Genomic DNA, 115,901 nt, shown 5'->3' with positions numbered 1-115,901 from the left:
ATCAAGATTTCAAGAAGATGCGAACTAATATACAGATTGTGTACCTATCAGATTGACAGTTTTCTAGCCCTAATCCAAGTCGGGAGGATCTGTGAGAGGTTCCGATCCGGTAGGACCCTTCTCCTTACCAACAAAAAAAAAAAATTCAGATTGACAATTTGGGATTTTTTTATTTTTTTTTATTTTTTTTTACAAAGGAGAGTTGGGATTTAATTACTCCGTACAAAGGATTTATTACTAGATGAACCCCGTGCGATGCACAATTTGTTTGAATTTTTTAAAATATATATTTTTTTATTTATGTGCTAAAATTTGTTACATATTTAAATAAAATTTCTAATATCAAAAGATAATATATTATATATTTACATGGCATTTGAATTATTTAATTCTAAAAGAAAATAATAATTTCTTATTTGATTGGCTACAACTAAAATTTATAATCTTACACGGCGCACTAAGAAAATTAAATCATACGTGGCTTTCTAAAAACTTGGGAAAAAACTCCCCTTTATATATATATATATATATATATATATATATATATATATATATATATATATATATATATATATATATATATATATATATATATATATAAAAGATTATTGTTAATATTTTTTTTATACTTCCTCCGTTCCCAAAACTTCGACCTTTTTGGCCTAATTTTAGTTCCAAAATGATCGACTCATTTGCATTAAAATACCCACCAATTTACAACAATATTTGTGCAAAATTAGTTTCCCCATATAAAATTTTGTTTTTTCATGTATTTTTAATACTTTATCTCGTAAATTTATCTTTCCAATATGTTTTTATTTCTTTTTATTTAAGTTTCTTAATAACCGCGAAATCAACCCAAAAGGGTCGAAATTTTGGTGACAAAGGAAGTACTAATTATTTTCTATGTTACAATTGAGGCAAACCTAATAGTTTTATTATGGAGTTCTAATTACAGTCTTAATGATGGTATTTAAGCTGATCAATTGATCGTATTATTCATGGAGAAGTATTAAATTCAAGAAAAAATACATGTCATTCATAACTTGACGTAATTTCCGCAAAATATTTTCATGTAGTTATATCTTTAACTAAATCACACAACTATTCAACTCATTTATGGGCCTGTTCACTTCAGCTTAATTTCAGTTCAGTTCAGCTCTTAATTTCATTCTCTCATAAAATATTCATTTTAGCTCAATTCAATTCACTTTAGTAAATGTGAACATGCCTTAAGTTATATCAACTTATCTACAAAGATAGTCATAACAAACCAGATAAAATCAAATCTTATCTTTTATATTTGCATTTATTTATCTTTTAATCTTTATTTTTGTATATTATTATATAAAAATTGATATTTAAAAAGTTAGGCAATTATTGTCATGAGACTCATGACAACTTACATGCAATTTGATGGTATATATATATATATATATATGTATCCAAGACTCCTAGTAAAACCCTAAACCATCACACTAATCGGGTATCGGTCAATATAAATATATTATATTCACCGTACCTCTCATCACAAAGTTGTTAAATTGAAATTATACTACTCGTACCGTCTTACGTAATAAGAATAATTCGAAGAATGATGGAATCTGGTATGTGATACAATCACTGTTTCATTGAGTGATGAGTTGGCCACAGAGGAGACTGCTGAATCAGGTGCTGAGTCAAGCAAGGTTACAAAGGACCAGAATGAAAGGGAGACTGCTGAGGAAGGAATTCCAGCTCAAGAAAATCAGAAGAATGGTCAGGGGAATAATCCAGCTAGCAATTGAGGAATGTACTATGATAGCTGTCATACCTACTCTTATCTTATCTTAGTATTACCGTTACACTGTTTATGTAATGAGTCATTAGTATAATCAAGGCTATATAAAGCCAGTAGTGATGTAATAGCTGGATATGATTTTATTAATGAAATTTCCCTGTGATCTTATCTTCATTCTCTCCCTATTATCTCTCACAATTATTGTTATTATTTCGATTGCTTCCTCAAAACTGTCCTGCTTTCTCTGAGGCTAGTTCTCTTAGGCTAGTTCTCAGGAGGAATTGAACAAGCCTCCATTCTGTATTCCAGAATCAGGTTTGAATAATTTTAAGTAACTATATCACTGGTATCAGAGCAGTACCTTCCTCGGACCTGTAACAATGCCCATGACCAAATCATCCTCAGATTTTTCCCAGTTGGGAAATACTGATGCTCATATGCTGGAAAGATCCCTGAAAACACTGATGCAGGAGCAGAACAAGAAAATGGATGCTACCTGCAAAGAAAACAGCTTGCAAATTAGCAAGCATAGTAAGTCTATCTCTGAGCTTAATGACTTGTTGCTAGGTTTATCTGTGTAAATAACGAAATTAGTATCAGATAACAATAAAGCCTCTGAAACTTTAAACACCAAAGAATCAAAAGCTGACCCCCCCCCCCCTAAGCACTCACACTATTCTGCTAGATTGACAAAGGTAGAGTTCCCTAAGTTCAATGGCACAGACCTTAAATCATGGATCTTTAAATGCAATCAATTTTTTGATCTTGATAATGTTAAGGATCCAGATAGAGTCAAGTTAGCTGCTATCCATCTTGAGGATAAAACTCTTTTATGGCATCAAAATTATTCTCGGAGGAAAACCAAATCTTGCCCAACTGGGAGGACTATGTGAAAGATATCACAACTAGATTTGGGGATTTGTATGATGACTCAATGGCTGATTTGAAATCTCTTAAGCAAGCTGGGAGTGTGCAGGAGTATCATGATGTATTCGATGCTCTGGCTAGTAGGCTGAATCTATCACAACCCCCTACCTGTTGAGTTACTATTTAGCTGGCTTAGAAGAGGACATACAATTATCTATGAGAATGTTCAATCCAACCAACTTGCAGCAAGCTTTGTGTTTAGCAAAGTTGTAAGAAGCTGCCCTCAAGGCGAAAAAACCCAAACCCCCTATTAAACAACCTCCCTTACTTCCCACACCAAAACCAGCTCAGCAAACCACCCCATACAAACCTACCTTTACCCCAAATAATCAGATTCAACCCTTCAAATCACCAAACACCAACACCAACAGGAGAACTCTAACTCCAGCTGAGTTCAGTGAGAAGAGGGCCAAGAATCAGTGTTTTTGGTGTGATGAGAAGTATGAAGCAAGGCACAGATGCAAGGGAAATAAACCTCAGCTATTTCATATAGAGATAGAGGAATCTGAGGATGAAGAAGAGGAGATATTAGAGATGGTGGAGCAGGACAACTCTCAATGTGCTCACATTTCCTTACAAGCAATGGACGTAGTGTTATCCTTCCAAACCATGAGGATTGAGGGACACCATGGGAAAAAGAAATTATAGCTACTGTTAGATAGTGGCAGTACTCACAATTTCATAGATGTAAATAGGGCATTGAAGCTAGATTGCAAAGTAGAATGCATAACACCTCTTTGGGTGAAGGTGGCTGATGGGAATGAGATTCAATGCAATCAGATCATTAAGGAACTCACTTGGAAAATGCAAGGCACTGAGTTTAAAGTTGATGTGTTCTTGTTACCCTTAAGTGGTAGTGATTTGGTGCTGGGAATTCAATGGTTTAACCAGCTGGGTCCAGTGCTATGGGATTTCAGCAATCTCACTATGAAGCTCAAGTATGCAGGGAAGAAAATCAAGTTGAGGGGTGCCAGACCAAAAGACTGGAAGATAGTGTAGTCCCAAAAGATTCAAAAACTCCTGCACTAAGAAGGATCCTTGTCTATGATGCAAATAATGCCAGTTGATGCTCAGTTTTCACCTCAACCCACTTCTGCCAGCAACATCAACCCTCACCCTAGCCTCACATCACTTCTTAATCAATTTGAAAGTGTTTTCTCATCCACACAGGAACTGCCACCAGATAGGGAGGGTTTTGATCATGCTATTCCTCTCAATGAGGGTACTAATGCCATCAATCTGAGGGCATACAGGTATCCTGCCCTGCAGAAGAATGTAATTGAAGAAATGGTGCAAGAGCTACTAGATCAAGGTGTGACCAGACCTAATAATAGTCCTTTTGCAGCCCACATAGTGCTGGTAAAGAAAAAAGATGGCAGTTGGAGAATGTGTGTAGATTATAGAAGTCTCAATGATGTTACCATCAAATATAGGTTCCTAATACCTCTCATTGAGGAGCTCTTAGATGAGTTTCAAGGAACTCAGTTCTTTTCCAAGATAGACCTGAAATCAGGTTATCATCAAATCAGAATGCATCCCCTAGATATCCATAAAACAACTTTTAAAACCCATTTTGAATACCTGGTTATGCCCTTTGGGTTGACCAATGCCCCCTCCACTTTCCAGTCCCTCCTGAATCATATCTTTAAACCTTTACTTAGGAGATGTGTCTTGGTGTTCTTTGATGATATTTTAGTATACAGCCCTACTTGGGATACTCATCTAAGAGATCTCAGTGTCACCTTTAGAGATCATGCAAGACAACCAGCTCCATGCCAATCTTAAGAAGTGTTCATTTGGACCTCAGGGGAATACACTACCTGGGACATATCATTTCACATCAAGGGGTGGCTACTGACCCAGAAAAGGGTGAAGGCTATGGTAGATTGGCTAAGACCTAAAAACCTCAAGCAGCTAAGGGGGTTTCTTGGCCTGACAGGGTATTACAGAAGATTCATTAAAGACTATGGGAAAATATGCAAACCCCTCGCCATGCTGCCAGGGAAAGATGGCTTTGAATGGAATTCTGAAGCTGAGCAAGCTCTCAGTCAACTTAAGCAAACTATAACCTCCCCACCAGTACTAGCTATGCCTAACTTTGATGAACCCTTCACAATAGAGACAGATGCTTCAGGGAAGGGTATTGGAGTTGTACTCATGCAAAGTGGGCACTTCATCAGTTTTTTAAGCAAGGCATTGAGTGAAAAGAACAGCTTACTCTCAGCTTATGAGAGGGAACTTTTGGCAGTGGTACATGCTGTGAGAAAGTGGTAGCATTATCTTATGGCTAGGCCTTTCATAATTAGAACTGACCTAGAAAAGTCTTAAGTATTTGCTGGACCACATGTTAGCTACTCCATTTTAGCAGAAATGGTTATTTAAGCTCACTGGGTTTAATTATCTTATAGAATACAAGTCTGGTGCAGAAAACAAGGTTGCAGATGCCTTATCTAGGATCCCTGAGGGTCAGCTTAATGCCTTGGTCAGTTCCAGCCTAAAATCTGACTTGCTAGAGCAAGTTAAGCAAACTTGGGTCTCTGATGAAAACACTCAGAAAATAATCACTGCGCTACAACAAAACCCCAAACTCACACAAGCACTATACTTGGGATCAACAACTGCTCAAGAGAAAAGGGAAGCTGGTAGTAGGATCAGATGAATCTATCTAGAGGAAGATATTGGGTTGGTTACATGATTCAACTCAGGGAGGACATTCTGGGGTAGAAGTTACATACCAGAGAATCAAGGCAATTTTCTATTGGAAGGGTATGAAGCAATGCATCAAAAACTATATTAAGCAATGCACTGTATGTCAGAGATGCAAGTATGATCCTGCAGCCTACCCAGGACTCCTTCAACCCTTACCCCTACCTGAAAAAGTCTAGGAAGAGGTGACCAGGGATTTCATTGAGGGGTTGTCTAACTCTCATGGAAAGCAAGTGATTATGGTAGTTGTGGATAGATTGAGCAAGTTGCTCACTTCATTGCTCTATCCCATCCCTATTTTGCCTTTAAGGTGGCACAAGCCTACCTAGATCATGTATTCAAACTCCATGGCTTTCCTAAGTTTATAATATCAGATAGGGACAAGGTCTTTATCAGCCAATTTTTGTCAGAATTTGTCAAGCTGCAGGGCATCTAGCAAAAGCTATCTACCTCCTACCATCCTAAGACAGATGGGCAAACTGAGGTCTTGAATAGGTGCTTAGAGTCCTATTTAAGATGCATGTGTCTAGAAAAGCCACAAGACTGGGCAAAGTGGCTTTCTCTTGCTGAGTTTTGGTATAATACCAACTACCACACCTCAAGCAAGATCACTCCATTTGAGGTCCTGTACAATCTACCCCCACAGTCCATAGTCCCTATCTGGTTGGCTCATGTATGGTAGATTCTATCGACAGAAGTTTGCAGTAGGAAAACACTGTTATGGAGATTCTCAAAGAAAACTTACTTCGAGCTCAAAATAGAATGAAGCAGTTGTCTGATAAACACAGATCAGAAAGGCAATTCACAGTAGGTGACTGGGTATACTTGAAGTTACAGCCGTACAGACAAGTCTCAGTGCAGACTAGGACAAATGAGAAGCTCTCCCCCAAGTATTATGGTCCTTACCAAGTTTTGAAGAAAATTAGTGAAGTGGCCTACACCCTACAGCTACCTCCTACATCATAAATTCATCCCACCTTTCATGTCTCCCTACTTAAAAAGCATCATGGCCCTATACCTACCCAAACTGCACCACCTGACCTACCTTCATTGCAAAATGATCACACTATACTTAGAGTCCCTATTGTTGTGCTTGACAAGAGAGGGGTGAAGAAACAAAACAGGGCAATAGTTCAATGGTTGGTATAGTGGGATTAATGGCCTACAGAAGAGGCAACTTGGGAGGATGCATAACAGATAGAAAATGACTTTCCTGCATTTAATCCTTGGGGTCAAGGATCCTCTAAAGGGGGAGGTATTGATACAATCACTGTTTCATTGAGTGATGAGTTAGCCACAGAGGACACTGCTGAATCAGGTGCTGAGTCAAGCAAGGTGACAAAGGACTAGAATGAAAAGGAGACTGCTGAGGAAGGAATTCCAACTCAAGAAAATCAGAAGAATGGTCAGGGGAATAATCCAGCTAGCAATTAAGGAATGTACTATGATAGCTGTCATTGTACCTACTCTTGTCTTATCTTAGTATTACCGTTACACTGTTTATGTAATGAGTCATTAGTATAATCAAGGCTATATAAAGCCAGTAGTGATGTAATAGCTGGATATGATTTTATTAATGAAATTTCCATTTGATCTTATCTTTATTCTCTCCCTATTATCTTTCACAATTATTGTTATTATTTTGATTGCTTCCTCAAAACTAGCCTGCTTTCTCTTAGGCTAGTTCTCAGGAGTAATTGAACTAGCCTCCATTCTGTATTTCAGAATCAGGTCTGGATAATTTAAGTAACTGTATCAGTATGCCACGAAGAAGACTGGAAAAAAGGCCGCAAACGACGACCACAATTCCCTTTCCATGCGATATGATACTTGAACTATTTTACATTGGTTTTTCATTGATTGTGATTGTGTTGAGCTTCACTCTAGTAGGAATAGTTGCTTTCGGCGTCTTTTACTTTCTCTTTTGGTTAATCAAATTTGTCTTTCCCGACCTACTCGTATTAGATTAAATCAATTTATGAATTATTTTTAAATATTCTATAAACCAATGTATCAAAATAAACCATGAAATAAATAAATAAAGTTTTATTTGAGTCAAATACTCTATTGTGCATTATTTATTTTTAGATACATGATTGTGATAATAATAATAGGATGGTAAAGCTTTAGTTAGTTGTGTGCAAGTTAATTGTTTAGCATATGTAAATCCCTAATTACGTACTCGGGCCTCCACGACAAGCAGGGTAACCTTTAGCAGCCCCGTCCGATTTCAGTGCCAACCATCCTCCTGCTGGAGGGATGAGGGATCCACCTAATAAAGGCCTCGATCTCAACGTACACGACAGCGAGCGTTGTGAGCAGCTAGCAACAACAACGAACCTAGATCATTAGTTTCCTAGTTAGCATAAAACCCTAAACATATCATCACGTATGTATCCAAAGAGGTGGCCATATATATATATATATATATATATATATATATATATATATATATATATATATATATATATATATATATAATGAGACGAATTTAACAAAACCACTCATGATTATATTATCGTTATAGATTAACGGTAATTTATGGTCAAAGTTTAACCCAAAAAATGGCAATTGGGCCAAAACTAAAGAGACGGAGGGGTACTAATCAAATTATAGATATAAATAAATAATATAGATTAAGGCTAGATATTTAGAATTTGTTATATAATCTTTTTTATCCTAGGGTCTGAATCCTCTATCTCACTATTGTGTTCCATTCATGTCTCATTTAATTTGATTGGTACACATGCATCATTTTAAATATCAATATTCTTTATTTAATTTTCAATAGCAAATTAAATTAAATAAATTTTTGCATAATTTATATTCTAGTCCTTATCTAATTTTTTTTTCTTATTGAATTACCTATTTATGAATTACCTATCTATGAAATACTATACTATATGTGCTATTACTCAAAAAAAAAAAAAAAAAAAAAAAAAAAGAAATACTATATGCATATGTTTTCTTTTATTAGAGTATATATTGATAATTACTTTTATTATAAGCTATAACATTGTCAAAATGATACTATATAGTTGCTTAGGTTTTGGATACATGTATTTTTATTGATTTTTATGTGATTTTTTGGTGATACAGAATTATTATTTTGATAAAGAAAATGGGTCATTACAAACTAGTCGCAAACTCTTTTGAGGAGCATGAGCAATTGAATGATAATGATTATGTGGTCAATAACTCTAAAAATAACTTTGAAGAAGATGAGTACAGTTATGGAGGTAGTATAAAGGAAAAAAAAAAATTAAACGTAATTGTATAAAGAAGAAAAAAAATTAGATAAGGACTAGGGATGTCAGTGGGGCGGGTCAAGTAGGAGACCCGCCCCATCCCCGCCCCAGTGGGGCGGGGATGGGTCTCGGTTTAGCGGGTGGTGGGGTGGGGATGGGGATAAAAACCATACCCACCATGGGTGATGGGGCGGGGGTGGATTTTGAGTTGTACCCGCCCCATCCCCGCCCCGCCCCACCCGCCCCACTTCATACCCACCCCATCCCCACCTCATACCCACATCAATATATCTTTTAAAGCAAAATTACATACTTTTATACTATTTATAAAATAATTACTTGAAATACAATATTAATTATAATACTTTTTACGACACTTATATTGTGACACAAAAATGTGTGTAGAATGTTTTATCTTATAATTCGAATTAATTATGTAGGATTGTGTATTTGAAATACGGAGATTAGGTGGATCTTGGGTGGGGATTAGGCGGGTCTTTGGTGGGGATTAGGTGGGGATGGATATCCAAGTGGGGGGTGGGGAGGGGTGGTTTTAGAGTTGTACTCGGTGGGGCGGGGATGGGGATGAAAATTGGACCCATCGCGGGGGTGGGGATGGGGATGAAAATATTAGGTGGGGATGGGGATGGGAAGGCCAACATCCGCCCCGCCCCATTGACATCCCTAATAAGGACTAGAATATAAATTATGTAAAAATTTATTTAATAAAATTTGATTTTGAAATTAAATAAAGAATATTGATATTTAAAATGATGTGGACCAATCAAATTGAATGGGATGTGAAATGGGACACAATAGTGGGATAGAGGATTTGGACGCTTTATCATATCTACAACTGTATTTGTTATTATTGAGGCTAAATATAAATTATGCTTTTTCTCAAAATATATATATATATATATATATATATATATATATATATATATATATATATATATATATATATATATATATAAATTATGCTATTCATTTATTAAAAAACTGAAAATGCCCCTATATATAAAAAATAAATTAGTGGGTAGCCTGGGCATTGCCCCGAGTTACTACTATATGTCTTTAATACTTTGTAGTATAATACTTTCTCTGTTTTTATTATACTTGCAACACACCTTTTATCACGCTTTTCGAGAAAGTGATTAAACTAGGTAAACGAATGAATTAAGCTATGAAATTTAAACCGTAGCAACTTTTCCCTTTCTTCTTATAGGTGGTAAAATTTTGTAAATTAATTTATCTGTTTACCTAGTTTAATATCTTCCTTAAAATGTGTGCCGAAGGGGTGTGTTGCAACTAAATAAAAACGGAGGAAGTATTATTTATTGTGCAAAGATAAAAGTATAATTGAACTGAAAGTATAACATTTTTATACAAATTCTCGTGGCCTGGCTGTCTGGCGTTATTTATTAGTGAAGTGATGATATGATATGTTAGATTTGAGTTATGCTTAATTAATGTTTTTTATACAAATTGAAATCTAAATCAAGTTTTATTCGGATTGGTTTTTAACACCTCACCTCTAAGCGAAACCCTAATCCTATCATAACTCTAATCATATATCGTTATATGTACCGTACCCCAAACAAAGCCTATAGTTGAAATTGAAAAAATTAAAAATAAAATAAACAGGGTCTAGTGTTAAGCTGAAAAAGGCAGGTAGAAGAATGATAGAATCTGGTATGGCGCCAACGCCGATGCCGAGGCCAAGGCCAAGGCCAAGGCAAGAAGGAACGACATTTGAGGATGTAGTTGCCTCCGTAACGTTGAAGGGTGTTGTTAGCGACACGTGGAAAATAGTACGTTTCATATTAGCAATAACATCTTTCTTTGGTTGTATATTGGTTGCTGCTATAGTTGGCCTCTCTCTAGTGATAGGAGTTATTTCGGCCATCATATCTTTCGTCACTTGGTTTACGAACCTTGTTCAACAACACCATCTCATGTCCGTTCCTTAATAGGATCAATCAACTCGACCCGTGTTTTTGTTATATTGTTTTTTGTTTTCAGTTTTCAATATATTATATTAGATAGAAACCATGAAATAACGTTCTTGTTTGTTTTGATTTTACATTTAGTATTGAATATCGATTACATTCTTTATAAACCAATGCTTGTTTCTGAATGTTTCAAATAGGTTGCCATTACATTGATTTGGCTTAGATTTTTTATTTTTGTTTATGAAATTCTCTTTATCAATCTTTTTTATCTATGTTTGAATGTGTAATATCTTCTATATACGAAGTAATGATGTGTACATAATTTAACCTAAATTGTTAATCAAACTAACTTATTATGGCTATACAAACATTTTTGGTGGGTTGGATTTTTTTTTTTTTAGTGTTTCACCCAGTTCACCCTTTGGGCTAATCTAGATCCGGGAATCAGTTCTGAGTGATTAGCTTCCAGTCTCCTCCCAATTGTTGTTGCGAGGGATCAAACACGGATCCTCCTTACCAAGTGTAGTCCCAATCACCACTACACCAACAACCCAATGGTTGGTGGGTTGGATTGTGGGTGTTGGGAATATGGGATCATGGCTTGCAGCGGTGCTGAAATTTGTATGGGAGGCATGAAGAAAATAAAATATAGAGGATTAGAGGGTTGTGAGAATCATGTAAACTATTGTAGTCCCCCCTTCAATGTATTTTGCTCAATTCTCATTTTACAATCGAGTTTCATACTCTCACAGTCACTATCTAACGATTCCCTCTATATTAGATTCTGTCAAAAAAAAAAAAAAAATAAATAAATAAATAAATCAAAAGATTCAAATAAAATATGCCCACAAAAATCACTTCTACAACTGTATTATAGGCCAAAAAATTCAATTATTAACTAGAACTAGTATTTCAAAAAGTTATAGCACTTCAAAAAAAAATTAAAATTAAAAAGGTGGTGATGAGTATTCCTAACCGAACCACCCTTATTTACAGCACCAGAACAGAGCTTTAGCTTAAGCATTGGCTTGCACTCGTTTCTTAGAATTATTCTTGCGCCGAACCTTCACCAAAGCTGTATCCAGTTCCTGAACACATTGATACAAGATGGATTCAATACAATATTGTGATAAATCGCCCAACTTCTTAGGAAGACCGTATACTCAAACAACAGTACCTCGTGTACAGCATGGACACTGTTCAGCCAGTAACATTACTAAGATTGTAGATCTCCAAATGCTCAATATACTAAAAGATTAGCATATGCAGGTTCAATTTGTTGCAGTTTGCCCAACAAGAAAATATCAAAATTGAAATATTCCATCAATTACTTGGCAACTAGATATTCATCTAGCTTCTCTAATTTATCTACTGATAACAATTCAAATTTGTAATCACAGAATCCCCCCCCCCCAACACATACACACACGTGTTTTTTTTTTTTTTTTAAAAAAAAAAAAGGCTTTTACCCTACGAGCCTTTTTTCACAGCAGTTACCATTAGTTAAACCAGTTAAAAATAATTGAAACTATCAACCACGGTCATCTCTATACAGAAAGTATGTAAACCTGGCTAGATTCAGCTGGTGGCTTCTCCTTTGCCCAACGACTTTCCAAATCATAATAAGCTCTGGCTTTCTCATCTAATGCATGAACAATCACTGAACCTGTAATGGTAAAAGCAATACCCAAAAAAAATAAAAATAATAAAAATAAAGTTTTCGGATATATACTCACTACTTAAAATTAAGCTACCGAAAAACAATATAAGGGCTAAATAAAGTTAATAAAATTCCGTTAAAAAAAGAAATAATAAGAAAATTCCATTCCCTACAAAGTTGCTTAATCTCTATTAGGCTAATCATATATTCAAATGTATGGTTTGGCTTTGGAAAGCTGGCTTTCTACTCTGTACTTAACAAGTCTCCATTCTAATGGAAAAGCTTCAAATGTTGAGCCACAAAATGACAATAAGAAGTTAGCTATATATGGTTCCATGTGCAAGATAGTTGGCTGGGGCAAACATAAAGTTTTATTGCCAAAGAAACAACAATCATAATCTGCCAGGATTCACTAAAGCTCTGAAAAAAACTTAACAGCTAGCTAATTGAGAGAATATACAACTATTCAAATGTAATTCTCCCTCCCACTCAATTATTAGAAGCTGTTGGTTCTAGGGTCAGGGAAACATAAAGAGTTCGGAAAACTGGTTTGCAGATATGGTCAGATCACAGATGTACATCAATGGGGAATAAGCTTTATAACAATAATCATAAAATACAATGGCAAAAGAAAACATTCTAAACAACAGGAATACAAAGATGAAAGGTAGACAAAACAAATCAACCAAAAAAAAAAGGTTCTGTGATCTTCATAACTACGTGACAACTAAACAACACCTTTATCTGCTAGGAGATAGTTCAGAGTGTCATTTCAACAGTAATAAGCAATGGCATAAATGCATGTCCCTATTACCTATATTTAGATGTTTAAAGATCTATGACGCCCTCAAAAGAACTACAGAAAGATCAATCTCAATCCTGCCCTTAGCATAAGGATTGAGTGTCGAGAGACGTGACATGACAACTACAGTAGATCCAAGAATAAAGTAGATCCAAGGCCAGCCATTAATTGAAGGTTTTTGAATTGATCATAAAGGTCAATTATATCAATAGTTTATGAAGTTTTAGCTTTCAGCAACCCAATTTTCTATTAGTAAGTCATATGGAAATGAGATCTTTAAAGTGATGCTTTGAGAAGGCTTGTAAGGTCCTGCCTGAACTTAGTTGAAGTTAGTGACTTGGTGTTAGAGCTGGCAATCTCTAACATGAGCTCTAACAAGACACAACCGAAACCGGCACGACACAAACATGAAATTACCGAGAGAACACGCGAAGTTGACAAGACACAGAACCAACCTAAACACGACCCGTTTTGACAAATTGGTCAAATTATGCATTGATCCTACATTTTACATACTTTTTGATAGATTTTGTGAACAACATAATATGAACACAAGATCAAACACGAACACGACATGCCTTTTTGCCAGCTTTACTTGGTGTCACTAATGAGATGGCCAAGCAATTATTTCATACAGCCATAATGCAAGTAACGAGTGACAATCATAATAGGTCAGACAAACAAAGAAATTACTATGATGGACAAGCAGGAACTAATACACATTGATACAGATCACATCACAATGGACATAAAACAATTCTTTGTACACCAAGCACAGATTTATTTCCATAACTGAAGCTTGAAGGATTGATTGCTACATGAAAATAATAGCAAAACTCTCAGCATTTTTTCATACCCTAATACCCTTGAAAATCATATTAAAGTTCATAGCAATGCAGGCATATCAGTGAGACAAAGTGGATAAGAGCCTCTGCAGAGAAAGAAAACAAACCAGAATCGACAACAATCCAATTGCCGCTTTCTTCTCCTTCCACACTTGGCAACAACATCCTCTTTGCTTCTTTCTGCTTCTGCTTAGCCTATAACAGTTATTGCAGTGTAAACATCACTTATCATACTGTAAAAGGTATGGATGTTGTTTATAATGTTATTTGCACATCACATGGTCTATGAACGAAGCAGCTAGAAACTCCACAGAGGCACAGAGATAACAAAACTAATGAAAGAGCTGAGACACAATCCACCATGATGACAATTTGACGACACGCTATTATCAGGTCGATCATTCAGATCAGAAACAGTAAGCAGTAACATGCTGAAAGATGGTTCTTTTATATTACTGCCCATACTTACCTTGCACGACATATATATGTATAGAGTTATCTGAAAGGTCTGCAGACTGCATTAAGGCACCTCGACCATGGATTTAACATCCTCATAAATCCAAGCTTGGGATTTGAAAAAGTCTATTTAGCTTAACAATGTCATGATTTCTAATCAATCTATCTCCAGTTTTCTACTTAAGAGAAACAAGCTCAACCCATAAATTAATCCTTTCTTTTATTTCATTTCTTTCTTCCCTCCTTTCATCATATACTGATCGTAAAAAAATTTAGTTTGTAGGTCTCCGTAGGGTCTCACTATTACAAGTTACAACAAATTGTTCTAAATCTTGAGTCCTAATGAGGTGGCGCATTAAAAGATTCTCCACAACCAACATGTATCTCTCTTACAGTTGCTCTAAGAGAGAAACTTATACCACTAATCATTAATCAGCTATGAGGTGGAACCTCAGTTTACAATACTTACAATATAATGAAGGGTCGTTATGTAACTCCTGTAGTGCCCATAGTAGAAGTCAGGAAACCATAGCTTTACATATATCCTTTGCAAAGTATCCATCTTTGTTATATCCACATTTACACAGAATCATATTTCTGCTAACTGTATATCTCATTACAGACTTACAGTAAGCTACTCATGTGAAAACAATCCGTATGACGAAAACAATCCATATGATTCCAATTAATTTTTTAAACATGTAATCCTCCACAGACATTCGCAATGATAAGGTAATTATTTGTCAGGGTTATAATTCAAAACTCCCAATTTCAACATGCTTAATTTTTCGCAATTATAATCAATACAACAAAATCAGATATTAACTGATACACAACAAGTATGAAAACATTGCAAAATCAATCAAAAAAAATCATACACCCTTGTTTATTCTAATCAAATTAATAACCCCGCAATGCAGCAAAATTCAATTCATTGCAGATATACTTCAACAAAACAAAACCCTAATTTCTGAAACAAAGAAAGAAATTAGGGAGAAACAGACAACCTGCCTTGTAAACTAGGGCTTGAGCAATATTACGAACATGCCAAGAAGATCTTCCAGTAGCGAAAACCATGTAATCGGTCAAATCGCATTGATCACCAACTCGAATAACCTTGATATCATCTGCCCTAACTTCGGAGAGAACTTTCTCGATTTCATCAAGCTTCAGAATCTCAGTTCTACCGTCTTTGTCGCGCGTAAGAGAAGATAATGGGCTACTTTGATTGAGCTTCCATAGCCATGGCTGCCGAAGAGAAGGAGAGGAGAGAGAATGAGCTCGAGATCGAAGAGCAGACAGCATTTTTCAGAAGAGTGAGTTTTGCTGGGATTTTGAGGTGGTTGGATGTAAAACCCTATAAAAACCCTTTCTAAAACTGAGGTGTCAAAACGGACCCGACTAACCTAATTTGATTTGACCCATAAACAAAAAAATATGATTTATTTAAGATTTCGACTCACATGAAGACATAATAACTTAACATGATTCAACTTTGAAATACACCTAAATTGACTTCATTGAACTCGATAGTGAATACCTGAAATGACACTTTTATCTACTATTATAATGAGGTTGTCTCAGTTACTCAATTTGGGTAACAAATAATGCTTCTCAAATGACAATTTTGTAATATTGAGTAACTTTATGATTTTTTAATTGTCTTTATTTGATGACTCGTGATTTTTATTAAGTAACCGATATTGACGTCGTATACTACAATGTTAATCTCACATCTAGATTGTTCTTCTCCTTCCTCTTCCCATAGCAAACTCGCCCCATTTAAGGAGCTCGAGATTTTGTCAACCTACATCTTTTTCATCTTCACCCATCTTCCACCGACACCTTTAATTTTATCTCCACCGACATGTCCACCCTCAGTTCCGGTGGAAAAGTAAACAGAAACCCTACGAAAAGGAGAAGTAAAAGGTATGATCAATCTTAGTGTTATATATGTTCCTCCATTGAAGCAGATCTTGAGCTTATGAAATCTCCATCGAAAAAGCTCTTCAAATTTTAGTCGTGATTGTTGATATTACAAATTTTTCCCACTTACCTACTCAAAATGACAACAATATAATGCTACCTTTAGAAACATATATTGAGAAACTTATATTTTCTCCTATTATAATTGGTTTTTTTTTTTTTTTTTTACAAAAAGAGGGGACTTGAAGTAGAAATGGAGTGATTAAATTCAAGTTGTAACTTGTGAGTAACATATATAGTGTTAGATTGTGCCCTTTGGTCTTGAGCAAGTTTTGGTAAATCACTGTCTTTGTGAGATTTCTTCTTATATACCATTGGATAGAGGTGTCAAAAACCGACCCAAAAAAACCAATTTAGAATTTGAAATGTATGGGTATAATAATTTAGCATGACTCAAATTTAAAATTGACTTGACCTGACACTGAACTCAACCCGGACACCTCTGCCATGCTATTGGATACTTTATGTACAAATTAATAAAGTCTTTTTTTGGAGGGAATGAATTAATATAGCTTAGCCGCACTAATCTTTCCTTGAAAAATGTTAATTTTTAACAAAGATTTTAATAATTGGTGGAAATATAAATCTAAGACACTTAAGTAAAATAGTGGTAACATCAATTTTCACCATCTTTTTTTCCATTGTATTACAATCTACTACATACGTATTTATCAACAATTATTACAATCTAATTAAGACACTTGAGTTTTCAAGACGATATTTTATTTCAAGGATGTTGTACTTAAGTTCTAATTAAGACACTTGATTCTGGTAATTAAGCTCATGTAAAAAATAAAATAAAATAAAACAATTATATGATCGCTAAAATACATTGTCAATTCTGTTTCTTGTCTGAAATAAGATGAAGCATACTTACATGCACGATTATATTCACTATTGAAAACGTACACTAGGTGTGGATTTAAAACCTTAAGAAATGATATTCAAACTATAAGATCAATTATCATTTACATCATTCTCAATTTACTTTTGTGCTCTCTTTACACAATGTAAATTACAAGTATATAATTTGCTTTACAATAATAATGATAGTCAGACCGTACAATTATTGCTTGATATTCTTAAACTCTGGGTACATTATCTTTTATAATCTTATTCAAATTACAGTATTATTGACTTAATGTATTTAGTTGAATATAGAATTCGTACGAATTACTCAATTAATTATAGCTACTTGTAAGAATTGAGTATTGTTAGATATATATTTTCCTCTTTATACAATCATGGATGCTTCTGCAATTTTTGGATTGATTAGATGATATTATTCCAACAAACAATATATATGAGGCGATTTTGGAATATTATTAAATTGGATAATTATGGTGGCAAATAATTAGGGCATGTTCTCTTCGATTTATTTTCAGTTCAGTTCAGCTCCAATAAGTTTAGTTCAGTTAAGTTCAATTTTTAATTTCCTTCTCTCATAAAATATTAGTTCAGTTCAGCTTCAATAAGTTCAATTCAATTCAATTTAGTTCGACTCATTTCAGTAAATCAGAATAGGCCCTTAATCAATGTTAAACCAACAAATTAAATTATAGCGCTCTTTCATTTATTTTATTAAAAAATAGTAAATTTAAGGATAATTTTAACAATTTTTATGACAACTTTAACCTAATTAATGGTAACTTTTAATTTGTAAGAGTGATTGTATTTTAATGTATATAATAATCTAATTGATACAGAGTACATGTTATATAGGCTAATATAAATTATCTGATATATTATTAGTATATGAGGTAAAATTAATGTACAAAAAGGTAGCTTTTATGATATATAAGCGAAGGATAACTTTTAAGCCTTTAGGGTATCTTTAACCCTTCTCGACTTCTTACCATAGATTAATGAAAGTCTACATTTGTGTGGTACTACACTTTTCCTAGGGTTGATCACATAGATAGACGAAGTATAGTATACGGAGTATCAATCAGGTACATAAATTATACTTCATATTTAATCTATAGTAGTTTGCAAAGTATACTAAGTTAAGCTTGGTCTAGTGGTAAAAGGCTGAGGTTTAATCCCCACTAATGACACTTTGAAGGCGGGGGGGTCCCTTACTCTTTCCCCCCTCACGTTCAAAGTGTCTGACCTGCAAATATCGAAGCAAAAAAAAACCGTAAAGGTTGAGATATGTACGATTAGTGTCCTTCTCTTTACATTGAAAAAAAAAAGTCAACAAAATATCCAAATTAGATCATAATTTAATAAGGATTTTTTTTACAGGAATAAGGATATGTGTTTGTATATAAGAAATATGACATATAATATACTTTAAAACAATTCAATTGAATTTATCTAAACTTATTGAACTTGTTTAAAACTTATTAAAAATCTTTTAGCTATTAAAACTTTTATCATTATTACAATAATTGCAAAAACTACTCCATTAATATCTATAACTTTTATGTCGATTAATATCTTTGTACGTATTATTGTTTATTACAATACTATTTTTTTAAGAGTGAGGGACAGTTCAAGTGGATAGCCTAAGGGATCGATTCTCATCACTCGTCCTTATGGCTCTCTTAACACCAAAAAAAAACAGTACAGTAATTTTTTTTTTACTAATCTCTTAATCCATATTGATATAATTTACAACAAATACCAACTAATCACTAATTTTATTGTTAATTATTAGTTGTACATTTTTTAATAATTAATAACTTAACACTAATAAAAATGATTAAACAATATACATAATAGAAAAATAATATTAATACAATGACTATTATGGTATAAAATAAGTACAAAGTAGTATGTACAAAGTAATTGCTAATTTATTAGACCAAATTGAAACTTATTCAAATTTATTTGACGCAAAACTTATTTTTTTCTAAGGAGAAGAGAACACGTCCTAAAAATCCTTTAATCTTTGAATTGATCCATTGTTATACTTAATGGCCAGATTCACCACATCACTAAATCTAATTAATGATGACTCATTCTTTGAAATAATTCAACACAATCGTATATCAACGTTAACTTTTTCGAACATCTTAAAATAGTATACGTCAATATTATTTTCAAAAGCGGACAAAGGAAGTACAATAATTCTTTCCAAGTCGAGGAAGAGAGAATAATTAAGTTAGTTAGGGAGAAAACATCAGAATAACAATTAACAAATGAAAATGATGTGTGGCTACAATTAATTATTGCATAATTTGACAAACATTACTATATGCTACTGATTAGCATGCATTATCAGTAATATGGTCAGCGAAGGCAATTATATGTAGCTAACTATAGGTTAATTAATGATTAGTAATAATATTATTATTGAATTATGATGAATTAGCCGTCAACTAATAGTTCCAACTACCTGCATGTGTCATTATCAAATGGATCATCTTTGAGTAATTAAGTATTAATCTTATTTTCACTTTAGAAAAGTGGTCCCTTAAGTACATTACAAATTGCTCAACTCACACTATTCTTGTGCCAGATTCTTAAGGCTTTTTTATTTTTTAGGCTTTGCTAACTGTTCCAAGTGGCTGTTTATTCTTTAGTACTACGCTTTGTTGATGCTTTAAAGTTAAAACTTCAATTTTTATTTAGAAAATAATTAAATAGAATTGGATAGGATTCTCAACGAGATAAAATGGATGGGTAAATAATATGAGTATATGACTATTATATCACAAAGGTATCATCTTGTGAAACTCTTTAGCATATGTGGAAGCTAAAGTGCCATTTATTACATATACGCAGTAGAGGTGAATCTAGAATGCTAAGTCTTGAGGGGTACTTAGCTAGTGAATCATTATACAAACATAGTCTTTTTATCATCAATATAACTAAATTTTAAACCAAAACAAGAAAATTAAAATAGTTTTGGTGGGGCCCGTGCTACCTAGGCACCCATCACCTAGACCCGCCATTGATACGCATATTAATATTCTCTATGTTTTATGAATTTTTCTTACATCTACATTTTATGCGATCTTCAATATAATATCATTACCATTAACTCATTTTTTCAAATATGATTTAGTGATAATCATTAAATTTTGGCATTTGGGAAAATTTACATTGATACAGACCCAGCGAGATTCCAAATAAATTTAATTTTTTTATAGAGTATATAGATCGATCATGGGTTTCAACCATTAACTTGATACTCTAACATAGTATCGAGAGCCTGTGTCACATGTTTAAAGCTCATCCACCTCCCACTTTCAAGTAGAATATTTCGCACTGTGTATGAGGGGACCATGTTGCATCTACACTTTTAGCCCAAAGAGCTTTCATGTAAGGGGGTGTGATAGAGTTTATACGAAGTAAATCAAACCTAGCTAGTCTTCAACCATCAATAAAAAAATTGAAGATCATTATGGAGTAGAGGGTGTCCGATAAGAGGGTGGAAGTGTGGAACATCTGACTAGCACAAAGACTAGTAAGTAAATTAATAAGGGTAGGTTAATAAAGTCATCATACATTTTGCATGATTTTAGATACATACACTTCATTAATAATTGGCGAGGGTGAGAATCGATCTCAAGATCTTTTGGAAGTGGAAGGAAACCTCTAACCACTTGATATATCCCTCACTCTCACGTACATCAAATGGAGTTACTAAATAAATCATAATATATTTCATTTCGAGCAATTTTAGTCTCTTATGATCAATATTGATTAGCAGCCATACTAGTGTTTCTTATTTTACTCCATACTATCTCTAATGTACGTACACATTTATGACATCTTAGGGCCTGTTCTGATTTACTAAAATGAGCTAAACTGAACTGAATTGAATTGTTTATGAGAGAAAGAAATTAAGAAGTGAACTGAACTTAAGCTGAAGAGAACAAGTCCTTAAGGGTACAAATTTTTATTCTCTTATGGTTATATTATCCGTTTTAGCATATTTTGATCAACTTAACAAGCTAAACTACAAGAGTGAAATTTCATTAACACACGCAACTTTCCATGACACATATATGCCATATGATACGATTTGAAAAATCGATTTTTATTACCCTATACTAAGCCAGGATTGAGCTAATAATCACAACTCAAGACATCAAGTTTCTTTTAAAACTCTTTATATATACAGACGCAAAATATATACATGTGTAACAAAACATTAAATATTTATTAGTTAATCAAGTAAAGAGCGGCAAATTACCTTCAATGTTTCTGTCTATCCGTCTATACCAATCATCTATTATAAAGCCTACATACTCATCAATATAAGACAAGAAAATCAGAAACAAAATTCTCTTTGCTCTTCTTTGAGATTAAAACAAAACAACTCATTTGTCTTTGCATTGTCTTTGTTTAGCATCACATTCAAATAGACAAATACATCCAAATATTCAATAAATTGTGTAAAAATACCCATCTCAATTTCTTGTTTAATATATGAGGAAATACACACAAAGAAGAGAATCCCACCAAAAAAAAAAAAATTGAAATAAAAATAAAGCAGACAAAAAAAAAGTGTGGAAAAAAGAAAGAAAAAGATAGAAAGGCACAGCTGAACTGGATTCACAGTAGCACAAAACTGTAATAATCACACAACAACAACAACAACAACAACAACAACAAACGATAAACCAAAAAAAAAAAAAAAAAAAAATCCCCCTAAAAAAAGGCACAAATTTTACAGAATAAGTGTTGTGTTGTGTAGTAGTAGAGCAGAACAAAACCTGAAAGAGAATGAAGGCGTGTTAAGGAGGAAACCAACAGAAATTCCAAAAAAAAATCAAATAATAAGAATTGGGTTTTTGTTAATTTTGTCCCCATTTTTCTCTCTCTAAAAAATTCGAGCACAATTCTTCAAGGTTGTAGAGAGAGAAAGTGAGAATTTTGGGGTGTTTGAAGCTTCGTCTGATCTAAAGTTACATTTTGTGTTTTCTGGGTTTGAAGCAGATCCAAGTGTTCTTGATTCGAATAAGTTTGCAACTTTATCATAATTCTGAAGGGGCTGAAAAGTTTTTGACTTGAAGTATTTCTGGTAAGTTCAACACCCAAATTATGAATTAGGAATTGGGTTGGTTTAATTTGTTGTCAATTGGGGTTTTGGGAGGTAATTGATGGTGATGAAGTTGAAATATAGTTTATTTTTAGTGCCATATTGTGTTGTTTTTGTTAAGTAAGTGATGCTGATTTTTGTGATGAACTAGGGTTTGTGTTGAGCAACGATCTTAAATCTATATATATAATTGTTATTTGGGTGGTTATTTATTGAGATTTTGTGATATGGGTTTTTGTGGGTTTTGCAATTTGAAGGGGTTTCACTTTTTTGGAATATTTGAGGGTATATGATTTTGGATTGATTTTAGTGTACCTACATTGAATTAATTGGACAGTAATCTTGCTTGACCGGACATGGATTCGAAGCTCGTATTAATATGATTATGTTTACAATGATTTTAGGAAGAATATCTAAATTGGCATATTGAGTAGCCGGCATGGCCCAAACTGATATGGAATTGTATCATTGCTCACGCTAGACTGGCTCAGTTCTAATTGACTAATTGTTATACGTGGCAAGTTGTTGCTGTGGAGTGGAGTTTGAAGTTTGCTTTGTTGGCGGTTGCTCTAGGGTTGTATGGATTGGATTGTGTGACATACAGCTAAAAGGGCGATTAAGGCACTTGGGATGCCTCCTTCTCCGTCATTAAGGCGTTCGCCTGTTGGGGATCCTCGTGATGATAGCCATAAGAGGGGACGCAGTCTTGGGAGTGGGCTATCATTTACAGAAAGAGATGATGATCTTGCTCTATTCAGTGAATTGCAAAACAGAGAAAACGAGAGTTTTCTTCTTCAATCAACGGATGATTTTGAAGATTTATTATGTAATTCCAATGACTCTTAGTCTCTTACCTTGAATTACTTAATTGATATTAGTTGATTACCCTGGTCCCTTTGTTATTTAATGCCTTACCATTGTTTTTCATTTCATTGTCTATTTGTTGTAAATTAGCAGCTTCAAAAGTGAAGTCTTTCCCAGATTTAAAGCTCGGAATCAATATACCTGTTCGAGAAGAGAGCAGTGATCTCCTCAATGCGGATGGTGATAAGAATGATTATGAGTGGTTAGTTTATTTTTTAGCTGTCTCCTTGATAATATTGGCGTGCTTATATGCTATGATGGTTGGTCATTTACTTGGTTGGTATCATTGGAGTTTCTTGAATGAAAAGCAGATTATTTGCCTCACGATTTCTTGTTCTTTTATGTTGCACCTGTTATTAGATTGCAATTAAGAGTTCTAAAATCATCTCCTATGTCTTAATTTGGAAGGTTATTAACTCCTCCAGACACTCCTCTCTTTCCATCATTGGATGAGGATCCTGCCCCTGATAACCTTGTACATTGTGGTAGAGCTCGAAGTAGGCCCATCTCCATTTCAAGATCATCTACTGTGAGTAAAAAAATTCAATTTATTTTTGACGTTTAATTATTTTTCAAAGCAGCTTCTATATTATAACTTGATATTCGTTACTCTGTACTCATATCACTATATTTTCAGATGGATAGAAGTCAGAGAAGCAGTAGAGGTAGTCCTAGTCCGCAGCGTTTGAGCCTTTCTCCTAGGTCTAGCACTAGTACAATTAGGGGAAGGCCGTCTTCAGCTCCTCATACAAGTCCTGTTCCTGTACGGGCCAACACTCCATCAAGAAGACCCTCACCTCCTCCAGTCAAGCCTTCAACACCTCCTCCAAGATCTTTAACACCAACATCACGGAGGACAACTGCTGGACCTTCTGGATCTGTGGCTGCATCAGGGGCAAGGGGTTCATCCCCTGTAAGTAAAAGCCGTGGGAATTCTGCATCACCAAAAATTAGGGCATGGCAGTCGAACATTCCTGGTTTCTCCTTGGAGGCTCCTCCTAATCTCCGAACTTCTTTGGCTGATCGACCTGCATCATATGTTAGGGGATCTTCGCCAGCATCTAAGTCAAGCAGAGGTAGGCAATCAAGGTCTCCAACTGCTTCCAGAAGCATCGGCTCTTCCCATAGTCAAGAACGAGACAGACTGAGCTCACACAGTAAAGGTTCTATGGCATCCTCTTGTGATGATGACACAGATTCTTTGCAGTCAGCTTCTCTGAGTGTACCTGAGCGCCCTATGTCAAGAAAGGGAGTCAGTGGCATTTCTAGTGGCAGACCATTGGCTTACTCTAAGAAACCCACAAAGACATTGTCCCCAAGTTCTGCTCCAAAGAGATCATTTGATTCAGCAATGCGGCAAATGGTACTATACTATATTAAATCCTTTAGTTTTACTTATTACACTGATAAGGTCTTGTCGCTTCGGTGAATCATTTGAACCCTGATACATTATTTTATGCTGCTTTTGCTATTGTACGTTTAGTAATGATGGCATTGGCTTTATTGAAGTAGCCTAGAATTAAAATTTTTGATTCTATTAGTTATTCAAAAAAGCTGGAATACTAGGCTTATATTCTACTGCATCATCTAAAGATTCTCGAGGTTTTAGATAGTCACCCAACCAATGTCCTTATTCTAGATGTCCATACACAAAAGTTAATTGAATTTGGGAAAGAAAAATGTTTGTTGGCCGGCTTGGCCCCTTCTCCCTATTGCCCTTATGTTTTACTACTACATCCATAATGTTTTTATTATCGTGGGCCATTTAAGTGAATATGTAGAAGTGATAAATGATAGCGAATGGTTTTATATTGAGAGAAAAAAGAATCAGTGATTGGAGTTTGTTGGTAATTTTATATTGAGGGAGTGAACGATGTGATTAGAGATAGTGGGTAATTTTATCCTGAGGTGAAGGAAAGAGAAGTAGGTGTGTTTGGAGCCTTGGAGGTAGTGAATAGAGTTGTATTGAGGAGAGAGAAGTACATGTGATTTGAGATAGTGGGTAGATTTGTATATAGATGAAAACAATTTTAAATGTGATAGGAGATAGTGATCCCATACCAAATATAGAGTGTGAGGTGTAATATATATTTTGAGACAATCCAAAGGGAATGAATGCAATATATTATGAGACAGGCGGAGTATTTTTTATTTTGTTTTATGAACAATCGTTGTTTGGTTCATTGAAGTCTTCTGAATCCAATTTTTTCAGATGACTTATACAGATACTTAATTAGTATAAAATATTATTAGTTTCTATATATTATAGCTATATAGAACATCTCATGATAGTGTAATGTCTATTGTTTCTAGGATCGAAAAAGTCCTCAGAATATGTTCAGGCCACTTCTATCCAGCGTCCCCAGCACTACCTTCTATGCTGAAAAAGCCAATGCTGCCCATCGCACTATGATGTCCAACTCTTCGGTTACCACCAGTAGTAATGCTAGTTCTGACCTAGCAATAAGTGGTGCACATGATACTGAAGATGACGGAGCAAGTGAATATGCTAGGGCCCCTTTCTCTGATATTCAAGATGAAGTATTTGCCTTTGAAAAGATGGATGCTAGAAATGAGGACACTGGGCATGAAGGAAATGGCGCATTAGCTGAACCTGGAGAACCGGGAAAAAGCTCATTTGCACCTAATGCTGGAGATTCCAATCAATCGGGTCTTCATGGTAGTGCTGTGGGAGCTGTTGCAGTAGATGAGATATATGATTCCATGAAAATTTATAACCTTGAAAATGTGTTGCCCTGTTGTCGATGTGGCACCCAGTATCATCCTGTTGAGCTTACAGAAAAGGAAGATAATATGTGTCCTGAGTGCAGACAGAAAGAAGAATTGTTGAACAACCCTTCCTTGGTTGTCAGATTAGAGACCACAGAGAATGCCACAGCTCCTTTGATGGATGTCTTTGAGAAATCTCATGTAACACATTCTACCCTTGCTCTAGGTAATGCTGATTCAAGGGATATTTCACAGGATCAGTTCAATCAACCTAGAGGAAACTGTCTGGACCGTTCTCTTTCAATGTCAGTAGGGGAGGAAAGTGCGCAGATGCATCCTGAGCAGCAAATAAAGGGAGAGCATACAACTGTTAATGATTCATCTCAGACGGCTAACAGCTTTCAGGAGGTGCAAAATTGTTGTGAGAAAACTAACCGGAATATCAATGTGGCTGAAGGTGCTGGGATTTCAGTTCTTCTAATGAATAGATCCAGTAGTTATAAAGGGCCTCTGATTCATGGCAGGAACTTCAACAGCAGTGCTATATCTTATGATGATCTATCTTATGCTAGAGACTTGACTAGTTCAATGAGAAGCTCTATTGGTCATGGTAGTATCTCTGCTACATCTTCCATTGATCTGACCGCAGTTAGACATGGAGATATTGTCCAGAGACAGTTCAGTGGCAAGAGATCTGATGCAAGCTCAAAATATCAGAGCACAGGATCTTCACTTTCAGGGACTTCCTTTCCAGTTTATCAAAGTTTAGGACATTCAACAAGCTCTCGTGATGGAAGTTGTGAAGGATCTGTCAGCAACATGAGGCATATTGCTGCAGGAGATACACCTGGATCACCTCCTGATCAAGTACTAGCTTTAGAAATCATGGAAATGCATGATGCAGTTCCATCTGTTTCTAGGGCAGCGGTATCTGGTGAGGACAACAGTGGCATCTGTACAATTTCTGGAGAAACTGATCTCGAGGCTGACCAAACGGTAAACTCTGAGTTCGAGGGCAAATCTCGAGGTTCTGCAGGTATAGATGAAGGGAATATAGTCCATGAATTTGAAGAAGACCCATTGAAAAGTATAGGAAGTGTCCGAAATTTCAGGGAGACAGCATTTGTTGAATCTTCTATAGAAAGAGTAAATACAGTGCAAGACAACAGGGTAGATAACGTGGAAGCCGCAGAAGATCGTGTTCAATGTGTTACATCTACAATGTCAGAAATAGAAATCAATGATTCTCATCCTAGTTCCCCAAAGTCGCAAATTGATATGGTCTCCAAGGAAGAGTTGGAAGATCATTCATCTACAGCACATCACAATGAAGATGTCAAGGTTTCGTCTCTAAAGTCCAAGGAATCAAATCATGCTGATGGGATTGCAGGTATAATATTTTTTTGTCTTGACCATTCAGAGCTTCTGTCTGTTGTAATTGTTTCTGAATTGTGCTTTACTGTAATTTATTATTGTTGTGTTGAGTAACCTTTTCCTTGTGAAATTACACTTTCTCTTTTATTAAAGGCTCTATAAAGAAATCTTGATGCCTAATTGAACAGCAATATAAGTGCTAAATAAACCTAAAGTGATTGATCCATTAGTGATCCTCTTGACCGAGTAGAAGTACAGATTGGACTTTAATTAGAGCAGTCTTATCTTCGTTTATGACCTTGGCTCTACAACACACACACACACAATTTAAAAAAACTGTTTTCTGCTTATGTGTTGGTGTGGAGTGATATATGGTAACTTGGCGAGCAGCCAAGCACCCAAGAAATTATGTTTCTTGCAGGGGTGGTTACAATTGGTGGATTTCTCCACTTGTTACTGCCTCAGTGCCTCCCTTCCCAATTGGACTTCCTGATTATGGAGAAGCTGCATAATACATCCAGCCATCACGGATTTACAGTTAGTTTATTGTATCGGACACTCATGATATCTTTTGGATGGTTTTTACAAGAAATTATTGCTTATGCTTGCATATAGTTTGTTTAGGATGTACATAGTCCACCCTCTTTTGTTTGCAGCATAAAGTTTCCCATGCTAGCTATCTTATTTAAAAGCATCCTAAAATATTAAATACCATATATTATGACTAGTTGGGTTGATAATTTGCTGGTGCTTTCAGAGGAATCTACTGTGACGGTGGAAGAACAGGGAGGGAGGAGGACAAGAAGTCTGACACTAGAAGAAGCGACAGATACAATTCTCTTTTGCAGCTCCATTGTTCACGACCTGGCTTATAAAGCTGCAAGTATTGCAATTGAGAAAGAAAAAGAGAATCTAGAGCCATTGGAAGGTTCTAGACCAATGGTTACTATCCCAGAAAGACGTAGCTCTGACAAAAAGGACCATCGCGGATTTACCAGTGGTAGAACGCCGAAAACTCAGAAAGCCAAAAAGGGGCGGGCATCAGAAGTGGAGGTAAAACCTCCTCTCACCGAAAATGAAGAGAGGTCAAATGAACCTGTGGTTCGGAATGTTGGGCTTCCTAACAATGCCGATAGCATGAAACCCCCTAAATTGGAATCCAAGTGCAACTGCACGATAATGTGAGATTGATGTTCGTCATATAGGATTTTCCAGAAACTTCTAGTTACGTTTTGTTTTTTGTTGGGGGGGCTTGTTAGATAATTGCAAAATTTTCGCTTCCAAATTATTTGTAACAGAGTACCACGCTTGTGTGGGGGGTGCATAATCTTGTAAAGTTTCTTGTCAAATTAGGCTGATGTTATTAGAGAGAGGTAATTAATGTATGTTCTTGCTCCATTTACCACATGATTGCTTTAGTCAGATTCAATTATTTTCAGGTTTGATTAGAAGATGTTTGACATATTTGTTTCATTTGATTCATCAGCAAAGAGCTGGAATAAATATTTTAGGTTTTTCTTGGCTTGTCAATTGTCACTTAATGTCATTAATCATTATGTGTATATTCTTCTAATATAGAATTTTCTATTGATGTTTTAGGTAATGTTTTGTACTAGATGGTCTCATAATGACATTATATTGTAGATGTTAATTACCTAATAAAAGTTTTGGGGTTTGAAATATGCCTCTGTGCAAAGTAGGTCTCACGGGTTTTTTTTTCTAACTCTTTGTTTTGTAGGTTAAGCGGCTCTAAAACATTAGCATCAAGTCCCACCGAGTATACTTGGTTTTCCAATCGTAAAAAGTTATATGGTCCAACCCCTAATGTTCTATCGTGTAATCTTGCTTTCTTTACTTAGCTTAGGTTGTAATCATGTTTTTCATTAATAGTATTCTTTGCCAAAAAAAAAAAAAAAAAAAAAGAGAAAGTTTTGGGGGTGGAATTATGACTTGAGATTAATTCTTGAAAACATCATTTGCTTTTTGTGGCTTTCTCCACACATAACACACATGATCTTTTAGTTGATTTAGTTTTAAATTTACTATTTACTCATTAACTAACTTGCAACACCTCATGATTAATTATTGTACATCCTAGATTTATTATAGAAGTACAAATAATAATTACTGTCCACCGAAATCTCATGTACACTTGGTCCAAAGAATAATATTAATGCACTGGGTTCAATTCTGAATAAGTTACTCATTTTGTTGTTCAAGTCTTTATAATCCTTATATTAATGCATTTTAATGGTTCTAAAAAAAAATGTAATTCTTTAAAATGATCTCTAAATATTCACTATACTGTGTAACAAAAATTATTATCGTGTAATTACAAGTTACAACACCACAATAATAACACCTTGAAACGAAATGTTCCTTAATATTGGTTTGCCCTTTTCTCCGCTTTCACGGGATTTAACTAAAATAAATTGACCCGTAAAAAATTTCGACCCAAAACAAGTGCAACACTTCTCCTTACCGACCCAAAAAAGAAAGATGTTAACTTTCTTGGCGGGAAAATGCAAGATAGAAGAATGGTATTGATAACTCCATAGAAAAATACCAATTATCTGCAAAAAACAGTTTATTCATCTTCTTCCTCACTCAATTCTTCAACTTTCATGGATTCAGATAGCGATTCTGATGGCTCTCACATTTCTGCAACTCCACCCAGAAATTTAACGCCTTCTCCTCCTCAAATACTTCCCAAAAAACCCATCTCAAATGTCAAGCAAAAGCCCCCAAAAACCCAGCAAAAACCCTCTTCAAGTTCATCAAAATTCCCGCAAAAACCTACTCAAATCCAACACTCAGTTCGCCAATCTTCCGATTTCACCCTCCTCCCATCTCTCTCTCTCCCAATTAAAAAACCCACTTTCAATAATCCCGAAATTTCTGGGCCCAATTCAATTAGGGCTGGTTTTTGTTCCTTTTCTAAGTCTAATTCTTTCACAAAATTTCAAAAGAATTATCTTAATTTTGATGATAGTAGTGAAAAGGATCCAATTTTGCCATCTGGGGTGGGTCCGAAACCCGATTTTGAGGCTAATTGTGAAGATGATGGTATTAGTTTAGGTAGTTTGAAGAAAAGGGTAGTTAGGAAACCGTCGAATTTCATTGGATGTGGGTCTAGGAGTGAGTCTAGTTCTAGTATATTGCCTGCAAAAAAGCCTAAAAGTGGTGGTGAAGGGAATTTTGTGAGGTTAAATATTAATGGGTATGGTAATAAGAAGTTCAAATTTAAGGGGAGAAATAGGAATTTTAGCTCAACAAGAAGAAGTAATTATTATAAAAGGAGTAAGAGAGGATTCGGGGCGAAAAAGGGTGTTGAAAATAATGATGAAGAAGGTTTGGGGTTGGAAAATGGGAAGCAGGTAAAGGGGGAGAGTGAAATGTCAAGTATTGAGGCAGACTTGATTAAGAAAGCTGTTTTAGATGTTAGAAACGAGGCGTCCGATGAGAATTTGGTGAGCTTATTGAAGCTTACACATGGTTATGATTCGTTTCGAGATGGGCAGTTGGAAGCTATTAAGATGGTGCTTTCAGGGCAATCCACTATGTTGGTTTTGCCTACTGGTGCTGGTAAATCACTGTGTTATCAGCTGCCAGCAATTGTTTTTCCCGGAATTACGATTGTGATAAGCCCCTTAGTGGCTTTGATGATTGATCAATTAAGACAGCTTCCTAATGTTGTGAATGGTGCTTTCTTAAGTAGTAGTCAGGTAGTTATTACTCCCTCATTTTGGTAATTTGTTTGTATATTGTTCGATGTTTTGCTAATTGGTTGATGTATTATACTTGTATGTTTTAGTCCTGGGAGGAGGCTTCTGAGACTCTAAACCTATTAAAAGAAGGAAGCATAAAGGTATATATTTCAACTTGCAGTAAAAGACTTTCATTTGATATGTTTTGTGATTGATGTCTACAACTTTGGATTTATCTTATTTCGAACTGATAGAGTGTGTAGAGATGGCTAGAATGAATAAGGTCAGCATAGTATGCTCACTCTATTATGATATGAGTAGCAGCTAAAGCTGTTCTTTGGTATAATTCAGGTGCTTTTTGTTTCACCAGAGAGGTTTCTGAATGAAGAGTTCATGTCAATCATTTCCTCTTGCTCATTGATATCACTTATAGTGATTGATGAAGCTCATTGTGTATCTGAATGGTTAGTGGCTTAAGGATTACTTTTTCTTTGTTGTTTGAAATTCACTTAATAAATTTTGCAGCTCGCTTCTCTGATATTTGCTACCTCAGGTCCCACAATTTTCGGCCTTCATACATGAGGCTAAGGGCGTCTGTACTCTGTGATAAACTGAAAGCTGGATGCATACTGGCCATGACCGCAACAGCTACAAAGAAAACACTGGATGCAGTAATGCAAGCTTTGGACATTTCCTCAAGTAATCTGGTGAAGACTCATCAGCTTAGAAACAATTTGCAATTGTCTGTGTCTCTGTGTGGAAATAGCAAGTATGTATATCGCAATGCCACTAATATTGCGTACTTCACCTGATCAATAGTTGTATAAATTGTAACATGTGTCATTGTGCTGGCTGAGCAGGATTAAAGATTTGATTGCAATAATCAAGTCATCGCCATATTCTGAACTCAAGAGCATCATAATTTACTGCAAATTTCAGGTACTTGGTAACGCTATCTCATATTTTTGATGATGATGAAGCTTATATCAGATACTACTGACTACTAAAGAGCATCTACTAGTGTGTTAAAATAGCTTGAAGTTTTAGCTTACTTCATCAAATGTATCTGTCTTATCATAGCAAATTCTGCTGCATTTATAATGGGTATTTATTAAATAGACAAGCATGTGTTCCTTGCTCTTTAGAAAACACGTATCTTGACATTCTGTCTCTTTTCCCCCCTCTCTCTTCTGGTGCAGTCGGAGACGGACATGATCAATAAATACTTAAGTGATTACAATATTCGTGCAATGGTGAGTAGAAAAATCGGTTAGTCCATTCACTACAACTTATTCTGGATTTTTTATTGTAAAAACTAATAAGTGACTAGCACATATTTGATAACTTTTTAGAGTTATCACAGTGGCATGCTGGCAAAAGATCGTAGTCGTGTCCAAGCATTATTTTGTTCCAACAAGCTCAGAGTGGTAACATATCATTTGCCGACATTATTTCAATGGTTGTAGTCTTGTCATTTAGTTCATCTAGGCTTATATTATCTGTTTTGACTTTGGTGCTAGGTTGTTGCAACTGTGGCATTTGGGATGGGGCTTGACAAAAGTGATGTTGGAGCTGTAAGAAAGTCTCACTTCTGAACTACTCTATTTATTTACCTAATGTTTCAGTACTGTATCCAGAACAAAATACAAGGGAGTAATTCAAATGATAGTGTTATGGTCATGCAAGTGTATTGTGTTCATCAGGCTGACCTATTATAGTATTATGCTTATAATTTTATAAGAGATTCCTGTGTATTCCAGTTAACATAACACGGTGACATGAAGTGTTTTCTGGAGAGACAGAGCACTGGAAAAGCAATCCTGAAAAAAAGAAAGTCGTATTTTGGGAACCCCTTTGTGTTCATCAGGATGACTTTTAGAGGTTCGTTTCTGTTTCAGGTCATTCATTACAGTCTGCCAGAAAGCTTGGAAGAGTATGTTCAGGTGTTTTCTTTTGCTCTACCAGTAGTGCTACTGTCAAAAGTGTCAATGCAACTTGCAAATACTGATGATACTCATATTGCTTATTTAGGAGATCGGACGTGCTGGACGTGATGGGAGGTTATCATATTGTCATCTCCTCTTTGATGACTCCAGTTATTTTAGGCTACGCAGTCTTATGTACAGGTGTTGTCATTATGCTATAGGTGATCATTATTAATTCTTCCAAGTTATAAGAGGAAGTGTTATTTATTTGATAATATTCTTCATATGGCAGTGATGGTGTGGATGAATATGCTGTAAATAAACTTCTTTGTGAAATTTTTAACCATGACACGAGACCCAACAGAAAAATTCATTCACTGGTCAAAGAATCTGCATCTCGTAGATTTGACATTAAAGAAGATGTATGTTCCTTCCTTCTACCTCATTTTAATTTATTTTAAAATACACAAAAGGGAACCCATCTGACTGTTCAATTAGACCATCTTGCTAGAGTTGTGGGTTTGCTTATGAGGGCTTTAAATATAAAAACCATTGTCATTTCTTTAGTACTATTTGACAGATGATTTGAGTGGTTTGCTGCTGAATATTTCAGGTGATTCTAACAATTTTAACGCAATTGGAATTAGGTGAAGTTCAGTACTTGCTTCTTCTACCACAAATGAATGTTACTTGCAGCTTGAATTTTCATAAGGTTGATTCTAGTCTCTTAGCTTGTAGTGTTGCCTTAGTTCGCTTACCCGGATTTGTGTCCAGTGAAAAGAAATCATATGACATGTTAGTTTGAGTAACAAGAGCGCCATACTGGTGACCAATCTTGTCATAGTTCATACAGACTCTTCCTATGGAATTAGCATCTGTATATTATATATTTTCTTGACAATTGACATCTGTATATTGTGTGCTTGTGTCAATGCAGACTCCTCCTATGGAATTAGCTGCCAAATACCCTCTAATTGGAGGAATTTTGAACAAGTATGCTCTATTTACCAGAAAAAAAATATGGCTTATTTCATTTTTTTTGCTCGTGAATTTGTACCCAATGCTGTAATGTTTTCAGGTCTGACACTAAGCATGGGCTACATGTGTTTGACATTCCCACTGTGGCAAATGCTATCGGTCATACAGCAGTGGAATTTCTGAATCAGCTGCAAAATCTTAAGGTCTGGATGCAATTTCCCTATTATAATTTTTAATGGTAAATATGCTGTTGACAGTCTATTTTAAGCAAATGTAAATAGTCAACTGGGAATATTTTATCTTTGGTTTGTACTGAACTGCATAGTTTTTAACTTATCTCTACTTCATTCCTTTTTATTAAGAAGCAGCAACAACTAATAGATTTCTATCTGGGGCCAACACAAATAACTTTCTGCAATAGCAAGGGTAGCTGCTTGAATTTGTTTTTAGTCTTGTTACTGGGAGAAGCTTTGTGTTTTGTGCCAGGCTAATGGTTTTATTTGGGTGATAGTCATATATTTTTTGGCTCATTAATTGGAGTGTATATGAAGTTATGAACATAGAACTTTTAGAACAACTTACAGTGAAAGCTGTGCTACTTAGTCTCTTTATTTCGCAATATCAATATAAACATTTTATTTTCAGTGGAAAGGATTCAAAACCTTTATTAAGTGTAGATATTAGTTCTTGGATACATGTCCATATCTGATACTTGGTTATTGAATCTGAATGACACAGATCAAGTGAAAAGCCAATTAATTAAAAAAAGTATAGTTCAGAAAGTTTAAAGCTGCAGAGTTAAATAAGCTTTTAGCTTTCGTAAACTTTCAATTAACGGAGACCATGACACAAATATGTATGCAAGAATCACCAAGCCTTCAGTCATTACTTGGATTGTAAACAAAGATTTTAAGTCATCAAAGCAGCAAAACAGGCATGTGCAGTGATTGTATGAAGTCACACTAGCTGTCAGTTGACTATTACAATCATTTCCGATTGATTGGGTGGGGTTTAGCTAACTATTAAAACCATCCACAGTGGATTGCAATGGGTTATTACAGTTTTTATCAAAAGCTATGTGACTAAAGTTGTATTCAAATTCCATAGCACAAATTATATATCTTGACTTGATTCTATATTGTCTGAGGTAATAAGTTAGTCTTTGTTGCATTTCAGTCTATGGGAGAAATAACATATGAATTGAAGGATCCTGGGTACTGCTACATCATTATGCATGTTCCTGAGGACTTGTGCTCTCTGGCAACCCAGATGACCAAATGGCTGTCAGAAATTGAATGTTGTAAGGTATTTGGAATACTATCTGTTGTACTCTTCTTTTTATGTTATTTTTTATTATATCTAAGGTTTTTGATTCCCCCCCCCCCTCCCCCCCCCCCCCCCCCTCTTCCAAAAGAGAGAGAGAGAATAGTCCCATCTCTTTAACCTACAGGGATAACTCAAGATGGTAATGGTTTGTTCTGAGCTTGGAAACTTGCATCATTAAACTTGCTGTTTGGTTTCTTCTTTCTTGCAAGTATATACTATATACCTACTTACCTAGTTATCAATCTTTAAAGCTGCAGCTTTTTTACATCCCTGCCTACACGGTAAAGACAGACTTGCTCTGGTTATATTTTACATTTTTGTGACTTGTATATTTTAAATTCCTCTAGTTTTTACTTTTTAGGACAAAAAACTGCTCTTAAAAGTGCTACGTGATGGCATACACCAACAGAGTTGTAAAATGAAACCGTACAGGACAGTGTTTACTTGATTAATAGTTTCCTTCTCTTTAGAAGGATGGGGGGTGGGGGTGGGAAATGTGGAGGTTTAATACTATTCCCCGTGCAGCTTAACTCCTTGGTACAAATAATTGTTCCTGCATCAGTGATCAATCCATTGAAATTTTATGATATTTCCAGTTATTATTATATGTTTTACATATAATTTGCATTTTTCTGATAAATAGGTCCGTAAATTAGATGTGATGTTCAATTCTGCAACCTTTGCTGTAAATTCATGTGAAAGGGCACATGGCTGTGATGTCGTCCAGCACACAACATGTTTGCAGAGGATGATTTCAGAATACTTTACTGAAGAAAATCTCAGTGTTTATCCCACAAAGATCAAGCAAAACAGGTATATACAATTTTATTGTAGTATATCCTACCATTAATTGTTAAGCCAAAGATGGATAATAACATAGTGTATGATTAATGATTGTGTCATCTTTTTTGTATGTAGAAGCCACAGAATTAGCTTTTATAAGAGCTGTATATAATGATTATCATCTTTGCTAAGTCTTAATCCTCCTCTGATTCACTTTACTCTGCTAGAAGACCACTTAATAACTTTTTGCCAAATCTTGGTATAGCTGAATAGGCCTTTGGTATATGTTGATGGACTAGTAGTCAGGATAATTGATGTTTCAATAACTCGGAATAAGAGCCAAATAGCTGGTTGCAGCATCACTTGATATTTGGCATCCACTATGTATAAGATATTCCCTCCTTTCATCATCTAGTTATCTTGAGTCCCTATCAGATTTATTTCTTACTCAGTCTTCCAGTGCTATTTTTTCTTAATTGAATTGCTGAAGACTCGAAATTTTATGTATGTTGTGAGCATATTACACGTACATGAATATACAGCTGGATTGCTACCAACTTATTTTTAACCTAAATGTATTCTAATCCAGGTTATTCTGTATGGAGATAATCTGCCTTAACAGCTAAATATTCTGCTTTTTTAAACTTGCATTTATTCACCTGTGCTGGTTCAAGATTTTGTCTAATCAAATTAAATGTGATTTGAAACTTGTAACTATTGTCTGCAGATTTAATTTTAGCTGAATTGTCAGACTTAAATTAGTATAATTGATCCTTGCAAATCAGATTTTGTAATACAAATCTTCAAGTAAGATGATTAAATGCTTAATTGCTTTGCCTAAAACTGGAAACTTCCCCGAAAGCACAGAAAGTCTTGTTATTTTAGTACTTTTTGATATATATACTGATCAGCAATGTACATTTGTGCAGCCCATTTCTTCGAGCAGATATTAAGGTAACAATCAGTTTGGTACTTTAAATTTTTTTGGTGTTTAAGGCAACTATCTGTCTTTGAACTTTATTCTACCTTCGGTAAATTGGCAAAATAGGTCTTTCTACAAGGCTCAGGAACCAAATTCACCCCACGTGCAGTTGCTAGAATAATGCATGGCATTGCTAGCCCAGCTTATCCTTCTTCAAACTGGTCAAAGACTCATTTCTGGTAAGCACTACTGTTTGCAAATCCATGCCTCAAAAAATCTAGGGATTTCCCTCAGTCTTACTGGTCTCCACTTTCCAGTGGCGGAGCTAAGAATGTAATTGCATGGGTTCAATTATCATTAAGTGGAATCATGGTTTTATTAGAAAAGATATGTTACTCCAAGTAAGAACCCTCTGACGACAATGTAGCTATTACCCTGAGTCAGTAAACCAACAATGTGGGGCCTTAAAATGTTCATAAGGTGGCTGAGCATTAGGTTATTAACTAATTTGTTACCATTTTTTTGTTCCTTTTCTCTTTGTCTGATTCCTGTGAACTTTTACCCTGAAGCCTCACACTCTTGACACTAGCAACTCTTTATATTCTGTAAACTTGGAGAATACTGCCCTCTTTTATACACCTAATTTTACGATAATTTTTACTTTGTTTTTTTCATAAGTTTCCTAATGTGCTCCCATCTGGACTGAATGATAGAATAAGATAAACCATTACTTTTGATTTAAAATACATGAAATGAAGCAATTGGGAGGGTGGGGGGGGAGGGGGGGGGGGGTGAGTTGGTTGGCTATGCTAGCAATGGTGCCTTAAAGAGCCGCATAATAATTTATTATAAATCTTAAGCTGCTTATCATTTTTGGGTTGCAGGGGAAGATATACAAATGTAGACTTTAATGCAGTAATGGAAGCAGCAAAACTGGAGCTCATTAATTTTGTAGGGAAGGACGGAACATAGATGTTGTCACATAGGTTTGACAAAATAGATCTGGATGATTCTGCTGGTACAAGATCAAACATCTGGACTCTTGTGGTATGATTGCACATATTCCGAAATTGTCATGTACAGTTTTATACTGTCCATTACCATTGAGATCAAGACTACAAATGAAGTGTAGGGGCAGGAATCATGTCAGTGATCAGTTCCATGATAAGTGTGCAGCAGTATGATCGATCAATACTTTAATAGAGGTACGACGTCAGTCCCCCTGTACATTAGCATTACAGAAGGCAGCAGGATTCAAAGTTTCTGACAAATACAGCAGCAGAGAGCCTTGTTTCACACCCCATAGTTTGTATTAGTAAAATAGTGTCAGTTTTTGGTAAGTTAAGCTTTCGTAGTCCCCTAGCAGAAGTAGGATTTGAACTTCCAAAACCTCTTATGACGAAGAATAATTGGGGTGCACCTCAAGCCAGGGAAGATGGGAGTTCATCTTGTAGTGTATCCTCCTATGATGATGCAATCCACAAGTAAAATGTTTTTATCTTGTGTCTATTACCATGGTGATGCTCTATAGTAATAGATTAAAAGTATTATACGGAGTCTGAGTTATTGGTGTTTAACTAGGCTTATGTAACACACTTGTTGATATTGAAACAGTTATGTTTTTCTCACCTTAACGAGGAGATTTTATCTACATTAAATACTTTTATTCTCGTTTTTGTTTGATTAAATTGTTTCGTGTTGTTACCTTGTCCAATTTCAAGTAGTTTAGGGCACTTAATTTGCAACAGTATATGATTTGAGTTTTAAAATTTCACCGAGTAGTTTAATTTTTCAAACAAATTTATTTCAAATTTTAAGATCAGCATGAGTACTGTTCGTGCAATTTGTTATAAGTTCATTAGGGCAGCTGAAGAGTCTGTTTCAAAGCCTAAGTCAATGTGGAATAGCAAAATCGGCTTCAAGGCTTACTCATAATACACTATCTGATGATGTAAAATTAAACCAGAAAAGCAAGAGGTTAAGAAAAATGAATTTATATAAATCACTTTTCTTGCACGTTCAAGATACTTGTCCCAAAAGATAACTAAACAATAGAATAACTAAATAATCAAACTAATTTGGCTCGCCAATCAAAATCAGGTGCAAGGCACACCCCCTCTTCCAAAACAAACAGCAATGGTTTCTCACTTCAACCTTTATCTTTGACGGTGAAGTTAGAAGCACTTCCTATGCACGATTGATGGACCAGATTCATCATACTCGGCCTTTGCAATCCACATCTGTAGTTGCAGGAAAAACAGGCAAATGTCAAATTTCCAAAAGCAAGATTCAGATTTCACAATGATTGAAAAGATCAAAATAAAGAAACAAACCTGCTGGAAGGTGCTCAGAGATGCCAAGATAGACCCACCGATCCAAACACTGTATTTTCTCTCCGGTGGTGCCACAACCTTAATTTTCATGCTGCTTGGAGCTAGTGCAGTGATTTCCTTGCTCATTCTATCGGCAATACCAGGGAACATGGTGGTACCACCACTGAGTACAATGTTTCCATACAAGTCTTTCCTAATATCCACATCACATTTCATGATCGAATTATAGGTGGTTTCATGGATACCAGCTGCTTCCATTCCAATGAAAGATGGTTGGAAAAGGACCTCAGGACATCTGAATCTCTCACCACCAATAGTAATCACCTGCCCATCAGGAAGCTCATAACTCTTCTCAACAGCAGAGCTAGTTTTTGCAGTCTCCATCTCCTGCTCATAGTCAAGGGCAATATAAGCAAGCTTTTCTTTCATGTCCCTCACAATTTCTCGCTCAGCTGAGGTGGTGAAAGAGTAACCACGTTCAGTCAGAATCTTCATCATGTAGTCTGTCAGATCTCGGCCAGCAAGGTCAAGACGAAGAATGGCATGCGGGAGAGCATACCCTTCATAGATGGGCACTGTGTGGCTGACACCATCTCCAGAATCCAGCACAATACCTGCAATAATATACACAGTAAATAATTTGGCATCAAATCAATATCTATAGAAAAGAGCATAAAGAGTAAACTAAATCAATGACCAAGTCATTAAGAACAAAGTTTTTCATTTGGATGGGAGGGGGAGGAAAATACATGATACTCCTAGGCCTATATCGGCGGCTGGCTGCAAAGGGCCAAAATTGGAAAAAATGGTCCAACAGAACGAACTTTTTTTAGGGTACCTTTCTACATACTAACTACAATATCAATCTGAATCTATCCATAGTGGCTTCCTAATCCAACTATCCACTTATCCAGATAAATGGCCTGATACCCCAAAAAAGCATCATCTATTAGAAGCTATACAAATAAAAGGTAACCTTTCAAAAGGCTGAAGCTAATTTAAAAGTAAAGCTTAGATCATACAGGGTTCTTACCAGTTGTACGACCACTAGCATACAGTGAAAGAACAGCCTGAATTGCAACATACATAGCAGGAGCATTGAAAGTCTCGAACATGATTTGAGTCATCTTTTCACGATTAGCCTTAGGATTGAGAGGGGCTTCAGTAAGGAGAACAGGGTGCTCTTCTGGAGCAACACGGAGCTCGTTATAGAAGGTATGATGCCATATCTTTTCCATGTCATCCCAGTTGCTGACTATACCATGCTCAATTGGATATTTCAGGGTCAAAATTCCACGCTTTGATTGAGCTTCATCCCCCACATATGCATCTTTTTGGCCCATGCCAACCATCACACCAGTGTGACGGGGGCGGCCAACAATGCTAGGGAACACAGCTCTTGGAGCATCATCCCCAGCAAATCCAGCCTACATTGAGTATTTAGATGAATGAATTGCAAATGAATAGAAATACAAATGGACGGCATAGTTAAAGACATTTATACCAAAGAACCACTGCTGCAAGTCCCTGACCAAAGTACACGGATGACAGGGTGTACTGCTTAATTTCCTATCCTAAGATTAATGTATCCAATCAAGCCAATAAAATCTTTTAACATGGCAAAGTCCACCCCTCATACTTAACCATGCCATGAAACATCTGTCCTCATAAATAAATAGCACACTAAGAGCCTCCATTAATGAAAGCACAGGTATAGCTCATTCATGGAAAAGAATTTACCTTAACCATTCCAGTTCCATTGTCACAAACAAGGGGCTGAATATCCTCACCATCTGCCATCTTCAATTATCTGATCAAAGACATATAAAGGCCTAATAAATATCCTTGATGGCAAATTAAAGTTTCTTAACAAAAAAGCAGCAGTTAAAATCCTATCCAAAATCTGTTTTACAAACAATAATGTTAACAATCCAAATGTATACAAGTTCTCAACAATAAGAATAGTCCTCAATATACTATCACGAATACTACCTACATCTAAGTTTTATAGATCACTCTTCATATCTCATATGTTTAATTATGAATTTTACCATATTACTCCTTCAATTTTAGAATCAGACAACTAGTATCATGAAAAGATGCTTCTCCTCAACATTTGTAAAAACTATCAAGGGTAATTGATATTCCTTTAAAAATAACCTCTAACAAGCTCAAACCAAATGTGCCCTTTAAAGAGGAAAGGAAGAGTAGTGACCAAAAGAATAATTCACATGTCATTTCGTTAAACGATCCAGGGTCCGGGTTCATTAATACAATGGATATCAAAATACTGTCGCAATAAAACAAACCACCCAAATGTAGATCATATTATGGGAGAATTAAATTGAAAATTAACACCATAACATGCTTAAAATGCATATCATAGGGAAATTTCAAAGATCTTGAGGACTATCAGACCAGCATTTGGGTTAGTTGGGTTTTAATAACACAATCATAGGTTAAATCCTACATCAAAATTCATTTACATACAAACTGAAATCCAAATTAGATCAAACATTCAACCCAATTAAAGCAATTTTGCACCAAATTCAACCACACCACACAAATTTCAAACAAAATTATATATTCAACGTGACGTAATCAAGCAAAAAGATACCACATTTATGAAACTAAACATAAAATGCAAACCCGTAATGATTAAAACTCTAATAAACAATCTATAAAAACCCAGAATTCAAACCGGAAAATGGTGCAGAAATTAGAGAAATGAAGCTTAAAAGGAAAAGGGAATTACCAGAGATAAAGTACAAGAGAAAATGTGAAGAAGAATGAGAAGATTGATGAAGAAAAAACCCTAAAAATTGGAGAGAGAAGAATGATGGAATGTGGGAGTGTGAGGGAGAGAGAGAGAACCGGAGAACCTTTGAATTTGCAAATTTCACGAGTGGCCAAGCACGTCGACCCAACTATACTAATAATACAAATTTAAATAAATAAACATTTTTTTAAAATTTTGAAATTAATAAAATTTCGACAATATCTTTCTAATTTTTTTTTTTTTTTTTTTTTTTTTTGAAAACGACAATATCTTTCTAATAATAATATGCAAATTAGGCCATTTGCCAAAAAAATGTATTTATGGATATGGTAACTACTAAAGACCCAATAATTTTTTATTAAAAACAAAAAAAAAAAATCATGAAAGAAGTTCCTTGTTTATTTCACCTTATTTTATAAATTTATTTATTATAAAGTATTTGGATCATCGATTCAAATCATAAAAATTACTCCGTAGGATATATGAGTATGAAAATTATTATGAGTACATTTCATTGGAAAACATAATTTCTTATAAAATCTTATATATATGATCAAATCACATCAACTTATATCACATTAGATTAGAGTAAACTAGACAAGATTAGATAACTTATTTTACTACTAAGTACAGAGTAATAATTATCTCAAAAAAAAATAATAAAAATAAAAATAAAAAAATAAAATTATTGTTTTTAAGAAAAACTATTATTATCATTATTGTTATTAGATCATCTCCAACGGCAAGCTACAATACATTGTAGCTTGTTTTGCCATGTCAGATTTTAAAACCGTAAAGGTTTAAGCTACAAAGTTCCACATTGGTTGGCTACAATACTTTGTTGCTTGCCTCATCAAATATTTGTTAATTTTTTTTATATGTTTAATATTTTAGTCTACAAATAATACCAAAAAAAAAAAAAAAAAAGAGCAATTTATGACTAAGAAAAATTAAAATGTTTTGTTTTAAAAAAAATTAAAATTAAAATGTTTACAAAGATCATGATAAAGATAGACCCCTAAAAAAAACTGAAATACATCATACATATCATGATATCAAATACGGTATATTTTTATTCAAAAAAAAAAAAAAGAAAGATTACTGTATATTTTTATCTATCTAGCGTTTTGCATGCCAAACTATTTCACACATATAGTAGTATTTCAATTGGTGGAAATTGATTTGCATTACTCCGTATAATTAAATAAAAAAAATTGTATTAGCTTAACTGAGCAGAGTTGCTCATCCAAACAGGGCTGCCATTCTGCCAATGTTGTTTCAATGGTCAATTTTCTGTTTTTATACTTTTTAAATTTGCAAGCAAGCCCTTTTAATAAACCATTGGAGATGCTCTTATTAGCCTTCTTTACTTCCCCGTATTCAAATAATTTCAGTTCTCTAAAAATAATTAAGTTTAGCAAAAATAAGTTCATTTCATTTAAAAATAAGTAAATTAATTTTAGTTTAACAAAAATAAGATAGAGTGAACAGAGTCTTACTTTGTTCATCTAAGTTTTTTCACTATATACATACAAGTATAAGTATAGCATTATGAGCATTATTTTTTAAAAAATAAAGATACTCATTACGTATTATTTACATAATTTTGAGTCTTGTGTAATGGAATTTTTTTTTTATTGAATTAGTGAACTTTCAATGTTATCTATATATCTATGTTTCAAAACCCTAGCGTCGTCCATAAATGGGTTTATTAGGGCTTTCATTGTTTAAAATGGTAATAAGTACCGCTTTTTTTTATTATTATTATTTTATATATAAAAGGAGCTACATTGGTTAATGATGCAAACGAAATTTGATAGTTTGTTCTCCTATCATTGATATGGATTTAGTTGCGTACTCCCTTTAGATCCTTGTTTATCAATTTACAAAATTGACAATTTGGAAATATATATTCCCTTATTTTTAGGCAAAATTGGCCACAACAACACGAACTTTTAACAAGGTGTATATAGCAACATGAACTTTGACTAATAGTCGTAATAGCACCAACTTCTTTATCAGGTGCACAAAATATCATAAATGAAACCTAGGACCAAAAGTTTTATCCAATACGATGATTTTATTAACTTTTTTACAAATTTTGATATCATGTTTAGTCCTCAAGGTCCAAATTGACCCAAGACCTTAACCGAGACATTTTTAGAGCACACAAATCAATTTTGTAATTTAATTTGCTAAATTTGATCTCAAAATTGACTAAGTTGACCTCCAAAATCTCGTTTGATAATTTTTTTCTGCATACAAATCGAGACACGCAATACCAAACAATTTTTGATGATAATAAAATATTAGATACCATGTCTTCTGGAAAACTTTTGGTATCGAGATTCATTTATGATATTTTGTGCACCTAATGAAGAAGTTTGTATTGTTATAGCTACTAGTCAAAGTTCATACTGCTACTTGCACCTTGTTAAAAGTTCGTGATGTTGAGGCCAATTTTGCCTTATTTTTATCTTTTATATATTAATTGTATTGTAGATTTTCATTGAAAAATGTTTTTTAGACCTATGATTAAAAGAAAACGGATTTTTCACCAAATGCCCCTGAGTTATTTTTTTTATTCACCATATACCCATGAAAATTTTCAAATTCACCATATGCCCTTAAATTTACAAAAAAAAATAGGCTTAGGCCGTGTTCTTTTGAGCTTCTAAGAAGAGCAGAACAGGGATCAACAAAGCAGATTAGATTTCAGCAGGGCAGAGCAGATTTTAGGATAACAGAGCATAGCCGAGCAGAGCATAGCATATTATTATTATTATTATTATTATTATTATTATTATTATTATTATAACCGTTATTATTATTATTATTATTATTTTATTATCATTATTAATTTTTTTTTAATTATTTTTATTATTATTATTATTATTATTATTATTATTATTATTATTATTATTATTATTACTATTATTAAGTTCATATACCATTGATTTAGGTGAGTGAAAACATAAATAAATGTGTACCATATATAACATATGTTAATAGTAGAAAGATAAAAGACAATAGTTTATCAACATAGGAACATAATTAGATAAGAGTTTAACATCTTGGTGAATTAACCATCTACTTCCATATGATCGTCATTTTCATCATCTTCATTGTCGCTTTGATCTTCGTTGTTATCACATATTTTAAAGCACACAATTTTTTTGCAGTTTTTTTTTATTCTTTTTATATCATTGGTTATTATTATTAATAAAATTATGTATTTAGTATTATTATAAAATATTAAGTATTACTTTTCAAAAAAAAATTAAAATATTAAATATTACTATTCCCTAAAAAAAATATTAACTATTTGTTATTATTATTCTCGGTAAATAGTAGAAATTGTAATTATTTTTATTTCAAAAAAATAAGAAATTGTTATTATTTTTTATTATTATTAATTTTTTTTGAAAGAATTGTTATAATTATTAGAAATTATTAATTAATAATATTATTTAATATTAATTCTTAATATTTTGAATTATTAATTATTATTATTGATAATTATTATTATTAGTTATTATTATGAATAATAAATATTAATTATTATTAATACTAATAATTATTATAATTATTTTTAATATTAATAATTATTATAATTATTTAAAATAATAAATTATTATCACCAATACAATATTAATTATTATTATTGAATATCAATTATTATTATTGTTATTATTAATTATTATTTGAAAATAGAGTAGAGCAGGGCTCAACAGAGCAAAGTAGAGCAGAGCAGCTCAAAAGAACAGGGCCTTAATTTGCCACGTGACAGCTTATGATTGGCTGTCATTTATATTACTTTAATTTTAAAATAAATATTTAATTAATTATTAAAAAATAAAACAAATAATTAATAAAACCCCACCAACCACCAGCCCAGCCCCGGCCGCCACCCTGTCCCTACTAGCGAGGATTCCGCCTGAACCCCCGCGCCAGCACCACCGCCAATCCGACACCCCACTTGCCGGAACCCTTGAACCACCCATTCCCCAAACCTAAAACCGCCTCCTCCTCTCTCCTTCGAAAACCCCTCCCTACTGTCGGCGCCTAAACTCCCATCCCCGCGCCGGCGAACCCAAACCGCCGCTTCCCCTGCCACCTCCATCCCCTGAACCACCTCAACGGAACCCCAAAATAAAAAAAAAACCCCAATCGAAACCCTAGATTTTGATTTTTAAGGTTTCGATTTCGGGGTTTAACGGTTTCGAGCTGCTGGTTTTTGGCTCAAGTAGGCGGCGGTGACATCGAGGGGGGGACTTAGGCTGCCGGCGAACGGGTTTTTGGGTGGTTTCTAATGTTTGGCTAAGGTGGAAAATTGGGAGGAGTTTTACAGTTGAAGAGGAGGGAGGGGGTATAGTGGTTCTAGGCGGGCTCTGGCGCATGGCTTAGGGGATAGGCGGCACCGGTGCGGTGAGGGAGGGGGTCTAGGCACCGGCAGTGAGGAAGCTGGCTGGGTGGCGGTTGTGGGGAGGTGGTTGGGCTAAGGTGGCTCGCTGGTGGCAAGTGGGTTTTTTTTAAGTTTTTTTTATAATAATTAATTAATTAAAACAATAACCAATTATATGTTGCCACGTGACATAATTAACCCTAATGACAAATCAGAATTAACTGTCGTTTCATTAAGGGCATGTCATGACATTTTATTAAAACTCAAATGTATACGGTGAATTTGAAAATTTTCATGAAAATGTGGTGAATAAAAAAATAAGTCATGGACATTTGGTGAAAAATCCGTAAAAAAAAAAACACATGTTAAAGATTTTGCCATATAGTAGTGGAGTGAAAGCAAAGCCATTAATTGTATAGAAGTTGAAATTTGTTTTGAAATCTTACAAATAGATTTTTTTTTTTTTTTTTTTTTTTTTTTTTTTTTTTTTTTTACTCTAAGTTTCGTTTAGCTTGTTATTGATAATCTTCTTTAATATTCAAAAAATCAATTATTGTTTCTTTGCCTATTTGAGACCTTCGTATGGAGAGAGAGAGAGAGAGAGTATAATACTCCAAAGGGAAAATGATTGCATATTGCTTGTTTTAAAAATATATAAGTAGTTCAAATGTTTAGTCAAATGTTTAATTAGCTTCTACTTGCATCGAAAGAAAGTTCAATAGCAAAATGTTGTGCGATGATATATCTTGGATTGAGGTGTTTTTGTACTTTTCAATATATCAAAAGCTTATATTCTACAAGAAGTTTTCCATCAAATTTAGAGTTCAAATCAACAATTACTATAAATTGAAAGAGATTTGACACAAGCGTGCTCATATTAGGGGCCTTTTTGGATATTATCAAGCTCATGAAGGACGACGTGGAAAATTTTCTTATTAATAGAACTATAGACACATGCAATTATGCAATACCTAAAATATGTTATAATTATACTTATATTTAAGTTTTTGAATATCTTATTATTGAACCAATGCTTCCAAATATTAAGAGTATTCAAATATTTAGCTTAAAACTACTTAAATTTTGTCTAATTTTAAACGTAACTTTATTCACAAGTCAAATTCTTTTTGACAGATAAAAAAACCTCATAATAATCGTGACAAAGTTTCCTTATTTGTAAATAATTCGGTACCATTTTGTTGATTTACGCTACCAAGGCATGTAAAGAATATTCCACCAATATTATGCTATGAGGATTGAGGAGACTTCTAGTTAGTTACTCTCCCTCTTTCTCTTCCCATAATAAATCCTAACTAACGATTAAATCAAAGAAGGAAAAAAAAAAAAAAAAAACGAAGTAAAAAGAAAAAACAAAACAAAAAAAAATCCCCTTAAATTTTCATTGAAACGTTTCGATTGAATCACCATAACCTTCAATGGAAAATGGCGGGTCGAGGTTTTCTCGATCATTCATGGCGGCTACGATGTCGAACATTCCAGTTTCACCTTCTACTTCTTCGTCTTCTTCATTTGCTTCGTCTTCGAATTCATCTTCAATTTTCACCAATGTTCCTCTGATTTCTGCGTTTATTGCTTTTATTCTAGCTCAATCGATCAAAGTCTTGACTACCTGGTACATTTTCTAACCTTTTTTTTAGCTGAATTTTGTTTGGTTTTTGCTAATTTTGGATCTGTAATTTTGTTGTTATTGTTTTTTGTGATTTAGGGTTGACCTTGATTTTTAATTATTTTATCGATGCGCAAAATTGGATTTTATTTAGGTTTTTTTTTATGGAAATTGTTGGTGTTCTTGATTATTTTCTGCTTGAATTTGAATTTGAGTTTATCTTGATGATTTGTAGCTGATGTTTGATGCATTCTTGATTATCTTGATGCTTGAATTAAATTGGGTGAAGAGAATGTGTTTTTGTGTGAAATTGGCATGATAGTTGCGAATGATAGGCCTAGATTGTTGTTGAGTGGTCTAATATTGGATTAGTCGGGTCTAATAATCGTGCTGAGATTTAGAAGACTTTATCATTTGGGGCCAATTCGTGGCATTCGCTCGAAATCTGTGTAATTACATGAGAGGGCTTGTTGGTTACAATCAAGAATCAATTTAGTTATGAGGTTGGTAATGATCATATAATATACGTTGAGAAAAAAGATGATATCAGATTCTTTGCTATTTTTTTAATGATATAGTATATCACTCGTAGATCACTCAAGATACTGTGGCTGATATACGGGATTGTTACTGGGATTTGGGATTAAATGTTGACGCTGGAGGCGAATATGTGATTGTGGTTTCGATTGGTCATCGAAATGTACATGTAACATAATGGTAGGAGTTCAAAATACACATGTAATGAATTGGTAGGAGTTTGGATGAAATTTAAATGTTATCAAGATTATGAGTTGAGGATAGAATGATTTCAATTACAATGTATAGCTCACTAACCTCTTTGAATATCAACCTGATCACTTGCTTTCCATGGTCAAAAGATGTTTGTATAGCTTCCAATAATTTGGGATGAATCCACTTCATGGAAATCACAATGAGAAAAATTAGAAAAGCCTTCATATTTGTGTTTAAAGAAGAACAAAAACTTTTTTTTCAAACCTTTGTTTGAATCATGTCTGATTCATCTTATTTGAAGAATTAAAGGTTTCCATTAAAATTACTTCACACTTCCCAAATAGATTCATAGTATATCCACATTCCTGGACAGGAGGCCTCCGCTCCCTGTCAAAAAACTGGAATCTATGAAGGCTATAAGCCAAGTGAAATATGCATCAAATTCCTTACCCAACCATCGTTTATTTCAATGTTGCTTAAGCACATGCCACATTGGTACAATTTCCTCGCAGCCCTGAAAATAAGACGCTAAAATTTAGCAGACGGGATAGATTTCCAATTGCTTGATGTATCTCTCTGTCTGGCTGTATAGGCTTAAATTGTCCTTATATAAATAGCCTAACATCTTATTGTAATGCTACATGTGATCTCTACCTCTTGCTAAAAGACCCTTTGAGTCCTCTTCTAGTATATCTCTGCTTCAGATTAGTGACTGTCCACCTCAGTTTTAGCAGAATGTCCCTGTCCTTGGCATTTTCCATCAGACCTCAGATATCTATGATTTGCCAATCAACTTTCTTAACAAACCACAGCTGAAGAACAAGTGGTGTGTCGAGTCACGAGTCTTCTCCATAGACACATAGAAGCCAGTTTTGACTAGTTACTTCATCACATTCGTTGGGAAGCAATAAAACGAGTGGATAATAGATAGGGTTTGAAGAAAAACACTCTTGATGAATTGCATCATCAATCCATAAGATAGAGATATGAAGTAACAAACTAACAATATTGTATTTTGGTTTCGATCTTGGCAACCAAAATGTCACATTGCTATTTATGCTTTGTAATTGATTTTGTGGGTTTTATTATATCATGGTTTTCTTCATCAATTTTTGGTTAGATAGTTACGTATTCCATGATTAGAACTATTCTAATTCAGCAACTCTATCTTTCATTTGCTGATAAGAATACCTGTATATTTATTTACCCTAAGAGGCTTAAGGTTTGATAGATTTTCAGGTACAAGGAAAGAAGATGGGATCTTAAACAGCTCATTGGTTCGGGTGGAATGCCGTCATCCCATTCTGCCACCGTCACAGCTCTAGCTGCTGCCATTGGGCTTCAAGATGGTTTTGGAGGTTCAGTTTTTGCAGCTGCATTGATCTTAGCATGTGTGGTATGCTCTTCCCCGTCCTCTCATCTTCTGAATGGATGATTGTGTAAACATGCACTTGTGAACAGTCGGGTGATTTTCCCCCTGTTTTCTTTTATATACTTTTTTGGTGGATGCAGGGAAAAGGGGGGCTGGGGGAGCTTTATAAGGGGCTATATGCATGGTGTATGGATTTATGGCTGGCTTCAAGTTTTAAATGTTATGGTGTCCTGTTCTGAGAACTATGTATTGCATGAGTTACACCTCTTGTTTCTTATAAATTTCTTTTGCTGCTCTCTTCTTTACCTTTGCTGGCCTCTCATAATGGTGCAGTAACCAAAGAAAAACTATCTTTACCTTCTCCTGAAACACTCCTGTAGGAATAACCTTTTGGTGTTGGGATTTGTTAGTTGTTGGCTCAATTAACTAATTTTTATGATTAGAATAATTGCCTTTTTTAGTTATCTGAGAGGCTAATAAAAACTGAATATTTTGTCTTTACTTTCTTTGATATCTTGGGTAATCCCTGTGTGTAAAACCTATCAACATTTTGTACATTATACATATTTGCGGATTTTAAATTAGTTGCTATACTATGTAATCATGAAACTGAATTATTGTTGAAAAACGATTTTTTATTCTCGTATATGCTCAAGCTAGTCTCTTTGCAGGTCATGTATGATGCAACTGGTGTGAGATTACATGCTGGACGGCAAGCAGAGGTTGTTTATACACGTCCTGCTAGTTCTCATTGTGACAAATTTATTTGCTTGTATATTATTTATCTCTCACTACATTCTGATCACTTTTATTTTGCAGGTTCTAAACCAGATAGTGTATGGACTGCCTGCTGAACATCCTCTTGCAGAAAGTAGACCATTGCGGGAGCTTCTTGGCCATACTCCTCCTCAGGTTGGTCAAAAGCATTTATATATGAAAGATAATTCTGAGTTATAATTTAATCTTTGTTACTCAGATTTGAGTTATTGTGTCCAAATAAAGGGTTTTCTATCCAAGTTTTGAACTCGGATTTTTTATGACTTTTTTTTTGAGTTTTGTCCAAATGAAGTGTCAAGTGGACTCAAGTCGGTGTGAAGGATGCAATATAAAATTATAAATGCTAGAGATGGTATGAAGAGTTGAGTATCATAGGATCTAATATGTATGTCAGTTAAATCTCACATCAATAGTCTGACTTAAGATTTTATGTCAGACTAAGATTTGCAGAAAGTAGACTAAGCTGCGAAAGGGAAATTGAATATGCTGATTTCTGGGGTTGACTACACTTTTTGAACTACACCACCCCCCCCCCCCCCCCCTCTCACAAATAAAAGAGGGCACAGCAGTTCAAATGCCTCTGTGGTTTTTATGTTTGATCAGGCAAGAAAGTCTCCTTAAAACATAATTCTGAGGTGTAATTCTAATCTGTTTTATTCACATTCAAATAATTACTGCGAACATGGTATCTTCTACTAAGTGTTTCGTCAGGTGTCCGTACTCATGTCGTCAAGGATGTGTTCAATTAGTAGAGATGATATGAAGAGTTGAGTGTCATAGGTTCTGATACACATCATATAAATCTCACATCAAATTTCCGCATCATTTATTTTCTTGATGGAAGGATACTGAATATTTTTTGTTTCATTCTCTAAATAATCACAGGTCATTGCTGGTGGATTGTTGGGTATCATAACAGCTAGTATGATTTATATGATCATCAGTATTGCTACTCGGATTACACTGTAGAAGATATCATTGCCATTCATCACAATTCAAGCCATCACCAGTTGTAACCTGCATATATGTCTGTAAAATTGATAGCATCGAACAGGGATTTCTGATATTATTCTCTTTAGAAACATTTAACTTCTTCATATTCATTAGAGGACTAGTTTTGTTAGAGATTCGAGGTCTGGTATTGCAAGTCTCTACAAGGTAGCTTTCCAGACATCTAAAAGATATACATATAACCTTTGTCATTTGTAGTAAAACTAGCATTTGTTGCAGAAAGATGAATCTAAGCTGTGAAGTTGGATGTAAGGGTATTATTGTACTATCTAGATGGAAAATAGATGTACTGCATCAAGGACACTGTCTTTGACAAAGCTGTAATTCTCTTTTTCAAAAAATTTCTCATATTTTGTGTCATCTTCTGCTCAATATCTCATAGTCTGCAATTCTGCATTATCATTATTTTCAGGTTTTTTTATTTTTTTTTATTTTTTTTATTTTTTTTGCAGAAAAAATCTAAAACATATACATTTAACTTTTCTCATCGGTTGTAAATCTAGCATTTGTTGCAGAAAGATGAATCTTAAACTGTGGTGTTGGGTGTAATGGTATTATTGTATTATTATTCCTTTTTTTTCCCTCATACTATCATCTTGTGTTCAATATCTTATACTCTGCATTACCATTAACGGCTATTTCACCAAATGCCACTGAGCACTTTAAAAATTCACCAAATGCCATCGGACTTTTCAGAATTCAGCAAATGCCACTGACAAATAGTACAATGACACCACGTGCCATTAATGAGGTTTGGCCGTTAGTTCTCAGTTACTGCGAAACTCATTTCATGAAATGCCACTAAACAGTTTACATATTTCACCAAATGTCATTACTTTTGTAAATTTTTACACAAAATACCTCTGATTTAATGAGTTGCAACGGCTAGTTTGTTTCACCATTTTTGAATTTTTTTTTTGGGGTAAACTAGCCGTTATACCCATTTTTTTTTTATAAATTCGACACTAAGAATACATATAGCAGCCCTTTGTTATGTAATCATGAGTTTGATATCAAACACGTCCTCCTCAATACATGAGTATGCATATATTAGAGTTCCAAAAAATTTTTGCAAGTGTGGTATAAAATACGCAATTAGAAGCTCGGAGTCAACATCTAATCCACAAAGGTTGTATTATAAGTGTGATTCATGTAATAGCTTCAAATGGTGCAAAGCTCAGATGCAAGAAGAAGGACAAAGCAAGGGAAGATCTTTTGTAAGGGATGACTCAGGACAAAGCAATTTGTATGAAGAATTGAAACAAATGAAGAAGAAAATCAAGCAACAGCAAAAAGTTCTCAATTGTATAATGAAATTAGGGGCACTGATGTGTGTTGTAGTTGTGATTGTAATGATGAAATGAAGTATTGTATTTGCAATGAAATTTAATAAAGAGGGAAATTAAATCATGTGCATAATATATATTAGCTTCCTGTTCTAAACATGTGTTCAAAAGTAGCTTCCTGTTTGCATAAGTTTCCCAAAAGAATTACAAGGATATGTCAAAATAAACAAGACAATACAGCACACACTACACTGATTATGTTCAAAAAATTACAGGGGTAAACTGGTTGTGCATTAAAAAGGTGAGTTGTTGTGCATTCATGTTGCTCTCTTTGTTTTCTTCTTGGGATGAGAGGTGGCCTTTGATGTGCTTGCTTCAGTTGTAGAGTTTTTTTTCCTAGATGCACAAGTCAACATGTTGTGCCCCAACTTACCACATAAGCTGCACTTAACTGTTGAATGCCTCTTCCCTTTCCTAGCTTCATTTGGCCCTCTTCTTCTTTGCTTTTTTGGTCTTCCTGCAGATCTTTTCACCAATGGTGGTAATATGTTAGACAGGTTGATTGATGGCCATTAACTTGGGTCAGGCATTGGGTGCATATGCTCTGCACAAGTAAGCTTGTATGCCTTCCCTTTGAAACAAGGAGCTACAAAGTCTATAGGTTGTAGCCTCTGGTGATAAATAACCCTTAGTACATGTTTGTAAGGGATTCCTGAATGCTGCCACTTCCCACACCCACAAGTGCCTCTACTAAGCTTGATGGGAAAATGCACATGTTGGTCTCTCACCTCAAATTCATCACTACCACATGGGGTTGCATAACACAACCTAGACTCATCTGATCTTGTTTGCAGAATCTTTGTTGCATATTCAGTCGGGTTCATATCCCCCATGCCTATAGCTTTGTCAAACCTTGAGCCAATCCTCTTCATTGCCCACTGCCTTATAGCTACAATACAACATTCACAATAAGTATAAAAATAGAGAATGCACTTGTGTTGATGCAAGTAGTTCTGTGTTGATGTGGTTACCTTCAATTAATTTCAGAACAGGTAGATCCCTGTAGGGCTGTGTGCATGAGTTGAAAGATTCTACAAAGTTTGTTGTGTTATGATCACAACACAACGCAGGATCAAACTTATGTCTAGACCATACCTCAGTGCAGCTCTGTAAGTATTCAACAGCCTTAGGATTGTACTCAAGTATCTTCTGCACTGCTTTGTTGAATATATACTCATTGTATGCATCAGCTGCAATCCAGAAAAGCTTATGGAAGGCTGAACCACTAAATCCCTTGGCCTTGCAGTTTGTGTACAAGTGCTGGCAACATACTCTTCTAGTTGCTCTGGGAAATGTTTCATGAATTGTTGTGTCAACACCCTGCAAGGAAAGTCATCAGTTAATATCTGAGATAATAAATCACATGTAATAAAGTGTTTTAAAGGTGGGTTAGCTTCATTCTATCAGAGATGAAGGTCCAATCATCTCTACTGCAGCCTTCCTTCTGAAAAAGGCATTTCAAATTCCTTAGGAAATAACCCCAGCTGTCAATGCTCTTAGTGCCAACCACTCCATAAGCAATGAGAAAAATCTCATTGTTCCCATCAATCCCAACTACAGTTAGCAAGATTTCTTTGAAATGTCCACTTAGCTGAGCTCCATCAATGCCAATTATAAGTCTACAGCCCCCCAAGAATCCCCTAGCTTAGGCAGCAAAAGAAAAAAAAACAAGCCTTGAATCTTGGTGGCTCATTTGCATTTGATTCACCCCAAGTGACAAGAGCATAACTACCTGGGTTAGTCTCTTTCTCCATTTCAGCATACTTAGGCAATAGTGAGTATGCCTCTCCAAAACCACCATGAATCCTCTCCTTGCACATTGTCTTCACCTTGTAAAATAGCCATTTTTAACTTGAATCCTAAACCTTTCCATACAGAGTCTTTGTAAAGACTCAACTGGTATGTCAGGATTGGCTTCAATGTCTAACTGCAGATGTCTACACAGCCACTCAGATTTTACAACTGGATTAATCTTCAGCCTTCCACAACTTCTATGCTCCCTTGTCAAAGTCTTGATTGCCCATCTCACCTTGTCTGTCATGGTGGAAACATGAATTCTCCAGTTGCATGTATCTATAGCACACCTTGCTATAAATCCTGTTTTGTCACTTTTTTCAACATAAACACCAAATCCTTCTTGTATACAGTAGTCTTTGAAAACTTCCAGAAATGATTCCCTGTCTCCAAATATCAACCATGGCTCTAATCTGATGGCTCCAAACTCTTGATAAGTCCAAATTTTACCATTCTTGTAGGTCTTATCCATGGTTGAGCTGCCATCAAGATAATCCCCAAATTGTTTCTCAGGAATGTCATCATGCAGACAATCTATCTCTGTCTCCTCCTCTATGAAGTCACCAATATCTGCTTCATCATCATCTTCAACTTCTTCACTGCCTGATTGTATGTAATCATCATCTTCACTATCACTACCAAACTCATCAGACCTCTCCTCACTTAATTCATCAGGTGCTCTGTTGTAATACCCCGTATTTTTATACGCATTTTATTTAAAATAAGTATTTTGTGAAGTATTTAAATAAATTGAAATGTTTTATTTATAGTATTTTAATTATTTATTTTAATAAGTTTGAAAATATTTTATAAAAGGAAAGTTCGTTTAATTAATTATTTTGTTTAAGTTGGGGTTTAATTTAAGGAAGTTTTATTTTTGTAAAGTTTTATTAGGAGAGGGATTAGGAAAGATTAAAAAGGGAAAGTTTAGGAAGAAGGGTTTCTAGAGAAAGGGTATAAATATTCAACACTTGGGGAAAATCAAACTTTGCCCAGAGTGGAGAAAACCCAAGGTAAATTTTCTCTCTCTTCTCCTTTATTTTCTTTCTTTTTCCCCTTCCCTTTTTTTTCGGCCTTCACCACCGCCGGCCACCACCACCACCGGTGGGCCTCCGGCCACCAGCAGCACCAGCCGGCAACAGCGGCAGCCACCGGCACTGACAACAACCGGTAGTGGCGCCGGCCTGCTGTCCGGCTGCTCCTCTTCTTCGAAAAAAAATAAAAAAAAAATAATCTTTTGTTTTAAAAATTGATTTAATCTTAGATCTAATTATTAAATATGAGTTTTGTGATTAATATTATGATGATTGATTATAAGTAGTATGTAATTTAATTTTCAGATTTTAATTCTAATTAAAAAGCCCCAATTTTAAACCCTAGATTTATAAATTATTAATTATTGAAGGATTATGATATAGGATGGTTTAAACCTTTGATTTAAGTGTTTTAAAGCCTAATTACAGCAAGTTTTCATTAAAATATAATGCTGGAATTTTTGGTAGTGCATTAAAAATCAAGTTTCTTTAAGGAATTTTAATTACCCATCAATTGGAATTAAAGTATGATGTTTTAAATATAATTTCAGCTTATTTTAATTAAATTATGAGGCGTTTAATAATAGTATATATTGCTGGAAATTTGTGTAGAGAGGATTTTAATACTCTTCTTTTATTTTAAATTGTAGGAGACTTCGAAAAGAGTGATTTCTATTAGTCATGGTGATATTAAGATCGTATTCAAGCTACGTTCGCGTACTTAGCATAATTTTGATGATGTAGTAGCATGCTAAATGTGATTAATTGATTACAAGTAGTATCATGCTAGATTTGGAATGGAAATTGTGATTTGGTTGTTATTGGTGATTGAATTATGAAGCATAATTTATTTGTGATGGATTAATGGTTAGAAAATAATAGTTTAGAATGTTGAATATGAACCACACTTTTATTTATGGCATGATAGAAAGCATGTTTAATTAAACTAAATGTTTAATTTGGATTGGAATATAAAAAGGGAATTTTATTATGGTTCATATAATTTTTATTGATGCTATAAGCATGGGAAAGGAGCTATGTAAGTGTCTATGTACACGAGGAATAAATTGTATGTTGGTGTCTTAGTGCACTTAAGGTGTTTTTAACACCGAGGGATAGGATTTTTGGCGCATTAAGCGTTTAAGGTGTCTTTGACACCGAGGTAGATTTAAAAAGGGTTCAACATTAAATATTATGTAGTCACTAATTATTCAAGAATTAAATTGGAGTGTTTAATTGTTTGAATGATTATAATTTTTGATGTTATTATGATTTGAGAGTCATCACCAAGTTTAATAATATGTAAAGAACGTAAAGTAAAAGAGATTACGCACCAAAACTCTTGGAACGTATATACCTTAAGTATGAACATATGGGGGGAGTTATGCGACTTTATATTTGACCATAACTTCTACTGGGAGTACAGGACGCTGTATTTTCCTTTTATTATTATGCGCAGGAATCCCGCCACTTACGAGTGGTTCTTTTATACTGGCACGGTTAGCTCCCGTGTTAGTACCCCTTTATTGGGGCAGATTAGGGGGGAAACCCGTTCGATGCGTAATTAAAACTAAATAAATTATTTAGTTACTTAGTTGAGAAGTTTTGTTGAATGTTGTATGCTTGAAAAACACGTGCAACAAGGTAAGTTGTGTGTTGATAGGTAAATGCATGTTAGTGTGTTTCATTACGCTTATGTGCTCAGCTTTGCTGATTGTGTGTTTGTGTGTTTGTTGGCCTTGTCTATACATTGGCCCTATAATGACCCATTTTTAATGGAGAGTAGTGGAAACAAGTAGAGAGAAGCTTTTCAGGTGATGAACATATTCATGATGGGCATGAGTGAAGAGCGAATCATGCTAGTTTCCATAAGTAATCGATGTGTTATTGCTTTTATTTATTTTATGATATTTCTATTGCGAGACTAACATAAAGGTTTTTAATTGAATTGGTTTGTTAAGGGCCTACAATGGTTCCAAGTTGTAGATTTGACTTTGTTTTACTTTGATTTGACTTTATTTTCGCGAGTTGACTTTTAAGTTGATTTGTTTTAAAATATTTTAAAGGGGAGTCATCCGCTGTGTGTCTTTGATAGTTGCCTTAGCCGTTTTCACGGTGGCGGTAATATCTTAAATGTTCCTATTTAAAGTTTTAAATAGGGCACAACAGGTGTTTTAAAAGAAAGGAATTTCTAGGGTGTTACATCCGTTCCTTACTCTATTTCTTTCTGATCTCCTTAAAGTAACACCTTGCCCCTCAGAAGTAACCTTTTTTGCAGCACTCTTCTTGGACCTGAATCCCTCAAGTCTTGATCTGCCTCCCTTTTTAGGTTTAGAACATGTAGCTGCTGCAGATTCTGGTACTTGGGTTGAGGTGGCTGGTGGTTCTGTTGCAGTTTGTGGTTGAGGTGAAATGGTGGTTCAGGTGAAAGTGGTGGTTCAGGTGAAACTGGTGGTGGGGTTGTTTGTGGTTCAGGTGAAACTGGTGGTTCAGGTGGAATGGTTGTTTGTGGTTGATTTGAAACTGGTGGTTGAGGTGGTGGGGTTGTTTGTGGTTGAGGGGAGGATTGGATTGTTTAACTTGGCCTTTTTTTGGGTGTTCTTTTCCTTTTCCTATGAGTCATTTTCCTCCTTGGACATGAGGTTTTGGGCTGGTTCAAAAGAGAAGTTGGTTGAGGGTGTTTAGGTGGAGTTGATGGTTGAGTAGTTTGTTCAGGCTCTGGCTGAGATGCCCCAGGGGAATACCTCCTCAGCTACTGGAGTGTCAAACACTCTTACATACTGAAGATCACCATCATCAACATTAGCAACAGGAACCTCAACTGCAACTTTAAAAGGTTGTTGTTCCTCCAACTCTCTCTCAGCCTGGGCCTTTTCTTGTTCCAATCTAGCCTTCTCAGCCATGCCCTTAACCCTTTTTATCCAATTAGTCTCAGCATCCTTAAACACCTGGCTAGGTCTTTCTTTTTCCTCTAAGAATATTACTATTGTTTCCTTACCTTGAAACCACTCCCACATTTTCAACATGTCCCTATCCCCACATAACTCCAACTTCCTATTAGTTCTAGGTGGAAGTACATACAAACTAAAGTATTTGGGAAGGATTACATTTTGCTTAGCAGAATCCTCAAACATGAACTCATACAAGTCCATTAGACTTGTTCTATCAGTATCATCAACCAATACATCAAAGCCCTGATCTCTGTAATGGACATCAAGCCACACTTTACTCATCCTATCAACAACAAATTACATATTACTTTACTGAACATCAACACACATCATTCATATCAACAACCACATACCAAAGCCTAACATACCAATACAAACATTGCCAAAATTTCATTTCAAGGACTCGACAATCACAAACCATAACAATGCCAAATCAATACCCACAAATAAGGTTTTTAACATGAATTTTAACATTAATTCGCACAGGTCAAGTCAATTTTCGCAGAAAAAATTAGAATCAGAAACCCTAAACCTAACTCAATTTTCGCAAAAAAAACTCAGAATCAGAACGCAAAGTGAAGATCGAAAGTGAGATTATTACCTTACTTGCTATCTCCAACACCCCGAAAAAAAATTCAGCTCACGCGATTTCCTTCTACTTCTTCCACTAGTTGTCACCGCTTTCTGGTTCGCCCAAGTTCATCAACAGATAAAGATACAATTTTGTTGCGTGTGTCGTTCAGGTGTTAAAGAACGCTTCTTCTTTGTTCATGGATTTGAGGGTTTGAATGATGATGAAACCTCGAAGAACAGAGGGAGGTATAGGAAGAAGAATGAGAGGAGGGGTTTTTTTCTTTTTGATCTAACTTGATGAAGTCAGAGAGTCAATGTGCTTTAAGGCACCATTAAACACAATAAAGGGCATAGTGGTCAATTCGCATTAACAGATTGTTAACGTCCACACCTCATTAATGGCACGTGGTGTCATTGTACTGTTTGTCAGTGGCATTTGGTGAATTCTGAAAAGTCCGATGTCATTTGGTAAATTTTTAAAGTTCTCAGTGGCATTTGGTGAAATAGCCGTTACCATTATTTTCAAATTTTTTTTTTTAATATAATTATTTTTATAGTATCACTTGGGTGAAGAAATTTTTGATTAGGCTTATGTAGATTTGCTGATTATTAGATGTTTTGAATGTCAATCAATCAATATTAGTCCCCGTTAATATTTTGGGTCGAACCAAGTTGAATTGAATCAATCATCTAGATTTTTAGGAATAAGTTGGGTCTTACAATTTGGTTTAGATAATCAGGTGTCATTCAGCTTCGCGGATTAAAATTATGTTGAGTAGAGTGCAATATAAAGCATAAGATAAACATATAATCTCAACTTATTCTGCATCTTTTTTAGCTCTATTACCTATCTAGGGTTCGATCATCAAAAATATTACCGGTGAGCTAAGCTCGATGTTAGAGGACACTTGATATTATGATGGAATGTTAAGAGTCACAAAATCAGTGCTCGCCTCTTTTATTCTCACATGATCTATGTTCTTGTTATATTGTTACCGGTGACATGCGAAAAAAAAAAGTAATTTCTCATCGCATTCACCTAAAGTTTCATAGTCATGTTATGGGGGTTATTAGTATACAAGTATATTGCTATGTATAATGATTTATGGGAGTATAGCATGCGTAATAAATTTTTACCATGATTGTCACAGAGCTTCATTCTAGCATACCAAATATCATTGGGATGACTTTTGAGCACTTCATGAAACAAACATATACTTTAGGCCCCAATAACTACCCATCCAAGAAATGGATCATGTGATCATAGGTTAGCATCGAATTTTATTAGCAAATACTAGTCCAAATTAGAATCGCCCTTGGAACAAGCTGGTTCATAAACAATATTTTGTATTTTCTATGATAATACATTGTTTAAACAGCCAGTGCAGCAACAACATTTTCAGAAATGCTAGTACAGATCAAGTTTAGCACACTGGCACGGAGGTTTTGGGGTATGGGAATGTACGATACGTTGACAATACCAACTTTCGTAATCTTATTATCAAATCTTTTATAACAATGTCCCTAACATTGTTAAATGACTTTAATCTACCTGTGCATCAAAAATATTTTCAGGCTTCTTATAAGCATGTCCCAAAACAACAGAAAAAACCTTATCCATTTCATAACTGGGGTAACGGATCTCTAACATTGCGCGCCAAGCAATATGCTGATCTGGCCTGACAAGAATGGCTCCTCGATCATTCATCCCACACAAATCCCACCAGGATGGCAAGTTTGGGGACTTTTTCACTTCTACAATGTTTATGCAATTCCCCACTGAGCATGGTGCGGCGTTATTGGCACGGTTGTATGGCCATATCACGCATACCTTGACAAGAACTTTGAGTTTCTCGGCTACCTTCAGTGTTGCATGAGCAAGATTGTAGGAAGACTCCACTGGTGCTATTATGAGAACAAATTCGACTTTATCTCCCGATACAAGGTCCAATGTAGAGAAGTTATCCTTCAAAAGGATAGCAGAAGAGTGAGAACGAGCAACAAAACATGCAGTATGTATAAATACAATCCCTTGGCAAAGAAGGTTCAAACAATATCTAGAAAATAAACACACATTTCATGTGAAAATGAGTAACTTCTATTGGTTATATAAAGAATAACTATTATTTACCAACCAAAGAAATTCAAATATAAGCAATGGATCAGCTGCAATGATCCAGTATACCTCATCAGAAACACTTGATAATGATTTCACTTCCATATGGGGAAGCCGTGAGCCTGGCTCTGATGATGGAACATAATCCCTTTGACGACCAGTGGGGACATTTTCAGCATCATGTATGACATTTTTATCCAATACAAGAGCACCCTCCTTGTATCTGGAGATAACAGATTCAAACATAATCATTGGAAACTCCTCTGTAGTATGCGCAAGGAGGCAAGGAATGCAGAACAAAAGATAGAATCTAATTGAAAACAGAAGTAACACCTGTAACCAAGATCCTCGGCAGGGAACTGGAGTTGAAGGCTCTTTCCTTCTTCGAAAATGCGCTTCAATCTGGCCAGCCTTGACAGGCCAACTGGGTTTTTATCATTCAAAATGGCTTGTGAAAGTTGTGCTCGGCCTATACTGAATAGCCCATCCAAAATCACTCTCTGAGCTCCAGATGGTAGAATTGAGCCGAGACCATCATTAATTACACGATGAACTGCCAAAGTAAGAATAAACAACTCATGAAGAGTGACTCATAATTAAGAGAAAAATAATGAATAAAGAAGTTAAAATTGCCAAGGTTGTGAAGTCTGAGAACCTGAGTTTGCAACAGTAGGGTCAAGTCCAAGGGCAGCAGGGACTTTCATGGCTGCTCTAAAGTTCTGAACACTGAGTGCAGTGTTGAATTTGGCAATCTACCAAGTGACAAAAATGGTTAAAAAATGAGAAATGAAGACTACAGAAACTCAAGAAGTAATAAAATAAGATAGCAGACCAAAGCAAATATGCCAATACCGGCCTCCGTTCTGTTTCATATGTGCTGAGAAGTGTGGTTGGGGCAATACCATTGACAACTGCTGCCAGCTTCCAAGCAAGATTTTGAGCATCCTGAATCCCAGTATTCATGCCTACAGAAAGCATGAAAAGTGATAAATAACTACAAGGCACAGTTGGGCCCAGAAGTGTGCCTTGAATCTTCAACTGGATATTCAAGAAACGCATAAATGGGAAGATTTGCTCATACCGAAACCACCAGCTGGAGGAAAACGATGAGCGGCATCACCAGCTAGAAAGACTTGGTTATTAAAGTCGAACTTCTCAGCAACTTCAGCATGCATTACCCAAGGCTTAATATCGATTACAGCTATATCTTCAAGCTCATGACCGACCAATTTAAAAATTAAATCCTCACACATCTAGGAACACAAAAACCAAAACATCTATTAAAATAGTGGATTCAGAAGTCTCCTACAGCATATAATATCTCCACGACTCTTTGTAGGTTGTATCTAGTCATGGTTCCTAGACTTTGGATGTATGATTACACCACATATTGCCAACTTAACCATTTATAACTATTATCTATAGGATTTGTCAAGCATGTATATATAATATACCTTTGGACTAAAATCTTCGAGATTCTGCTGTGGAGGATAATATGGTACCTGCCAGCTTATACAAGAAGTTGTTAACAAAGAGATGGCACACATCCAATCACAATAAATTAGAAAATGATGTCAAGAATACCTGCAATACAAATTCCCCTTGCTGAAGATCATGAGCAACAAGAACTCCAATTGCTTCAGTGTTGAATATAAAGAAAAGCATGCCTGGTCTTTCCTTGAGTAGATATCTTCCCAGGGCTTGGCTTGTAAAATGCACACTTACCAACTTTTGCAAGTCTCTTTCACCTTCCATCTCTATTCCAGCAAGCTTCCTCACTGTACTTCCCGCACCATCTGTGCCAATAAGAAAACCACACTGGATATCTTTCTTTAATGTCCGTCCATCCTAGTGAAAAGAAGAAGTAACATTAACACAATTATCAGTCACAGCAAAGGACAAGCACTCATGGCCCATCAAAATCTCCCTCTCTTTAATATCTTTATCACCTTCATGAATTTTAAAGTCAAGATTTTCTAGTTTCTTCAGCAGTAACCTGATTAGCTTGTATTGAGAAAAATGAGCAACAGAAACTGGGCTAGCAACTCGCTCAAAATCTGTAAAAGAGGGCATGATGATAAGCTGCTTGATGCTTTATGCATATTAGAACAGCCATGCAAGTAAATCATGTTGCCTACAATACTAAAAGCAGAAAGATTAGTAAAGTAGCATATCTAGGCCAAAAATATAGACTAATGCAGATGATGTAGACATAGTGGAACCATCTTCTTTAGAAAAAGAAAAGACATGGGGTCTTTGGTTCAATCTTTATTTGTATCATTCATAAGATTTTTTGGTTACATTATGACATCAAAATAAGCATACCTTGAGGTTGCATATGATCAACTGAACCAAGGACAGAACCAGATAGTGATGTACAGTAAATGAATTTTCTCCACAAATCTACAGGTGGTTGAAACTGCTGGATCTCCTCAGCTAGACAATCCAGTTTGCGGAAGACCTGGCAAGGAAATCTAAATGAAAACAGCACTAGCATTTCAGGATGCTATAAATCTGGAGTTACACCAAGCATATTGCCAAATGCTATGAACCATGAACCTACCTCCATGGATCTGTTGTTGATAAAATGAGCTTGAGGATGTCTAGAAAAAGCTGTGTTCTTCTCTAAGACTGCACATCTGACACCTGTAGGAAGAAGAATGCATCACAATCCCAAAAATTTGACAAAAAAGCACAATTTTAGCATAATTGTCAACCATTATAGTATAACTAGCTTTGGGAGAGAAGGTCAATGGAACTGGCAATTATAAAATCTTGGAAGTACAATTAAGTTTAAGATATCTAAGGTGCAGAAGAATAGGAAACTAGGCTTAATCCAAATAGCAAATTGCATTCCATGGAGCCTGTGCACTGGCTGAATTCCCCTATACACCTAACCTGCTGCCTGAATTTCAGCAGAGTTAGGCTGAACACTTCTATCAATCTTGAGTTTTCTCAGAATTACATTCCAAATGCTAGCATTGAAAAGGGCAAATGTTTCATCAATATCCTATCGTTTGTCTCAAGACTATAGAATAGCTCATCAGGTCACAAATAAGATTTTGGAGCGAATGTTCCAGATGATCCTTTTCTAAGGAACGGATAAACAATGTTCCCTAATTAGGCCAGCTCGAGATTTGGTACGAGTACACATTTTACTCTTAATATTGTTAAATTAGGCCAAAATGCACCACTTTAACGTATTGATTTGCCCTTTTAGGTTTGCAGGGGAATATGGAATTACGTAACCGTGGAATCTTCTGATACATCTTCTTGATGGTTTATTTAGAGGCTGTCATCAATTAAACCCTCCACATTTCTGAACATAATTTCTGCAGCCAATGAATTTCTCAAACACCACTGACAATAATAAAATTTCACTCTAAACCCCACCCAAACAGCACTAACGATCCCATTATAGCGACAGAAGTTTAAAATGCAGCTAACTCCGAGCTACAAATTCAATTTTTTCCACAATATCTCACTCTCACCTTTCCTAAAAAACTAACAAATGGGCATTTCAAAATCGTCATTCAATTTTTATTCACTCTCTAATCATATTAATAGCATAAACAATGATCAAATTAACATTCATTCCACAATCCAAACCATCAAACAATTTCAATCACACAAGAAAAAAACATAAACAGGCAAACTACCAAATGGGCACTCAAATTAGCATTACCCATTTCATCACTTCCCATCCAAACACAAAATAAGCATACAATACAATCATTTTTCACTAAAAATCCACAATTTAATTCAAATCACCCAAATAATTAATAAAAGAAAGAAAGAAAAGGGTTTAAGAGGGGTTTTACCTAATTTGGTGAGAAGTATAGAGAGAGATAAACCAACAGGACCAGCACCCACAATCAAAACTGGCAAAATGAAGTCATTCTCCTTAAATTTACTTGATGATAATGCGGAAACCCCTCTTTTGTGAAGAAATCTTAGACCAAATTCTTCAATTTTTGGTTCAAAATTGTTTCTTGTAATGTGAAAAACAGGATTGAGATTTCTCTTCATAAATTGAAGAATCCTCATTTTTGATAATTTGGTAGATAAACCCCAGATTAGTAACAAAGCTAGAGAAAATGGGATTTGATTTGAGTTGGGTTTTGGCAGGAGAAAAGGTGCATTGGTGCTATGGTGCTCCGGCCACCACGCTTGCTGTATGATTTTCACATTAATGAATCTTTTTTTTTTTTTTTTTTTTTTTTTTTTGAAATCATTAATGAATCATTGGTGTTGCTAATCTTTGAAAAAATTCAAGTTTTTCGACTAGAAACATTATCAAATGGTAAAATGGTAAATAAATACATTTTTCTTTTAACAAATTGAAGGAGCGATTTGCTTATAATTTTACAAATTTAACCTCTCATGTTGAGAAATTGGGGCACCAGCCGTCTTTTCGTCTTTGACTTTGGGTGAAAAGTTAAAAGTTGAAACTAATTGTGTTAGTTGATTTTGACCAAATGATTGTATTAACTAATTTGACTAAATGATTGTATAAAAGTATTTGGTTAATTAGAGTACCTACTTGTTTAAAGTTGTTTGAGTTTGCGAAATAAAAATAAGCTTTGAGAGTAGATAGTTGAATTAGAGTTTTAGATTAAATGAGGGGTATAAATATGATTTTCACCTTAAGTGTTTTTTTTTTTTTCTTCCTTAGTGTTCCACCCGATTCACCTTTTGGGTTAATTTGGATTCAGGGATCAATTCTTGATGGTTAGGTTTCACTCCCCTCCCAATTATTGTTGTGCGGGATCGAACACGCGGTCCTCTCTACCCAGTGCAATCCCAATCCACTAATAACCCATTGGTATTTTTACTTTAAGATGTTAGATGAGCTAATGAAAAGGCTCCTTATAACTTATTTAGGCCTTATTTGGTAATTAGATGGTAGCTAATTGATATAGCGGGTTGTATTAGCTAATTTGACCAACTGCTTGTATTAATTGGTTTGATTAGCTGGTCGAATGAACAATCTAGTTGCAAATTATCCTAGATAACCCCCCCCCCCAAAAAAAAAAAAAAAATAATCAAAGTACATGCTAAGTCATGGATGTGATCTATGGATAGTTTAGGATAAATAACGTTACTCTGTTATTTAATAATAACATTTACATTGAGAACATGATACGATTTATAATTTTGTGTCACTTAAAAATACTTTAATTTACGAAATACTCAATTCTTCCTTTAATAAAAAAAAAGGAAATTCTCTTTGGTAACACCGTATTATATGTGGTAAACTCTAATTTGTTATACTAATCCAATGGTGACATTAATGATGATTATATGCAATGATGAGTCTAATTCTAGTTAAATTTTTTAATCAGGATTAGTTTTTTACTTTTTAATAATTAAATTATTTTAATTTTTTTTAAGAAAAAAAAAATCAACCAGCCCAAATCCTACGGCAGCCCCCTCCCTCTCCCTTACCGGCACCAGCCCCGTACCACCGACCATCCTCCAAACCGTGCGTCGGCAGGCTAGAGGCGACCTCACTCCCTCCTTCCTCCACCTCGATTCTCAAGTCTCAACCCCTCCGATCCCATGTTTATTCACAATCAATTGAACAAGAATCAAAAACCTCTCTCAACCTGATTCACATCAAGCTCGTGAAACCTCTTGAAGTAATTGAATCAGCCGGAAGTTGAACGCGAAGAAATTGATAAGGTTTTAGCAAATCCTGTAGAAATCTTGTTAAGGAGTTGAATTGATTCAAAGTATTTCATGCCGAAAAATCCTAATTTCGTCGATTGAAGCTTTACAATTTTTGTAACAATGGCGGACGATTAAATCTAGAAACTTCGCGGGGCTGACTTATGGGCAAGTTGCATCAAATTTGGGTGTTTTGCTGGCGGGAAATGAGTGGGGTGTTGGGTGTTTTTCGATTTGGAGCGTTGGTACGTTGGGTGGGGCGTCGGAGTGAGGACAAGGTTGCCGGCGGGGATAGGGGAACCTGGCATCGTCGGCAGAGTGGTGGAGGCTAGGCGCCGCCAAGAGGAGGGTTTGGCTGTTGGCTGGGTGGGGAGGAGTTGGGGTTTTTACTTTTCTAAAAAAAAAATAATATAGTGTTATCAATGATAATTAGAATTTTCTTTCTTTACTACTGAGAAAATTAAAAATTATAATGTTATCAAAGAGAATTTCAAAAAAAAAAATAGTAATTCTTTTTTTTTTTTTTTAACTAGAAGAATTGCTTTATCACTTTAAATTATCTCACTAATTAACCTGTTTTGAAATATATATTGAGTTAGAGTCTCTTCTGTTCAGCTTAATTTTAGTTATGTTCAGTTCAATTCCTAATTTTCTTTTCTCATAAACAATTCATTTTATTTCTATTCAGTTCAGCTGTAATCAGTTTAATTTAGTTTCAATTAATTTAGTACACATTAATTCTACGTAGTATTATTTACATTAAATTGAAACAGACCCTTAGGAACTTAAACTAGGGTTTATTAAACTAATGTCTACTCTATATGAGTATATGACCATATCTTTGAAGGAAGCATAAAGTCAAAGTATCAGCATCTATACCCAACTATCACCATCTAATACTAGTATTGCTACTCTGGTAGGGTAGCTAACTAGCTACCAGCTAGACTAGTAATCATCCATGATCCATTCAGTGCCCATTCCAAGTGTTAATAACTCACGTGAAAAGGCTCAGACTTATTACCATCATTATCCTTTTCTGTCCTTATATATGCCCCATCCCCATTTTTGTCCTTTTTTCTTCCCTATTTTGAATGAGTAATGACAAATTAAAAGATTTCTACATACTGTAACATTTTAACTTTTAAATTTACATTGTTTAATCACTCGTAATTGCATTTACATTGTTATAGAGTATATATCATGATAGTCATTGGTGGCTTATATGGAGTTATTTTTTTTTTTGGATTATCTCCTAAATTTATTACTTTTAAAGTTATGCTTTAATCAATGGATTAAACCTTAGTGCATAGCTGTTATTTGTTAGCAAATAAATAGGATGGAAAAATATAACACTACATACATAATAGGTAACAGGTGATAAATAATTTGAGGGAAAATATTTAATCTATTGGATGACAAAAAGTACCACTACATGCATAATAGTATATAGAGGTGTCAAAAGCACACCCGACCCGACCCGATTCGAAAAATATCCGATTCAGATTTGGACTCGCGTGGACATAACAATTTAGTATGACTTAACTTTAAAAATTTACCCAATCCGGTCATCCGAATTGACACCCCTAATAGTACTTTATATGTACTATTAAGACAACTTATTATTTAATGGTACATTATACAAGCATAATGGTATATCATAATGTACCACTATAAAGTTAGCTTTTTCCATTTTTAATTCTGAAATTGACATATTTACATTTTTGTCATCCTATATGTATTGTAAACGCATAATAATGCGCTGAAATGCACTAAACCGGAAGAAATACATCACTTAATAATATTTCTTTCTTATTACTCAAAATGAATTGACATTTATACTATTCAAAACATTGAAACTGTATGTTTTGAAAAGTTAAATAATACTTGTACTTATATGATTTCAAACAAAATTATTGCCAATTGCAACCATTTAAAATTTGTAAATTTTAACCATTTTAAAAAAATTGCAAATAGCATATCAAAAATTCTTATAAATTGTAAATTGCAACCCAATTTAACTTTTTCATCGGTTTGCGTGTCGAAAATTATTCGGTCAAGGTTTTAGGGGCCATTTTGGTTCTTAAGGATCCGCATTGAGCTCGAAATTAGTAAAAACATAACGTAAGTGCCTCGTTTTGCGTAACAAAAATCTATTGATTTGTGGGCAACTTTTTTTGCTGTAAAAATGAGGCACTTACGTTAATTTTTTGCTAATTTCGAACTCAATTTAGATTCTTAAGGGCTAAAATAACCGCTAAAACCTTAACCGAACATTTTTCGACACGAAATTGAATTAGGTTGCAATTTACAATTTATAACAACTTTTGGACTGTAATTTGCAATTTTTTAAAAATGGTTGCAATTTGCAAAATATTAACTTTAAATGACTTCAATTTGCAAATTTTTCAATAAGATTAGATAAACATAACACAACCAACTTGTTACCTACGAGGCTACGAGTAAACACTTTAACGATGACATTGAGCCATAAACACTTTAACGATGGCACTGAACCATGTCGTGTGGGCGTGAAAAAACACACAACACAAACACGTTGCTATCTGTTACAAGTAGTTTATCTCATTTATTTGGGAAAAGCTGGTACTACATGATTCGACACAATAAATCACGCTTAAATTCAACGAAAATTAATTTAGACATGTAGACATAACGTGACTCATTGTACTGATACATGGGGGCTTGTTCTGATTGACTAAACTGAGCTTAACTGAACTGAAGTGAACTGAATTTATTGGAGCTGAGCTGAACTGAATATTTTATGAGAGAAGGAAATTATGAACTGAACTGAACTTATTAGAGTTGAATTGAAATGAAAATAATCTGAAAAGAACATGCCCTAAGTCGTACACAAGCCGACCTTTTGAAAATTCTTATATGACACATTGCTTATGGCCAAACCAAAAATTAGGTCTACCTATCCCAAAAGCACAAGACCCCATCTAACACGGCCTACAACCATCGTCACCAACCATCCTTCAAACTTGAGGTTTGACTCAAATGCATGACTCCCACATCTCTATATTATAATTACAGAGTTAGTTAACGAGGTTTCTCCAAGACCTCAATCCTTAACTCTCATGAGTTTAAGGTTTTTTATTTTTTATTTTTTATTTTTTTTAATTTTATTTTTTTACAAACCAATAACTACCCAATACCCATCCCACTATATTATTTATTATTTATTTTTTAACTTAAAAAAAACATCAATAAGGATAATAACTACCCTTCCCACCTTTTTTTTTTGTATTTTTTCAAGGAATTGCAATAAATAATAAAAATTCACTTTTTATAAACATTACTAACATTTCACTTTGTCTTATTTTCTTTCGCGTATAATTCAGTCGTGCATTAGCACGGATACACAATTCCTTTATCAACAATTCACCATAGCACTCTAAATCCCCAACCCTTCAATTATATGCATATTTTTTGGGGACTATCCTACAAACAATTTCCACTTCCTTAATCATCAAAATAAAAAAATAAAAAAATAAAATGTATAGCACGCTTTTTGCGTGACTGGCCTCACTGAATAGTTACTTGCAAAAGATCAAAAATAGACCTATGACACTAACTACGTAACCCCTATAACACAGAACGGGTAACCTTTATAGATTTAACACACCTACACTTCCCTAATCATCAAAACAAAAAAAATGTACAGCACGCTATTTGCGCGACTGGCCTCACCGAATACCTACTTGCAAAAGATAAAAAAATAGACCGTATGATACTAACTAAGTAACCCCTATAACACAGAACAGGTAACCTTTATAGATTTAACAAAGTAGCACCCACATATAAGAGTCAGCCCTGTTTTTTTTTTTTTTTTAGTTTCTGAGCAAAGCAGTGAATAGCAGATTTCAGCAGAGTAGAACAGGTGTAGACAGATTACTAAGGGCCTGTTCATATTTACTGAACTGAGCTGAACTGAACTGAACTGAACTGATTGGAGCTGAACTGAACTGAACTGAACTGATTGGAACTGAACTGAACTGAACTGAATTGAGCTGAAATGAATATTTTATGTGAGAGGGAAATTAAGAGCTGAACTGAACTGAACTGAACTGAACTGATGAAACTGAACTGAACTGAACTGAACTAATTGGAGCTGAACTGAACTGAACTGAAATTAAGTAAATATGAACAGGCCCTAATACTCAATAGAGAAGATTTGAACATAGCATTGTAAAGCAGATTAAACCACAACAACTCTAAAAAAACATGGCTTAAGTTACCACATCAAATCAACTTCCCTATTTGAAATATATTTTTTCTCATATTATATATTTAATTGTTTCTAATATAAAATATATTTTGTGCATTTTGCACGGGTACACTCTAGTTTTATATAATTTAAGAGTCGGTCAACTATAGCCCTCCAAAAGCCCAATTCTTAAATCTTATACATTTTAGTGTTTTTTTTTTTTTTTTTTTAATGTTTTGCTTTATAGATAAATTAAGGGAAAATCGTCTGCGTTGGTTTGGACATGTAAGACGGAGACCCGAGGGTGCACCGGTGCGAAGAGTGGAAGAGTGGGACCATGGAGGGATTAAACGAGGAAGAGGGAGACCAAAGATGACTTGGTTGGAAGGAGTGAGGAAGGATATGAAGTGCATGGATTTACGTGAGGATGAAGTTTTGGATCGTAAGGGATGGAGGAGAAAGATTTATGTTGATGACTACACGGAATAATCAAATTTGGTTCATGTTAGCCGACCCCACTTTTGGGATTAAGGCTTTGATTGATTGATTGATTGATTGATTGATTAATGTTTTGCTTTAATCTCCAATTAAGAACTTCCTTTTTTTTTTTTTTTTTTTTTTGCTATAACATACAATTAAATAACTTCCATTGCTCCAAATTTTTTTTTAATAACTTCCACACCTTCTATTGTTTTTTTTCTAAATACATACATATTACGTATATACTGTACGTTAGCGCGGATACACTCTATTACAACAATAATTCACACTAAACATACTAACAATAGTAAAATCAAAGGTTAATTAACGTGGTTGTAACAACAAATAACTCTTCCCTAGATTCCGAAGTGAGGGAAGCTAACTTGCCCCCCTCTCCCTTCCTCAGTTTACTCGATAATCACAAATTTACACACTTTCCCATGTCATTTTCTGCCCATATTCTATGTACTACTAAACCATATTATAGTATAATTAATTACATTTATATTTTTATACTATGGTTTTTTAACCGTTACACTCTTTCTGTTACTTAATCCTTCCCTCAAACGTGCAAGTACCTGTAAATTTTTGTCAAGTTTATTTAAATTTAGTTCTTTGGATCTGAATGACCTCAACTCCCATTTTTTAATTTTGTAAAAAATTGTGAGAAAAAAAATAAAAAAATAAAAAGCATTTCCCAAAAATTTATGCTCTCCTTTTCAAAACCCAGTTGGAATTTTATGATTGTACTTATGGGTTGCTGTCATACCACTGTTTCATTTACTCATTTGTTCTGTCAAGATTTCATTTTTTCTTGATTTTTTTTTTCTTTTTTCTTTTTTTAATCTCATCATAATTTACCTTCTTTAATTAATTTATTTTTTTCATTGTTTATAATGTTGGTTTTGTGATTTTTTCAGAGTGAAAGTAAACTACCCAGATGAATTTTTGAGGTAAGTTCATTTTTAAGTATATTTGGTTAAAACAAAAAGAGAGTTGAAAACATGATGTTTTAGTCATTCAGATGATTTGGGGTTGTTTGTTTTTCTGAAAATTTTTATGGTGTTCATGGGTTGATTTATTTATTTATTTTTTTTCTTCCAGATTTTATTGCATTATTTAGGGTGTTGGTATTTTTGTAGTAGTTTTAAATGAGTATTGAGTGACAAATTAAGTGTAATTTCTGACAAATAAATTCAGTAACAGCACTGGAAATTTGTGGATCTTAGTAATAAATTGACAGTATATGCAAGGAAGGTGTTCGATTAAAGTATAGTACTGTTGTATGAGTACTAGTACTATAGTACTAGCTATATTATAGGTATTTTTGAGTGAAGATTTTTCATTAGATTGAGGGTAAAAGTTGAAATGGTGAGATCTATGGAGGATAAGGAGATCTCTAATGGAAGCATTACATTTGAGTTTCATAAAGGGAATGGGGTTACTAGAGCCTCTCACCCGTCTCGAACCGCCTTAGGAAAACCAACACCTTCAAAGTGGGATGATGCACAAAAATGGTTAGTTGGGTTGTCAAGGGGAGGAGATAGGAATTCCTCCAAGGCTAATAGGCCTCGAAACTCGAATGCCGATGATACGAGGTTGATTGCCCCCATTCCCCATCAAGAGCACCGTTATTCGGTTGATGGTGATGAAGAGGTGGAGAAGGCAGAGAATGAGAAGAATGTTCATACCAAGAATGTTGATTGTGAAGAGGGTTTTTGGAGAATTAATGAGGGGGTGGGAAATGCTAGTTTAGGTGTTAGATCAGTTTGTTTGAGGGATATGGGGACTGAGATGACTCCAATAGCTAGTCAAGAACCTTCTAGGACAGCCACCCCTATACGAGCTACAACACCAGCTGCGCGCAGCCCAATTTCTTCGGGGGGTTCAACCCCAATGAGGTGTCAACATGGTGCTCTGGGTACCGAGAGTTATCAATCTCCTCTTGGGAGACATAATGGTGCTTATAGAGTGTCTAATGGCGAGGAAGAAGATAATGGTCATAAGATGGGGGAGAGTAATGGTTTGGAACTTGTTGAGAAGATTAGTCCTTTAGAAACTCGAGCATTGGCTTGGGATGAAGCAGAGCGTGCCAAATATATGGCCAGGTGAACATTCTAAATACATCTCCTTGAACTACATTATGATATTTGATTCACTGATAAAAACAGAAGGGTTTAACTGTTATCATCCTGGTTGATTTATAGGTATAAACGAGAAGAAGTGAAGATACAAGCTTGGGAAAATCACGAGAAGAGAAAAGCTGAAATGGAGATGAAGAAATTAGAGGTAATCTACTCATCTAAGATGATTTGAACTTCTTATATCAAATAGTAGTACTTGTATAGTCCATCTGTCCAAAGTTGTGTACTTGCAACTTACAAGAGTGATGATGAGGGTGATAATGGATTTAGAGCAACTGTAATAAAGGGTAATCAGATACATCATGTTACATCGTTAACTGGGAGAGGTCAGGATAATGTGAACTGCTGACATTGGGAATACATCTTAGTGCTTCTGCTGTTGTTGATCTTCAACTCTTCACAGCAGATTAGTCTTCACGGTGATGAATAAACCTAAAAATGATTCAACGAGCTTGTAATACTGGGCATCTAGTGGAGTTGCTACTCTTGCTAGCCTAGATAATACTGTATGCTCTGTGTGCCTTTACTCCATTTGTTCTCACACGTAAAACTCTGGCATCACAGCTTACAGGCCTAAACTGAGCAGCCTCACATAATGTATTGTTGTTCTGCTGGTTAATTACCTGATACTGTGATACATATAGTTGCTTCAATGTTGTGTATCCTAAATTCAATTTCTGCATCGTTTGTGAAGATAGTATCAGATTGATCGATCTTCTGAAATTAGGATATGATCCCTGTATCTATAAAAGATAAGGCTTATGAAATAAGCCAACAGCTTAAGAAGCAGTTTTCTTCCAAATGTTGCACATTTGAATCACATTGGCACTAAGGATCACTGAATTTTATATTGCTGTCATAGGTGAAAGCAGAGAGATTGAAAGCTAGAGCACAGGAGAAGTATGCCAATAAACTTGCTGCAGCTCGACGAATCGCTGAAGAGAAGCGTGCTAATGCAGAGGCTAAATTGAATGAGAAAGCCGTCAAAACATCAGAGAAAGCAGATTATATCAGAAGAATGGGTCATTTGCCGTCTACATTCTCCTTTAAGTTGCCTTCTTTGTGCTGGCAGTAGTAAACTTCCTCAACATAATTGTATCTAGATACCGGTCTTAACGTTTGTTGCATTATTAGTAAGCTTTTGCACCTTTTTCCTTTCAGTTTATGCATGTGACAGTGACACCCTTGAAATGTTGATCAATCCTGAAAGTAAAGGAAAATGAGTTTTGCATGCAAGGCAACAACCCTCATCCATGGATCAGATTTAAACATTGCGGATTTGCAGATGCCATGGAGACGAAATGTAGAACTATTAACTTGTGCTTGATTGTAACTAGGATTATTCCCCACCCCCTTTGGTTGTTGCAGCAATATGTGCCAATTTGTTCTGAACCCACATATAGTTTAAGCTCGGCCTGTATGAGTAAAATGAGTTTCTCTATTATTAAAAGGTAGTTTCAGGTTTTGACCAAATAATAGACAGCATTACATACATTTGGACTGGAGGTTTTTAATGCATGTGTGCCATATTGCACTGTTTTGGGTACTCTTGGGGTGTATCATATATGCATTGATTTTGACATGTTAGTGCAAATTGGGGGAAGTTAGATTAAGATTTCGCTTCACTTGGACTTTTAAACAAATTTTTTTTCCGGAGTATCATATTTATCAAGTGAAATCCTAATTAGTGGATTAGTTGTTCTTAGGGCCTGTTCTCTTCAGATTATTTTCAGTTCAGTTCCAATAAGTTCAGTTCAGCTCAATTCTAATAAGTTCAGTTCAACTCAGCTCAGTTCAGTCAATCAAAACAGGCACTTAGTCTCTTAGACTATCGATCAGCCAAAAGTGTTTTGGCCAAAATTAAACTAATTTGACATATGTAGAGCATTGTGTCATGGGACGAATGCAAATCACGCGTTGGTGCCTGAATTCCCGATCCAAGTCAACCTTTTTTTCATATACACAATAAGCTACGGAGTAATTACTAGAGGAAACAACACGCAATGACACTAACCTTGTATCACAAACACATGCATTAGTAAGGCACACAAGCATGGGAGATTGCCTCGTATAGGACTTGTTGTGCCACGACATTGGGGAAACTGTTAGCACATGACATTTGGCTCCATAAATATGCTAGTTTGGCCGTTTGATAAAGAGTTACTAGTATTCATTAAGCTTGTTGCTATACGCTTAACCCTCTAGTTTCTAAAAAACTAGAATTGGGCCTTTGTCCAAAAGCTACTAAAATTAGCTCCCTTTCTTGCAATTCTACTACAGAGTATATTCAAATACTTATGTAGTTATGTGTCATTTTGCATATTCAAATAATACAAAAGGCTTTAAATTGTATGACTTGTTGGTTGTATGCTTTGTTTGTAGACTTTTTGTACTAGTTGATCGAAGGTTGCATTAGCTGGTTTAATTGGTTAATATAAATGCATAATATTGGTTTGTATTTGAGTCCAATAGTGGAACTTGAACATTAGTATGACTTATATATTGTTAGATAGTCAGAGGAAAGAGATAAAGTGTGGATGTGTGAATATAGGAAGCTGGCTAGGGAACGTGTAAAGACAAGGGAAAAAAGGGAGTGTTTGTCGCTATGTGAAATAGAAGCATGCTACTCATACTTGAGCATGATTAGGGTTCTAAAAGGACTTCTGTTAAATTTCAAAACATGTAAAGGTTATAAGGCTTGTTTATAAATCTTGATCTTGCTAACAGTATTTAAACAAACAAACATGTAAAGGTTATAAGGCTTTGTCACTAAGAACATCCATCCCATGCAACCACCAACAACACCCACCCCACCACTACCAATGTCCACTACCCAGTCAACCACCACCACCCGCCCCTCCCTTTCCTTGAACCACCACCACCTCCCTAAGAATATGAAAAAAAAGGAAGATTTTTTTGGTTAAATTTGATCATAAAAACACCAACCTTAAGCTTAAATGGTGTTGATTAAACCAAAAAAAAAAAAAAAGAAAAAAAAAAAGAGAAAGGAGGGAGCGGGCGATGACATGTGACCCTCCAATGATTGAGTGTTACGGGGTGACTCCTTGATGAGGAGGGGTGTGCGGTGACGACTTTATAGGGGAGGAGGAAGTTGCATTTGACCCAATTTAATGAGGAAACAATGACACGTGGTGGTGCTTATGAGGGAGGGGACTAGAGGAGAGAAAATACGGTGGTTGTAAGAGAAGAGAAACAAAATGGTGGTGAGGGTGGCTTGAGAGATAGAAGAGAGAAAATGTGGTGGTGTGGGTGTTGGATGTGGTTTTGAGGGAGGAGATCGAGAGAATGTTGGTCAGGGTTTTATTGAGGGTGATTTAGTTAGGTCAATAAATTAATAAAGTGTGATTTAATGTGTTAATTGAATTGGAGTAAGAGTTTGTTGATAAATTTTAAAAGAAAACTTTTTTAATTTATTGTACATAACTTGTAACATCCAATTTTGACAATAATTGTACAAGATAAGAAGCAACGGTATTATAATTTTAGGTAGGGAATGTTGTCTTGATCAGACCTCAACTTTAACCCTTTTTTTAAAAAATTCAATTTAGTATGTTCGATACTTAAAATACGGCGTATTGTACAAGATAAACAATCCCCACCTTCAATATCAACGCCCTCACTTGTAATACTCTCAAAATCCGAAAAATAGTAATAATATCAATACTTTAATACGAGTATAAGTACGAGTACAATAATTGGGATTACTATAGGAAAAACCGCAAAATAAAACCTAAGAAAATAGAACGAAAGCAATAATTGGAGACTTCATCCATCGATCCATATTCCTTTTGAATAAGGTAAGGTTGGGTGGCAAAGCCAATCACACTTTCACCGAAGAAGCGTCGTCTCACACTTTACGGTGACTTCCTTCGCTTTTCTTCTCCCCCAATTAACTCCTTCTCTCTCTACGTCATTCTATCTTCCCCTTTTTTCTCTCTCCTCCTCCGGCAAACCCTTAATTTCTTCGTCACTCTTCCACTCTCTCTCTTCTTCGATTTTCAGATTTTGATGAATTTCAACTAGGGTTTCTATTTCCTCAATTTCGATTTCTAGGGTTTTGTTTTTATTAAACAGAAATTTCGCACTTTTTGGTATTGATTTGAATTCATTGCTCGACGAACGAGTTTTCAAGCTTCGGAGCTCGCGAATTTGCTGATAAAGGTCCGCCTTTGCTATTAATTGCTCCTTTTTTTTGTGTTTCTTTGTTTTCTTTGTTGAGTTTCGATTTATTTTCTCAGATCTGTGTGAGTGCAAGTTGGTGTAATTTTTGATTTCTAGGGTTTTTGTTTTAGGAAGTTCAATTTGGTTATGTTCATCTAAAACACAAAAAAAATAAAAAAAATTGTTTCTTTGTGTGTTCGCCTTTGAATTGCTGGTCGGCTGAAGGTATATAATTAGGGTTATTGAGGATTAGGGTGTAATTGGAATTGTTTTCCGAGTAAAGGGGTTCCTTTGCTTGAATTTATGGCTGCTGGAAGGAATGGGGGGTACCACGAAACTGAATATAAGGAACGCAGCTCGGATTATGATACGGCGAGGCGAGATAAAGCTTATTCAAAAGGTGAATATGATAAAATTAGGAATGGTAATCAGGTTAGGGATCGGGAGATAATAAGGGGTAGAGACAGTAGAGCTAGGGTTAGACAGAGAGATATTAGGGAAAGGGACTTTGCTAACGGCGGTGATTATCGCTCGTCTTCAAGTAAAAGTGATTCAGGGGGAAGTGGGGTTGGTGGTGGTGGAGGGGGAGGGGGAGGAGGGCCTAGGAGATGTGGGAATTCAGCGAGGATTACGGATCGTGAGCCTGGTGAATTGTCTAGTGAGGATGGGTCTGAGAGTGCTGTCGATTCAGAATCACGGTTTGGAAAGGATAATGAAGTGTCGAAGATGGATAATGGGGCTCAGTCCTCTCCTCTGGCTACTAAGAAAAGAAAGTTTTCTCCTATAGTATGGGATAGAGATGACAAGGGTGCTACAGATGCATCAAGAAGTAGATCTGTATCCACTACTGCTTCCCTTCCTCCTCAGCCTGTTCGGAAATCATACCAGCAGTCTCCTGCCATGATGCGTGTAGAGAGTAAGGAGGTATCTCCTGTTAAAAGTGATGAGCCACATGAAGACGTTGAAGTTTCTCTTGTTGATCCCTCTGTGGAACAGGATCGTTTGTATGATGATAATGTATCTGAGTCTCCTGCAAATCATCGTTCTTCACCATATCAGGAGACACAGTGGGGGAATGGCGAAGGGGCTGAGCAGGTAGATGATGAGGATTACATTCCCACCAGGCACATATCAGCCTCTAGGTGGGCAGGTAATGCTAATTCTCCGGCCGATGAAGGTGAGATTTCAGATGATGATATAATGCGGAAAAAGAGGAAGAAGATGCCTTCCTCTGAGTGTCTAGATACTAGGAAGAGCAGGAAGTCATCTAGTCCAGATGCTGGAGATGGTGCAAGAGAGGTTTCTGACGTAGCTAAGGGAAGATTATCAGATTCTGATGGAAGCATGCAAAGTAGACCTTCCACTGGAGATCGTGGTCTTCAAAATAATAAGGATAGGGAGGATAATATTGAGGTAGATGATAGATACAATGACACTGACTCTAGCCTAAGCCCCATAAGAGCTGACTCCGATGATGAAGATTATTCTCGTGAAACACCAGAACCTCCAGTTGCTCCTAAAAGAACAGTGAATATGCTTCAGGGTTGTAGGAGTGTGGATGAGTTTGAAAGACTGAATAAGATAGACGAAGGAACTTATGGTGTAGTTTACAGAGCTAGAGATAAGAAGACTGGAGAAATTGTAGCTTTGAAAAAGGTAAAGATGGAGAAGGAAAGGGAGGGCTTTCCATTGACTTCTCTGAGGGAAATTAACATTTTGTTGTCACTGCACCACCCGTCCATTGTTGATGTCAAGGAAGTAGTAGTTGGAAGCAACCTTGATAGTATCTTTATGGTTATGGAATACATGGAGCATGATCTTAAAGCACTTATGGAGACCATGAAACAGCCATTTAGTCAGAGTGAAGTTAAATGCCTCATGCTTCAGTTATTAGATGGTATAAAGTATCTTCATGATAATTGGGTCCTTCATCGTGATTTAAAGACATCAAATTTGCTTATGAACAACCAGGGTGAGTTGAAGATATGTGACTTTGGATTGGCTCGTCAATATGGGAGTCCATTGAAGCCATATACTCATTTGGTTGTCACACTTTGGTACAGGTGAGCAGCAAAATTCTAATTCTTGTATGTAAGACTGTTGATTCTTTTACTTTTTATTTAATTATAGTGGAGAATATCTTTTCTATGCTTGTTCTTTGTATATTGTTTTGGTGGACTTATCCTCTATATTTCTCTCTCTTCTAAGATTTCAAATTTAGTAAACTATTATATTTCAAGAACGTATATTATGGCTTATGCAGTAATGCTTCTCGGTTGTTCTGCTTCTGGATGCTTGTGTATGACTTACATACGAGTATCTCATTTTTTGTTATCTGGTAGCTGCTGTTCAGAGCATCATTGCTTTTAGTTGTTACTCTGAGTTTCTGTCTAATTAACTTATGTGCTGTTTGATCATTCTCAGTTAGTAGTTTTGTAAAGTTTGTAAGGTTTAGATCTTCCATGGCCATTGATCATGTGCATATGGTTGGGGTTAAAATCTCATTTGTTCCTCTCTTTTCGCTGGTAGGTCACCGGAGCTTCTGTTGGGTGCAAAGGAGTATTCAACAGCCATTGATATGTGGTCACTCGGTTGCATTATGGCTGAGCTCTTGTCAAAGGAGCCTCTTTTTAATGGCAAATCGGAATTCGATCAACTTGACAAGGTACATCCATTTGTTGAACGTATGTACTTCAGAATTTGCTCTGCTTTTGATTCAGATGAGTGTAGAATTTGTATAGCTAGGATGCCTAGGAAATAGGAATTATTGCTGGTTGCTAGTTGTTTTTCTTTTTGACACTTATCTAGTTATTATTGATATTCCTTTTTTTTCTATTGGCAGATATTCAGGATCCTTGGCACACCAAATGAGACAATCTGGCGTGGTTTTTCCAAGTTGCCTGGAGTGAAGGTCAATTTCGTGAAGCACCAGTAAGTTCTTCGTAAACTATCACTTAAGACGTGTTTACCTTTGCTTCAAGGTTTTCTTATTCTTTGCGCTCTTTTCCCAGGCTTCCAGCTTTGGGTGATTCTGGTCTGGCTATCTGGCCTCATTGGTACACTTGTAGTGACAAGGGCACATACTTTTGTAATGAATAACTATTCAACTGTCCTTTTCAGGTATAACCAGTTGCGCAAGAAATTTCCAGCCACGTCATTTACCGGATCTCCTGTCCTCTCTGATGCTGGGTTTGACTTGTTGAACAGACTTTTAACTTATGATCCTGAAAAGGTATTTGTCATTATAGGAAGTAATAAAGCATTACTCTCTTGCTTGGTGTGTCGTAACAATTTCTGACTGCACTTCTCTATTGGCTGCAGCGTATCACAGCGGATGCTGCTCTAAACCATGAATGGTTTCATGAAGTTCCTCTTCCCAAGTCAAAGGAATTTATGCCTACGTTTCCTGCTCAACATGCGCAAGACAGGTATCATGATTTTTGAAATTGCATCTTCCCTTTTGCTCATTTATTGGCTGTTATTTTGGTGTTATACTTTTTTTAATATCTATGTTATGGGACTGGCAGGCGCGTGCGCAGGGTTCTGAAGAGTCCTGATCCCTTGGAAGAGCAGCGCAGGAAGGAATTGCAGCAAGCAGAATTGGGGACTGGCGGTTTGTTTGGGTAGTAACATAGGCCCTACTGTAGATTTGAGATTTTTATGCTCCATGATTTTTGCCAATGCCAACAAATGGGACATGCATGAGGTGAGGGAGATGGATTCAAGACAACTTGCTAAAGAAAGGCTTGTGAGACTGTCATTCATGCTGTTTTTTAGCAGGCATGTTTGATGAAGCGACTGGAGGGATATATTTTTTGCCTATGCCACAAGATCTGTAGCAGTCATGTTATCTTCCAGCTTTGGTGATAGGATGCATCACAGCAGTGCTTGCATCATAAGGTGTGGCATAATGGCTTTACTTTTTAGAAAGATGAGATTCAGCTGAATCATGTGTTTGTAAAGTAATTTGAATTTTTGATTTGGAACATTGTAAACATTTCTTTTAGATTTTGGTTTTAATGACCAAACTACTATGGATTTGTCACAAATTTCTTTTTTCTGCATAATTTAATATTGGAATTGTGTTTGCAAGAGGTGGTTGCCACGTTCTTTGCTTTTCATTGACGAGCATTTTACAAATTAGAGAAAAGGTAATGTGCTATCTAGTATATCTAAATTAGAGAAAAGGTGCTTGTGTGGATACTTTTTGCTAAAGCACATTTGTTTGTGAACGTGCATACTGGTGTACCTTATTTGGGGATTAATTCATCTGTATCTCTTGGGGTCTGGTCCTGTTCTCTTGTGTGGACATATTTATTATGCAATTACGTTTGTGCTGTATGGCAGTGAATATTTCAGGGGAGCAATCATATGTATCTTGAGGGTGCCATGGGCTTTTTGTAACTCTGTAGTATGTTCTTATGTAAATTCTTTAGTCTGGATAAGCCATTTTCTGGCCCTGTACAAAGCTTAGCGGCCCCCTTCACAGATGAATGAGAACTTGACACTTCTTTTTCAGCTCTGTAGTGGTTGATTTAGGAATTCATAGTGTTATTGTTTTGTTGGAATTATCGACTAAATTGTTATAAATTTTGAGGATAAAGAGCATATCAAATCTGCTGTAACTTGTCAACCGAAGCTGACCTATCTAGTTCATGTCATGAATGAAATTCTAGCTGTAGGATAAATATATATATTGATCAGGCTCTTTCCTCCAATGCCAATGTTTGTTGGCATTTTGTTCCTTGTAAATGCAAGAAGTTGGTTCATGCGGTCCTTTGCAGCAGAAGTCAGTTTGTGTTCCAAAGTTTGGGATTTGTTTTGCATAAGTACTATATGTGATCAGAAGAGATTGCCTTGCAAGTTTCTTATTTGTCCAAGTGCTTGTATGCCTCAAATTACCAAAGTTTCTTTTTACCTGTGCTGCTAATTTTCTTCTTTGTTTGTCTTTTGCTGTAAATTCTAGTAGAGGTCTAGATATGTTTTTCCATTAATTTGTTGCATAATAAATTCATGACAGCTCCTGAACTTTTATGACTTTTCTCTGCGAATGTCACTGCAGTACTAAAGCCAGCAGGTTGAGGAGGTAGAAATCCCAATTGTATTTTGGTTCATCACAAAATGTATAGCTCGAGACCATTTAGAGGTACCTTACAACTCTCATGTTTCCATTTATAATTTCTCTCTTGGGTAACTAATGTTTAACATCTTTGGAGATAATATTTAAGAAGTATTAATTCTGCTAAGGTTATGAGAATTCTTGAGAAAATGCTAATTAATGTTCTGCTCTCCAACCTTATTACAAGAGGTTATTACCTAATCTCGTTAATATCAAGCTAGATCACACCTTACCAGAAAAATCCAGACTAGGCCTGACCAAATATTTTTACTTTTTTCTTTCAAAAGGTCTTTTATTGCATATTTGTAAAAATTATGAAAATTAGATATTCAGAAAATGAACTTTGAGGAGTTTCTAACAAGACCTCATTTGAGATACTTTTCTTTTAATTTGGTGGCAAAATACATTCAAAGGTCAGTCAGATTAGGAGATTAGACTAGACCTGATCAAGTCAGAATGATTCAGAAATGTACACCTTATTTCAGTTGTAGATTACAGAGCCTAATTAGTTGCTAGTACTTTCGAGGGCTATTGAAAAACTACTGTGAGTCAGTTGTCGCCTTAAGCATTAAAGCTAAATTCCTGTGTGAGATGTAGCCCTCCACTGTTAGCTGTATGTGGTTGATTTATGTGATATGGCACCTCACCTCTGTGTGAAATTTTTGTGTCTTGTTAATACGGACTTGAGATTGGAATCTGGGCTGCTGTCCTTGTAAGTCTTCTTTGTTTAAATGTAGTAAGACAGCTCTGGTGAGTTGATACGAGGAGTCTTCTGTATATACTATATATTGATGGTGCAAATATGTACTGGTATTTATTAAACCATTGGTGGAGCTATTTTGGACTAGGGTTTGGAAGATTGTTACAGGTTATTTACATTATTTCAGTTGGTTAGTGGTATTTTTGTCCCCCATCTCCATGCTACTTTGCCCTTTTGGTGTATGTAGCATGGAAAGCCATGAGAAATCTAAAGGTAGATGGTATTCTACAGAGAAATAAGAACCAATATAAGTCAAAGACCCCCTGATCAAAATTACTCTGAAATTGCCTAGCTCACAATTAGTTTTCTGCGTTTGCTAAGATGTATAAACCCTAGACTTGTCTACTTGCTTTTATTTCAACTCAATGGAGTTGGGTGTATTTTATTTTGTCTGCATTTGTAATTGTCCATATATATTCTGTTTCATCCAGAATTGTTCTTCAATTATAGTGTCATTAAATGTGAAGCAGTATGGTCTCCTTCAAATTAGCTCATCTTTCTTGCTCTATATAGGAACCCTGTGATGGACAACAGGGTTCTTTTATTAGATATGATGGCTATGTTTCGATTTCTTTAAAATTTTGCATGTTAGATGATACCGGTAGTAGTTCAGAACTCGATTATATTGGTATGTATCGGTATAGTATTTTAGACTTAGCGGAGATTGATATGCTATAATAATTGCCCGACTGCCCGTCCTCTCTTTGCTTCAAAAAAATAAAAAATAAAAGAAAAATATATAAGAACCCTGCCACTGTTTCTCTTCCCCCAGCATTAATTAGTGGATTGTGCTATGGTATCCTTTGGCTTAGTTGCTCAATTTAAGTCTTCTATCCATCTTTGATAGTGAGAAGGTGAAAATGTGACCTGTGACTCCTCTGTCTTTGGTTGCTGCATAATTGCATGGGTTATGCTGTCTTGCTTCATGAGTTCAGCAAATAAAATATCTAGCAAAGTTACGTTTGTGATTTTGTTATCGTTTCACACTTTCACCTGCTTGTTTATTTATGAATCATCCTTGCATCTATTCACAATGCTTAAATTGGTTGGTGGGTTATTTCCCTCCTCATATGTGATGATTTTCTACTGGCTGGCTTTCGTTATTGCGCGGTTTGTTTCTTCTCAATATGTATCTTATCTGTGAGTTTTTACTGGTATGGATTGTCATTCTTTATCTGATGGAATCTTTATACCATTTTGTTTATTGTTTAGGTTTGTTGCTATGGTTGTACAATTCTTTCAATATTTTTTATGAACTATACGGATAGGGTGTTTTTGTTGGTTGTTTGCTCTTCAATGCTTGGCTGTGTTGTTAAGCTCGTCATATACACAAGGGTAAATTCCCTGGTGTCTGTATTGATATTCATTGTTTTTTTTTTGCTAGATTAAATATTTTTCGTTAATATAGTATTGCTTTATGATCTGGGTACTTAGCTATATGCTACAGACCACGGTGGAACATATAGAAAGGGTAATAAACCACCATACATCATCAGCTGAATTGTTTTTTGTTAAGAACTATCAACTATGTCTAGTTATTGTTTTCATTCCAGAAAATAGGACGTGTGTAATTTTTTTAGTCGGTTTGAAGAGGTTTGAGTTGAAGTGAGCCAAGGGATGGGTTCTTGTTGCCTTGATTTTGTTTTCATGTGAAGCTTTCGTGTGCTGTTAATTTGTTATGGTATTGTTTTTTTTTTAATCTCGTTGTATTTTATGGTGGCTTGTTTGTGTAATTTGGTTGCCACACTCCTTGCACAATTGGTTTAAGAGCCCAGGTTCATTAGATATTTTCTGTAAAAATAAATGATGGAAGACAGGCAGGTGACGGTTGAGTAATATAAATATGTAATGGCAAGGATTTCAATTTGTGTGTCATAGATTAAGGCCTACATCAGTGAAGTGGGAACAAATTATTTGGCAAGTTTTTCAATTTGTGTCAACAGGAAGTGTATTTTACACCTGAGTCGATATTCATCATTCGCAGAGACAGGTGCTGAGTGTGGGAAGGTACGCTCTCATCGGAGAGTGAAAGTATGCTTTACATGTCTAATTTTCTCGTTAACCCAATATATCAGAATTCTAATGTCAATGCAGACTTGATCTTTCAAAACTACCTGGAAGACTAGGAAAATTACCCTTGTTGGATGTACAAGAAGCATTTAGAGAAGGATATTAATTGGTGTGTCAATTCTAGTTACCCGGAATTTCTGCTCACCACTAAAATAACTACACTAAAATAATCTAATTGTATTTTTTGTTGATTAATGTCATTTATGGAACATCATATCAAGATTAGGTTGGCGTCTTCGATGGAATTCGAGAGTAATGTTACACTGATGTTAGGATTTGAATGTAGAACTATGGTTGGAGGATGTAAGTGAAATGAGATAACATGGAGTTTTCATCGAAGATGAAAACGATGACAACGACTAATAACAATCAAGGAGGACAAAGAGAAGGGATAGAGAGTTCCAAGGGGATTTATTGAGAGATGTAGTTACACATCCATTTTTTCCCCTAATAAAAGTGTTTATTGAGAGATTTAGTTACACATCCATGTTTTTTTTTTAAAAGTAATCCTTTTTTGTTATTAATTCGGTACTAATTATATGTAATGTTGGTTTCTTTTAGGGTTTTTCCTTGAGAGGGTTTTTCTAGCCTTCATTGTTAGATTTTTTCTGTTTTTTTTTTTGAAGGTTTTCACTCTTCACCTTTTTTTTTTCTCTTTCTCTTTCATCTTTTTTCTTCTGATCTCAATTGTAAATTTTTGTAGGGGCTTCCATTGGTGTTTTTATCGGTGGTAAGCTTTAAAAAACTTTTTAATTGCTTTCAATAAATGGATTCCATCTTTATGATGGTGTTTATTCAATTAGGCTTTTTTTTTTTTTTTTTTTTTTTTTTTTTTTTTTTTTTGTGGGCTAAAGATTGAAGATTTAGGGTTTCATCGTCTCCAAAAGTATCTAGGTGGCCATATGAGTTTTTTTTCACCCAAACAACTACTCATTCGTAAATCTCAAGTTGAATTAGTGCTAACTCACGGATTGTATTGCTTTGGATGGAGTTTTTTTTTTATTAAGGCGATCCGTTGATCGAATTTGCGATGTAACTAGTTCTAAGGTGATTTGTACTTGTATTGGAATTTTAGATTTATTAGGAATTGTTTGTAAGTGTCGTTTGGCTATCTTTTATTAATGAAATTTTTTTTTCTTCTCGTCAAAAAAATAAAATGTAATGTTAAATTTTCCTTTTCCTCAAAAAAAAAAGGAAAAAAAATAAAGTGTTAAATTTTCTTGAAAAAAAAATGTAATGTTTAATTTTAGTTGTAATATGGGTAGTGGTATATTTAAAAAAAAAAAAAAAAAAAAAAAAAAAAAAAAAAAAAAAGAAACCCTGGTTGATTTTACAAATATTTTATGTTCCAACAAATAATTCAGCAATTACCAACTCTTATGTGTGGCAGTCGAACACAGAATACATTGTTTAACAATTTTAAGCATCAAACCTATAATATTGACTGATTAACCCCTGTAAGGAAATTTGCCAATTAAAAACACCCATTTTGCGGATTACAATTATCAAAGTTTATATTTTGCACATTACAACCAAAAAAGTCACCAACATATTAAAGTACAAACAAAATCCGATTTTCGGCCATTTTTACCGAAATATGACATCATAACCATTTATTGGTATGAAAAATAACCCCCAACCAATACTAGTTTGGATTGGAATCATTTATTGATACAATAACGTCACATTATGGTGAAAGTGGCCAATAATCGGATTATGGTTGTAGTTTAATATGGTTGATTACTTTTTCGGTTATAATTTGCAAAAGTAAATTTTAATGGTTATTACCCGCAAATTGGGTATTTTAAATTCTTATATGTGGCTGGTCACACCGTGTGACCAACCATTATAAAGGTTACTTCATTAGTCTAATAGGGGTTACTTTGTCTGTATTAAAGGGGTTACTTCGTCAGTGTTATAGGATTACTGAATCAGGTTTACAGGGATTACTCAATCAGTGATATAGGGGTTACTTTCTTTTTATTATAGGTTGCCACACGGTGTGACCGGCTACACACAAAACCGGCTGTATCGGTTGTAATTGACAAATTTTTTACCTGATAATATTGACCCTCCTTATAATATCGAATAACCCCTAAAACCCCTAGTATAATAATAATGAACTCAAGTAACTATCATGATCGTTGGTCAGCCATGTAAAAAAGTTGATAATTGCTTAATTAATTTATTTTTTTTTTAAAAAAAAGGCTGAATTTTTTACCTCAAGTAACTAGTCATTTTCCTCCAAAAAAATTCGACCGTTGCCCCGAAAAGGCTTGTCCTAAACGTCTCAGATTCAAAATTTGTCCTTTATCTCCTTTCTCTCATTCTCTCTCCTCCCTGTTTCTCAACATTCTTCAATGGTGACACAAGATTCAACCCAAACCCCCAAAATCAAAAACACCCCATCAAATAATTCAACCCAAATCCCAGAAAATTGCAGTAATAATATGAGTATGTTTAGCCCAAGATTCAAATCAGTTGCAGCAATGGCGGGATGGGATGAAGAAACCCTACTTTCTACACTTGTTGTTGAAGATACCCCTGAAAGAAACTTAAGAGGCAAGAAACGTTCTGATTTACTTGTGAAATCTCCTTCTACTAGTTCTAGAAAAAAGAGAAGACGGGTTCGCCCTGGTTCGATTCCTATTGCAGTTTTTAATCTTGATGTTGATGATGAATCTTTAAACAGTAATCTTAAAGGTATATTTTTTGAATCCTTTTTGGGTTTGATTGGAAAATTTGGTGTATTTTTGGTGTTTTGATTGATGGGGTCTGGTGGGTTTTCAGTGAATTAGTCTTGATTCTATGTTACTCGGACTCGGGTACTCGAGTTGATCATGGATACGTCATACGATCAATTTGAGAATTAATCAAAGATTTTGGCACAAATTGAAGTGTCGGGGATTTGACATGGATACTTGGAGTGAAATGAGTAACCTAGTCTAAATTGAATTTACAGAAAATTTTTAGCCTTTTTTTTAAAGTTGTTTTTCCAATTAATTTCATTGAAATTGAAGAAGGGTTAATAATATTAATAATTATTAAAGTTAGAGTTATGAATTTCAATTTACTGAATATTTTGAGGATTTTTGTGATGGGTAGAAGCAGAAAAGGGTAAAAGTGATTTACCAAAGAAAGTAGAAGAAAAAACCAAAGAAAAGGAGCAGGAAAATGCTGCTTCTGCTGCTGCTAATTGTTCAAGTTCTTCAACACTTCCATGTATGGATCGTCTTAGAGATGAACTTTCTTGTGCTGTAAGTGAGCTTTACTTTCTGATTTTGCTTGTCATTTTTTTCCCCATAGTACCATCGTCATTTAGCGCCCTGATTAGGCGAAAACTTCTATGCAACGGGTGTATTGTATACACGACAGGTTTAGTCATTCCAATCTAATCACCTTAAAGTCGACTTTATGTGATTTGAGGTGACTATGAAAGTTGTGAACATAAAACAATAGTTGAGTTTTCAATTTTCATGGATTGAATTTAAAATGGTTACTTTTATTTATCCAGATTTGCTTGGACACATGTTATGAACCAAGCACAACTCCTTGTGGTCACAGGTAAAATTCAGAATCTTACATCATAAAATTGAGAAGAATCATCTGTAATATTCCAATTTTTGAATGTAACATGAACTTTGGTGTTTTAGCTTTTGCAAGAATTGCTTGAAATCTGCAGCTGAAAAATGTGGCAAAAGATGTCCAAAATGTAGACAGCTGATAAGGTACTTGAACAAATCAGTGCAAATTTCATATTTGGTATTAATTAATGTCAGATTTTATATGATTGTTGATGAATTTTTGGCAGTAATGGAAGATCCTGCACTATAAACACAGTGCTTTGGAACACTATACAGCTTTTATTCCCTGCAGAAGTCGAGTCGAGGATTGCAGCTGCAGCAGCAGCTGCGAGTAGTAAAGTGAGCGATCAGCGCAGGAAAAGCACTGAAAGGGTGATCAGCAGTAGTAATCAAGCTACTGACAACAGCAATCCGCGCTTGAGCAGAAGGCTTAGAGTATCAAGAAGATCAGAAGAAGCTAGTTTGATCAGTAGTAGAGGAGTTCCAAACCAAGATGGAGATGCTGCATTTGCATTGAGGTTACAGAGAGAAGAGTTCATGGGAATTTATAGAAGGTCTACCTTGGCACGAGATAATTTGAGAGCTATGGCACGAAGAGCCATGAATCGATAGGAGCCACCTTGTTTGATCTTATATGTTCAGTCTTATCGTCTCTCAGAGACATCATATAAAATATAAAATTGGAACGATACAGAGAATGAGATTATTCTCTTTTAATTGGTTTCTCATGAGTGTTGTAGCTGTTGAAATGGAACTTCGGGTTTACTATAAAAATTCTAGCTTGTTAAGATTTTATTAAATCTATTAATATTTCAACTTTATTTTTCTTGTATTTATGTAGATGACCTGTCAACAAGCTAGATTGGTTACAATCTTGAAAGTGTTCCCTGTAAGATCAAATTTTGTCTACATCATTAACCTTTTTATGACTCTGTACTTACACACAAAAAAAGGGGAAAAATATTCATATTTTAAATCTCATAATTATACATGTTCATTTAAAGACACCTTTTTATTACCAAGAAAGTCCAATTGTCCAATTATTTTAGACAATATATTGAGGCAGAGGTAGAACTTTTCCAAAAAGGCTGATGCCTTATTATCTTAAAATATATCAAAACAAATGACATCAGATGAATATCTATTGATACAGCATATTTTAGGTCAGCGCATGTTAGTTTTTTTTGGTTAAAATCAAGTTTATAGTCAAATATCTGATTTCACAAAAATAAACAGCTTATGCAAGAGGAGAAACAACAATGTAACAAACAGCACTCGTGATCATGTTTATTCACATTCATTCATGTATACAAACTGTCACTGTTACATACTTCGTATAAGGTTACAAATGAAGAGTAATTTAATGCTTTTACTATTATTTACAAAAGAATATACAAAATAGAATGTTACACTCGTATAATCAACAATCACGTGGCTCCGCCTCGTGCACCAAATACAGCACGTAATGGCAGCAAGAATCCCAGGAAGCGAACAAAAAAAGTTCTGAAATGACATTTGCTCTAACTGGGTTTTCAAGTTGGTACGAGACCTTTGAACCACGCAAAAGCAATTCGACTTCAGAACATGAGATGATAGTGATTCATGGTGTACTTTAGTACCGAATGAAAAGTCAATCATTTGATGGGGAAGAGAAAACAATGGTTTGACCCAATACAAAAAGGACTAGTGAGAGCTCGATTGCAAATATTGTAGACAAAAGCGAACGATCCACTGTCCATCCATACAATGTGAGCCCTCCAGGATTTGTCTGCAAATACATCACTGCAATATCCACTTAGTAAAATGAACACATGTTGTATGAAATAGCACTAATCATAAACCATACATACGAAAATACAATTTCCACTATCATCTTAAATATCACAAAACAATATGAACTCAAATTCAAAACATTGGAATAAAATGGAGGGCATGTGGAGTATATAGTGAATAAAGAAGCTAACAAGGTGAGCTCTTAGGCTAATCTTAGTTATTCTGCCCCAGGATATCTCTCTTCGTTGTATAAGACTTCACTGATCCAGGGTTTGTTCTCATTTACATCCTTATCATTTGAAGCAGTAGAAGTTGGGAATAACTAAAATTACTCCAGATTTTGAATCTATTGTTTAAGAAATTAATAACAAGTGGAAATGAAAGAATATTCTTGAAATATGCACATACATTTTTACAATTTTTGGCCTTAGAAACAGAAATGTTCAAATAATTTGTCTTGACATCCTTAATTTGCGAATAGAAAACAACAAAAACATTTAAGGCGTTAACATGCATCTTAGGTTTCCGGTTTACAGGTAAACCAATCCATCCAAAATACGATAAATTAAATGTTTCTAGTCTTGACTAATATTGTTTTCAGAAATTATCTCTAAAGCTAATGGACTTGGATGATTTGGTAAATATGTATGTTTAACACCTCAAAGTTAGAATTCTTTTAGTAATTTTGTTTTCCTGCCATTCAATAGTACAGCAAGGGTGATAACGTTAACTACTTAACACTAAATAAAAGGGTGTTGGGACAGTAGAGTGTAAGATAGGTGTCCTAATGGAAAAAAAAAAAAAAAAAAAAAAAAAGACTAGACTTACCAAAAGATTGCCTCTTGTTATATGACGAAACAGAAGCAAATTGCGAATGGCTGATTATTGCATTTTCATCTAGCAAATTCGATTCACTGTCAGAATAATTTGAAGTCAATGAGCCCATCGACATTGAACGTTTTCCTGCATCAAGGGACTTGCAAGTTACTAGTGCATGCCATCTAGATGCCACTGAACCAATTGCGTGAGCTCTGGAGGAAATCTTTGTACCAGCATGCAAGCAAAGAAGTGTTTCAACAACTTGAACAATTGAAGTTACCTAAAATCAGGAGTAGACAGAAGTTAGAAACACAGAAAAGAAGGAAATGGTAGAGCGAGAGCAATTATTTAATTAAACGGCATAGGCAAAGACACTGAAGATCTTATTTGCTACAACAGTGATGACTACCATTTAGTTTAGTGCCTGCTGTTGACGAGGTTTGGGAGGCCAAGAGGCATGTAGCCTTACTCCTAACTAGTTGAAACTGGAAGTCCCAAAATAACCCACAAAAGCAATGTTCTTACAAAGGAATATTGTAAAAGGTCTGAAAGTCATTTAGTAGAAATAAGAATCAGAAATTAGGGAAAGACCACTTCACTATCTAAAAGCCTAGGGTAAAAATGATATACGAGGTCCCCTTCTGGCAGTCCAGCCCTCCCCCGAAATTTTAATCCTGGATCTATCTGTTGATTCTGCTCTCCTATTACAGTCACCTTTTTACATCACTTCAATGGAGTATCTAAAAGCATCCAGTGAATATGTTCAGCTCAACCACATATTGTTTCCTGCCACTTACACTAAGTAGAATTCACACAATAATCTCTAATCACTTCCTGATGTCACTTTGCTATAAAATCCTCGTTTCTAGCACTCTGCATCCTTTATTTTATGAACTTCAGCTTATACATACAACTATGCCACAAGTCTGACATGTATCTTGTAGCATACAGCTTTGAGAAATGCATAGCTCCTTGATGTCAACAACCTAGCCCTACTTCCATGTATGTAAGATCATCGATCAATGATAGAAAAAAACATCAGTATATCATCCATCCCAATCACCATACAAAGCAATGAGGCATTTCTGTTATCAATAGCTTCACTTCACCAAAGGTTTGTTGGTAAAACTAATTAATAATTAGACTCTATTACTAGTTTCAAATTGATTTTCCTTCTTAGGGTTAGATAGATTCAAGCCTTTCTCAGGATCTAGCACAAAGATAACATATATTCTGCACATTAACATGGCATACTTCTGTCAATCTAATAGTTCGGCTCATTTGTAACTTTTGCTTTGAGTGAGAGTGGGGGGGGGGGTGTTTTCTTTATAATTTCTTCATATATACAGATCATACACCAACACACAACTATGCAAGAGAGTGTATCGAGCTCATTAATTCACCAATTCAACTTTTAATCAAAGGTTAGGACTTGTGGAAGCCGGGGCTATTTGGACTTCATGGACAATGCAGCAGTAACCTGTCATCACTGCAGAAATTGGGTTCTAGTATTCTGCAGCCCCTTCTCATTGATGGATAAGCTGAATGGCTCCCATACTGTTTGAAGGGCAGAAGGCATATATGCCAAACAAACCTGACCCCTATCTGTAATCGTGGAAGCTGGTTTTAGGAAACAGATCCCGAGGAAGGGCTGCCCAATAATAAGTAGGTATCAATACAAAGAACTTCTAAACAAAGCCTTAATGTTTGAGATTTGCTAACAGGTTAAGTAAAAACTTCTATACATTATCAACACAAAAAATTTCTAGTTTTGTTTTGCTGAAGTTCATAAAACTCTAAATCTTGACAATCACACACCTTGTGATCATGCATATTATGTCAGAGTAGTACATTGTAACTCTAGTACAAACACAAATAATTTAAATCAAAAGTGAAAAGGGAATTTGACTTACAGCAAAATTTCCACCATTTAGGAAAGTTACTCTACCGTTGATACCAGTGATCTGTATAAGAGTCATACACAGGCTAGCAGTGACGAATAGGAAGATCAAGATAAGATATATTCGAAATCTGTGGCTGATTTTGGAGAGATACCCCCTCAACCGCATGTGCTCATCCATCAAAGTCATTATACTGGATTCGCTTTCCAAGAGTTTTGCATAATCATTGAAATGAATGACTTGCAAATTGCAGGCTACATGAAAGAGAATGCAGGCTGCCAGTGAAATTGCACTCAGATATGTCCAAGATATTACTAAAGCTGTGGCATTAAAACAAGCCAACCACCATGAATGGTTTTGCACGTATATCATGCGCATGATCTCATGAAGCGCCTTCAAGATGCAACATGGAATCAGTGACTGTAACAGCAGTTGATATGAACCCTGAGGAAAAGTTATGGCAAGATCTTATGAGGGTACATATATAAAATGGTTAAGGAACAGAGCATTGTTTGTAACAAATAAAGCATTAATTACAAAAAAAAAGTCCTATGTAACTATAAAGAAAATATTAGTTGTAACAAATGGAGTGGAACTTGGAAAATGGCATAGTATGTAACAGGATTCTATATGAAAAACCATGTGATGAGTTACTCGTACCCAAAAAGAAAAAATAAAAAAGATACTGATATAATCAATCGGTTTGAAAATATAAGCACTAAGAGTAACCGAGATTTTCGGCTCCAGCCAAAGGTGACTTACTGAATTGTACCCATTATTTATGATAGATAAGACTGAGTGTACACAAGAATAGCAGGAGATACAAAGTGTATCAAACAAGACTCTTGGGAGACCATCTCTAATATAATTGTGATAAATTGTACAGCTTTACAGAACAGTACTGCTGATCTATACTTAAAAAATTGGCTTCCAATAAATTAATTACATTACTTGACCTAACGTAGATGCCATTAGGAATCTAAGTCTTCCCAAACTTGCATGTAGCTACAAGCCTACAACTGCCTAAGAATTTCATCATCCAAACAATATTGCCACCATGAGGTCACAGCGAATCGCATCTTCATTGGCAATAAATAATATACATCAAAAGAAATAAATGTTGACTTTGAAAGTTAGTGGCCGTGTACCACTACTTCGGCCTGAAACAAGGTGGTAATAGCTATCCACTGAAGTTGGCCGGACACTGAGATGGGTTAGACTCGTGATCAGATAGGTATCATAAAATCTGTCACTAGAAGCCAAAACAGGTTTCAGAGCACTTAACACATCAGTCTCTCAAGCACGCATAAAGTATGGTAAAAAAAAAAAAAAAAGCCTTAGGCTTTCATGATTACGAATCTCTTAAAAAACTTCAACTCTAACAAAGTGGTTTGTTTGTCCTCTAGAAATACTCATTCTATAGCTTTGGACTGGTTAGAGCCAAGGTTGCATAATTTTAGAGTTCTAGGCTTTGGCTAATACTCCTGTATCCACAGATATGCCGTCGGAACATTGACTTTCATTTGTCCTAAAGGTAAGCATAAGACCATCAATCATCCCAAGCTTCTTAAAATCACCCTCTTCAAGATTCTGAAACCACTAATTTGCTCTTTCATCCATTTGAGAAAAACTAACACATTTGAAATTGAGACCAGCCCCATTTTACATACAATGTGGATTGCATTCATGAAATCAACAGGAAAGAAAAGAAATTTCAAAAAATGCTATTGATAAATCAAAAGCATAAATCTTTCTTATAGAAGCAATACAAATACCCTTAATACAACTTGAATTCGAACATTTTATCAACCAACAAACTAATAACATCCATATATACATACAACTAAAATTCAAACAATTTATCAACCAACTAGCTAATAAGCGTAACATCCATAAATACATACAACTAAAATTCGAACAATTTATCAACCAACAATCTAATAAGAGTAACATCCATGAATATATACAGCTCGAATTCGAAGAGAAACCCCAAAATGCAGGCCATTTCGAGTTTTGATACACAATGAATTCATAATTTACCTTAATCTTTTTGATATATTGATCCTTGAAACGGGCAGTATACCCCCTATATCGATCGACAAACAAGAATTTTCGAAACCCCTTTTTATTAATATTGTATGCCACACAAATCAAAGAAACACCAGCAAGAATAAGATGAGAGGTAAGAATCTCATACTCAAAATCCTTGACTTGATAATCTTCACAATCCAAGCAATGGGTGAGCTCAATTATCAACACAGGAATTGCAACACCCACAACTAAGAACACAAACCAAGAAACCAAAAATTTCAAGGGATTTGTCTGATCAAAACACAGAAATCTCAGGAAAAATTCAAGCTTTTTTAGGGTTTCATCAAGTTGGGTATCAACTTCTTCACCATCTACATCAACAACAACATTTTTATCAATAATCCCTTCTGCTTGTTCTTGTTTATCTTTGGGAGGATGATTTTGATGGTGGGTCCCACTTTTTGGTGGGAGAAGAAGTGGGGTTGAGTTATTCTTCTCTTTCTCCATCTATAAGATATAAAGAGAAGATGGGGTTGTTGTATATTTGCTCAAAGATTGAAATTCTTGTCAATTGGGCATAATTTCATCAATTTTGATTCAAATCAATGAAGTTTTGGGTATAAAAATTAGGTCAACAAAAAAATCCCAAATTGAAGATTTCAGAAGGAGGGTCTTTAAATTGAACATAACCCAAGAAATGTATTAAAAAATTTGTGGGAAAAAAACAAAAATAAAAACCAGACCTTTTCGCCCTGTTCTTCAGTATGAATTAGTCGACTGAAAATCAACCATCAACTTAGGAGAATTAATGGCAGAAAATAGGGAAATTTAATGAATATGTAAAATTTTAATTAATTAATACAATAAATATACGGACGAAATCAAAGTAGTAGTAAGCTTTGAAGTATAAGTTTTAATTTGATTTTCTTAAACAAACAAAAAAAAAAAGTTTTAGTTTGATGTGGGGTCAAATGATTTGAGGATGAACTTGTCATCTTGAAGTGTCATCAATTTTTAATTCAAAAAATGGAAAGAAAAAAAATGGCTTATGAATTATGTGGAATAGTGATATGACTGCTGGCATGCTCGAAAATCCAAATAGGTTAGGAAATCTCTAATCGATATAGTATAGTTGATTAATAAATAAAACCTTAAAAATTAAAACATATTGCGCATCAAAACTTATTAGCAAATCATTGACGTATAACAAAACCAATTTAAATTGATTATCTCACTTCTTACTTCCTCTGTTTTTTTATACTTGCAACACACCTTTTATTACGTTTTTCGAAGAGGTGATTAAACTAGGTAAACGAATGAATTAAGCTATGAAATTTAAAATGTAGCAACTTATCCCTTTCTTCTTATAGGTGGTAAAATTTTGTAAATTAATTTATCCGTTTACCTAATCTAATATCTTTCTTAAAATGCGTGCCGAAAGAGTATGTTGCAACTAAATAAAAACGAAGGAAGTATGTACTCCCTCCGTCCCTAAATTACATTCATCCTTTCTATTTAGGGTATTCCAAAATTACATTCCACCTTTCTATTTTTAGTAAGTTTTTTTTTTTCTAAATATCCCAAATACACTCTCTTTTTCAGTTGTACTTTTAATGTATAATTAATGTATTTACATTCCACTTTTAATGTTTGGTTGACTAATGTGCTTTTTCAGCCTTTAATTTTTCAGAATCCTTGTGCCAAATTACAATGAATATGATTGGTAAAAAAATTTCAATTAGGAGCATGTGATTGGTCCTTTTTTTTTTTGCAAATGATTGATGACATGTTATGAGTAATTATTAATCTATCTTTGTTTTATTCAAAAACATTATTTAATGTTTTGTACTTCCCATTGTATTATCTAATTATTATTATTTGTCTTATTCTTTCTTCCTTAATTTCCGTGTAAATTTCCAAACAGGAATGTAATTTAGGGACGGAGGGAGTATTTTATTACTACTACTCCTTCCTTTTTTTTTTATTTGCATTACCTTTCTTTTATAGGTGTTTTTTTTAAATGCATCACTTCTATATTTGGTAACTCTATATTATATTTTATTATTTCTCTCTCTTACTTTAAATCCCACTCAAATTATTTTATCATTTCACTCTGTCCCCACTTAAATAATAAAAATGTGTATCCCCTCTCACATATTATCTCTTTCATATCCCATTTTACTTCTACTATAATAATTTATTCACCCACTCACAATATTATATTACTCTCCTAAAACAATGTACATTCCTAATTGATGCAAATAAAAATTAAAAAAAAAACGGAGGGAGTACTTTGCTGGCATGTTCGAAAAACCCATTAAGAAATATCTAATCGACATAGTTTAGTTGATTAAAACCTTAAGAATTTTTAAAAATATTGCACATCAAAACTTAGCAAATCGTTAATGCATGTTGCATAAAAAAAAAAACTTTTTAAAATTGAATTCATGTAACTCTTAGGGCTTGTTTGGTTCACTTTATTTTTGCTTATTTGATCTGGCCTGGTCTGATCTGATCTGATTTGAATGTTAAATTTGACCAAACTTTGATCTTAAATATACGGTAATCCATACAGAAAAATATATCAAGTGGGGTCTTGTTAGATTCGTAATAATGTGTATTTTATTAATATGTGATTTTCATAAATTTTTTCATTAAGAAATTAAAGATATTTAGCGATAAAAAATTGCGCATAAAACGATGATCTGATCTTAACTTATTTTTTCTGATCTGCTCTGAGCTTATTGTTTCTTATCTAAAATTATTTTTTCTAAAATAAGTAAAAATAAGGTGAACTAAACAAGGCCTTACTCCTTTCATATTTTATTATTTGCATCATTTCCCATGGGCATGTAAAATCTATATTCGTATCTTATCACTTGCTCTATTTCTCCTGCCACGTAAAAACCTATATATATATATATATATATATATATATATATATATATATATATATATATATATTAAAAAGTATTGTATTAAAACTCAATGGATGTATGTGTTGCCAATTGTAATTAGTAATTGTATGTTAGTAAAGGGCCAGTTCTCTTCAGCTTAATTTCAGTTCAACTCCAATTAGTTCAGTTCAGTTCCTAATTTCCTTTTCTCATAAAATATTCAGTTCAGTTCAGGTCCAATCAGTTCAGTTCAGCTCAACTCAGCTCAGTTTAATAAATCAGAACAGGCTTTAAGTTAATATTTAGCGAAATTGATTTACTTGAGCTAGCTAAAGAGTCCGAGTATAGTCTTTGTATGTCCTTACTCCAATTTGAATGTAGTATTAAATTCATCAAGTCAAGCACTTTCACTAATCTAATAATAATCTAATGCGTAGTGATAGATACTATCATACTAAGACTTATGTGCTAATGTGCTTGTTCGTTGGTAAATGATAGTAGAATATAGGATGAATATTCTACATATTCTCTAATAGAAGGATCGGATATAGTTTGTATATAAGATACAATTACTCGTACTTCATAAGTAACTTTTAAACACCAACTTTTAAATAGATACAATTACTTACTAATATCCTGTAAAAAATAAAGTAATTGTTATTTACTAATATAACCTAAAATGACAAAGAGAACTAGCAAAAAAAAAAAACTAAAAACGTAAACAAAGAAAGAAAAAAAAAAAAAAAACCTGATATGACAGGAAGGGAAGGGAATTGGAGAGATAAGCCATCTTTCATTCGGATAACAAGAAGGAATGGAATTGGTGGGGAGAAAAATAAAGGAATTAAATTGTAGGAAATTGATCTCTCTAACAATGGGAGAGATTTGGAAGGAAAACTCACCATTGTTCCCTCCCCTCCTATTCTGCTCCCTCCACAATTTTTTTTTTTTTTTTTTTTTTTTTTTTTTTTTTTGGTATTACAAAGTATACCATATAACAAAGTGAAAATAGCATAACAACATACTCCCTCTGTCCCTTTTTTTTTCTTCATTGGACTTTTTACGGTTTTTGAGACGCGTGTTAAAACGTATATATCTCAAGATTTATAAGTGTAAAAATTATAAAAACTTGATATTAATAAAATATATAATTCGACGAATCCAACAAGATCCCACTTGAATATATTATCTCTTATACATTAATGGGAATTTGCGGTCAAAATTATTAAAAGTTGACTCAAAAATTAGCTATGGAGCAAAAAAATAGGGACAAAGGGAGTAACACACAAGACATGTAGTTATGTAGACAACAACAACTGCATTAAGTAATGGTGTGTGGAGCCAGATTTTTCAAAATGAGGGACAAATGGATATCTCATAGTTTGACAAAAGTGTTGGAAAAAAAATCAATACTTAGACACATAATTAGTTAAATAATTAAAATCATAAATACTAACTAAAGAAATTTAACATTGTATACTAATTATTGCTCAATACTCCTCTGATGGCTATTCAAAAAAAAAAAAAAAAAAAAAAAAAAAAAAAAACCTCCTCCAGATGGTACATTATTAGTACTTGATTAGTGACAAGTCTATAGATATTTACTTATGGGTTTGATTTTTTGACGAATTATTTGAACATAAGATAATATAGCAGGTCACTAACTTGTCATGATTTCCTATTAACCAATAATTTATTGTTTAAAAAAATGGAAGGCAAATTGTCTCAGACATATACAAAAAATTAAAGAAAAAAAAAAGGTAAAATGAGTTAACAAAAAAAAAAAAAAAAAAAAAAAAAAAGGCAAAATTACAATCATTTTCACCAACTTTGTGAAGTTTTGCAATTATTAACACCAACTTATATCACTTACTAAATTAGAATTACTTGTTACAAAAAATACAAAAGTGACACTGAACAACTAATTTTATGTAACTCTCAACCCTTGTACAAGTATAAAATTCCTTCAACAATCATCTGCTTCAAAAAATTATTAACGTGTTGGAAAGGTAAGACTATATATGTGTCATATGTAGAGTTTTATTGAATGTTTAGTATCTTTAATGTCAGTTTTATTCTTTTTTAGGCAAATTGGTGTCAATTTAACAAGTGACACAAATTCGTGTTAATATTTGAAACATAAACTAAAATTGGTATCAATGAGTAATTTTGCCCCCAAAAAAAAAAAAAAAAAAAAAAAAAAAAAAAAAAAAAAAAAAAAAAAAGGATATAAAATAATCATATAATGAAATGGAAGGGGTTTGAGCAAAGCAAAATCTATTTGTGGGGCCTTACCACTAATATAATTAACTTTATTTCTCTTTTAATTGGTGTGGGGGACTGGGGGGGTGGGGGCAACGGATTGGCTTCGCCGTTAACATTAAGTAACAAAGCCCTGGGAGACCAAAAAAGTGAAAAACACCAATGCGAGCAAGCTTCACACTGGCTAACTTGTTGAACTTCAGACTAGGAGATGAATTTTTGACTTTAATTATTATAGATGTTGTATGATTTTAATTAATGTAATATAGTGTCCTTTAGAAAATCTTTTAAAATAAAATAAAATAAAATAAAATTAGAGAGCATAAAATGTCCGAGCATTATTGTAACACTCCGATCCCAAACAAATTAAGGAGGGGCCTATTGTCACAAAATGCGTATCAGGGGCCACCAACTGTCCCCACATACCAGCACAAGTCCTTCCGATGCATTTTATCATCACTCATGTGCACCCCGAGAAAATTTTCCAAAAAAATTCACCCATCCCAAGACTACTCTCAGCCAAGTACGCATAATTGTGAGGTACCTTAGCATATGAGCTCTTTAAAAGGAATATGCATCTTGTTGATATGAGTAGTATATCAAATCCTTTTGAAGCAATCATGAGGGGTATTACATATGTTGGTATGTGGGGACAGTTGTTGGTCCTTGATACGCATTTCGTGACAATAGGCCCCTCCTTAATTTGTTTTGGGTCGGGGCGTTACAATTAATTTTTTTTGGCAAGGAGAAAGACCCTGCTCCCTTTGTGTTTTAATAAGTGTTACGCTTGACCGGCACATTTGCAAAAAAAAAAAAAAAAAAAAAAAAAAACACTTGACTGACACATAGTTTTAGCCAATTCAATTGATTTTAATAAAATAAGATGCAAGTGTGGTATTTAATATTTAAAAAAATTGTAAAAAAGGATAGTGGTTTATAGTTTATTCAAAAGTAATTAATGTAAAAGGAAATAAATAGTAATAAAAAAGTAGTACTTCCTCCGTTTCAATTTATTAGTTCCATATATTATTTTGAGCCTTTAAAAAAGATCTACCCATATTGAATGTATTCTTATTTTATACATTTTAAATTTTGATTGGTTAAATTAATTGATCGTGAATTGATGACATGATTCTAAGTAAAGAAATTACTCCTTTGATTTATGCAATTATGGCTAATGTTTTCCTAAAAAAATCAAAAACTTTAAATAAGGCAAAACTATTTATGAATTATATTTTTACTTTAATGTTAGATTCCAAATATTTCCCTTTTCTTATTTTATGTGATTGATTCCATATGAGACTATCATATTGAAACGGAGGGACTAATGGGTTTAAGTGGAGACTATGAAAAGAGAAAAATATAATACTCCCTCCGTCCCTTAATGATAGTCCACATGGGCTATTTTCACGGGAATTAATAAACATAAATAAGTAGTAAAAGTACATAAGAAAGGTAAATTTACATTGAGTATGCAAAATAATAGAGAGAGAAATTAATAAAAGTACACGAAAAAGCAAACTTTACACGTAAAAGTTAAATTTGCACAAATATTATTGTAAATTGGAGGGAATTTTGATAAAAATTTAATATTAATGGTTATTGGAAAAAACAAATTGACCTGGGTGAACATTTTAGGACTAAGGGCCTGTTCACATTTACTTAGTTTCAGTTCAGTTCAGTTCAATTCAGCTTCAATCAGTTCAGTTCAGTTCAATTCAGCTTCAATCAGTTCAGTTCAGCTCCTAATTTCCCTCTCTCATAAAATATTCAGTTCAGCTTAGTTCAGTTCAGTTCAGCTCAGCTCCAATCAGTTCAGTTCAGTTCAGTCCAACTCAATTCAGTAAATGTGAACAGACCCTAAAATTTGGCCAAAAGGACTATCAATAAGGGAAGGTGAGAGTATTAAAATGTACTATAGTTTTTTTTTGCTAAAAAAGGAAGTACAACCCTTACTCTTTCCGATTTTTTTTTTAAATGCACCAGTTTGACTTTTACACTATTCACATATCATGTTTGACTTAATTTTTTTGCTATTATAAAATAAATAATGTTATTATATAATATATCATTAGATTCATCTCAATGTCAACTTTCATAATATTTCGTATAATTTTATTACAATTTTTACTAATAAATAATTAAAGATATTAATGGTCAAAGTTACGTCTTGACAAATATATCAGTTAAACTCATACAATTACAAAAATAAATAGAGTGACTATTAAAACACGACCGCATTTAATAAGTGTAACACTCGTTAAAACACCAAGGGACACCTAACGTTGATATGGGTTAGACTAGACTTGTGTTTTGAGAAATCTCTGGAATTGGGCCTTAATCCAAATTCCAAACCCTTTACACTACAATTTTGATTTTTTAAAGTTTGGTCATAATTGGAGTTTTGTAACGGGCATTACAGTCCTTTTCTCCAGTCACTGTTTTTTTCCTTTTTTTTTTTTGAATTTGAACAAAGTCAGATATTACTACTTTGAAGAGAAGATCTCACTCTCTTCTTTAACGGTCGAATTTTTCAAACACCTCTCTTTCTCTCTCATCTCTCTCTAACTCTTTCTTCTCTACCTTCCATTTTCTGATCATCTTCAACCTAGAATCTTTCAACAAGGTTAGTGTTGATTTCCTCTCTTTTGCTCTTATTTTGCTGTGCTTTTGTGTTTTTTGTTTGATTTCTGCCCAATTTGTTTTTGTTGGCCATTTTTTTTTTGATAAACCCTAATTTTCTTAGCGATTTGATTTATCAGGGTAATTACTGGAATTTGGGTTTTGTGTATACGAGCAATTAATTTCCAGTTACATTGAGGAATTGTGTTTTCTTTTTTGTGGGTTCTTTTTCAATTTGAAATTTTTGTTGGGAATTTTTCAATGTTAGTTTATTTGGTTTGGAGATGTATCTGTGTAAGTGAGATTTTTAGATGAGTTTGAATTTCTCAAAATTGACGTCGAATTTTCTATTTATGGAATGGAGGGGATATTATTAGTATTGTTTACTAAAATAACCTTTGTAATAATCGGTGTAATCGAGCTCGACCCCTCACTATTTTAGGAAAGGTTACAACTTTTTTCGGTGATACAAGATATATCTCCGGAGAGAGAGTATTAATTATAAGTTTATAACTTAGTTTACTATAATTGACTTGATTTACTGTAAAAGTCTCTCTTGGTGGTGTTAAGTTGAGTGATTTGATTACTGTCAGTGAGTAAATTAATTGAGTTCTACATCATATTTGGTCAATTTGATGTATGTTATGTATAACATATGGTCCAAATTATTTGATAGTACATACTGATAATATAATTCATGATTTAGTACATAATGGTTCAAGATTTCAAGAGTGCCTTACTTGAGCAGCTTCTTTTATATGCTCAATTGAAATTCTCATTGATTTTTTCTCCTTAATTAGGCTGTTGGGTTGTGCTTCTGTGGTGAATTAAGATGGCTGTGGTCCCGACCGATCCGATTACACAAGTGGAAACGACCTGTGGATCTCTATTATATGAACTTCAGGTATAAATTGTGAATAATTTGATGCAGTGATGGCAGTTGTAGTGTTGTGGTTTAATATATGGGTGATTGAAGTTGTTTGTTATTATGTTCAGATTATATGGGATGAGGTTGGTGAATCTGAAACCGCTCGTGATAAGATGTTACTTGAGCTGGAGCAAGAGTGCCTTGAGGTATACAGGAGAAAAGTTGATCAGGCTAACCGCTGCAGAGCTCAGCTATTGCAGGCTATTGCTGATTCTGAGGCGGAGCTAGCCGCCATTTGTTCTGCAATGGGTGAGAGGCCAGTCCATATTCGACAGGTAACGAATTCTAATACTTGATCATACATGTATACATTGAATTGATACCCTTCATTGTATACTTTTATTAGTCACCACTGTTTCCTTCATGCTATTATAGATCAGTTTCAGTCTTCAGAAATATGTCCATGAACTGATGCACGAAAACTTTAATCAATTAGGCATGTCTTAGATGCTTCAACAATTCAGATATTTCCACTTTCAGTACCTGATTGTTGATCACACATGTAGAATATGTGTAGCAAACTTGATCAACAGTCTGCTACCAGACTAAAAGCTTTCACTGAAAACGAATAATCAAAATGAGTATTTAGGAATTGGGCACAGAATCCATGCACTGTGATTTTTAACCTGTCTAGTAATGAGTAATGACCCAATTGAACAAACTTTTCAGACTGAACAAAAAGCCGGAAGCCTAAAGGAAGAGCTAGATGTCATTCTTCCACAGCTAGAAGAAATGCGAAAAAGCAAAATCGAAAGGAAAAATCAATTTCTTGATGTCATTGGACAGATTCAAAAAGTGTCCACTGAAATATATGGACTGTCAGGATATGATAGTTCCACAGTTGTTATAGATGAAAATGACCTGTCTCTGAGAAGGCTCGAAGAATTGCAAAACAAGTTGCAGTCCCTACAAAAGGAGAAGGTGAATTATTCTATTAATTGTCCATCCTTTTAAAAAGGTTCAAAACTTTAGTTAGTGTTTATTTGAATTAATTCTGCCTCGCTCTTTCAACTTGCAGAGTGATCGCCTGAAGCTTGTCATGGAACACTTGAATGATTTGAGTTCATTGTGTTCTGTCCTTGGGTTGGACTTTAAGGGAACTGTCAGAGAACTTCATCCAAGTTTAGCTGATTCTGAAGAATCACATAGCATAAGTACTGAAACACTTAAGCAGCTGGAGTCTGCCATATTTAGATTGCGAGAGCTTAAGCTTCAGAGGATGCAGAAGGTACATTAAACATTTTTTATTAGATTAGTTCTTTTCATTCCAATTTCTTATTTACTCATCACATATGTTCTTTTTAACGAAAATGGTTCAGCTTCAAGATCTTGCAACAATGTTGTTCGAGCTTTGGAATCTAATGGATACACCATTTGAGGAACAACAACCTTTTCAACATGTCACATGCAATATTGCCGCATCTGAAGATGAGATAACTGAGCCCAACGTCCTTTCAGAAGACTGCATAAAATATGTCAGTGCCAGACCTCTTATCTAATATATTTCTGATCCAAATTATAAGTCTTTTAATACATTGATTTTTATCCAAAGTATAAGTTTTTCTACATCAACCATGCAACAAGAAATCTGCTTTGATTGCATACATGTTGTGTTGTAGTATCAATACAATATCAAAACGTGTACTTCACAATACTAGTGCAACTTCATCGCAATTCAAGTACTTGCATTTTGGAGGAATCTTCATTTTGATCTTTTACAACAATGCTCAAGTATTGACCAGCAAGCATATATGACTTATGCAGGTTGAGGCAGAAGTTTCAAGATTGGAACAGCTGAAATCAAGCAAGATGAAAGAACTTGTCATGAAGAAGAGAACAGAACTAGAAGAGATTTGCAGGAAGACACACTTAGTTCCAGAAGCAGATTGTGAAACAGAACATCTCATGGCAGCAATAGAATCTGGTATTATGCTTTACATAATGGTTATAAGACTTTGAATTGCATATTGCATTGGTTCCTCCATATGCTTCTTCTTAATGGTTGTAGAATTGATCATATCACCAATAATAATAGATTGCTTTGCTTTGTACTTTTCTCTTATAGAATACTTAATTATTTTTCCTCTTCAGGAGCTTTGGATCCTGCTTCTGTTCTCGAACAAATTGAGTTGGAAGTTTCCAAGGTCAAGGAAGAAGCATATAGCCGCAAAGAAATACTTGAAAAGGTTGAAAAGTGGTTATCAGCCCGTGAGGAGGAAGAGTGGCTTGAACAATATAATCAGGTAATGTTTGTTATCTTGAAATATTTACAAGCTCATTGTCTTACCTCCAACATTCACATTGATGGTTAATCCTTCCCTCTGTCACCTTAGGATGACAACCGGTACAATGCAAGCAGAGGTGCTCATCTCACCCTTAAGCGTGCTGAAAAAGCTCGATCACTAGTCAACAAACTTCCAGGTAAACATGGTGATATATGTCATGTGCAAATGATTTCATTGTAAGGATTAGGCTGATGTAGTATGTATCTAACACCTGTATTGTAGAAGAATTTTTGGTAATTGCTCACAATTTTGATTAACCTTCGATGCTCACACAGGAATGGTGGAGGCACTGGCTGCAAAAGCTCATAGCTGGGAGAATGAAAGAGGTGTTGAATTTATGTATGATGGTGTAAGTACATATTTCTTAATACTACTTTTTTTGTGTTGTTTTCCCTTGTCATTCAATTGTAAATCAGCTCGTGTTTATCAATCAGGTTCGTCTTCTTTCCATGCTTGAGGAATACATGATATTGCGGCAAGAAAAGGAGCTAGAAAAGAAAAGGCAAAGGGTATGCATAGCATCTTACTTTGATCCACTCTTTGATTTCAAGTACTTCTTGAAAAAGCTGTTAGCTTAATACTTAAGCCTAAATATGGGTGTTTATAAAGGCATGCATGTGTATTATTGTCTCGAATTTCAGGAACAGAAGAAACTCCAAGGGCAAATAATTACGGAGCAAGAGGCACTTTTTGGCTCAAAACCAAGCCCATTAAAGAGTGCCAAGAAGCCTTCCCGAAGAATGTCTATGGGAGGTCCAGGAGGAGGTCCAAATCGAAGGCTCTCCTTAGGAGGTAACATGCACCAAACTCCGAGGCCTGATTCATCTCACTCAACTAGAGCAACACCAAGTTCCCGTTCTGTCAGAAAGGATGACAACAATGGAGGACAATCAACTGGTTAGTTTCTTCAGATCAAGGCTGATCAACCAATTATATCTATTTTCTGATATGTGATAAAGGGTTTGAGAGATGTTTTTTTGAGCTAACATTTCCTTGTTCCAACTGCTAATGTTTGATCATTTGTTTCATTATTTGTAGCGAGGAGGGCACTAGACATTGCCAATCTCCCGACTAGAAACTTCACATTCAGTGGTCGTGAATCTGACCCTACTACTGTGGCACGAAGACCTTTCTCCCCTATTTCTTCTGTGGCATCATCAAGAGCAAATGGAGATTTCTTTGACGATCAGAACATACTGCAAAACAACAGTGTACAGAAATCTCTGGCCAAAAACGAGGCATCCCAGAAAGTAGCTAGTGTAAGCAACACTTCAGTAGTTACTCCTTCAAAGAAGATCCCGGCTGGTGATGAAGAAAACCACACTCCCAACAAAATGTTGTTCCCTCCACCTACAACGCCTATGACAGTTTCAGCTCCTATGCAAACATCGATGACACCAGCTCCTTCGAAACCTCTTTTTGGTGATAATTTGGTAGGAGAAAATGATGAAGAAATAGAATACTCATTTGAGGAAAGAAGAGCTGGCTTTGTGCTGCCTAGCACACATCTAAGAAGAGCTCTACAAATATGAAACCTTAGGAAAACCTTAGAGGATTTGGTTTTTTTTATTTTTTTGTTTGTTGGAAATATACTTTAGATGATGGTGAAGTCAAATGATATTTGGCTGCTTAACCTTTCGTCCCACTTGTAATATAATCTGTTGGATTGCTTCTTGCCTGAACCTGCGAGTTGTAAACTCTAAATTGTTCTAATCAACTGGACTTCTTAGTCCCTGTTGATGAAATTTGATAATTCAATTTCTTCTTTGATCATGTATAATCGTTGCTCAGATTTATATAAATTCAAAGTTGATATCTCCTCGGACTTGCATTTTCCCGAGTAGCACAGCTAGCCAACCACAAGAAGTTAGTATAAAGCTTAATTCTTAGTTGTTAATTTCATTTTTTATACATTGAAGTTATCGAGTTAATTAAGCTATACCATACCACGTTTAATTTTGCAAGACTATAAACTATTCGAGGCATTGATGATAGCATCACTCATGTTTGATTCCTGTAATAACAAATCAGAGATTTTTCATAATGGAAAGATTATTTCAAGAAAGGTTTGCCAGAATATTTAGCAAATTTGTACAAAAAAATTCGAAGTATAATAGTGGTTCCTTTTCAGATGGAAATGCTATTTGGGATGCCACGGCCAGTGACTCCTGGACCAGAAGTGGGTAGAAGCAGCTCATATGGAGGGACACCAGCACCAGTTCTGTTCCTCAGACTAAAATCCTTGTTCCTCTGATGTATTATCTCTTCAACCTCCTTCAAACGAGTGGCAAATCTCTCATACATGTTTCTAACCTGTTGGTCATCAATCCAATGGCCATGCACCTGCCCCAAATACTCTTCATCTGGGGAATGTGTTGACAATGTGTCTTGGACGGCCATCACTTTAGTACCTTGTAGTTTAGAAGGCAGAGACGAGAGGAATGTAGCTTGGGGATTCTTAAGGAACTTTTGAAACTCGGGATCATTTTCTTGAGGGATAAGTTGCCGCATGAGGGTAGGACGGTTTGGAATGTACCCTCCAAAAGGGTACTGTCCAAAGTTTATTGCTGCATGTTGACCTGAAGCAACCCAAATAATTGTAGTCACTATTCTGGTTAAATCCTCTTTGGATTCAAGTTTAGGCCACCAAGGTTCATCTTTCAAGTCAGCATGGCCTTTTTCCTTGATCTCTTTCCACCATTCTTGGAGCTCAGCATCCGAGGTGATGGCACTGTAGTCGGGGTAGAAGTGTGAAACATAGGATTCAACCCATTCGTTGATGGCAGACCATATGAGAAGGCCATCAGCAGCATAAGGGTAGTCTTCAATCACCAGTTTCACTCCACAGGGTGCCGTGGGATCCTCTTCAGCCATTCCCCTGGAAAAATCATAAAGCTATCAGTACAGCACCCGTCCTCAATACATAGGATTCAACAGCTGGAAGGACTTTCTGAACAACATTAAGGTTCTGTACATTTATATGACAGATATTTTTGGTAAACTAAGGTTCAGTTTGGTTTTATGAGAAATATATTTGGTAAACTAAGGTTCAAAGAATGAAAGGAGACATAGGTGCATGAAGTAAGTGGAAATAAGATAGCAGTCATGTGAGTAATAGTTCACCTTCGGAGTAGATCAGCTGGCAATGCCTCCATGTCAAACCGCCACATACTCTTGTAGGCAGCAGAGCTGATCTCCATAGCATATTTTCCAGGGGTAAACGAGGCCTCAATGATTCCTCCTCCATTGATCAAGCTCTGTCGAGCAAGGGCATTAATTTCCATAGTGTATCGCATATGTGGATGCAGGAGCTTGTAAATAGGATGCATTTGGCTCAGCTGTCTATTTGTAGCAATTATGTAAGCCTCCACGCTAGCATGAGTCCTCAACCTAACAACCAAATATCACCTCGAGATCAGAAAAAGGATGATATAAGACATTTTCTTTTCGTTAATATTGGAATCAAGGTTACAAGTTGAAATGCATAGTATATAGATGTGAAGATAAAAAAATTCATTGCACAATTGTCATGAAAACAAACCAATGATTTATTAGTTGATGCACGCCTGCATCAACTGCACAAACATGGGCTTTGGCCAACTTCCAGATCCAATAGCTTGTAGCATCATGTCCATGAGTATAAACACGATTAAATGCAGGGGAAGAATCAGTGGGAGGAAGCGAAAGCTCAACAGCAACAGGTGTAAGAGTCCCGGCACTGGTATAGAGAAGAATTGTTCTAGAAGCATATACTTTTCTTCCTGGTAAGTCATTTATCTTGTTGACAAACGGAAGTAAGAGGTCATGATAATCTATTATGAACAGCCTCTTGTTTTCTATGGCCTGCATTAGCATGGCAAAAGGAGCATCATTGGTAAGAGGTCATGAGAATTTATTACATTCTAACTAAAATTTGAATCCAATGGGGATGACCTCGAGTCAAATTAATTGGAAAGTAATTCTTAATCTATCAGCCACAATAATCACAGAAGCTTAAGCTACCAAAAACACAGTGTATATCAATACCTCTTCGACACTAATTCCATCCAGTTCTCCTTCAAGCACTTCCTTTGTGATCTTTGATTCTGGAGGGCCATAAACTGCTGGATCCAATTTGCTTGTGATAGGAAATTCCTAAGCCACAACATCAGCTATTTAGGAAAGTCTATCGACTTTGATAGTTTCTGTGAGACAAATATAAAGTGTAAGTAATTTTGAAGCTACCTTTAGAAGTTCAATGTTCACAGGATTGACTCCAGCTAAAGCCTGGCGTGCAAATTCATTGTCCCGCAGCCAAGAAAATCTATCACCTGGGGGCCGAAAATAAATAAGCATTGGAAGAACAGGAGGGACCAATAGCATATTTAGCCTTCAATAAAGTTGCTATGGGATAGAGCACAAGACATACTTTTGATAACAGCAGGAACATCGTACTTGAAGAGTTTAGTACTCATGTTGAGCATTTTCTTTAAGCTATTAATCTTTTCAGCTACATCATCTTCTGGTACCATAAAACCTTTGATATAAAGGTTGTCAATCTCAGAAAAGCAGGTGAATGGGATATCCGAACTAGCCAAAGCAGTGGCAATCTGAGGCACCAAATTGTGCAAAACAGCTTTTAGTCTTCCAGTAGCAAATGTTGCTTGCTTCATCTCCTCAAAAGCTTCATCGCGAGGAACATATACTGGATGAGGTTTCTCGATTCTACTCTCGCATATCGGAACTGCATGAATTCCCAGTACAGAACAATCAAAATAAAAAAAAAAAGTACCAGATATTTGAGTGTTTGAGTTTGAAAAGCTACTACATCCATAAGACCATAATCCAAGCCTTAAAATCTATATCCACACAGGACCTGTTCTCTTATTGAACCGATTTACTTATCAAATGGTCCCAAATGCATAGATTGTTTGTCCAACCCTTATTAAACCCGATTGCTACTGATTAAATTCTACCAGACATATTGCTTGTCACTTAAACTTACAAACACTAATGGATGGGGGAGAGCAGCTATACCAGATTTCATAGGTGGCCTTCCAGTGCGACAGCGCCTTGGATAAGGTCGTTCAGAGCCAGCAAGAACAGGCCTAAAGAGGTCATCATCTTTATCAGGATTTCCCAAATCATTATATGGAGCATAATCATAAATCATCTCATGTAACTTCCTTTCTCCTTTCCCATCACCACGACGACTAAGCAAGTCCTCCCTTCGCAGATCTTTGATGCCAGATGGTGTTTGTGCTGGTAAGTACGTCTTCACAAACAAAAATTCAGTGTAACATCAGATACACTATCATGTCCTCGCAACATTATACTCCATACAAATTAAACAATGCAACAGAAAACACACAAACAAAACAAAATGTGACACTTTACATGATTTCTGAAGATAATTCTGTTCTCAGGATTGTCATTACAGGAATGAATCCATGAATTAGCCGGGAAGTAAACAGGTCCATTATTGAATCCATCAAGAACAATCTCCACCAGATAGAACTCCTTATAATACTTATTCGTAACGAGGATTGCTCCAGGAATTCCAAAGTCAGAAGGAACTGTAAAACTGGCAATATATTCATCAATGTATGGCTGTTCTGATGAACTAGGCCGCCACTCGGTCACGTAACCCTCTACACTCTTTCCTGAATTGGTATCTACAAATAACACAACAATCATCCATGATTCTTCCTCTTGTCAAATTATCAAAAAACTAAATTATTAACCAACAGATTTTCATATCAGAAAGCATCTAATTGGATCAACCATGACATGAAACACAAAGTATTTAGTACAAATTACAAATTAAGACTTTAATCATAATATAAATCAATTCATGCACCAAATTTCATACATTATTAGCCAAATTAGCAACTAACAAAATAATAATTTTCCACTAGCTAGCTATTAAATGGAGATGAATGTTAAAACATCATTTTTTTTTCTTTTTTTTTTTTAATTCTTACATTTAAAATTATTTAGGAAGCAGGTCACCATCTATAATATTTTTGCCTAAAGTCACTTATTTAATATTTGAAATTTGTAAATACTAATCGTGCAAATCTCAACCCTTATCCCAAAAGATAACCCTACTATTCACAAATCTAAGTGATTAACCTAATGTCTCAAGTTTAGCTTAAACAAAAAAAACATACACCAAAAATCTTAAATTTTTTTTTACCATAGTGGACTCACAAACAACTTTTATACAGGTATGATATATAATTAATCAAGTGCGAGTTTAATGGTAGAGCTTACACCTTCCGGACTCAATTATCATTACCCCATTATTCTTAAAATTGTGGGTTGTTGTTTCTTTCTAGTTAATGTTATTTGTTGTCAAACTAAATAATTCGGGTTTCTCCTACCCTTAATAGTCCACAAGCAGGCTCGACTCATTAACACCCCTACGGCCCTAACCCCACCACACAAAGGTTGCACCTTTGGCAAGTGTATCTCCAAACCAATAATAATAAAGTAACCCACAAGATTATTTTTACACTAAAATATGAAAATCAAACAAAAAGTAGAGAGAGAGAACAAACCAGGATCAATCTGCTCACTAATAAGCTGAAGAAAAATAGCTTGACCAACATTATTAAGAAAATTAAACCATTGATCTTCAAGTTTATCAACTAATCTCTGCCTAATTTTCTTCTTAATACTAACAATTGCTTTGACTTTAATAAACCCACTTTCAGAAGCACCCAATAAAGTTGGCCCACTTCCCTCTTTTACCTCCATTGTTGAGGGTGCACCAGATTCCACTGTCCTGTCACCACTGCTGATTACAGCTTTAACCCTCATCCCACGTGTCATCTTCTTAGTGGCTGTTCTTGCATTTTTTCCGGTGCCGGAGATTCCTACTCCGGTGAATCTCCGGTGAAATTCTGATGGGTCATTCAGATTTGGCTTGATTGTGGGTATTAGCCTTGAAGTTAACATCTTTTTGAGTTGTTGATGAAAATGAATGAATGAAAGTACAAAAAAGATCACAACTTTTATTTTATATGTAGCATAAGCTTTGTAAAATGCAGTGATTTTGGATTTGATTTTTTGGTTTATATTAATATTATTAGGTAGTCAGAAATAAAGAAATACTTGTATGAAATTAAGTAAATCTGAGCAACACACACACAACAAGAGTATGAATAATAAACCAAACATGGGGAAAAAGACAAACTTTTTATATTCTTTTATATTTTTGTGTTTGTCTAATTGTGTAACAAGGACTGTTCTTTTCAGATTAATTTTAATTCAGTTCACTTTTTGATTTCCTTCTCTCATAAACCATTCAATTTAGTTCAGTTTTTAATTTCCTTCTTTCATAAACAGAATAGTTCAGTTCAGTTTAGCTCAATTCAGTAAATCAAAATATACCCTTAGTCAATTACTCCATAATATTGACAAGGTTGGGAGTGATTAATGTTAGCCCAGACAATTAATAATTGAGAGAAATATCACATTGATGTATTACTAATTTTTTTTGGTTCATGACTTCATATACCCTATGTGTCTTGAAATATCTTCAAAACATTTTTCAAACACCCTTTATTTCTCGTCATTCGTTTTTAACAAGTCTAGACTATATGCATAAAAGAGTGGATTTTCTGTCAAATGATTCAATGAAATGATTTTGGTTAGACAGGTTATATTTTTACTTTTTATTTAAAAATAAATAAATAAAACTTTTGTAACTAAAGGGCTTTATTTTTCATATTTTTTTAAAACTTAATTGAAGGTGACAACTAAACTGTTTTACCTCAATCGTGAAGTGGTGTACCGAGTAGAAAAGACTATAACTTCTTAGATGTTAGAAGATATGGTTGGATACTCGATTGTTGGAGTAGGTAGAGCTCGATTTTTTATTAATATACATTCAAACAACTAATTGTTTTTGAACATATACACCTTATTTCAGCTTATACAAGGTGCACCTTATTTCAGCTTATACAAGCTTATTAAAATTTATTTTACTTGAAAATTTAAATTTAAAGGCTCTTATGCTTCCTAAATAAACATATAACCATCATCGGGGAGAAGACACTACACTACTACGTGAAATCACAGTTGAATAAAAACAAATAAAATTGCGCAAGAAAAGATTAAATTCCACCGCTTGAAATTAATCTCAAAAGAGAAACCCAGGTAGCAAGAATCAATACTCCACAAAGATTCCAAGTGCTGCAACAATAAGAGGAGCCAACTTGATAGCAAAAGAGATGTGCAAAAGTAGTTGACCTTATTCTGATATACGACCACCAAAACAAAATCTATGTGATTATGTGTAGAAAAACCAATGGGACAATGTAAGAATCATTGTTGGT

General features: G+C 34.8%; 12 protein-coding genes and 1 pseudogene across 23 annotated transcripts; 7 read left to right on the top strand and 6 right to left on the bottom strand.

Annotated features, from left to right (window-relative positions):
• Positions 1-11,456: 11,456 nt before the first annotated feature.
• On the bottom strand, positions 11,457-15,701 carry LOC145581649 (protein Iojap-related, mitochondrial-like). Of its 2 annotated transcripts, XM_081638671.1 has the most exons (4): positions 15,391-15,701; positions 14,031-14,118; positions 12,185-12,282; positions 11,457-11,704 (listed from the first exon to the last, which is right to left on the bottom strand). In XM_081638671.1, exons 1-4 carry the CDS (start codon positions 15,682-15,684, stop codon positions 11,633-11,635), a joined length of 552 nt encoding a protein of 183 aa, XP_081494797.1. In that variant the 5' UTR covers positions 15,685-15,701; the 3' UTR covers positions 11,457-11,632. The 2 variants fall into 2 exon arrangements, with proteins under 2 accessions (XP_081494797.1, XP_081494798.1); XM_081638672.1 differs by lacking the exon at positions 14,031-14,118 and having other exon boundaries at positions 15,387-15,701.
• A 6,188-nt stretch (positions 15,702-21,889) lies between these two features.
• Positions 21,890-28,863, top strand: LOC145582739 (uncharacterized). Of its 4 annotated transcripts, none has more exons than XM_081639747.1 (7): positions 21,890-22,345; positions 22,937-23,189; positions 23,318-23,429; positions 23,636-23,756; positions 23,865-24,590; positions 25,541-27,347; positions 28,089-28,863. In XM_081639747.1, the coding sequence occupies exons 2-7, from the start codon at positions 22,994-22,996 to the stop codon at positions 28,514-28,516; spliced, it is 3,390 nt and encodes a 1,129-aa protein (XP_081495873.1). In that variant the 5' UTR covers positions 21,890-22,345; positions 22,937-22,993; the 3' UTR covers positions 28,517-28,863. The 4 variants fall into 4 exon arrangements, with proteins under 4 accessions (XP_081495873.1, XP_081495872.1, XP_081495871.1 ...); XM_081639746.1 differs by having other exon boundaries at positions 22,886-23,189; XM_081639745.1 differs by having other exon boundaries at positions 21,892-22,345; positions 22,768-23,189.
• A 1,021-nt stretch (positions 28,864-29,884) lies between these two features.
• On the top strand, positions 29,885-38,623 carry LOC145581648 (ATP-dependent DNA helicase Q-like 5). Its single transcript, XM_081638670.1, has 19 exons — positions 29,885-31,056; positions 31,146-31,199; positions 31,390-31,502; positions 31,592-31,807; positions 31,899-31,977; positions 32,238-32,291; positions 32,391-32,465; positions 32,559-32,612; positions 32,937-32,981; positions 33,070-33,164; positions 33,256-33,385; positions 33,577-33,675; positions 33,901-33,956; positions 34,042-34,144; positions 35,118-35,246; positions 35,911-36,080; positions 36,980-37,004; positions 37,099-37,211; positions 37,857-38,623. The coding sequence occupies exons 1-19, from the start codon at positions 29,956-29,958 to the stop codon at positions 37,942-37,944; spliced, it is 2,799 nt and encodes a 932-aa protein (XP_081494796.1). The 5' UTR covers positions 29,885-29,955; the 3' UTR covers positions 37,945-38,623.
• Positions 38,624-38,951: 328 nt separating this feature from the next.
• On the bottom strand, positions 38,952-42,217 carry LOC145581647 (actin-11). Its single transcript, XM_081638669.1, has 5 exons — positions 42,061-42,217; positions 41,046-41,115; positions 40,339-40,732; positions 39,306-39,919; positions 38,952-39,212 (listed from the first exon to the last, which is right to left on the bottom strand). Exons 2-5 carry the CDS (start codon positions 41,103-41,105, stop codon positions 39,147-39,149), a joined length of 1,134 nt encoding a protein of 377 aa, XP_081494795.1. The 5' UTR covers positions 41,106-41,115; positions 42,061-42,217; the 3' UTR covers positions 38,952-39,146.
• Positions 42,218-47,812: 5,595 nt separating this feature from the next.
• LOC145581646 (uncharacterized) lies at positions 47,813-52,368 on the top strand. Its single transcript, XM_081638668.1, has 5 exons — positions 47,813-48,122; positions 50,088-50,244; positions 50,892-50,942; positions 51,040-51,132; positions 51,883-52,368. The coding sequence occupies exons 1-5, from the start codon at positions 47,926-47,928 to the stop codon at positions 51,964-51,966; spliced, it is 582 nt and encodes a 193-aa protein (XP_081494794.1). The 5' UTR covers positions 47,813-47,925; the 3' UTR covers positions 51,967-52,368.
• A 1,498-nt stretch (positions 52,369-53,866) lies between these two features.
• On the bottom strand, positions 53,867-55,174 carry LOC145580635 (uncharacterized). Its single transcript, XM_081637767.1, has 4 exons — positions 55,028-55,174; positions 54,834-54,908; positions 54,326-54,674; positions 53,867-54,243 (listed from the first exon to the last, which is right to left on the bottom strand). The coding sequence occupies exons 1-4, from the start codon at positions 55,172-55,174 to the stop codon at positions 53,867-53,869; spliced, it is 948 nt and encodes a 315-aa protein (XP_081493893.1).
• A 5,886-nt stretch (positions 55,175-61,060) lies between these two features.
• On the bottom strand, positions 61,061-66,026 carry LOC145581645 (uncharacterized; annotated as a pseudogene). The gene is made up of 11 exons (XR_014099655.1): positions 65,644-66,026; positions 64,386-64,468; positions 64,148-64,283; positions 63,407-63,879; positions 63,277-63,324; positions 62,904-63,075; positions 62,675-62,787; positions 62,478-62,574; positions 62,156-62,375; positions 61,892-62,045; positions 61,061-61,672 (listed from the first exon to the last, which is right to left on the bottom strand). The product of XR_014099655.1 is annotated as an uncharacterized LOC145581645 (transcript).
• Positions 66,027-72,864: 6,838 nt separating this feature from the next.
• LOC145581644 (uncharacterized) lies at positions 72,865-75,723 on the top strand. Its single transcript, XM_081638667.1, has 3 exons — positions 72,865-74,308; positions 74,408-74,489; positions 75,207-75,723. The coding sequence occupies exons 1-3, from the start codon at positions 73,569-73,571 to the stop codon at positions 75,417-75,419; spliced, it is 1,035 nt and encodes a 344-aa protein (XP_081494793.1). The 5' UTR covers positions 72,865-73,568; the 3' UTR covers positions 75,420-75,723.
• Positions 75,724-78,130: 2,407 nt separating this feature from the next.
• On the top strand, positions 78,131-82,618 carry LOC145582737 (cyclin-dependent kinase G-2-like). Of its 4 annotated transcripts, none has more exons than XM_081639742.1 (7): positions 78,135-78,526; positions 78,658-80,589; positions 81,056-81,191; positions 81,369-81,457; positions 81,647-81,758; positions 81,848-81,954; positions 82,054-82,618. In XM_081639742.1, the coding sequence occupies exons 2-7, from the start codon at positions 78,830-78,832 to the stop codon at positions 82,151-82,153; spliced, it is 2,304 nt and encodes a 767-aa protein (XP_081495868.1). In that variant the 5' UTR covers positions 78,135-78,526; positions 78,658-78,829; the 3' UTR covers positions 82,154-82,618. The 4 variants fall into 4 exon arrangements, with proteins under 4 accessions (XP_081495869.1, XP_081495868.1, XP_081495867.1 ...); XM_081639741.1 differs by having other exon boundaries at positions 78,604-80,589; XM_081639743.1 differs by lacking the exon at positions 82,054-82,618 and adding an exon at positions 81,538-81,560 and having other exon boundaries at positions 78,131-80,589; positions 81,848-81,955.
• Positions 82,619-88,833: 6,215 nt separating this feature from the next.
• Positions 88,834-90,874, top strand: LOC145582738 (uncharacterized). Its single transcript, XM_081639744.1, has 5 exons — positions 88,834-89,178; positions 89,581-89,732; positions 89,990-90,039; positions 90,129-90,203; positions 90,287-90,874. The coding sequence occupies exons 1-5, from the start codon at positions 88,836-88,838 to the stop codon at positions 90,669-90,671; spliced, it is 1,005 nt and encodes a 334-aa protein (XP_081495870.1). The 5' UTR covers positions 88,834-88,835; the 3' UTR covers positions 90,672-90,874.
• A 447-nt stretch (positions 90,875-91,321) lies between these two features.
• On the bottom strand, positions 91,322-97,548 carry LOC145581642 (uncharacterized). 4 transcript variants are annotated; one of them, XM_081638665.1, is made up of 5 exons: positions 96,750-97,543; positions 96,593-96,638; positions 94,565-94,996; positions 92,661-92,931; positions 91,322-91,841 (listed from the first exon to the last, which is right to left on the bottom strand). In XM_081638665.1, exons 1-5 carry the CDS (start codon positions 97,088-97,090, stop codon positions 91,690-91,692), a joined length of 1,242 nt encoding a protein of 413 aa, XP_081494791.1. In that variant the 5' UTR covers positions 97,091-97,543; the 3' UTR covers positions 91,322-91,689. The 4 variants fall into 4 exon arrangements, with proteins under 4 accessions (XP_081494791.1, XP_081494790.1, XP_081494789.1 ...); XM_081638664.1 differs by having other exon boundaries at positions 91,322-91,827; positions 96,593-97,545; XM_081638663.1 differs by having other exon boundaries at positions 96,593-97,541.
• A 6,720-nt stretch (positions 97,549-104,268) lies between these two features.
• Positions 104,269-109,326, top strand: LOC145581641 (65-kDa microtubule-associated protein 3-like). Its single transcript, XM_081638662.1, has 13 exons — positions 104,269-104,368; positions 105,165-105,268; positions 105,361-105,567; positions 105,962-106,213; positions 106,311-106,520; positions 106,612-106,767; positions 107,057-107,216; positions 107,384-107,535; positions 107,626-107,713; positions 107,853-107,926; positions 108,012-108,086; positions 108,219-108,474; positions 108,616-109,326. The coding sequence occupies exons 2-13, from the start codon at positions 105,197-105,199 to the stop codon at positions 109,107-109,109; spliced, it is 2,196 nt and encodes a 731-aa protein (XP_081494788.1). The 5' UTR covers positions 104,269-104,368; positions 105,165-105,196; the 3' UTR covers positions 109,110-109,326.
• A 266-nt stretch (positions 109,327-109,592) lies between these two features.
• LOC145582736 (lipoxygenase 6, chloroplastic-like) lies at positions 109,593-114,684 on the bottom strand. The gene is made up of 9 exons (XM_081639739.1): positions 114,120-114,684; positions 112,954-113,231; positions 112,594-112,831; positions 111,986-112,300; positions 111,802-111,887; positions 111,604-111,711; positions 111,119-111,420; positions 110,701-110,967; positions 109,593-110,455 (listed from the first exon to the last, which is right to left on the bottom strand). The coding sequence occupies exons 1-9, from the start codon at positions 114,517-114,519 to the stop codon at positions 109,705-109,707; spliced, it is 2,745 nt and encodes a 914-aa protein (XP_081495865.1). The 5' UTR covers positions 114,520-114,684; the 3' UTR covers positions 109,593-109,704.
• Positions 114,685-115,901: the final 1,217 nt, after the last annotated feature.

The sequence above is a fragment of the Chenopodium album genome, chromosome 15 (assembly GCF_948465745.1).
Source record: "Chenopodium album chromosome 15, dcCheAlbu1.1, whole genome shotgun sequence".
NCBI lineage: Eukaryota > Viridiplantae > Streptophyta > Magnoliopsida > Caryophyllales > Amaranthaceae > Chenopodium > Chenopodium album.
This window is presented reverse-complemented; position numbering and strand designations above follow the sequence as displayed.

Excerpts from the sequence above, each read along its gene's own strand:
- LOC145581646 (XM_081638668.1), top strand. The coding sequence starts at position 47,926 with ATGGAAAATGGCGGGTCGAGGTTTTCTCGATCATTCATGGCGGCTACG. Across the intron at positions 48,123-50,087 it reads ATCAAAGTCTTGACTACCTG|GTACAAGGAAAGAAGATGGG; the intron begins GTACATTTTCTA and ends ATAGATTTTCAG. Across the intron at positions 51,133-51,882 it reads TTGGCCATACTCCTCCTCAG|GTCATTGCTGGTGGATTGTT; the intron begins GTTGGTCAAAAG and ends AAATAATCACAG.
- LOC145581641 (XM_081638662.1), top strand. The coding sequence starts at position 105,197 with ATGGCTGTGGTCCCGACCGATCCGATTACACAAGTGGAAACGACCTGT. Across the intron at positions 106,521-106,611 it reads AGCTTCAGAGGATGCAGAAG|CTTCAAGATCTTGCAACAAT; the intron begins GTACATTAAACA and ends AAAATGGTTCAG. Across the intron at positions 107,927-108,011 it reads TTGAATTTATGTATGATGGT|GTTCGTCTTCTTTCCATGCT; the intron begins GTAAGTACATAT and ends TTTATCAATCAG.
- LOC145580635 (XM_081637767.1), bottom strand. The coding sequence starts at position 55,174 with ATGTGCAAGGAGAGGATTCATGGTGGTTTTGGAGAGGCATACTCACTA. Across the intron at positions 54,675-54,833 it reads TAAGAGCATTGACAGCTGGG|GGTGTTGACACAACAATTCA; the intron begins GTTATTTCCTAA and ends CTTTCCTTGCAG. Across the intron at positions 54,244-54,325 it reads TGTTCTGAAATTAATTGAAG|CTATAAGGCAGTGGGCAATG; the intron begins GTAACCACATCA and ends GTTGTATTGTAG.
- LOC145582736 (XM_081639739.1), bottom strand. The coding sequence starts at position 114,519 with ATGTTAACTTCAAGGCTAATACCCACAATCAAGCCAAATCTGAATGAC. Across the intron at positions 111,421-111,603 it reads ATGGAATTAGTGTCGAAGAG|GCCATAGAAAACAAGAGGCT; the intron begins GTATTGATATAC and ends ATGCTAATGCAG. Across the intron at positions 110,456-110,700 it reads CCAGCTGATCTACTCCGAAG|GGGAATGGCTGAAGAGGATC; the intron begins GTGAACTATTAC and ends TGATTTTTCCAG.
- LOC145582737 (XM_081639742.1), top strand. The coding sequence starts at position 78,830 with ATGGCTGCTGGAAGGAATGGGGGGTACCACGAAACTGAATATAAGGAA. Across the intron at positions 81,192-81,368 it reads AATTCGATCAACTTGACAAG|ATATTCAGGATCCTTGGCAC; the intron begins GTACATCCATTT and ends TTCTATTGGCAG. Across the intron at positions 81,458-81,646 it reads GTCAATTTCGTGAAGCACCA|GTATAACCAGTTGCGCAAGA; the intron begins GTAAGTTCTTCG and ends TGTCCTTTTCAG.
- LOC145581647 (XM_081638669.1), bottom strand. The coding sequence starts at position 41,105 with ATGGCAGATGGTGAGGATATTCAGCCCCTTGTTTGTGACAATGGAACT. Across the intron at positions 40,733-41,045 it reads ATGGAACTGGAATGGTTAAG|GCTGGATTTGCTGGGGATGA; the intron begins GTAAATTCTTTT and ends TACTCAATGTAG. Across the intron at positions 39,213-39,305 it reads CTCTGAGCACCTTCCAGCAG|ATGTGGATTGCAAAGGCCGA; the intron begins GTTTGTTTCTTT and ends CTGCAACTACAG.
- LOC145582738 (XM_081639744.1), top strand. The coding sequence starts at position 88,836 with ATGGTGACACAAGATTCAACCCAAACCCCCAAAATCAAAAACACCCCA. Across the intron at positions 89,179-89,580 it reads TTTAAACAGTAATCTTAAAG|AAGCAGAAAAGGGTAAAAGT; the intron begins GTATATTTTTTG and ends TGTGATGGGTAG. Across the intron at positions 90,040-90,128 it reads ACAACTCCTTGTGGTCACAG|CTTTTGCAAGAATTGCTTGA; the intron begins GTAAAATTCAGA and ends TTGGTGTTTTAG.
- LOC145581648 (XM_081638670.1), top strand. The coding sequence starts at position 29,956 with ATGGATTCAGATAGCGATTCTGATGGCTCTCACATTTCTGCAACTCCA. Across the intron at positions 36,081-36,979 it reads ACAAAGATCAAGCAAAACAG|CCCATTTCTTCGAGCAGATA; the intron begins GTATATACAATT and ends ACATTTGTGCAG. Across the intron at positions 37,212-37,856 it reads TGGTCAAAGACTCATTTCTG|GGGAAGATATACAAATGTAG; the intron begins GTAAGCACTACT and ends TTTGGGTTGCAG.
- LOC145581642 (XM_081638663.1), bottom strand. The coding sequence starts at position 97,090 with ATGGAGAAAGAGAAGAATAACTCAACCCCACTTCTTCTCCCACCAAAA. Across the intron at positions 94,997-96,592 it reads AATATATCAAAAAGATTAAG|GGTTCATATCAACTGCTGTT; the intron begins GTAAATTATGAA and ends ACTTTTCCTCAG. Across the intron at positions 92,932-94,564 it reads TAAATGGTGGAAATTTTGCT|GTAACTTCAATTGTTCAAGT; the intron begins GTAAGTCAAATT and ends TCCTGATTTTAG.
- LOC145581649 (XM_081638671.1), bottom strand. The coding sequence starts at position 15,684 with ATGCTGTCTGCTCTTCGATCTCGAGCTCATTCTCTCTCCTCTCCTTCT. Across the intron at positions 12,283-14,030 it reads TTGGATTGTTGTCGATTCTG|GTTCAGTGATTGTTCATGCA; the intron begins GTTTGTTTTCTT and ends TTACCATTACAG. Across the intron at positions 11,705-12,184 it reads CACCAGCTGAATCTAGCCAG|GAACTGGATACAGCTTTGGT; the intron begins GTTTACATACTT and ends CAATGTGTTCAG.
- LOC145582739 (XM_081639747.1), top strand. The coding sequence starts at position 22,994 with ATGCCTCCTTCTCCGTCATTAAGGCGTTCGCCTGTTGGGGATCCTCGT. Across the intron at positions 23,430-23,635 it reads GATAAGAATGATTATGAGTG|GTTATTAACTCCTCCAGACA; the intron begins GTTAGTTTATTT and ends TTAATTTGGAAG. Across the intron at positions 24,591-25,540 it reads ATTCAGCAATGCGGCAAATG|GATCGAAAAAGTCCTCAGAA; the intron begins GTACTATACTAT and ends TATTGTTTCTAG.
- LOC145581644 (XM_081638667.1), top strand. The coding sequence starts at position 73,569 with ATGGTGAGATCTATGGAGGATAAGGAGATCTCTAATGGAAGCATTACA. Across the intron at positions 74,309-74,407 it reads CGTGCCAAATATATGGCCAG|GTATAAACGAGAAGAAGTGA; the intron begins GTGAACATTCTA and ends GTTGATTTATAG. Across the intron at positions 74,490-75,206 it reads TGGAGATGAAGAAATTAGAG|GTGAAAGCAGAGAGATTGAA; the intron begins GTAATCTACTCA and ends TTGCTGTCATAG.